A 107,253-nucleotide genomic window follows, 5' to 3' on the forward strand; every position below is an offset into this window, starting at 1 on the left:
TAAATAATACACGCAAAGAGTCAGTTATTTTTCCAACCCCCGTGGATTGAATCCATTTTTCATACAAAAGGGCAGATGTTTCAAGTTTTCAGTGTTTACACTCTCCTCCATGCAAACACCAGGGAAGAGCCGCGACAACGTAAACAACAATATTCTTTGCTGGAATTAATTGTTATTACTTTCTATTGATTTCTATATAAGTTACCTCATTTGTGGAATCCCTGAATCTCATATCCAAATTTCCGCATGGGCAAGTGGGGGTCATTCGCTCGGGACCCAATAATTTTTATGTCCCTAAAATCTAATCTAAACAACGTATATTCAATGATTAACCAAACATCATTGACCCTAGTCATAGGGGCTCCCCGTTTCTTGCTGATAGAACCTCAATATAAAGAGCTCTGATTCAACAACGATTTCTGCGATCGTACCTCGATATAATGAACTCTAATTTTTCACTGTTGTTATAATCGGTCAGTACTGGTCGTTATACTCACCGGTGAAAGCGATAATTTTTTTCAGCAATCATCAAATTTACCAACGACGCGTGGGTTTTGTCCGTAATCGTCGCGGTAAAAGTTATAAATTTATCAAACTTACCGAGACGATTGGCAATTATGCCTAATAACCGATTTATTACATTTAACGTATCATCCATGTTGGAGAAATATTCGTGTTTGTTTGGGTTCCGCGGAACAATTTCGTAACCTAGTTCCACGAACGTTTTGCTCTTTAAAAATTAGATCTTTTCTTTTCTTTCAGAATCAAATTCAGAATCTTTTCTTTTCTTTCAATCAAAAATTACACTAATACAGATCCAAGGCCCGCCAAACATTTTACATTCGTGGAACCTTTACACAATCTCAAGACTGACTCCTTGGTGGTTATGTTCGACCAAGGGGTCCTTGCTAAAAAAAACAACATTGTTCTAAGGCAGTTGTCCTCAGCCTGGGAGCCATACAGCCCTATTTTAGTTTGGGGTACTTTAAGGGCGCATGGGCGGAAATAAGGTGAAGATGAGCCATGACAGGTGATTAAAGGGGCCACAGAGAGCTGTGAGGAAATAAAATCGGATGCAAACAAATCGGGTCTTTGAGAGAAATATGGTGACTATACTTTCAGAATTTAGTGGAATTGCCCATAGAATCATCACCCCCCCCCGCCCCAATCCTCCTTAAAGCATAGGTCCATCCTGACGCGGCCCGAGAACTTTCATGCCGATAAAGGGCCTACATGATGAGATCTGAGGTTCTATGATTTTCTAGAGTAAGCATACAAATTTGTAAAATGTTACATCCTAGAACATCTCTTATCGTGGGGGCTCTAACAATGTTAAGATGGATTGCATAGAACCTGTACGAGCGGAAAACTCACTGATACGCAGGTGTTTGGATTTCAACACCAATCCAATAAGTAAGAAGAGTACGCTCTGGGCAAAGGCATATTTACAGGGAAATGGGAAGGGGGCTTTCAGCCCGGGGTTTCGACTTCAGGGGATTGGGTGGTCAAGAAAATTAGGAAAGAACAGTAGCAGCGCTGCAAAATCATGAATTCGTCTTAGCTTTTGGATAAGATGAAGGTATAAGCGGATACAAACGTCTCGAAACGGGAGGGTGGGGGGTTAACTTCCACTCCCTAGGTCAATAACATTAATTTTTCACTAAACGGCAGGGAAGTGTGTCTGCCCTCCCCCCTCAGTTCGCCTATGGGCTTGTTTTCCTACACTATACATTCACTAGACAGCGACTCGGGAAAAGTTCTTGGAGAAACGATCAAAGAGATTCTGGCCCAAGGGCTCAATGTCCAGGCCCTCCCGAAAGATCTAATTGACTCCACTATCAAAGTGTATTTTGAAATTAATCATTTTGAGCGCAGTACTAAGTGATCGGGGCAGCTGAGAGAGAGAGAGAGACGAGTTGTAATGTAATGATGATTGGTCCGGAGAACGGCAATTTACTAGGGCTTTTACCTCGGCCCGAATCCAAAGAAAAAAAATAAAATAAAGCTAAATAAAAGCAATGAAGAACAAAGTCAAGAAGAACCTCTAGTGGCGTGCAGTTAAGATGAGTTTCTGATCGCAGTGGTCTTTTCCCTTTTGCTCAATAACGGTCTTTTTCTGGCGCGGTAATTGATGGAAAGTAGAGTAGAGAGAGGATGTAGTTCACTCTACCCTACGCGTTGCGTCGTCCTCTACCTTGTATAAGATGGGCCGGACGGAGGAAGATGGACAACACAGACAGAGAGATCTACAGGGTGGACGACGTTAGAAGTTAGTGACCAAACTAGCTTTTTAGTGCTGTCAGCAGCCGCCTCTGCAATTTCCGCGTCCTCTCTTTTTTTTCTTGTGTGTGGATCTCCTCTCTTTCTTCATCCATTCTACCATCTTTCCTCCCCCTCATCCTGGATATCTTGTCGATCTTCGTGTTTTATTCATTTATTTCTTCTCTCTCCCACCCCCCCCCCCCGTCCGACTTTTATAGGTTCTTGACTTCTTGAAGTTCTGATGTTTTTTTTCTCCCCATGCTTAGTGAATTGAGCAATTAATCAATTCAAATGTTGTAGAACGGTATTTGAATTCTTCGCCCACAACTGATTAGAACAGTGTTTTTCATCCATGGGCCCCCATGGTTTTTTGTTTTTCGTTGCCTCCTGTCTCATCCAGGGTCCCTTCTCCTTATCCAGGAGCAAGACATTTTCTGACAATTTTTTTCAGTAAATTTATAGTTAAAAAAATTGTAGTTTTAAAAATGCGTTCCGTCTACCGACTCCTGAGCTCTAGAGCTCAGTGAGCTTCACTCTTGGGATAGTTCCATTATTCAGGTCCGTCTCGAATCATGAGCCCTCTAGCTCAGTGATGCTTTGGGGGGCTTCGCACTCGGCTGGAAAAGCAAGAGCTTGCATATTTACTTACTTACTCTAGAAAATCATATTTGTTGTCAATTAGTTGTGTAAATCGTGTGTTAAAACTTTTTTGAATGTTGCTTCATAATTCATATCTTACAGTGTTAAAAAAAACAAAAAAAAAAAAAAACCACATGCTTCACTCTCTTGTACCGTAGAAATGCCCACAATAAAAGGTTAGAAAGTCTGCGTAGAGTGTGTGTGTTCGAAAAGAAAGGTTCCCCTGACCACCCGTTACGAGCACACACAGTGATGAAAGTTCGCTGAAAATTTCAACCCTTACAGCGGCAATCCCGAGATATCTCGTACAACTTGATCTGCTTTATTTCGGCAACCCCGAGCCTAGACACGTTGCAAGTTTTCTTCTCCTGATAATACGTTTTCTCCCCCCTCCCGTCCTGTTAACCAACTGCCAGTGGGCGGAGTCGGCTTTTATTTAAAGTCTGATAACAGAAGCGGGGGAGAAAGTATGTTTTGTAAGGAAGTATTGCGTACAGCATAAATAACTGGAGAAACCACGACACATCCGGGTTCTGTCGCCAGAAGCAACGTAAGCACCCCGAGGGAAAAGGGGGACCCGGGCATCTCCGGTAAAATCAAAATTTACTGATGAGTCAAAGATTACATACGTGCATCGTAATTAAAATTATGTGAATCGAAGAATCAAATGAAAGTCAAAATGCCACGGCCATAAATAACAGAAAACAATCGTTTTCTTTTTCCTCTTCCTTGTTTATTATTATTATTATTTTGTGTTGAAGAGGGAAAGCATTTATTAGCTCGCGTAATCGAAAATATATATATATTATTCTTGAAAATAGGTGGCAATTTCTAGAAGGCTTAGCCATTTCCACTGTGGTAGTTATTATGTTGCTCAGGAAAATTTAAAATCCAGCTAAGGGAGATGAACGGTAAAATGTAGTCTTTCCAGACTTACAACTCATATAAAGACTACATAAAATTTTAGATGTTTATACCAGTGTTTCTCGATGTGTGTGCCGCGGCTCCTGGATGACGAGCTGGGAATGTTGACGTGCCTATTTATGCTTTGAAGTGGTTCTTTTATAAGCACGATATCTACTAAACTATTCTGGGGAGTCGCAGATGAGTCCTGAATCGGCAAGGAAGCCGCAAGTGAAAAAAAATTTGAGAACACTGATTTATACGGTTTTTTTCCCTTCGAGGGATAGTATAGGAATATGCGAACAGAAAAAATAATAGAAAAGAGACCAGACTATATTTCTCTTTCTCGGTTTATTTTTCTTTTGCAGTTATAAGATCAACTGCACAAGATCGGGGAGGAAATAATATTCTTAAATAAAAGGTGTTTCAATTTACAGAGGGTGTAGCGTCTGCGGCAATTATAATGCGGACGAGAGAAGTTTTCAAAACCGTTTGGAGGGTTAATTACGATCCAAGAAATGGAAACGTATTATAATATTGATAACATTGGCTTGGAAATTGGCAATCGGCCAGAAAAAATGGAGAAGAGGAGAAAGAAGGTAACACACAAAGCAATGGCTAATTCCAGTATCTCAAAACTACGAGGGTGAAAACCCGGTGACGTATACGCATATAAGAAATGGTGGAACGTGGCGATGCTCGGGAGCCGGAGAGAGAATCAATCGATAAAAGATTCATCCCCGGCATCCAAACTCATACACGTGCTATTTCTATTCACCCCCCCTCCCCCGCTACTACTTGATACACCCACCCACTCGGCTTATTTTCAGCGTTTTCATTGGTGGATATCCCCCCCCCCCACCACCTCCCACTCCCACCTCGTAATGATTAAAGCTCCGAGGCATTTTCAACAGTGGGAGGAATGTGAAGTGTAGGAGATGGGAGAGTGGGGGGGGGATGAAAATAAAAGGGGGGAAGGGAGATGCTCCTCCTCCTCTTCTTCCCCCGACCCTCCTCAGCTCTCACAGTAGAAACATATTCTTCTCCCCCCCCCCCCCCTCGTAGAGAAAATGCAGTGCCATATAAAAATTTTCTGTTTTGCTTCTTTTTTTTCCATCTCCCTTTATATCCCCTTCTATTCCTCCCTCGCATCACTATGGACGACATTCTAAACGTGGGTTACTAGATATGGCTGTTAATCGCCATTATAGTAGCTTAGGTTAAAAAGTGACCGTCGTGATCTCATCTAGGCCCGTGGTTCTCAACCTGGGCTATATGGCCCACTTGCGGTCCTCGGATATTATTCTAAGGTGGAAATCTGATGAAAGGAGGGGGGGGAGGGGAGTGACAGAGAGCTGGGAACAATTAGAGCAGCGGTTCTCAACCTTTTTTTGACTCGCGGAGCCCTTTTCAGTATATAATTTCTATGGCGGAGCCCTGTAAACCTCTTTTTTTTTATTTATCTATCAAATTTACTGATTTATTTTATTTCCCCCGAGAAACCGTGGAGCCCCTGGGAAGTGCACACAGAGCCTCAAGGGCTCCGCGGAGCACCGGTTGAGAACCGTTGAATTAGAGCAGCGGTTCTCATCCTTTTTAGACTCGCGGAGGACTTTTCAGTATATAATTTCTATGGCGGAACCTTGTAGGCCTCTCTTATTTAATTTACTGATTCATTTTATTTTCCTCATGTCGACGCGGAGCCCCTGGAAGGTGCACACGGAGCCCTCCGCGGAGCACCGGTTGAGAACCGCTGAATTAGAGAATCGGGACTTTCAAGTGGAATGTGGTGGAAGGAAATGTTACTTCCTTCAGAATAAAGCAGATGTCCATCGAGAGCCAGGATCATCTTAACCCACGGGCCAGGGGCTCCCAGAATCACTGCTCTACAATATCTGTGTGCAAGGAACCATAGTGCAAGGAGGGTCGGAGCTAGAGAACCGGTTATCTACCCTGGGCAGCAGCATCTAGATCATCTTTTCGCCTGAGAAAACACGCATTTTGTTTTTTCCGTATAATTTTGAATAATTGATTAAAGGTACTCGAAGTATGTGTCACGGGTCCAAGAGGAGTCACGACGAGCCTGTCGATATTAATATGTGCTGATTCGGTGCTTTGAACACTATTATTCCCTTTCTTTGTTAGACTATTGTGTGGAGCCACGCATGGGCGTTGACCAGACCAAGATGCCGCGATTAACTAAAGTTTAAGAACCATTGATTCAGAGGGAAAATTTAGCGTCCCGTTTGGTTCAGCACCCGGGACACCAGATCCACCGACCTCCCCCCATCCTCCATCCTTTGGCATAGGGAGGAGGGGGGTCTGTCATGATCCCTAGGCCTAAGGGTTAAATGTCTGAATATTAAGGCCTCACGCGATAGTGAGGATTCTCGACAACCCGCAGTGAAATAAGAAATAATAATACAAGCGGGCTGAAGGAGCTATATAGCTATGTAGCCCAGCGTAACAAATTTAGGGAATAACTATATAGTCAAGGAAACTAGACTAGAAAAGAAGGATAGCGGCAATCCTCCTCTCCTCCTGGACATGGGTGGATATTTGTTTTGGATGATACAGGTTACAGGGGCCACAAAATTAAAATATTGTCCAATAGGGGACATGGACGTAAAAAGGTTATGAAAATCGATTTAAATGGTTGGTTTTACACAGTTTCATTATTATTTTTTTGAGGTGTCTTAAATCAAAGGAAGAGATAATTTATTTTCGCAAATTCCCTTTTTCACTATCAGTGGCATTGACAAGATATCTCTTCTCCTTAAAACCCAATTTAAAATTTAGCCTAATTTAATAAAACCTATAAATTTAAAGTCTCTTAATCTAAAAAAAAAAACTCTTCAAATTTCGTTATTTAAAAAAAACATAATTTAATATAAATTCCCAAATTTTAGAGCACTGACAAGCCAAAATATTTTTAAAGCTGATTTCTCAATGAAATTTTTTGTGGAAGCCCTAATTCTTGTAATTCAAAAAAAGGCCTGGTTTTGTTTATATAGCGTTCAGAACGGAAGTTGCACCAACTTTAGTGTTGCATTTTTACATGCATTTTTAAGTGATTTGAGAATAAAAATTTGTACGCGTTTTACGAAGAATGCTATTTTTTTTGACATTTTACTTGAGTTTGAGACATGATTTTTAGAAGTCTATTCATTGTATTATTACGAAACTTTAATATGACAATCTGCTATATATTGTTAAGGTTATAAAGTGAAATCTAGGATTTCTTTTGTATATATATATATATATATATATATATATATATATATATATATGTCTAAATACAGTTTTTTATAGACGATATGAAGAAAGAAATTTCCAAAAATTCACACGTACATTAACAAATTTGAATGTAACTTATGAGCATTTAACACACAGTCTTTCAAATTTGGTAGATAACCTACACCAGTACTGTAAAAATAACAAAAGATTCTATTCATGGCATTTTTCGCAATCGTGTTTCGAATATTACATTAATTTCGCTTAAAATTTTACATGTGAAAAGAACTTTTTCATAGAAAATGATACAAGTAGTTCAAAATTTATTTTGAACAAAACACACACACATTTTTTTGAGACTTTCTGTCAAAAAATGTTATTAAAGTTCACTCCCGTTCCATTTTATAGAGAAGTTGGATACCTTACGCATGCTCTTTCCTTTTTCTCGAGCTAATAATTTTTTCCATAGTTACTGACAAGTAGAAAAAGCCTCAATTACCATTAAAAAAACATTTTGAACTTATACAGGGCCTTATTAAAGATGTGCAAAAACCTCAAAACTCGCATATAAAAATAACTGTATTAAAGTATTATTACTTTTCAAATATATATAACTACCTTTTCTTTTTGGCTCAACTTATAGTGAGAGGGAAAAAAATCGGGTTGCGAACTTCAAGATGAAAAAAAGGAAGAAATGCAAAGAAGGAAAAAAAATTATTTTAACAAATTAGAGAGTGAACCACACATGCTCTGCAACAAACAAAGACTGCAACAAAAAAACAACAACTTTGGGCATCTTAACCAGCAAATTTAAAATATAAAATGAAAAGAATATGACCTCATCTTATGAGTAAAAGGAGAATCTGAATTTTAATCCTCAAACTGTCTGCAGTGATGAACTTTTAAAGGACCCTTTGCACATATGCAAAACTCTGCATTTAAGGGGTAAAACTCATTTTTTTTACAATTTTATAAGTTCATCTTTATAATAAAGTTTAATGTTATATCAATATTACAGGATTCCAATAAATAAATTTTGAGCATTTTATTAAGATAGCTTTTAATGATTGAAGACGTGGAATCTGGAACTTCACCTAGTGCATGTATGCAGAAATGATATTTGCCCGTGATTCTGAGAAGATGTGACTACGAAGATTGATGCATATATAATATTTCCAGATATAAAACTTTTCCATATTATAATAATTACTTTTATATATCATACACGATCATGGGCTCAAAATTATTGTAAATATTAAGAGGATTCGAAATGATAGTCGGGGGAGGGGAGGGAAGTTCTCAAACCAAATGTATTTGGGCCCGCTTTTAGTGAGAGTCTGGATGAATCGAGCAATCGAATGCGTTTTGTTTGGTACAATGGTAATTAAGAAGGTTTTAACAGCTGGCTGATGTGAAGATACATTTACGAAAGAGAGAAAATTCACCTCCTATGCGGAGAATCGAACGAACCCATGTCATTTCATCCGGAAAGTGAAAGGACGTGGGTTCGATTCCCCGCAAAGGCAGTTAAATTTTCTCTCTTTCCTAAACATATCTTCGCATCAGCCGGCTGTTGACAACGTTCGTATGGATAGCGGGGAGCGACATCATCCTCGGGCAATGGTAATCGCATAGAAATTCTGTCGCTTTTAGCGAGCAGATTTTTTCAAGGTATCTCGGATTTAACTAGCTGCAGCAGTGAACGTTCAAAGAACCCTTTGCATATATGCAAAGCTAAGCATTTAAAGGTTAAATTGGTGTATTTTGAACACCTCCGACTCGGAGAGTTATACCATGATAAATAGCTATAGAAGTCAACTCCTGCGTGTAAGATAAAGATGGATAGACGCAGAGAGAGAGAGAGAGAAAGATCCTTGCAACAGGGTATCAAGGAGGAGAAAGCCCGGAGAAAAGAGGAAATAAATGTATTGTTAGAACGGAAGAAAGGGGACAAGTAGGAGGGGAATCGGATCCAGGACTTCTTGGCCAAAGCACCTCATAAAAAGTATCCGCCTTGCACCCAGAGACGACGCCATGTTGGACAACGTCTCTGGGATCAATAAATTCGGGTACAGAAAGGAAGCATTCCCTCTTTTTTGTTCTTATTTTTCTATGTTGGTGCTTTTCATTCGGCGCTTCAGGCTGTCTCACTCTCCTTTCTCCAGATCCGTCACCAAGTCCCGATTTAACCCGGATCTCTTCTCCGTTGCCTTCACCAATTCTCTCTACTGTACTTCTCTCTTTCGAGGTGCTCCTTATCTGGAAACACTCACTGGATGCGGGAATTATTATCATTTTTTAGAGTGAACTATGGATGATTTGAATTCCACTCGATTCGTACATACGCACACAGTTATAATATTATGCAGTATAAGGTGTGCACATTAACCCTTTCAGACCCGAGCTTTCATTTTCTTAAATTTTCAAAACATTTTTGCATTTTTGATACTAAAAAAATTGCATTAAAAGCGTAAATGTTAGCCGATCTTTATTTTTCCCTTTTTTTTTGGAATTTTTAATTTTTAATTTTATTTTTTGTAAAGAAATAATTCACTTCGTTCAAATTTTCTTCAGCCACGATGATGCAGGGTATATTCATATTCGCATAAAATTTTTTCCAGAATTTTATTGCTAAATTTTACGTAATAAATCACACTTTTCCCTGAAAGCCATCTTTAAAAAACCCGTAAAAGTTCAACTTTGAGTGCTGCCTTCTGATAAAAGCCCCCCCCCCCCCCCAAAGCTCATATTCACCATATTTCTAACTCAAGACTTACAGATTTTTGAGTCAGGCTTAAAAACTAACTCTCTCAGGTCAAAAATATATGTATATTATATAGTAAGAATAAGCAACCCGCACATTTGAGGCACAAGAGTCTGAAAGGGTTATCCATAAATACAATATTCAAGTATTTTATTCCCTTTTGACATTCATCGGATTCATTCATTATTTGACATTCATCGGATTCATTCATTATTTGACATTCATCGGATTCATTCATTATTTGACATTCATCGGATTCATTCATTATTTGACATTCATCGGATTCATTCATTATTTGACATTCATTCATAGTGGTTCCCAAAATATGGGAGTTATTTATGGAGTTTATAAATTAATGTTTCTTGGACACGACTGAATTTTTTGACGTTTTCCTTGAGTCATGTTCACTAAAGTATCTAATCTAATAACAGAAGATACCAATGCAAACAAACCAGAAATAGAGTGAGATAGATGGCTTTTTTCTGAGCCCCAGATATCAAGGAAACAGTTATTTTCCGGATATGATACTGAGGTGAACTCGGAAAGAAAAGTCATCACGTCTCCACCGGGACTCGAACCCAGTCCCTCTTGCATACCGGGCAAGCATGCTACAATCTACACCACTGGAGACACATGACCCTGCCTTCCTTATTTCACGCACTGTGGTGTGAGGCGCTGAAGTAGAGGCATTAGTAGCCTCTCTTAACTTCAGAAAATGGCCCCCGGGTGGGACGGTTTAGAGTGAGATAGATGGCTTTTTTCTCAGCCCGAGATATCAAGGAAACAGTTATTTTCCGGATATGATACTGAGGTGAACTCGGAAAGAAAAGTCATCACGTCTCCGCCGGACTCTACTTCAGCGCCTCACACCACAGTGCGTGAAATAAGGAAGGCAGGGTCATGTGTCTCCAGTGGTGTAGATGGTAGCATGCTTGCCCGGTATGCAAGAGGGCCTGGGTTCGAGTCCCTTTCGGAGACGTGATGACTTTTCTTTCCGAGTTCACCTCAGTATCATATCCGGAAAATAACTGTTTCCTTGAAACCAGAAATAGTTTAGGTAAATAATGATATTTTTTTCTCAACCAAAATAAAACAACAAGTACGATCTCTCTAATCGAAAAAGAAACTTTTACGAAGCAAGTTTCACGTGACATATTTTATCAAGCGAAAGCCGATGGATGAGGTGTGAAAAAATATTGGTACAATTCATATTTTAATTTTTTTAGGAATTGAAAAATTCAATTTTTTATTAACATTTTAATTTTCTTGAATAATCAGTCAACATGTAATTTTTTTCCCATCTCGCTACCCCAAAACTGCTCTCTCACACCCCCGACTGGGAACCACTGCGTTAGAGGAAACAGGCCCAATATCACAACAATTTTAAATTTTCGTTCTCAAGTTTCTGGATTGCACTAAAATGGGGAAATGATTGATGGAATATGTTCATAGACAAAAATTATGATATGATAATATTAAATATACACTGATAATGGAATATTGAACTATAGAAACATATGATTTGGGGAAAAAATAAATCAAACTCGAAATTTCCATTTTTTTCTAATACTGTTTCTCTATATGGTTCATCCCCCATAAACATTTTTGTTACAAAAATGGATGTAAATTGATGCTGTTATCATATTTTAAATTGAAATAATGTCAACAAAGCAATTTGATTAATTAGTGTGGATTTTTTTAATTAGCAAGAATGGTTAATTAATGATAAAATATACAGTTTGCCTTGGTTTTAATGTTATTTATAAAAAGATAAAATCTTGCTTAGTACAATCCCCTCAATTTTGTGCGATTTTATAAATATCTGAACACGTAAAATTTCCGCAGCTCTCAAATAATGACCCAGACAAGGAATCTTTCCAGATAATAAACTATTGTACTTATACAGCTGTACTTTATACTGAAATGACAATAAATGATGTACTTTTTAAAATACCAAAAAAATTGAGAAAAGAAATAGGACATTGACGTGTAATAATTTTGAAGAGTGATTTCCCTCCCCTCCAAAATTTTAAGGGGTAGTTTAGAGAAGAAATGGTATTTTTTCAGGAAATAACTCTATTAAAAAAATTACCTATTAAATTTTAGGGAAAATTATCATTCCTCAACAAAATTTGGATGAGTGAAGTAGATGCGTAGATCACGCATAGAGATGCATTTTTGTGAACACTGCACGGGACCCATAGAGAATTAATGAAACATTTGGAAAACACTTACATCAAATTTTAAAGCTGGGTTCAAATTCACACAAACTGTACAATTGCGAACATGAACTGACACAGATTAGCACCTGCTTGATTTCTACTTCATCATAATTTATTGTCATCATATATTTCTATCATAAATCGGAAAAAAAGAAGAGTTGTTCATTAGTTTTTACTATTCTTTCCCATCTTTCCTCAGATATTCGCAGTCCATTATCTCTGCGAATATTGCACTTGGAAACATGGATTTGTTTTTTACAGGCTGGAAAAAAGTAAGATATTTAAAAAAAATTACTTTTTAAGATTAATAGATGGCGTATAAATGTGAGCGAGAAAATTGGCTTTTTAAAAACGTATTTTAAACTTAATTTTTCTACAAAGCCTAACAAACAGTCCCCTACAATCCATTTTATTATTGATGTGAGTGAAATTTTCAAATGCAGTTCAATGCAGCTGTGAAAATCACAATACTTTCTCAAAGTGTTCGAATTTTCATCTGCGGATTCTACACAGGAATATATGGTATTAGCTATAATACCCGGAACTGTCCTGGTCCCCCCCCCCCTATGTAGAGACCAGTGCCGTCTTAAGGCATGGGCCCATCCGGGCACGGCCCGGGGGCCTAAAGAGAAAAGGGGTCTCACAAAAATTAGATCTGGTTGAAATTTTGCCCGATAGGGAGTGAGAAAAATCACTTGGCCCAGGGGCCCCATGATGCTCCTAAGACGACCCTGGTACTGACAGCATTAAAGAAGTGACAAAATTCAAGAGTGTAAAGGCATATACATCTCTGAAACACATTGTTAAGGAACCAAAGTAACCAAAGTAAACATTCCAAATGTCATTGTTGAAACAATTATTACCTGGGAGTTTTTTGTACAATTCGAGCTTTTGCCCAGCTGTGGCGATTTTTTAAAGTAGCCTATCGTTCAAATAGGATCCTGCCTAATATATATATGCTAAATTTGATGAAGATCGGTCTGAAATTGAAAATTTGTATAGAGAAAATTCCAGAAACGCAAAGAGTCAATTTTATATATATATATATAGATTTTGCGTTGCAAATGTCATTATTACACCGACTAAGAAAAAGTAATTTACATATTTCAATTTCTAATGACATTGGTTTTGAAACATCAGGATTTCGGCTGTGAGGATTATGTCCAGGACCAAAATTTTATAATACCAAATGTATACCACGATGTATAAATTTTATGTACATCGAAACCAATTATTAAAAAACTTCTTACCTTCCGGTGAACTATTTTTACAGTGTACGATCGGAAAAAAATTCTATAATGGAATTCAGATGGTAAAAATTTGAATTATTTCCCGTAAAATCCTAATATTCACGCAAATTTTACGGTACTGTAGGGATAAGACATAAAAAAAAATATTCCACTCCGGAAAATATAGGAGCTCCTATATAATAGGTACAGTCTAGTTGATACTTCTGAGGAAAATACAGGAAGAGTGAAATACGGGATATATATACAGTACAACAGGAGAAGGAAAAAATATATATTCTGACGTGTGACTGAGAGAGAAGTGATATACAGTTATGTTCTGTATATACAGTATACAGTGCATACATAAAAAAAAACGTAAAGGAGGAGTGAGTAACGTTAGGAGATGGAGGAGAGAGGGAATAATAAAAAAACGTACACGTAACGTTGTTTACTAAACAGTGAACGTCGCGTGCAGGAGCCCGTGAAGTTGATTCCTTTCCTATCTTTTTTCTTTTTTTTTTTGCCGGGCCCTGTACTTATTTGCCCGAGATCCTTTCAATGGGGGGATACTTTTCAATAAGGTTCTCTCTCACTGAAACCACTATAGGCTCAGGTGTTTACACAGAAATCTTCGTGATCCTTATGCTGTAATACTACGGAAAAAATATGATATATTTTTCTGTAATTTTTAAAAAAATATGAAAATGAGTGGTGAATAGTGAAAATTTTTTGGCTGTGATGATAATTTTTCACAATCGTAAAATGAGAATTCATACATTTTCAATATCCTATTACTTTAAGGGGTGTCACGATCCCTGAAGTCGAATTTTCAAAAATTATTTCAAAAAATATTTCATTCCATTGCAAATAAAATGCAAAAAATTTCGTGTCAATCGGTTAATTTATTTTTTCATAATAAATTTCTCAAATTTCAATTTTTGAGCTCATCCGTAAGATTTAAAAACAAAATTAATGCGTCAAAAATTCTGAAATTTTACACAAGTGTTTATTCGATATGTGTTAGTATTGGACTTTGATATCTGACCATTCGTAAGAATTTTATGAATTTGTAAAGTTAAAAAATTTATAAATTTCAAAAATCTAAATTCAACATTTTTTTTAAAAATACATCCCATCAGTCGATTGCTAAATCCGAAGTTCATTTTACTAACACATGTCGAATAAACGTTTCTGCAAAATTTCAGAATTTTTGGGGCAGTAGCTTTCTTTTTTAATCTTACGGATGAAATCAAAAACTGCAATTTGAGAAAATCACGTTCAAAGTGTTTTTTCTTGTATACATTTAGGCTTGCATTACACTATAAAAGTTTGATAAAAGTTCATTTATAAAGCTTGAAAAATTCAACCAATTGGCGAATCAGTTAAGTTCGCTCGAATATAACGGATGTGCTTATAGGTTACATTTTTCAAGTTTTACAAAATAATTTTTATTAAACTTTTATAGTGTAATACCAGCCTAACACTATAATTCATTATTTCTTTTATTATGAAAAAAAAAACCAAATTAACTGATTGACACGAAATTTTTTGCATTTTATTTGCAATTGAATGAAATATTCTTTGAAGTCATTTTTGAAAATTCGTCTTCAGGGGTCGTTACACCCCTTAATAAAAATTGCCATCGTATAATCTGCAGCGGTGTGTGATCCATACGTGCAAGTTTTATTCAATAATGTCTTAATCTTAAGAAGTGAAAACGGTTGTTGGGGTCATGTTGAGAAGAATGTTGTGATTTTTCTACTCGCTTCTCCACATGGACTTCAGATATTTCCACAAATTAATTTTCGAAAATATTTATTTTCATTCCAATACGTCAGAAAGAAAAAGCAACAGATGATACGCAGTGATATACTCCACCGTCGCCACAGTGGTGGTCGGCTGAAGCTTGTTTTCTGTGGTTTCCACGTACGAAGCGCAAATGCGAGTCGATCTCCCCGTTAAAAAAAATCTCGCCACAGAGAGCAATAGGCCTACAACGGTGAAATTATTCAATCATTACACTCATAGTTAGAAAAATTGATGGCAGATGACCAGCACTACACGTAACAAGCATTAAACAGAAGAAAAAAACTGCACGTTATGTTCACAACACATTAACGCACGCACCAATTCGTTAGAAATTCCGTAGAGGAATGTGTACGAGGTGCATGTACGGTTAAGTAGTAGTAGTAGTAGATGATACGCAGATGTATGCGGTATAACTTGCGTAAAGAGCTTCAGGTATTGTTTAATGTAAAATTTAGGAATTATACGTTGATATAATACTTAGGAAAAAATATGTTATACCAAAAGGTATTTATCTCGTATCATTTTCAGAAAAATTGTGGAGAAGGGTATTTCAAGAAAATTTCCAAAAGAATTTAAAAGAATTTATTAAGAAGAGCATATCAAGAAGAATATATCAAGGAGAACATTTTCAGAAGAATATATGAAGAAGAATATTTCTAGAACATATCAAAAAGAACATTTCCAGAAGAATATTTCCAGAAGAATATTTCTAAGACATATCAAAAAGAACATTTCCAGAAGAATATTTCCAGAAGAATATTTCTAAGACATATCAAAAAGAACATTTCCAGAAGAATATTTCTAAGACATATCAAAAAGAACATTTCCAGAAGAATATTTCTAAGACATATCAAAAAGAACATTTCCAGAAGAATATTTCCAGAAGAATATTTCTAAGACATATCAAAAAGAACATTTCTAGAACATATCAAAAAGAACATTTCTAGAACATATCAAAAAGAACATTTCTAGAACATATCAAAAAGAACATTTCCAGAAGAATATTTCTAAAACATATCAAAAAGAACATTTCTAGAACATATCAAAAAGAACATTTCTAGAACATATCAAAAAGAACATTTCTAGAACATATCAAAAAGAACATATCAAAAAGAACATTTCTAGAACATATCAAAAAGAACATTTCTAGAACATATCAAAAAGAACATTTCTAGAACATATCAAAAAGAACATTTCCAGAAGAATATATGAAGGAGAACATTTCCAGAAGAATATATGAAGGAGAACATTTCCAGAAGAATATATGAAGGAGAACATTTCCAGAAGAATATATGAAGAACATTTCCAGAAGAATATATGAAGGAGAACATTTCCAGAAGAATATATGAAGGAGAACATTTCCAGAAGAATATATCAAGGAGAACATTTCCAGAAGAATATATCAAGGAGAACATTTCCAGAAGAATATATCAAGGAGAACATTTCCAGAAGAATATATCAGGAAGAATATTTCTAATAACATATCAAGAAGAGCATTTTTTTTTTTTTTATAACGTGATCCTCACGTATTCCCAAGGGATCAGCATGATCCATCCAGGGAATTTGTTAGCGTTAGTAAACATCCATGCCCGAACCGGGATGTCTAAACGGGAAATCTTAATGAGAGTTATATATAGTTAGTGGTGAGACCCACGTAATAAGCGGGGAAACGTTATATGTGGGAATGTTATGAGCGGAATCGACTTTTATTTCCCCTCAAACTTTGCTTTTGTGGTGAGGATATTGATATTTGTGAATCGGTCATTTACCATTGGCTTATTGGGTGGCTGGAATATTAAAAATGACAAAAAAAGAACTTTTTACAAAGATAATCATTTTAAAAACTGCGAATAACTTCCATAATATGTTGTCACATATCTAGACATTTCACAAAAAATAAAATTAGAGTTGAAATAATATTTTAAATTTAAAAAATGCTGGAATATTTTTCATCTTTATTCCCATGTTACCGGCAAAGTATGAAATCCCGGGATGGATTTCACACTTTGCCGGTTTTTGATGATCACGTTGTTAAAAACTTGCCTTCAATTATGCCACATACAAAAATTTCGTACTTCTATAATTCCCCTAGTTTTTTCGGGAAAAAAAAATCATCTCTGAGAAAACGGACGCCGGTTAACAGAGAATCGGACAATCGAGGTTTCACTGTATTCTTCGACGACAGGATAATAAGAATGGGGAAAAAAATCTGGTCGCTCGGCATGATGTCGCTCAAACTCTCAGACTCCAAATGTTCCATTGAGCCGATAGCAGTACGTGCGTATACTTTCTAACGACGACAGAGAGAGAAGGCGTGTAGAAAAACATTATTATACACATTTCAACAAAAGGTATCCTGTAGATGCAACACAGACTTCCCAACCATGTTTTTTTTTTTTGTTCTTCTTCACACCCGACCATCAATAAAAATAAAAAGATCCTAGGCGACCTACACAACACAACCTTAGCCCTAGTCTCACACCTACGCCTAATGGAAAGAAACTACAATAGAAAGCGGGGGCGTTAGGCCTTACACGGGGGGAATCTTAAAGGTGTTTAGACCCTGTAATCTCGTGGGAGGGGGGTTTTGAAACCCCCTATTGTGACACGTGGTGTTTACTTTAGACACTTTATTTTTTTTGTTGTTGCCGTGTATTTTATTTTTTTTTCTTAGGGGGTATAGATATATTTTTTTTACAGTGACCTATTTTATATAATATATACACGAATGACTGCTGATTGGCAGAGAATAGAGAAAAAAAAAATACATTGACAGAGAAGAGAGAACGTTACTATGTGTTCGATTGTGTGTGAGCCGTTTGTTATTATTCGGTACCGAACGTGATCTGTCTTGATAACTCGCGGCACATTGACGTGTAGGAAGCCCGAGGAAAATGTGCCTGTGACGACTATGATGACGAATTTCCAGTGTAACATTGTAGCGATTGATTGTCGAGCTGCATCGCAGTTCCAGATTGAGTTCTTCGTATGTTTGACAATGTGGAGAAGAAAAAAAAAGACACGTCAATAGAGCCGAACAGAGGATGCCAGCACGAGTCAAATACAATAAATGCAAAACGCATGCAGTCCGTCTCAGTGTCTCTCAATCTATGGTCCGCGGACCAGAGATGGACCGTAAGTATTGTCCACGTGGCCCGCAGGCAGACTCGATTTAATGCAAGTCTGTATTTCGATTCTAATTGAATGAAAAATTATTCAATTTTTTTATAAAACTGATATTAATATTATCCTCTTGGGTTCAAATAAAAAACTAGTCCCTCATACTTTGGGTGTCCATATTTCATCGAGAAAAATACGGGAACAATATACACTATAGCTAATTCTCGCCAAAATATGCAGTTCTGAATAAAATTGCCAATTATTGCAGAAATTACTGAAATTAAGGGATATTTCGAGAATCGCAGTAAAAATAATGAATATCACGAAAAAACGGTGCAACCTGTTGATCACATTTCATTCATAAAAAATGCAAAAAAATTTGGACCTCGAATACTGCAAAATATGACATCCTAAATTGTCGAAATAATCTTGCCATGAGACGGAGAAATCATAAACAATTGCTAAAATTGCTGAAAAAATTACCAGTGGGAGGTGGATGAGGTGCCATTAAAAAAATCGCAGTGATTTGTAGTTAAAATGCAGTTCCCGAAAAAAAAGGGAAAATATGGCAATAAAATGGAATAAAATTTGTTGTTTTTCAGGGAATTGTTAGCCAGTGTCTTTTAGAAATACTAATATTCTATGCAATTTCTCGAGAAATTAATTTGCACTTTTTTAAAAACGAGTATATCTCACCCTTTTCTATACGAGATAACCTTTTGCCTTGTCTCATTTTACTTCGTGAGAAAACGTTCACGTCGCATTATTCGAAAAAGCTCCTAGAAATGATATTTACCCAGATTTGCGAATAAGGAAAGGGACGTGAGAAGAGTAGGGTAGTTTTATAGATTATCTCCCAACTGTATTCATTACACTGTAATTCGGATTTTTTTTTTTTTTTCATAATGTGATCAGCACGTATTCCCAAGAGATCGTTACGATCTGTCCAGGGAATTTGTTAGTGTTAGTAGACATCCATGCCCGACCCGGGATTCAAACCCAGACCTGCACAGTCAGAATCTAGCTCCCTAACCACTGAACTGGCAGGCGGCTATTTACTGAAAAAGTATCGCGAATTTTTTAATGAATGTTCAAGATATTATATTTATATCATTCATCGTCGGTAAAAAAATTTCGAAAAATTTCGAATTGTACTTTTTTTTAAATTGCAATTTTTCATTTGGGCTTATAGTTTTTTCCGACCACTGTACTACCATAAGATTAGACTTACTTAAAAAATTTTAGTTAATTGTAAATTTATTTTTGACTAAATTCAATTCAATAGTAGAAAAAGCTTCGATCCCGAATGGGTAGGGGTCCGTATAAGACGGGAGACCACAAGCAGAAAATATGGTCCAAAGGGCCACGGGGTAAAAATATTGAGAAAGCAATGCCGTGCTGCATATACTATGTATTCCCCCTCACCCGTATAACGAACGGAACTAGAAACGAAGGCATTTTTGGTTTCCGCTATGATCAATTTTTTGATTCCAAATCCTTGTTTACAGGATGTTTTTGTGACGATGTTAACTGAACCAAACAAAAACTGACACTGATTATATCGGAATGAACAACGGGGGAAAGCTATTAGGTGCGGACTTTTTTTTCCCTGCTTGTTTCCGGAAAAGGGAAGGTAATTGATTATTTTCGCTGTTTTAGTCACAAAAAAAAAAAAAAAAAAAAACTACGAAATTTACTTCCTACTTGTGAACGCATCGAAGAGAATTCCTTTGCATATTAATCTCTTGGAAAATTTGCAAATTATTTTGCGAGTCAGAAAATCCCTCAATGTCAGTATTGAATGCCTCGATATCACAATTAAAAGCGCTGAAATGCTTCTACTAGTATAATTTAATAACACTACATTTTTTCATGAATACTGATAGATATAGGATGCCAATATCCGAATTTTAGCGAATCGACCGGATGAAGTCAACAATAGTCTTGTATAGCGGTGGTTCTCAACTGGGGGCCCATATGGTCCCCTAGGGGTACTGAGATACTCCAAGGGGGCCACGGAAGAAAATGGAGAAAGGAGCCATGACAGGTGGTTTGAAGGGCTGCAGAGAGCTGAGGAGAAAAATTAAGGTGTGAAGAAATAAAGCTTTTATATTAGTGACTATACACTTACAGAATCCAACAAAACCACCCATAAAACCAGGCCGTCTTAGGTCATGGACCCACCCGTGCCTCATCGCCTACATTTTACAGCAAGTTCCCGAAGATGGGGTTTTTCGCAGGTCCCCGACTAGATTTTTCACAGAACCCCTCCCTCCATATTAAATTTAAAGAGTGAAAAAAAAAAAATTATGAAAACCATATCAGGCCTCGGGCTGCAGCTCTGTCAGTCCCACTCTTGAGAGGGGTCATGCCCTGGAGTCTCTTGCCCATAAGTGACCCCACCCCTCATGATATTTTATATAGTATAATAAATTTTGAAAATAAGTAGGAAATATGTAGGCTGTTTATTTCCGGCTAAGTATGGGACTATCATAGCATCACTTTGCCTGGGGGGGAGGGGCATGATGTTGAGACTGTCCTGAATAGACCTCAGACTAGCGGGGAGCTCAATAAATTCTAGGCGAGTGGTCTGGAGGCCAATATTATTCGCAAAATTTCCGTTCTATATAAATTCACTGAAAAAAATCAATTCAATACGTATAAAGGACCTTGCTTCTAGATGAAGGTCGAACACTGGGTAAGACAGGGGATCCACGGGCAAATAAAGGTTAAGAAACGATGTTGTATAGCAGTGTTTCTTAACCTTTTTCCCCATGGATCAGATTTTTTTCTCATGACCCCCCTGTCCTATCCAGGGCCCCCTCTACCCTCATCCAAGAGTGAGATACTTTCTATTTTTTTTATTATGAATGCAATTTTAATAAATCAGGACAATCTTTAGAATCCTGGCTAGGCGCGGATTCAAATTATGGATTACCATCTTCCAGGAGTTTAATTATATGGTGAAAAAGGGTCTGTGTAAAATATGAGACGATCCAATGAGCATGCACGATAAGTCGACTCTCCCAACACATCAACCGTTGCTCTGGTGGCCCTCCATACTTAGCTGGAAGTAACAGCTTACATACGAAAATCATAGTACCAGATCCCATATAGTGCAGTCCCCCTCCCTCCATTATAGACATGAAGACCCGGGTCATGTCCACATAGACTCAAGGGTTAAGATACTCCTAGTTCTATGGACGGATCTGATGAATTCTGAAAGTAGTAATATTTTTCAACCATGTTTCACTTTTAAAGCTTTTCTCTTCACAGCTCTCTATGACTCCCTTCACCGCCTGTCGTAGATCACCTTTCTTCTGATTTTCTCCCGTGGCCCCCCTAGAATATCCCAGGACCGCAAGGGGGCCATATGGCCCCAGGTTGAGAAACACTGTTGTATAGTACCTTCGGTACCCAGCATTGTACCTTTGCATTTCCGCTACACGTGGAGTCTGGAGTAAAAGAAAATTTCGCGATTGGCATGGACTGCATTAGATCCATAGCACATAGCACGCACAGAAAAGATATGAAATTATAACCATATATTTAATATTGAGAAGAAAAACATATTTTTGAAAATTTTTAAATTCAATCGATAGAGATATTGCATGTGCTATAAATTTGAAAATGGTTCAAAATTCATAAAAATTGAAGGATTTGGAATGTTTGAATGTGGTTTTTGCAAAAAAGTTTTACTCGCGAGAAGGAATATTTTGGAACAGAAAAAAAAATTTAATTTATATTTTTGTTGATAGAGAGCAGCACTGCACGACAAAGCAAATCACTGGAAACATGCAAATCAGATTCTTATAAAATGGGTGTGCGATTAACAGCTCATTTCTGAATTTTCCTGTTACTTGGCGCTTCATGAGGTTTCACTGTGGTGTTAACATTGGTGGATAGATTGATAAGTACAGTCCGGAAGTTCATGCGAAATGCCATAAATGCCTTTTATCGCCTATTTTCAAACTTTTTTGGTAAAAAATGCCTTTTTAGAAGTTTCCGTGCCATAAATTCCTATTTTAACATATTTTTAAGTTTATTAGTGAATTTCCGCAAAAGAACTGGATAACGAAAAACCACAGGAAACGAAAACTTACTTTGTCACCTGGGAACAGTACTAATTTTTTTGCCCCTCCTCCTTCTTCCTCGCAATTTTGGTGGGAAAATGAGTAAACCCAGCGCCTTTCCTGGTTCAGCGATCAGGGCACCAGATGCCCCCCCCCCTCCCCACTGCCCTACCTTAGTTGCGGGCCTGTCTGAATCTTTTTCACGAAACTCAAACACATATCTCTAATATAGATATTTCTATTATAATACCAATGAAATATTTTACGGCTTCTGGTATCGCAAAAACCCTGAAAAGACCTCTCGATGAACTTTATGGCTCCTACGAATTTTGAATCTGCGATCCACGTTGTCTTTCAGTTAGAATTTGGAAGATGTTTGTAATTAATAGTTAAGTTAAATGAGTTACAGTTTAGTCTTTTTAGAGATCTTTCCACAGAGGACACCAAAAATACATTTTTTTTTCATCTAAACCGTCCTTAAATGCTAACAAAAATCAATTAGATATTATGTAGAAAGTCATACGTGGCCAAGTCCCTACAGAAATGAAATAACCCCACTGTACCTATAATTCAAAAATGAGCATGCTCCGCCGTAAGAGACAAGCAAGTCCTTCACTCACTGGGTAGGTACTCTTTTTCAATTGTATGCTACATATTCACTCACCCCCTTGGAACTCTGAATGTGAAGGGGGTTTTTCAGCTGCTAAATCTCCCTCTCACTCTACATATATATACCCCTTGCTCCCGTCCTTTGCTGACCTTTGGCCCGTTTCCGGCCGGGGGGGGGGGAATAACACTTCTACACCAACTACTACTACTAGGCCTACAACTACTCCTACTACCTCCACAGACCGGAGAAAAGCCCTCCACAACACACAGTTCCTACTATCTTTCAATGACATGGGAAGCACACTTCGTTCACCATCAGTCACTGGGAAGTGAGATTTGACTCAGGTCAGTTTCCTGCTGGACAAGTAATGCAAGAAGACCAAGAGAAAAGACAAAGATTCGTTCGTTTTATAGTACGTGGGTCTTCAACCTTTCAGACATTGCGGGCCAAAAAAAAAAGTTTCGAGGGCCCGCAAATCAGGTAGTATTTGCTGTAGTATCTAGATTCACACTATAGAGTCTCCACGGGTGGGACCAGGTTCCAAGTAAAATAGGAAAAGCCCTGTGTTATTTGGGAATTTTTCATATTCTGAGATTACGTGCATAGAAAGTGTTGAATAAAATATGAGTTTTCAATAACACCAAAATTATTATCTTTAAAAATATTAAATTTCATCAATTTTGAAAATAATTCTTTCAATAGCCTGATTCTGGATAAATTCTTTAAATTTTTTAGTCGACATCACGACACGGATAATGTTATCATTCGGGTATTGCTGTTACTTTTCCAAAGAACGGAACGTACCGATAGCGTACACATGGGAGAATGTTTTTTTTTTTTTGCTATCTGGGACTTCAGTTAATACTATATTACCTTTTTTTTTGGAGTTGAAATTTTTCTTCTTGCGCATTATGAAGCAAAGGTTTAACCAAACTTATGTTTGCCCGTTATCGTTATCAATGCTAAGTAGGAAGCTAGAAGGTGTTTTCTGCCCTTTTGACAAACTTTCGTAAACATGTCGTAATCAGTCCGTAGTATTCGCAATGATTCCATGCACGTGTGGATTTGCTTTTGAAATGGCCTTCCTATAGTGCATAGTTTCAAAACCTTTTTTGTCCCATCGCCCCCCCCCCCAACGCAATCTAACCCATAGGATCCTCTGTTATACCTGTAGCTTCTACCGTCCCCCTGGAACATTCCATTGCTCCCAAGGGGGCGCTAAGACCCACGTTGGGAATCACTGCTATAGTATATGAGAAAAAAAAAATCCCTTCCCTTCTCAGTTTTCTTTTCTTTCCAGTTTCTTTCAATTAACCAGATTTCTTTACCCGAGAAACTTTCTCAAGGAATCTATCTATGAAACATATTGCATATTAGAAAAAGCAATTCATGATATACATTAGACAGTTGCATTCTAAACTCCTCACAATAGTTGAATGAAAAACATGCAGCATTTTAGTTAAAGGAAAAAATAAATAAAAAGTCCCGTTTTTTTTAGAATAAAGAAAAACGGAACATTTGAATATTTTGTAAGCAACAATTTTTATGAAACAAAAACAGTTTTCACATGTTTTACCTGTTTACCATACGTCCTATTTGACCAAACGGGATGTATGGTCACCGAACCTGCAAACGAGATTTTTTTTTTTTTTTTCAGATTTAACTATCATTCAGTTATTGTTATCATAAATCCCCGAGTCCCGATGTGATCACATTAAGTGGCATGGACTGTAATCTATTTTTTTCAATCAAAATAAAATTTAAAAAATATTAGTTTCAATTTTTCAGTTATGAAATTAAATTTACATTAATTAGCGAAAAGCAACGAAGAAAAAGAGGGGAAAACGAACGTAAATGGCTAATTACCCGTCCCCTCCCTATTCCCAGTTAGTTTATTCGGTTAATTAAGGCGACATTTCCATTTGATTTGGCGAAAATGGTCTCAATCGGGGATCAGTGAAATGACGTAGCCATCTATCTCTTCTCTCTTCTCTTCCCCCCCCCCCCCACCCATCGAAGCCAATCACGCGCAGACTCTCCATACCGGCATCGTAACCAATCAAAAACCTAAGTTCCGGACTGGGACGACCAATCAAACCCAGGAGGGTGTCGGAAACCCAACCAATAAGGAGCCGAGTTTTATTTTATTTTATTTTCAATGGAATTCCTCTCTCTTCCTCCTCCTCCCATTTGTTAACCGTTTCACGTTTCTCTTGAAAGGAAGGAAAAGGAATAAAAATGAAGTAAAAGTAAAAAAAAATAGATTGACATTTTTTTGCAGGTGCTTCTAAAATTACGTCTTGGTTTGTAACAAGAAACAGACTTTCAAAGGAGAAGAGGTTCGATTCTCTCTTTTTGGAGGGAAAATACGGAAGGATTTTGATCGAATTTTTTTGGATGAAAAAGGGATAAATAAACATTTTTGTTTTTCCTCTTCCCCCCTGACAGAGGGAATTCGAAAAACAAAAAGATCGCCTTTGCCCCGCGGAGACCTGCGTGGTCTCGATTTTAGTGAGCGGCAAAAGGCGGGAAAAAATTTATTTTTTTAACATTTTTATCCGAGTGATTTTTCTCATGAAAATTTGAAATTTTCGAAGGAAAACAAAAAAGAAGAAACGTATTCAAACATATTTTTAATTGGATTACAATGACTCGTGGTGAAGATTCGGCTAGTCCTGCGGGTAATTCCAGCACGGATGGATTCAGCTTGTCTCCGGTCTCTAATGGTAAGTGAGAGATTTTATTGTTGTTATTATTATTGTTACAGTGAAACAACCCCTGTTTTTTACAGTAGAATAATGATAACGTTCTGTTTTTTTAAAAGAAATTCAACAAGAACCCCCCGTTTTTCTAGGACGAATTATTCTTGTTCCGCCGGTGTCTGTGAAAGAGGGTTTTTTTACTGTATTGATAGAATATACAATTTTTGGATCTTAATGAAATGCGTTACTAGTAATGTTTGAAATCAGCGTGATTTGAGACTATTTTTAACATGTGTCTTATACTTTGAGATGTTTATAAGCATGACCCGAAGTCGCTATTTCGGGTGTGCGGCAGGTGTTTCTGCAACGAGCCCGGTGCCCATGGGCGGAGATACGGGGGGGCCCCAGCGTCGAAGATAAAGTTGACTGATCTAATGTATATATGCATATATGAATTGACATCATCATCATTGTGCCCCCCCCCACAAATAATGACCGTGCCCCCCCCCCCAGACTTCCAGGTCTATCTCCGCCTATGCCGGTGCCTCGAAGACACCGTATTTATAGAAATTTTGAATTATTAACTTCTGTTTGTAGTAATAAAAGAGGGTGGACGAAAATTTTAGGCCCTTTCCCCCTATCTCCACTTATGTTTTTGTACAAGGTCCAGTGCCTAGTAGAAGTGATCCTGGCACGGCCGAATTCAGGCATATGCAATGTGAAAAGCTGCCTGAAAAATTTGATGGGCCACAAATCTTTTTTTGTACCGAGCCTAGTGTCAGGTAGGCGTGATATTGGTATGGCCGTATACATAGGCATATGCAACGTGAGAAGCTGTCAAGAAAATTTGGTGGGCGGAAAATTTTTTTTACCAGCCTCAATGTCTTGTAGGGGGGTGATTCTGGCATGACCGTATTTAAAGACATGCAATGTGAAAAGCTGCCAGCAAAACTCGGTAGGTGGCAGATTTTTTTTTTGTATCAAGCCCAGTGTGTCTGGTAGCGGTGATTCTGCGTGACCCGAATTCGGACAATTTTTTTTTATACATCAGGCCCTGTGTGTAGTAGGAGTGATTTTGGCATGACCGAATTCAGGCTGGTTTGAGGAGCTGCAAGAAAAATTTGATGGAGGGGAATGGCGATTTTTTTATACCAGGATGAAGTGTGTTAAGTGGAGAGGTGTTCCTTTTATCACTAGGCACATGCAACGTGAGAAGCTGCCGGCAAAATTGTATTTGCGGCAGTTTTTTTTTTTACCAGGCCTAGTAGTGTCTGGGGTGATCCCGGCATAACAGAATTCAGGCATATGTAATGTAAGACGCTGTCAATAAGATTTGTTGGGGGCAATTCTTAGTACCAACCTTCTCCGTTTGGTGAAGTGGCTGTATACATAGCCATATTTAGGCATGTGTGGAAAGTCACCGGAAAAAATTTTCATGCGCATCATATTTTAGTATCAAAGACATCGCTTTAATGCAGGTTGGTTACGAGCATAGATTGGTAGAAATTATATCAGCTACGGTATATGCAGTGAATTTTTTTAAAATTCTGTTTAATAATATTTCATACGCCGTAAGCACGTTGCGAATAACTGCCCTATAAAAACGTATTGTTGAAATGTACCAAAAATTCACGTTTTGTTGAATTTGGTTATAGCTATCAACAGCATTCCTTCAACGTTTTGCACCAGCGGAACCTAAGGAATAATTTCCATTTTCTAGGAAAGTTCTTGGAATATTGTCTATACATTCTGGTTTAGAGTCGGCAGCGTTGCTTAACCCTTTAATTGGCATTGACGAGACATCTCGCCCCATAAAAGCTTCTTATTTCAGCACTAACAAGCCCAGATATATTGTAGATCCGATTTTTTCTCAACAGAACACCTATAGGCTAACCTTTACTTTGCACTTGCTGATGATCGGAAGAAAGCTTACTTTTTTAAAAGAGATATAACATTCTGAATAAGGTTTAGTGATTTCCGTTGTTCGCCTACTGCTTAGAGGGTTTACCTTTCTCCCATTTGAACCATATTCTTTCCTAGGGCCCCCTGTTTTATCCAGGGCCCTTCTATCAAGGAGCGTGACCTTTCCTACTTATTGAATTGCTTTTTTGAGTAAATTTATATTGAACAAAAGTTTCATGAGAAAGTTCGGTTGCCAGCACTGAAAAATGCTTGTTGAGTGTGTAGTGCTTCAATCTGCCGTCAATTTTTCTAATTATGAGTGAAGTGTAATGATTGAATAGTTGTATTGTTGTAGGCCAGTTGCTCTCTATGGCGAGACTTTTTAACAGGGTGATCGGCTCGCATTCGCGCCTCGAAGTTGGGATGATTTGTAGCAATTGCAGGTATCAACGCAGAGAGCAACAGGCCTACAAAGATACAAGTATTCGATCATTACACTTCACTCATAGTTAGAAAAATTGATGGCAGATGGGAGCACACTATACATAGATTTGAACTTTAGCGCTCACGCGGAAAGTGTCTTGTCGAAATCCAACAAGTCACTTGGCTTTCTCGAAATCCAACAAGTCACTTGGCTTTCTCGTAAGGTCGTCTGGGCCATTCACCTCAGTTCCAGCGATGGTACGGCTGTATTTCGCGTATGTCTTGCCCTCACTTGAGTATGGCTCAGTGATATGGGGCCATATTCCTGCAGTGATGAACGTACGTATTGAACGTGTACAGAAAAAGTTTTTGAGGTCATTATTCCGAAAGACTTTTGGTGTGTACGTCCCAGATGCGCCTACTTCGGATCTTCTCTCTTTTTTCAAGATGACATCTCTCTATAGCAGACGTACTAAGCGAGATCCATCATTCCTTCATAAAGTTCTTCACGGCAGAATCGACGACTATTATTTGACGAGCCTAATTAATATCTCCGTGCCATCTCGCGAGCGACGGGTTCATAGTTCCCGAAATGTCTTTTATTTTCCTCGTGCACGCACGAACATTTTAAATGCTTCACCAATTTTGCGAGCATGCAAGCATTATAATACGGGTGAATTCCCTGATATATTTCACAGGAATTCCATGTTCTACTAGGTACTATATGAATTTGTATATATTTTATGTTTTCTCATCTATTTTGGTCGTTTTGTCTTCCTCATATTGAATTCACAATGTTTGCTTCCGTTGCGCATATATATTTTTGTATTATACAATTGTTGATGATTTTTTCTTTAACATGTAAATTATTATTATTATTTGCTTTTCTATTGATTTCCATTACTTTTCCCATCTCTGTAATTGGGCTCAGCCTGTTGAGGTGTGTAAATAAATAAATAAATAAATAAAATAAATAACAGGAATTACATAGAAACAAACTTCACGACAGGTGAAATATCTCGTCCCCCCTGACCATTGAGAGGGAATAAGTTCCCATAGTACAGCGTGTTATTTTTGTGGTTCCCAACTTCAAGGCACGAATGCGAGCCGATCTCCCCTTTAAAAAGTCTCGCCACAGAGAGCAACAGACCTACAAACAGTACAAATGTAATTCAATCATAACACATCACTCACTTCCCTTCTGAAATATAGATGGCAGCACTGAAAAATCAAACACAACACTACGTACGCACTCAGTCTGTTAGGTACACACACACAGTTACTACAACTCACGGTGTAGTAAATCGCCCATAGATGTGGTGATAGACCTGAGTTGTGCTCGGTTTGAAAGAAAGAAAGAAAAAGAAAGCGTGGTATTTTGTGGGGGGCAAAAGAAAGAAATGTTGCTGAGGGATAACAGGTTTTTTAACCAGTGAGTCAGCCATCTTTAACCTGTCGCTCGCGAGCACCATGGTGCTCCTGGAAGCATCAAAAGTGCTCAATGCTCGTGTTATATTTCGTGCTCGCGAGCACTTGATCAATTAAGCACTCCGAAAAATTCCTTCCCAAGGAATACAATAACACAGATTTCAAGCATACTCGTGCCGAAGTTTCCATAAAGGTGCTCTTCGTTTCATGACTGACACAGGTAGTTCTCGCGACCCGAGAAAGGTTGAAAAGCGCTGCATCGGGTGGATAGAGATTCCTCAGGACACCCCGCCCTATAAAGCTACCACCGTAACTAGGGCCCGGAACTTTAGGCACAAAAAGTGGTCGAAATAGGCAGGCAAAAAGGCACTAAAAATGCCTGAAATAGGCACTAAAAAGGCATTCATAGTTTTGTAAGGAAGAAAAAAATAACTAAAAACAAAGGTATTAAGGGTCTAAAACCTAGCTGAAAAATCGGTTGCAATTAATCCGTCTATTGTTTTAATTATAGTCTATAATAACTGCATTATATTATCCAAGTTAAGTTGATTTCAAGTCCAAAATAAAATTTACTAGACTCAGAATTAGGCCAATTCCAAGGCCACCATTACCAGATGCGGAGTCGGTAGAGAAGATGATCTGTGGGGCTCCCTCGAATTGCGAATAATTCGTGTTTATTTGTTATATTATTTGGAATAATCATTATTATTGAAACACGGCTATTTTGTTCTGTTTTTGTGAAAAGGTTTTGTCTTTTCATGTTACCACGTATCCGGGATTCCTTCGAGCGCGGGGCCTTGTGTGGTCGCATCTGTCACACACCACTGAGGGCGACTCTTGTCAACTTAATTGAATACTGAATATGTATGTTTGTGTGATAAATAGCCATAGTTGTTTGCAGTGCAATTATGGTACAAAAAAAAGAACATGTGCATCAGAGCCTTGTCTGCTTCTACCCCTGCCTTGTGTGAGCCATGACGTCAATTCAAGATCTCTTGGGACAGTCATCGGTCAGCTATACATATGCAACGCAGTACAACGCGTATACAACGCTTGAGCTAGACATGTAATGTAAAGCATGTGGAGAAACAAAAATTTCTAATTTTCCTCTGCTTTTCTGACACTGGGCTCCATTTATCTGAAATAAAATCATTCACGTCTAACTCCATCCGGCCAAAGCAAAGTTAATGCACGGATAGCAACACACCAATTTCTCAGATTACTTATTTGTGTCTAAATGGGGCTGGAAGAGGGGACGGGGACGGGATTTCTGATGGTAATTAATACTGAGAGTTGGAAATTTTTTTTAAAAAATAGCAATTCTTTTGAAGTTTTCAATGCCCAAAATATCCAAGTTTTACAGATTATGGCCTCTGAAATTCACTAATAAACTTAAAACTATGTTAAAATAGGCACATTTATGCCACGAAAATTTCAAAAAAGGCACTTTTGACAAAAAAAGTTTGAAAATAGGCAAAAAAAGGCATTTATGGCATTTTGCCTGAACTTCCTGGCCATAACCAAAAGAAAATGAGTCAACGTTGAAATTATCAGCACACAGTTTGAAAACAGTTCGTATTCAGGCATAAAAAAAAAACTAAAATAAAATTCCTCGGAATTTTTCTTTTTAAATTTCAAAAATTCGACATGTTTACCGCAATGCCATACATAAGAGAGAAAATTTGATGGAAGAACTGCACGTATTTCTCTTTTTCCTCAGCGCTTCTGCGACCTCAACTGGTCGAAGGTCACTTTCACAAAAAACCAGTCACAGATATCCTCAATCCCTGAACTGAATGTTAGCCGAAAGGGTCATACAGGAATAGTTTAGGCTCATACGTACAGTATTGAGGTTAGGATCCATGACGGCCTTATCTATCTTATATGTAAGTGGTTTCAAAACCTTTGAAACAATCTTTAAGTACCCTCTTGGAAATGTGTTGAATGCTTGCGTACCCCAACCCCTTAAAATTGATGAGACGTATGAGTACCATTGGAAATTCATAGGAAGTATGATAAACCAATACGAATGCCTAGTAGATGTGAATACTTCCTGGAAATGAGTAGGTGAATCACATCCTACTACGAAATGCATAAAAGTCCCGAGAAATGCGATACTTATACATAGGGGAGCTAGCTAATTCTAAAATTTCGTAGGAGCTTACGTAACCTTAGGAATGGGGGGGGGGGAAGGCTTGCTTGCTTACAAACAGTCATGCGTAAAATGTTTGGTAACCCTATAGACATGCGCTCCACTTTTGAAAAGTTTAGGAGGCGTAACAAAGAAATGCGTAAGAGGCTTGCCCATAATGAATACGCGGTAGGCTGTGCGTAGGCATACGTAGGTGGCTTATGTATTAGGGGCCTACCGATAAATTCATAAGAAACTCGCATATTTTCAGAAATATGTAGGAGGCTTGAATACATCCTCAAATGTATAGAGAAGTGAGAACACATATACACACTCTAGAAATGCATAGAAGTGAGAACACATATATACTCTAGAAATGCATAGTAGGCTTGCCCGTTAGAAATGCGCGGCGATAGGTGTGCGTAGAAGGCTTACGCACACTTATAAATTCACAAGAAGCTTGCATATTCTTAGAAATCTGTAGGAGGCTTGCATATTCTCAGATCTGTAGGAGGCTTGCGTATATCTTGAAATGTACTGAAGGGCAAAGAACGAGTGTACCTCTAGAGATGCCTAGAAGAAATGGGTGGCAGGTGTGATTGCATCTAGAGATGCGTTGGAAGCTTATGTACTTCCTAGTAATATTACACCATGTATAACATATGATTCACTTTTTCGGGGTTACTTTTTAAGGGAGACTATTTGTTGAAGAATTGAGTGTTGTTTGACTCATTTTGAATCATATTTCTGAATGGAACAAGTAACCTCAGATCTCCATCCAAACGCGGGGGGGGGGGGGAAGGTCCATAAGAGAGCTCCATGACGAGATCTAGTCTAGTGCTAATATTCTTAAGTTAACTAAAGCAGGAGTGGCCCTAGGGCTGTGTGCCGCGTGCGGCCACATGGCGATGAATCGTACTTAAATTGGGGGTACATGTGATTTACATGGCATCTCCGAAGGGTTGGGCTGACAGGCAGGACCTGTTTATTGTATGTGCAAACGGGGGCACGTTCCCAGGGCCCACTAATTTTTAGGGTGCCAAAAATTTCTGTCTTTTTTGTATTTAAATCATTTACCTCCCTTTGGTAGAATTACAGTCAGGGAAGTTTTATGGGTTTTTTTTGAGGAAGTAGCGAGGTACCTCAATCTGCTAATGTAATGTATGATACCACAAGTCAAAAGAAAAGCACCCAGAAGCAGGTTCCTTGATGATGGAGAGCTTTCTCGTGGGAACAATTTTAGAGTAGCATGCTATTTTGCATTGTGTGATGCGTTGATGTATTGCAACTGAAGATTGCAATAGAAAAGTTGCTTACGAAAGTGTTTTGGAAAATTTTTCTTTATTAAATCGCAAAACAGCATGAAGTCTTTCACAAAGCCTCAGCGTTCCAGCAACATAATAATAATGATTTGGATGATGATTTTGCTGAAGAAATTCAGCAATTTCCTTCAATTTAAAGAGGGAATCGAAAACCCTAGCGAAATTTTACAAAAGTTGCGTAACCTTAATATTAGAGCAATGCTCCCAAATGTTGAGACTGCTCTAAAAAAATTTTATGACTACCACGGAACCTCCCCTAACGGACAATCCCCGTTAACGGGCACTTTTCTGAGTGTGTGATCCCCGGTCCCGTAGAATAGGGCGTTAATGTAGTTCACTTCACGTTAGCGGACTCTCTCGATACTACAGGGGTCATTTAAGTATTACGTCAGCATCGGGGGGGGGGGGGTTTAGGATTTGCTGACTTTTGATGACAAGGGGGGGGGGTTTGAAGGTTGCTTACGTCATCAACCACCCCTTTTGAAGATATGAAATATTCTATGCTGCTGACGAAATTTTGCTGACAGGGGGTGGGGGGGGGGGGGGGGGTCAGTGTTTTGCTGACTTTTGATGACGGGGGAGGGGTCAAAAATGGTTGAAAATCTGCTTACGTAATACTTGAATGGCCCCACAGCGGTAAATGATTATATCATTACACTTCACTCATAGTTAGAAAAATTGACCGCAGATGGCAGCACTACACATAAGAAGCATTGCACAGGAACAGACTTCACGTTCGATTCCCAACACATACTACATGTACCGCTTCCAGCAAGTCCAGAAATCTCTGCATGTTTAGTTTCCTCATCTTGTTAAATTTTCAAATGCGAAATTGAATATCTTTATAAAAGTGTAAAGAAAAAGCAAATGCCATTAAGAATTTATTTGATTGTAGTTGTACCACGCAATAATTGTTGCACGATGTCATGTCGTTTTCAGTTCAAAATATGTAAGACAGATGGCAGCACCTGTAGAACACAAATATTCATAACTCTAACAACACAACCACGAAGAACGTTGGGGCTTCCCCCGGAATTTATGTTTATCCGGAAAGACATCAATGAACTCTAGAACCCCTTCCGCCATCTACCAAATAAAACTGTTACAATACTTCGAATGAAATTAACGACCAAATTTTGACTAATGTGCCGTATGGGAAAAAGCAATATGATACAATATTAGTTAATAATCTATAAACAACAGTATTTCAGTTAAATTATCAAGTTTGCTTCAAAATTTTAACAGTTGTTGTTCGCGTGTGGTCAGGGTCGTCTATAGACTATAATGGGCCCCCTGGCAAAGTGATTTTTGCGAGGCCCTATCTGGTAAATTCTCGAAAATTTCAACCAGATCTCATTTTGTGAAGCTCCTTCTGCGCTTGAGGCCCCCTGGCCGGCCCGTGCGTTAAGACGGCGTGTAGTACATTAACGTTAGTAAAACCCGCAAACTATAACCACAACCCAAATCGCAGCGTCTTTGATTTTAATCATAGAAAGTCCATGGCAATTATACTTTGCGAATTTTACTAAGATTCCTTTTGCCATACACAAATAACAACTACAGTTGAATCCCGTTATAACGAATTCCAAGAGACCAGAAAAATCACTTCGTTATAATGAAATTTCGATATGAAGGAATTCCAGGTTTTTTGCATTGTTCCTATATAAACTTATTTGGGGAATTAGAAAAGGGTTCGTGAAAACGAGATTTTCGCTATAACGGTATTTGTTAAAACGGGATTTGACTGTATTAAAATTGCATGGCAAACGTAATATTGTTGCTTATAATATATTAGCTAACTAATATTATACCATATTGGTTTTTTTCATGTGATACGTAAGTCAAAATCTGGGTACTGATTTTAATAAATTCTTCATTTTAATTTTTCTTCTTCCTCCTTTCAACCCCCGCATTGTAGATAGAGTGACCATACGCCCTGCATTGTCCTGCACTTTCCGGGACAGTCACGGTTTTGCCTCTGTCCCGACTTTTTTTTGAATTAGTTATTTTTCTGATTCAGTATTATAATATTCGCATTTCGACTGGGAGGGGGGAGGGGCTATCATGCCGATCATCCCCCCCTTCCCCCATAGATCCGCGCCTGGCAAGGACCGTCAAGGTTATGGTGCGCCAAACGATAATTCAGCGGTATAACTTGTGGTAGAATATGCTTTACCAGGTTGCACCATTGCACCATGTCAGAAGACCTATCACATTACAACACCCTGCACCCTGGTCACGAGCATTGGCGTACACGAGATCGACATTAGGGGGGGGGGGGGGGACACACATTAGTTTTGGGGGATAGGGTTACCAGATTCGAAAACTGAGAAAGGAGGACGTCTGTGCGCACCCTTAGTGACGTCACTAATTCTAATTTTCACAATAGATGGCGCCACTATCCCGACCGATAAAACCGGTCACAACAATAATTTTTTCCAACTCTAAAACCGAATTGCTAAAAAAAGCAGAAACAGAAAAAAATCGGGGGATTCAACGGCTATTGGTGCATGCGTGTGAAGAAAAAAAATACAACTAATATTAATGAAGTAATATATGTTTCAAAGTGTAAAAAAATTTCCCCCGGAAAAAAAGAAAAATAATTCCGGAAACCTGGGGGAAAAGGAGGACAAAAGGGCGAATTTCCCGAAACGTAGGACTTTTGACATGACACCCTAAGTACCCTTTGGTAACCCTAGTTTGGGGAAGCACGAGGAATTTCTCCCAGAGAAATTTTGAGTTACTAACTTTCAAAAAAACATTTTAAATTAACAGGAATTGATAAATATAATACAGTCGAATCCCGTTTTAACGAATACCATTATAGCGAAAATCTCGTTTAACGAACACTTTTCTTTTTCGTTTAACGAAAAACCTGGAATTACTTTATAACGAAATTTCGTTATAACGAAGTGATCTCTCCGGTCTGTTGGAGTTCGTTAAAACGGGATTCGACTGTTGCAGTCCCCTACAGTACAAAGGTATTTCTTTCGATATTGCAATTTTTTTACCGAAACGATTCAAAATATTTTTAATTTTTGATCGTCTTGGGGAGGGGAGGGGAGGGGAGGGCATGCCCTCCCCCCCCCCCAATATTCTCTCCTGCGTACTACGCCTCTGGTCACAAACGTATGAACTCCGGGATGTTATTTGGCAACAACGTATAAACAGGGTAGGAAAAACTTATATTTATGCTACGCAGCATAACAACATGTAAGCAACGCATAGCGCGGAGAGTCACGATTTTAAAGACTAGGAAAACGGAGAGAGAGCGATTTTTAAATAAATTTCGTCTCAGGATTCAGAATAAATATATTAATTCATTAACTTTCATGTTTTCTCATATAAAAGTGCGCAAAACCACATTTGTAATAATTGATTGAATGAGATTTTGCTTCAAATTACTTTTATGGAGACTTTTAATGCGTTATATGATATATATGTTATTGCCGAAGCTCGAAGTGCGGCCAATTCACGACGGGGCCGGTCACTTAGCGAATTGGCCAATTAGTTCGGACTTTGGGCGACCACTTCGAGAAGTGGACGAAGATTCCTGGCCAAAGCTCAATGTGCTCATTGGATTAGCTCCATGTGACGAGAGAAAAAGAAGTGAAATTCGATAGAAAAATTAATTATATAAGCCCATAATTTTTTTCTGCCAAATTTTAGGGTGAAAAATGATTACTGCATCGTGACTGCGGATTGATGGATTGTCATAACTAACGTGGACATAATTACCACGACAAAAAAAACACGAACTTGACGATGATCTGGAATATGTATTTCATTATCGGGCTTTGGCCAGGGATCACCGGTCACTTCACGAACTGGCGCCGCCCGGCCAATATTTTATGAAATTGGCTAAATCGAAAAGTGGCGGGTCCCGTCGCGAACTGGCCAATTTCGGGCTTTGGCAGTAACGTATACATGTATGTGATAAATAAGCTCAATTAATCATGGCCCCCCACAAGGGGGGGGGGGGACTGACAGGGCCCGGGACAATTCTCATAATTTTTTTGCTTTTCACGCTATAAATTAACTACAGAAGGGGCCCGTGAAAAGTCTGACCGGGACCCCGCAAAAGATCCCAGCCTAGGGGGCCATGAAATTAATCCTTCAATTCTTTGAAGGGCAGACATTTTTCCAAAACCCATAGGAAAAAATATAAACAGGTGCACTCGCTATGGGACCAACCCCTCCCCCGCTTCAAATAAGAGTAATTAAATTGATTTGATCTACTTACTCTCATCAGGACGTTTTTATTTAGCAAATTCTCTCGCGACATCTTTAATCATCAACGTTACCCCCTCACAATGGGGTCATGACCAACACTTTGGGAATCACTGTATCAAGGTAATAGAGGGGAAAAAAGAAGACGCTTTTTTTTCAGATGGTCATATCTTAAGGGCGGAAAAATATTATTCTCCCTCAGGTTGCAGAATTTCTAGAAAAATTTTTAATTTTCCTGAGAAAAATTATTTTGCCCGGTGGGGCTCAGGACGCTCCTGAGACGGCCCTACTGGTAAGGGGACGTTCAAGTATTACGTCAGCAAATTTTTAGCCATTTTTTACCCCCCTCCCCCTTGTCAACGAAATTTCGTCAGCACTGCCCTACCTTCTAACGAATATCGGTGAAATCAGAGATGTACGAGGGAGGGGGGGGGCATAAGGGGCTCGTGCGGCCCCCAGACGAAAATTTATTTTTTGAATGTAAAAAATATTTTCAAAGAAGGTTCAAATTTCGAAAGAAAATACCTTTATATGTTATTATAATCAATTTCGGCTAATTTTAATGCTATTTGAAGGCTAAGAACACAAAATCTCTCTTTAAGAAATTCTTTGCGACTTACCCTCTAAGCCATGTATGAGTAACTTATCCCGGCCCGGCGAATATGATTCGCCATACGCAGTGCCGTCTTAAGGCATGGGCCCACCCGGGCCTCGCAAAAATGGGATCTGGTTGAGATTTACGAAAATTTGCCTGGTAGCGCCTCAGAAAAATCATTTGGACAGGGGGGCCCACGATTCTCTTAAGACGGCCCTGGCCATACGGGCCGGAGGAAGCATTTCTTTTCTCAATGTAAAAAAAAACAACATACATATACATCCTACCCTAAGAGAGCATCATCAATATCTCGCGAGCAGCAACTTGGTACCCCGAGGTTTACAATAAGTATTTTGCATTAAGGGGCCATTCAAGTATCACGTCAGCAAATTTTTAGCTATTTTTAGCCCCCCCCCCCGTCAGCAAAACACTGACCCTCTCCCCTGTCAGCAAAATTTCGTCAGCAGCTTAGAATATTTCATATCTTCAAAAAAGGGTGGTTGATGACGTAGGCAACCTTCAAACTCCCCCTCGTCATCAAAAGTCAGCAAATCCGAACCCTCCCCTCGATGCTGACGTAATACTTGAATGACCCCTAAAGAAAAATTATAGCGTATTATCACACATTGACATATTGTCAGCGTAAAAATCATAAAATCAAAAAAGGTTGAGAACCGCTGGCCTAGAGTGTTTTGTGGGGATTCTAGTGTCATAACAGACAATTTCCCTAAGATGCGGATGTTCAGAAGATCGTAGCCTGTCAAAATTAGCATTTGCAATCACCTTGTTATAATACAAGATTAGTGGTACGTCAAGATCTTTTTGGATGTTTTTTCCTCTCACATACCAGGGGGCTCTGGTAAACTGACGAAGAATGATGTTCTGCTGTGTCTGTAAACGTTTCATATTTGTAAGACTGGCATGATCCCACACTGGGGCAGCATATGTCAGAATAGAACGAATAATAGTTTTTTAAAAAGAATTACTTTATTCCTCAACGTTAGCCGGGCCTGTGGGAATGTGATTCTGGATAACATCCCAATTGTTTGTGAGGCCTTATTTCTTACGTACGTTACCTGAGGAGGAAATGAGAATAGTTGTCTAGCACAGTGGTTCTCAACCTTTGGAAGCCCGCGGCCCGGTAAATCGCTTTTGCGTAAGTGAAAGGGCCCGTTCATACACACAACGAACGAGAAATGAATGGAAAAAATTAAACTGCGAATCACTCACGCCAAGGTGTGACTAGTGTTAGGGCCCGGCGGTTGAGAAACACTGGTCTAGTATACATCCTAGATATTTGACTTGGAGTTTTCTTGTCAACACCGTGCCGCGCGATGTATATGGGAGTTCTTGGAAACTTGTACCGTCTAGTGAAGAGAATATATTGACATTTTTGATGATTTAATTTTATATCGTTGTCTTGACACCAGTCTTCAACATCTTCAGCTGATTCTTGTAAAAGGATGCCATTAAGAACGTTTCACATTTTTATAAAGAGTGGTTGATGACGTAGAAATCATTCAACCCCCCCCCCCCGCTTGTCATCAAAAGCGAGCAAATCGGAACCCCCCCCCCCATCCATCGATGATGACGTAATACTTCAATGACCCCATCTCCCTTTTCTGATGTTTGGTTGAGGAGGGAGGTTGAGGGCCTTTCAGAATTTTTTTTCCTAAACGAATGCGAAAAATGCAACAATGATTCATCATCTTCTTGGTGCTGCCATCTATGAACTGTATTATTAGTTAACAAATGTGTCGTAAGTAATAATTATCTTATAATGCTATTTTTTGATGATTATTATAAAATGTAATAAACTACACTAAAATTTAAATGAATTCTGAAATATATTTATCTCTTGATATTTTTAATACTTTTATATATATATATATGTATATTAATTTATTATCATCCATGAATAATAGTCAGTCATGTAACTGTTACATTCTTATTCCGTTCGGGATAAAAGAAAATTGTGTAATTTTTAACAAATTATAATTTATGTTCGTAAACTACAATAAAATTTGTTTTAAAAGCGATAAGATTTTCCATCATAATATATGAAGTCAATTCATCACATTTTGTATATACGGTGATCAGCGAATAAGCCCTTATTTCAAAATTAAATATCTCTACAACACAGATCAATAGAATTATGCGGTAAACGGTACGTTTATTAGCAAAACTGTAAGAATGTTGTACAGAAATTTCGAAAATTTAGTTGTTTTTTTTAATTTTTTAAAATTTGAAAAAAAAAAAAAACCTGGAGATTTTGGGGTTCCGAAAATCCTCATTTGTGTGAAGAGAAACCACTGCATTCTCCTAAAGTTACTGCATGGGCTGCGGTATGCGCCAGAGGCATTATCGGCCCCTTCTTCGTGCGAGAAACGATTACTACTGAACGTTACGTTACAATTTTGGAACAATTTGTCAGCACACATGGCGCATGCAGTGGTTTCTCTTCACACAAATGAGGATTTTCGGAACTCCAAAATCTCCAGTTTTTTTTTTTTTTTTAATTTTAAAAAATAAAAAAAAAAAACTAAATTTTCGAAATTTCTGTGCAACATTCTTACAGTTTTGCTAATAAACGTACCGTTTACCGCATAATTATATTGATCTTTGTTGTAGAGATATTTAATTTTGAAATAAGGGCTTATTCGCTGATCACCCTGTATATATACAATGAAAATACAAGAAAAATGAAGATAAAAAATGGGGAGGTAGTGAAAAAATATATTTTGAATGACAAAAGCGCTAGTGCTGCTCACTTGTTCTTTCAAATATATATATACAAAAAAATAATTATTTTAAGAAAAAGGAAAAAAATTGAATTTTATGAGAGTGAAATAGAACCTATGCATTGGGTCTTCATCAGGGGGAACCCCCATGCATGGTTCGAAAAGTGTAGGCGTTTCTTAAGGGTGGCTATGCCTAAATGCATTAAATATGCCAACCCTTGTTCCCCGACGTCTGCCTTCTCAAAAACATGTTTATCCAAAAAAAAGACAATAAAAAAATTTTAAAGATACAATATTAGAAAAAAATATATATTCAGAGCTTCAGATCACACACACACATAAGCTCAAAGAAGCATGAGAAAAAAAATGTATACGAAGTTACAGGAATAAAAACAATTACAGTGAATATTTTACAAGGATTATGAAAAGTGTCAGAAATAAATTAAAAAGTCAAAAATAAAAGTACTTAATAAATCGCCGGACAACCAAAACCGCCATATTATATTACTATACTATTCCAACCGCCTTCTTCAACATTTCCAGAAAAATCAACAAACAACATTCTCTCCATTCTTGAGGTATGTCCGGTGATTTATTAACTACTTTGATTTTTGACTTTTTAATCTATTTTTGACATTTTTCATAATCCTTGTAAAATATTCCCTGCAATTGTTTTTATTCCTGTAACTTTGTATACATTTTTTTTCTCATGCTTCTTTGAGCTTATAATCTGAAGCTCTGTATATATTGTATAGCTCTGTATAGTTCTGTATATATTTTTTCTAATATTGTATATTTTTAACATTTTTTCTAATATTGTATATTTTATCATTTTTTCATTGCCTTTTTTTCGTCCAACATGTTTTTGAGAAGGCAGGCGTCGGGGAACAAGGGTTGGCATTTTTAATGCAATTAGGCATATAGCCACCCTTGAGAAACGCCTACACTTTCGAACCATGCATGGGGTTCCCCCTGATGAAGACCCACTGCATAGGTTCAATTTCACTCTCATAAAATTCAATTTTTTTCCTTTTTCTTAAAATAATTCTTTTTTGTATATATATATATATATATATATATACAGTTGAATCCCGTTTTAACGAATACTGTTATAGCGAAAATCTCGTTTTAACGAACACTTTTCTAATCCCTCAAATACGTTTACGTAGGAACAATGCTAGGTAACCTGGAATTCCTTTATAACGAAATTTCGTTTTAACGAAGTGATTTTCCGGTCTCTTGGCGTTCGTTATAACGGGATTCGACTGTACATACGATTTTCATGCAATATAAACAAAATTCATTAAGTTTGAGAAATATCTCTTGATATAAATGAGAAATGTAGATAATACACAAAAATTTACAGATTCGTGTTTTATTCTCGATTACATAATTTTTTATTATACAAATAAATACAAATACAAATACAACGCCACAACAGGCAAAATGCCCAACGAGGTGGCTGATAAAAAGATGCCCATAAAAATATGGTTGTCTATATATTGTATATATTGTTTCGCTATATATTGTTTCCTATACTAGTGTTCCCCAACGCCCATTTTCGATGTCGCGAAACGGATTTGTTCGACACATCTAGCAAGCCCTTGTGAATTAATTCTGAGTCACGACCCGTAGCTTCGAAAATTCTTAGCCGTAAGTGGATTGTTTAAACTTCCTCGTAAACCCCTGCGAATCAAGTTTGAGTCGAGATCCGTAGCTCAAGAGCCCGTGGTTTTTAGTGGATTAGAACTACCCATCTGCGAATCGAAGTTAAGCTGTGACCCATAGAACAATAATCTCTGACTGTAAGCGAATTTGTACGACCAATCGCGGAAGCCAATGTGAATCACGTTTGGCTCGACCATTTTGGCTCACGTTTGACCCGATCCATCTCGGAAGCCACTACGAATCAAGTTTTCTTCGTGACCCATAGCTCAAGAGTCTCTGACTGTTAGTGGATTTGAACGACCCATCTTGGAAGCTTCCCCGACTCAGGCTTTTGACGCCACCCGTAGGTTACGAGTCCCCGCCTTACAGAGTACTTACAGACCCTTGGGGCATGGGTCCTTACATTCTGGAGCAGGTCCACAAGGCTAGTCTTGGAAAAATCCCTAACCCATTACTATGTAATTTATAGTGTGAAAAACAAAAAAAAGATAAGGATTGTCCCGGGCCCCCATGGCTGGAGCCCTGTCAGCCACCCCCCCTCGGGGGGACATGACTGAGTGTCCACAGATCGCAGGGTGAAAAACACTATCCTAAATATCAGATCCCACAGGGTCCGAGAGATATCTGAGGGGCAATCCATATGGGGGGGGGGGGAGTGTAGCAATCGCATCGAGTCGTAAAATATTAAGGGCTGTAAAACAGGGGCCGCGGTAGCCCAGGTCGATAAGATACTCGCCTAAAGTACCCCAAAGTATCTTTAGAGATGCCGCGAGTTCGATATCCGGCTCGTCCTTGTCAGAAAACTTTCAGGGGTACGGTGACATGACCGCAGGAAAAATTGATACCGCAGGGAGTCCCCCCATCGAAGGGTTTACGCACCAACCTCTCGACGAGTATAAAAAACAAGCTTGCCGTTCGGAATCGGCAATAAATTTTAGGTCCCGGTCTAATTAGCCCTCGTGTGCGGCAAATGATCTGTAAAACGGGATTAAAATAAACGGAAGTATTTCGAACCTGTGGGTGCTTTACTTATCGATGTTAGGAATGTTTTTTTTGTAGGAAATTCCGATGTCTCAATCAATTCTGGGGGGGGGGGGAGTTCTGACCCATGCAACAAATTACGGAGCACTCATGCAGCGCATTACTTTGACTTGATGGGGCCCTGGGCAAAAAAGAGGTATCGGCGGCCCCCTCGACTGCGGTCGAAAAGGTTTGGTACGCCAGCAAATATAGTACATGTTGTTTGTAAATACATCAGAAAAGGCTGTGCACTATATTTTAAATGGGAAATTCTCTGTGAAATATCTTACAATAAATACTTTTTTTCGCACTTTCATATGAGTAAATTCATTGATACTGTCATCAAAATCTAATGTTCGAGTTTAATACACAATAAAGATGACAGTTTTTCCTGAAATATAATTGAGCGAACTGATGATTTTATCCTTTTTAATAAGAAGAATGATCTTTCTCTAGAACTCAGTTTGATAAGTATAAGTATTTGATAATGTTAAAAAATTCTTAACGCTCTCTCAACAATTTGAGAGAAACGTCTCTTCTAAACCTTTAGAGTCATTTAGCATTTGTAGCATTGTGTCACCAACCTGAACCAAGGGCGAAAATTGTTGCAGCTCGTCTGAAAACCAGATGCGTATAAAGTTTCGCATAGCAAATATACCGAATCTTCATGAAGATCTGAGGATTTCTTATGTTGATCAAACATGCAAACTTTCTTGTCATCATTTCATGAATAATTTTACGGTCAAACAGATTGTTGAGTTATGGGGATCGAGCAAAAGACTGCGACATATAGAAACATTTTCGTCGTGGTGTTAAAATTATGATAAGTGCATTATACATGCAGTGTAAAGTCTGTTATTGATTGGTATGGTATTAAAATTAGTATTTAATAGGGTTTGCTAATAATGGACACTTTAGAAATAGTACGATGTGATTTAGGGAAAATTCTTTCATTTTAAAAATTTTTACCAAATAAGATTTATAAAAATTCGTGTAAAATATAAACTATTATAAATTTAGGGCATTGGGGGAAATTACCCACGTTGCCCATGCAGAAATTGGGACCTGCTCTAATGGCACCCTCGGCTTGGACGCGATTTTAAAATTATAGATATATGGACAATGTAAAAAAATATTAGTCTTCTGGTGGTGAGGACAACAAAATCATGTTTGCCACCTTTTCCTATCACGAAAATCCCAGTTACGGCCCTGCCAATGAATAATTTTACAATAAATAAATAAATATTATACCGTGTATATTGGTATTTACTTCTATCTTAGCCGTCAGCTGGTTTGCGTATTGGTATTTCTCCTATTTGCGGTATTTTTTGCCGAACGAAAATTATTTTTCCTATTTACCAAATTTTTGCCGGTCCTCCAAATATGTCTCTCTCACTATTTATGGAGCAGGACCCCTAGCCTGGGGTCTTTAGTGGGCTCCCAGGCCAGAGTTTTCCCAGACCCTTCTGTAGTGAATTTACTGCATGAAAAAAAAGAAAATAATATCTATCCCCGGCCCCCAAGTCTAGAGCCTTGGCAGCATCACCCTTGTGGGTGTCAGGACTATGTTTAATACAATATAATTTTATAAAATGAATATCTCGTACCACTCTAGCGAGGACTGCACTTCAGCATTTTGCGGCTGTCAACATTGTCTGTATGCATAGCCAGTGCCGTCTTCAAGCATGGACCTACCCGGACAGGACCAGGGGGCCTAAAGTGCAGAGGTGCTCCGCGATGAGATCTCGTTGAGATTCTCGAGAATGAGCGTGAAAATCGGCAAGCAATAATTTCTATTCGGGTAGAGGCATCTCTGAAAAATGAATTTGTCCGAGGGCAGGCCCGTCATTTGAGGGCGTCAAGGGGCCATTGCCCCCTGGCTTTTGAAAATACACTAAAAATAGTATATATATATATATATATATATATATATATATACACATAACATTGAGTACATGTTCTTTGCCCCCACCCCGGAAAAAGTTTAAATGACGGCCCTGTCCGAGGGCTCATGATGCTCTTTAGACGGCCCGTGGTAAATTTTAGTGTGCTGAGAATTAAAGAAAAAATTTTTAAGGAATTAATTCATTCAACAACAGCAGTGTGCAATTTCGAGTGTAATTGTAAGGGGACTGTTCACTTGTTCACTCATTAAAATAAAATAAATAACTTTTTATACGGACACCCTGCCTTCAAAAACCCAATTATCAAATGGCTTGTCCGTCCTGAACCCAAAAACAGAAAAAAAACATAAGTTTCAAGTGCAACATTAGCTGAGATATATGAATTAAAAAATTGGAGGAAAGTTGAGAAAAACAGCCTGATTGTGATGTAAAGAAGCATTATCCGTTAGTTTATGTTGTTATATCCAAACTTTTCCCGATTTCTGACTTTAAAAGAGTCGAGCTGAAATTTTGAGTTCTAGGTTGAAACAATGGAACTTTCTGGCTGAAGGGACAAAGATTTCAAGCTTTTGCATTTTTGGTGCTCAAAAAATGCATTAAAAACATAAATGGCAGCAAATCGTTATTTTTCAGGGTTTTTTTTTTTTTTTTTTTTCCAAATTTTCATTTTTTTTAAGAAATAATTAATTTCATTGAAATTGTTTGAGCCATGAGGATGCAAGGTATATTCATCTTCACGTACAATTTTTTTTTTTTCAATCTTTTACTGCTAAATTTTACGTAATAAATCACACTTTTCCCGGAGACACTTTCTGCTGGAAAGCCAGCTTTGAAAAAAAAAAACAACCCCGAAAAGTTAAACTTTAAGTGCTGCCCTCTGATGAAAGCCCCCAAAGTTCATATTCATCATATTTCTAACTCAAAACTTACACAATCCTCTAAGTCACGGCTTAACTCCCTGAAGTCAAAAGAAAAAGTTCTACAGTGAGAAAAAGCAACCCCCCCCCCCATACACACACACGCGTATGAAAGGGTTAACAGAAAAACAGCTGCAAACACTGTTTTTTTTTTAAATTTATTCATTAAAACCAGTCAATATTAGCCAACCTTGTATTGTTATGATAGTTGTGTATCGCAGAATTGTGACGGGGGAGGGGCCCTGATTTTTGTACTGAATTCAAAATGCAGTAAAATTAGTTATAGCCACCCATTTGCCAAGATGATGCAGGATAAAAGTTTTAATTGGATATCTAGTCCCATTACTATGAACTTGAATTATGAAACTCAATGTATTTATAGAAATACGGGGAAATGGTTCTTGGTTGACAAGAATTTAATTTTAATTTAAAAAATCAAATTTAATTTTAATTTAAAAAAATCAAATTTAATTTTAATTTAAAAAAATCAAATTTAATTTTAATTTAAAAAAATCAAATTTAATTTTAATTTAAAAAAATCAAATTTAATTTTAATTTAAAAAAATCAAATTTAACTCGAATTTTGAAAAAAATAGTTTAATTTCAATTAAAAGAATCTAATTTTTTTTAATTTCAAAATATTTAGTTTAATTTTAATTTTAAAAATGTTTTTTCATCTGAAAGAATCTAATTTAATTTTAATTTAAAAAATCTAATTTGATTTTAATTTAAAAAATCTAATTTGATTTTAATTTAAAAAATCTAATTTGATTTTAATTAAAAATTAATTTAATAATGAAAAAAACTAATTTAATTTGAATAAAAAATCTAACTTAATTTGAATAAAAAATCTAACTTAATTTGAATAAAAAATCTAACTTAATTTGAATAAAAAATCTAACTTTATTTGAATTAAAAATCCAATTTTATTTTGAATTTTATTTGAATTTAGAAAATCTAATTTAATTTTAGTTAATCTAAGTTAATTTTAACAAGAAGAATGATTTAATTTGAATTTCAAGAATCCAACTTAATTTGATTTAAAAAATAACTTTAACTTATTTTTTGATTTTAAAAACTTAAAAACTAGTTTACTTAAAAAAATCTGGTTTTTTTTTTGTAATTTAAAAAAATTAAATTTCCTTTTGATTTTATACATTTCCCATGCACAAGGATGTCCCTCGATTTATCCGAATGCCCCCGAAAAAACCCGTATTCGAACAAGGATTACGTTAACTTTCCCAGTGCAGGCCCCCATTTTTTTTTAATACAGAAGTACTAAACTTTTCATCTTTGACGTGTGCCGGGCACGCACTCGGTACAGTACCGGGGAGGGGTGTTTCCAGTGACGTCATATTACCATTTATAGTACTATAAGGTCAACGAACGAACGTCCTACCCTATCTGGATGCGTCTCTTCTTCCATCCCGCCAAACCCTTGTACCCTGTACTTATTATACCCCCTTATCCCTTTCACTCTTTATTCCCGTCCATGGAAGTCTGTTCACTGGAAATGAAAAAGAATAGCAATGTTCGGTCGGTCACGGCTGCCTGTACGAGTTCTAAAGGGGGTTTTAACCCACTCCGAAACCACCCTAACCTGCTTCAATGTGTGTACTGCGCAGTGTGTGTGTGTGCTACATTTACCCCTTTTCGGTGGTAAAAAGTATATATGTACGATCGAGGTCTCAACCCGTACAGTAACCCCTTGACGAACCCGAATGTACAACCGTTAGGTTTTTTTCATGAATACTGTACATCTGCGTACGAACGAATGGGGGGCATAAAGGTTTTGGGAATTGTTAGTTTTATATTCAATTGTTTACGCACGTGGCTTACTTACAGCCGGGGCAAGGACCTCTCAAAGGACCTCCCGGCAGACAGCCCTGAACCCTTTTTTTTCCTTTCGTCAGGACGAAAACGGGCCATCGACTCAGGGGCCCTCAAAGTTTTAACTCCAATATATAGGGTAGAAATTTTTTAGATGAGTTTCTGTAGAACTAGTTTCTAATGTATTTCCTGGAAATTATGGATATCTTCCGAAATTTCTGTCTTGTATATTTTCAACCGCTGGTCCACGGACTGGTGCCGGTCCGCAAAAATATTCGCCCAACCCAATCTACTATTATATAGCCACAACAGGATTTTTAAATTCATAAAGTGAAATACTGTCTCTAAATTTGTTTCATTTTTGTTTCTTCCTTCAGTGGTATCAATTTTTTCATTATCATTTTTCATATTTGTTAATTTTTTAGCCGGTCTGCAAATCATTGTCCTAATTTATTTATTTTTAGCCGGTCTGCAAATCATTGTCCTAATTTATTTATTTTTAGCCGGTCCGCAAATTATTTCTTCTATTTATTTTTGCTTGTCTGTAAATTATTTCGCCCATTTATTCCTTTTTTGCCGGTACGTAAATCTTCGCCTTCTGTTGCCGGTCCGTGAATATTTCTCCGATTTATTTATCTTTTGCTCACACACATACATCCGCAAATTATTTTTTACATTTATTTTTTGCCTATCTGCAAATTATATCTTCTATTTATTTTTTACCGGTCCACAAAATATTTCTCTTATTTATCTATTTTTTCTGTCTGCAAATTAGCTCTCTTATTTAAGTATGTTTTGCCGATCGGCAATCATTGCCCCAATTTATTTATCTTTAGGTAGTCTGCAAATAACTTCTCCTATTAATTTTTTTCCGGTCTGCATATCATTTTGTGCTTAATTTATATATCTTTTGCTGGTCCGTGAATATTTCTCTGATTTATTTATCTTTTTACCGTCCGCAAATTATTTTCATACTTATTTTTTGCCTGTCTGCAAATTATTTCTCCAATTTATTTATATTTTCCTAGCGTGCAAATTGTTTCTCTTACTTATTAACTTTTTGCCGGTCCGCAAACTATTGCTACAATTTATTTTTTGCCTGTCCGCAAATTACATTCATTAATTTTTTGTCGGTTTGCAAATTATTTTTCCCAATTATTTATGTACTACTGTTTCGCAAATTATTGTTTCAATTAATTTATTTTTTCCGGTCTGCAAATTATTTCTCTGATTTTCACCGTTGAATTGCAAATCGCTATTTTCACCAGTCCGCGATTATATAGTCCAGGGTAGGAAAATGTGGCAAAACCAAAAATCCACCCTGACTTGGGTTCGAGGGACTAGGTCAGTGAGCTACCAAAAGAGTGGAATAGGGAGTGTTCAATAATATGAGCGATTAAAAGAGTAACATATAGAGTACGGGTCAATTTCGATGCTACCCTCCCATAAATCCGAAACATTGTTCTTTTAAAATACTTTTCATATCATAAAAAATTGAATAAATTACAATTCATATCACAAAATGTGTCATTCATGCTATGGTACTAAATGAAAATGATCCCACGGACTTCTTACAAAGTACACACGGACTCCCGGGGAGTGGGGGGGGGGGGTCCTTACTTTGTAAGGTTTTCACCAGGTTGAAAACCACTGACCGAGAGAACGTGAAAGCATATTGAACGATAATTATCATTTAAAAATCGAAAAATATTTAATTTTAACTAGGTATTTATGTAGTTTTTGCGTTGTTTGATCCTCTATGGCTCTGCATATATTTGAATGTACATGTGAAATATATTGCCCAAAAATTAAATTCTTTTTTTTAATTTTTTTGGTATTCCAGAGATTTTATGTTTTAGTATCATTTCAATAGTAAATCTAAATGTAATAATTTTTTTATCCTGAAAGCGTTTATTTCTAGTCGAGTCGGTGTCATTTTTCGAGAGTTGCTGATATTTTACTGTTTAGAGGTTTATAAAATCATACTAAATATTGAAAAAATTCAAAGTAAAAACTATTCAACCTTTTTAAGCAAGATTTTTTCTGCTTATGAATAACCTTAAAATAAAGTTAAACTGTATATTTTAGCCTAAATTTATTAAATTGATTAATTAATAAATTAAATTGATATTCTGATGAGTTGTTCCAATTAAAAATATGCCAAGAGCACCCCCCCCCCCCCATTTACATTCTTAATGTATATATGTATTTTTTAAACAATTTCCAATACGTTTTTCAGGAGGTGAATAGTAGAGGGCTAGCTTTCATGCGCAAAGCATCGACAAATGTTGTATAGGAACATTTTTGAAGGACTACGTTTCTAAAAACATACTTCATTGCAACCTGTATTTAATTATTAATTAAACCAGTATTTAAAAAACGTGAAAATTGAAAAACATTTTAAGGGAATTCAAAAAAGTTCGAAGAAAACAATAAAATACAAAAATATCATTGATAACTTGTGAAAAAATGTATAAAATATTGTTATATATGTTTAGGTGTAACATTCAGTTCATAATTATTATGTGGCTTAAATTTTACTTTTGATACACAGGAATTTTTGTAATTTTTTTCAAATGTGTGTTCCAAATTACTGCATGATAATAAGCATTGTCATATCCATACTGAATTTAAATTGTTCCCTGTATTCTTGTACTGGAAGTCGCAACATACAAAGTCATTGATAATGCATGCATTTCATGCAGTTAAAAACAACACAAGTCTAGTAATAAAATATTTAATTATAATAAATTAAATAAAAAAAGTTTCGAATTTCAAAAACAATTAAAATTTGAACTTGCAGTTAAAATGCGTCGTTTTGTGAAAGTTGTTTTCTTTGCAGTAAACTGTTATATGCTAAGAAGCCAAAATACAGGCACTGCGATTTTTGTGAGTAAAGAAACGGTTTTCACTCTTTTGAAAATTAAATCATTTTGATTTGAGAGATATTGTGTTTCTACTGTTTTTATGATAGTCTCTGATATAAATCTTTTCTTTAAATTTTCGAAAAGAAATAGAATTCAGAAAATAGGAGCTCATCGAATAACCCTGGTTGTAATGTCTAGTTTCAATGTTCTATATGTCTAGAACAGCGGTTTCCACCTTTTTTGACTCGCGGAGCCCTTTTTAATAAAAAAAAAATTATGGCGGAGCCCCGTAGGCACATTTTTTAATTATTGATTAAAGTTACTGATTTATTTTTACTATTTAAAAATATTTATAATTTTTATTTTTTTAATTTTACTGCATTTTTTATTTTCCTCGAGCGGCCGCGGAGCCCCTGCAGTGTGCACAAGGAGCCCCAAGGCCTCCGCTGATCTAGAAGATAGCCAGTTTCAATTTTAGTAACCAAGAAAGGGCTTACGAAAGAATTTCAGATCACTTAAGTGATCCGCACTCTCTAGAGGGTTGAGCATTTCTGGTATAATACTATATATAGAGGGATTGGAATGGGAAAAATTTCAAATTGATTTGCATATTTATATTGGGTTATTCAGGATGTCCTGTAAGTGCTAACGCAACCTTCATCTCATGAACTAGTCGTCGTAGAGGTATGGTTTCAGCTTAAAAAACGCTCAAAATTTGTTCGAAAATCACTCTGTACGTTTCGAGAGTGGAAATACGGTGTGTCATAAAATAAAATATATAAATTTTTATAAGGTCCTTCTATCCTCTAACTCCCAATTAGAAAAGTTGTTGCCCTGTCTCTTCTGAGCCCAACAACATTTTCTGTGCTTTCTCAGATTCTTTATCAAAAATATCTCAACGAATATTGCACTTAGAAACGTGGATTTTTTTTTTTGTTGGCATCAAGAGAGACAGGGCAACAACTTTCTAAGTGAAAGTTGGAAGACAGGGAAGAATATAAAATTTAGATTTTTTTTATTTGGTGACACACTGTATTTTCACTCCCAAAACTGATACAGGGTGATTTTTGAACAAATTTTGAGCGTTTTTAAAATTGCAACCTCTACGATGACTGGTTCATGAGATAAAAATCGCGTTAGCATTTACAAGACACCCTGTATATGAAAAAAAAAAAATTCACGAAAGAGCATAAAACATGGATACCCAAACCTTTTTCTAAGGCATGCCACGATCACGATTATTTTCGGTGCGCATGTTACTCCACAAATTTGAACGAACAGACCATACGTTCCTTTTTACGGGACACCAGCATTTTTATGCCGAGTATTGTTCATGTGGCCTCCTATTTTCGGGAAAATGTTTAGTTTGTTACTCTTTTGAGTGCTAAATTAATTTAATTTTTGAGTCATGAATACGATTATCGTAATGCAGATATTGTATGTACATACGTATATCAGTAGAAGTTGCTCTTACCTACACCATGTTGGTCACAGACACCGGAACCTGAGGACTCAGGACGCTTGGGAGCCCTCCCAATAAACTTTGTAAGAGGGCTTTTTGTCCCCTCAAGAGTTTATGGATATGCAATGATATTGTATTATGCATGTATTGTACGAAATTCATATCATCATGCGGATGATCCTGAATTTTGTACATATGAGATGTCCAGCAACTATGCCCGAAGATGTAAAACAGAACAGATGCGCATTGAATAAAGAAATCGTTTAATCATTATTTTAAGAGCACTTACCGTACTAAATATAGGTTTGGCTGCCTACAAGGAAGAAGGCATCCATACAAAATGATTGTTTAATTAAAAGTTGAAAAGTTCTTTGATTGAAAAATTGGATAAAATTTCTTTTATATTTGAAAAGCATTCGTGTGCCACTCATGATACCATGGCGTGCCAAAAGAGTGACACGCGTGCCGTGGGTTGGCTACCTTTGGCATAAAAAAACAAATTATTATCTCAGAATTTTTGTTCACAAACTACGCAATGGAAAGCTCAAGTCTTTATGCTATCGGTTGGAAAATTACTTAACAGTAGCCTACCTTCAAAACCACGTAAAAAATTTTATTCGAAGCCATGTTTCATTATTAATATGGATGAATTTTCATTAAAGGATGGTGATGACTCATTCATGTCTATTTTGTGATCATTTATGCCTTACATGCTCAATCTGTGGCCTTTGGTGCCAAATACAATGTAAAATCTACTGTCTACTGCAAACCAATGACGTTAATAAAAATATGAGTATTCAAACTGGGGATAGATCAAAATTCCGTGTTCTCTATGAGTCAAAAGCTAACGAGGTGAAGGGGTAATTTCAGTGGAAAATTCAGGTGTGATAAGGGCCATCTTGACAAGTTCGTGAGGATCGAGGCATGAATATTTTTAGGGCTCTTCATCACCATTTCTGTAAAAACCGCATTTTAGTAGTTTTCTAATTGCAAAATAAAATAAATGTCAAAGAAAGCAACAAAAACTTAATAGAAATTCAGAATCTAAAATCTGCCCATCACGAAGTCGCAGATATTTTTAACATCACTTTCTTTTATGTAACAAAGAAATTTTAAACTTTCAATATCCCCGAATTGTGGTCCACGAATGGTTAAAAATTGCTCAAGCATCCTGTGACACCAAAAGATTGGATGTTCTTGATTCAGGCTCCTATAAAAAGCGGAATTTTTAAATCAATTTTTATTTTAGTGTTTTGAATTCCGAAATAAGCACACAGCTTGAGTAAAATTTAATTTCTTTTGTTATCATCTCAATTTGAATTATTTTGCAATGACATGAAATTTTGAATTTTTTAATGACTTTTATCCCTGTTGTTGGAGGTTTTGCCGGCCATCTGTAACAATACGGCCTCGTTATCTGAAATGAAAATTAAGGTGGTAAATTTAAGGTGACTAATTGCCGAGTATTACAAATAATTAATTTACTCGTATGGATTTTTTTTTCCCAGTCAAGGTTACGAATCTTGTTGTGGTAAGTCAACGCCCTTAGGCAGCTATTGGTGGAAAAATAAGCACCGGTTTACACTTTGCCCCGAAAAGAGAGCTAAAGCTCTTTTAGGATGGCGATATCATTATCAGTGAGTTGAAAAACGGCTCCCTATCGCTTGTGACCTGGCGCTGTCGTTGGCTGGGTTTTTCTCCGCGATGTGGCTCCCTAACACCATCCCCGAATCAAAATATTAAGCATCTACGGTAGAACTTGGTTAATTCGAACTTTGTTGATTACAATTTTGAATAATTCGAACTTTTACGAACTCACCTTGAGTTCTCTATCTAATTTAATGTTTAAATTTCTTGTTTAATTCGAACTTTTCTTTTCGAATTTTCTGGATAATTCGAAAATGGAAGGAAAAAAAAAATCATGATTTTTGTATGAGCAAATTCAGTTTGAAAAAAGTCTACGAGAAGCCAGACTTTTCTCGATCAAGTTTATAAACAAAAAATTTGTAAAAACTAATAAAAGTTTAAAAATTCTGTTTTTCCTCTATTATTTTTTTTTTTGATAAGTATTTAATGCTCATTTGAACATTGTTCAGCTGGAGTGCATCGAGACTGTGTGCCACTTGATACCGATTATGTATTTCAACCTACAGATCAAGATGTAACGTTCAAAATCTGAATCTTTTTTTATCGTCATTAAGAGTATGGAAAATTTCGGAAAATTTATATCGTAATACGTAAATGAAAGTATATTTCCTTGATAGCATAAAAATGATAAACAAAATTTGAAAAACAGTTTCGTAAAAGATGATCCTGAACTGTCGTGGCCTTTGTATTTGGATGATCATAAACTGTTTTCGTAAATCAGGCTGTGACATACATGGTCAAGAAATTTTACGCTGTGGTACTGATTCCCAAACAGAGGAATAATGTATAGAAGCTAAGGTTAATTATTACAATCATAAGTTATTAAAATTTGAGAAACAGTTTCGTAACCGATGAAAAAATTTTAATAACTGAAAACGATTATCCTATGTGACTGTTGATAATTAAGTTGCAATTCGTAGTAATTTTACAGATCCAGGATGACTAATTGGTTAATTCGAAAAAATTTCGGATAATTCAAACTTTTTTTCCAGTGACTCTGGTATTCGAATTAACCAAATTCGACTGCACCTACTGTTATAATTGTAATATACTGTACTATAATGATTATTTGAAATTACAAACTTTGAATACTATATAGCTTTAATATTTTATATTAACTCTCTCAATTAAATTAATTAATTAATTCCTAAAAAAACATCGTAAACATGTTGTCCATTTTAATGATCATAATTCCCCCATCCGCCCCCGTAAAGTCTAGGACCCCTCAAAGATCGGTTCTCTGCCCGTTACTTTTCTTAATTTACATCAATGATATCTTCCAGAATCCATCAACTACACCACTAGATTATTTTCTGATGACTGTGTAATTTACCGTATCATATTCACCATGAATCTGATCAAGAACTTCTCCAACATAACCTGACTTCCATCGCGGACTGGTGTTCTTTATGGCAAATGCCAATCAATATCTCAAAAACGGTTCACACATGAAAGTTACCCGTAAATTACTTCTTGAATACTCGTACTCCATCAATAATTTAACGTTATCCGAAGTTTCTCAAATCAAATACCTCGGTATCATAATCTCAGCCGACCTACGTTGGAACAAACATGTTGGCTACGTTTACCAGAAGTGTCTAAATAAACTTTTCTTCCTTCGCCGTAACCTTAAACACTCCACTCGGGATATCAGACTACTCTGTTACCAAACTTATATCTCCCCCGTTTTTTCCTACGCCGCTGAAATCTGGGACCCCTACACCTCCAGTAATACAGGCAAACTCGAATCAATCCAAAATAAATCCACCCGATTTTCTCACGACTGCTGGTCATCTTTCATTTCCGTGTCCGAACTTAAAAACGAACTTCATCTCATTTCTCGATTAACATTGTTATACAAAATTTTCATGGTCAATTCAACATAGATACTTCTGGCGTCTTTGCCAAACATCCTACATCTCTAGAAGACTTGACCATTCCCTTAAAAAAAAACCTATTTTTGCTTCCACTCACTGCTTTAAATACCATTGGTGAATGGAACAAACTCCCAAGCTCTATTGTCGAATCCCCCACTCTATCACTAGTTTTTGTCCACTATCAAACAATATCTTTGTTATTTTCAATCGCACCTTCTTGTATAGGTCCCAGCAACATAGTATAAATAAATAAATAAATTAATTAAACAGTTTTTCATATTGATTAAATTTCTCTCAATCTTTAATTCAACTCTTTATGGACTGAATATACAGTACATGTGGTCACAAAAATATCCTTTATACCATTTTCTTTTCTCAGTGTGTTTGATATTTGAGAAGTTGCATCTTTTACTGTCATTTCAATACAAAATACAGCTACAGAAGTATAATACTATTTTTACTTTTAAAGATTTAATTCCTTTTTGGTGTCATTATTTGAGAGCTTCTGAAATTTTAGGTGTTCTGAGATTCGCACTAAATTGAGGGAATTGGGAATTCCCTACAATTATACAAAATAAGAATTGTTAAGATTTGTTAAGAATTGTTAAGATCAAAACTTCGCTAAGCAAGATTTTCTGTTCATAGATATCATTAAAATCAAGGCAAACTGTATATTTTACCCTTAAATTAACTAACTATTTTGACTAATTAAAAAATCCATTATAATTATAGTGAAACCTCGAGATAATGATACTCAGTGAACCAAGAAAAAATATCGTTGTAGAGGGATTTATCGTTATATCGAGTGTCGTTGTGGCGAGACTTCACTGTAATTAAATTGCTGTGTTAATGTATCGTTTCAGTTTCAATCACTAACAGCACCAATTTTCATCGATTTTGGTGAAAAAAAATTCAATACGTTTTAATTACGAGGGGAGTAAACATACAGGGTTAACTATAAGAAAATATTTTAACATTTTTTACAATATTCGTCATTTGCGCATTACTAGTCTTTATCTCGTCATTACATAATGTAATTTACAACTTTAATTCGACTATATTGTATCTTAATAATTCATGACAAAAAAGATAATCATAATCGTTAATATTACAGATAAGTGTTATTTTATTTTTTTCAGATTCTACGTAATTTTTGTTAACTAGAACTTGAATTAATCATAACTAAATTAATTATCTAAGATTATAGCAATAACTTTTTTGCCAAATATTTTCGGTAAATTATTTTGTATCTTATTTAAAGATAAATTACATAATTTTAAAATAAAATTTTATTTAATTATAATTAGTAATTTTTTTTCAAAAGAAAAAAAAATTATTTCATAGTTTATGAATGAAGTTCGATAATTTTATTTATACATATTTTATAATTATTTTCTAAAAATTTATTTTATTAATTATTAATTTAAAATACATTTATATGTTCCCTTAAAATTATTGTTTTGAGTTGCTGGATTAACTTCAATTACTATAATATAAGCAATTTACTTTCTGCAGAAATTGATAAATAGTAATCAAATATAAGAAAAACTGAGAAAAAATATTTTATCCTTCACTTTTTTCCCAAATACAAAGACCAGAACAGGCAAAATGCCAAATAAGGTGACTGAAAAAAAAAAATGCCCGTAAAAAAAAAATACGTACGTCAATTACAGTGATACCTCGATATAACAATACTATGGGCACCAAGCAAAAAATATCACCGTAGTGAGATTGACGTTATATGGAGAGGCGAGGGTTTAATATTATACTGTAATTTACAAACAAGTCTTGAAACAATATCGTTGTAGAGGGATTTATCGTTACATCCAGTATCGTTGCAGTGAGGTTTCACTGTATATCAAAATACAGCAACCCAAAAAACTAATATTAAATAATATTAAATCGAAAAAATATTCACAAAATTATTTTTTTTAATTTTTAAAATAGTAATTAAATTTCATTTGATATTCAAACTAAACATTACAGTAACCTCACTAATACAACACTGACCTCAAGGGACTTTAAAGTCCTTCTAGCAGTCCTAAAGTAATTAGTTATTGGATATAATTTAATTTTTTTTAACTTATAATTTAATTTGATTGAACATTATGCTATTTTTAATTCTGTTAAAATAAATAGCGCAATATTTTCCGAAATGTTGTGAAAATATATATCATAATTAAAATTGATATTAAAATTGATTATATGTGAATGTGCCTAAATAATTCAAAAATTTCATTCAGTGCGTTCCTAATAATAAATTCTTATATGGCCAATATCGCATTCATAATTGGGTTGTATTTTGTTTGTTTTTAATCTGACTGCACATTCAAATGCATTTGCATACTCGCAGTCTCCAAGGATCTTTCAACAGCACCTTTCCACGGATTTGGTGACGAGTTGGCGAGAAATCCGCACCAGAAACGCTCTCTCGTCGCGATCTCTTCTCCGTTTGGTATCGCCGGGCCTCAAAACAAAGGGGAGCACATGAAGTCCCGGCCGCTGATTCCAGTCATGACACAAGCGCCGTCCATGCTACTGCTGCTGCTGTTGCTAGTCCCCGACCTGGAAATGCCGTGGTGCTCATTGCGTTTGGTTTCGAAACGGTGATCCTTTTACATGTGAATAAGACATTTGTTAACCTGTACAACAACACTGGGTGAACACGATAAATCGACGAGAACAGTGTGGTCACTGTCAGTGGTGAAGGGTGGGGGTTCCATTCAAGCTTCCGGACACAACGCTGGATCTTGATCGGGTGTCATGTTTACGTGATGACCGACGTGACAACCCTTGCTCCTCATCAGGCTGCCCTGGTAACATCTTGATTAATGAACAAGGTAAGCCTAAGAAATTTTAAGCACCGCCCACAAATTTTGCCACACACTACAATTCGATTGTATTGGGTGAGTTGGCAAATTCATAATTTTAATAATTCTCATGACTTGTAAATATTCACATCGATAACTCGATCTCTGTATCAATAGATCTTAAATAACTTGAAGATAATTAAACTTCACCAACATTTGTGATTATGGAAAAAATATTAACGTATTATTATTGGTGATAATTCAAGAAATATTTGACTATTAAAAAATCGCATTACACTGATTAATAATTGCTTTCTTAACTAAATTGAAATAACAGTTATACCAATCGCTATCCACTGTTTTTATTATGTGCTACCAATGCAGTTTAAATTCAATAATTTTGTATATATATGTATAATTTTAAAGCAAATCTTATAGTAAAACTATGACGTTTCTTTGCAGTATTAATTATTAGTTTCATTTTTTGAAGAATTAAATTATTAAAGTGAAAGTGAATGAAGTAAGTTAGTAATTATGAAAAAAAAAACAAAGTATTGAAATTAAAATTTTCAAAATTTCTCCTAAATATTTAAAAAGTAATTTATTTTAATATGCTTTTTTATATAGTCCACTAATTCTTTTTTTTTCAATTAGGATAATTTACGATATTCACATTCATTTAATATAACATTTATAGTTATATGTGCTAAAAAATAGGAGGAATAGATTGACTCTTAAATGCTCAATTTTTTTCGAGCTGATAATTTTTTTTCATAGTTAATGAAACGCATTGAAAGCTAGAAAAATAATATAAAAAGATGTATTTCCAATTGTACTGCCTATGTAGGAAGCAAAAATCAACTATGCAAAAAAGCAAAATGTAAAACTGCACATAAAATGTAACTTTCCAAATATAACTTTAGTACTTAATAAAAACTTCCAAATATATAACTAAAATGTTTTTGTGATTTTAACTATATAGCAAGAAAAATTCTGGTTGCAAACTTCAAGCTAAAAAAAAATCAATTAAAACATTGCAAATCAGCAATCACAGCCACACAATAAACAGAGTTGTTGTTGAGGAAATTGTGTTACTTGTGACAACTACCAGCGTATTAAAAATATCAAATGAAAAGAATATGACCTTATCTTATGTGCAAAGGCAATTTTGAATCTTTATCTTCAAACTGGCTGAAGTAATGAACGTTTAATGGACCCTTTGTAAATATGCAAAGTTACGCATTTAAGAGTTATAGCTGGTATAATATTGAATGTGTGAAATAATGAATTAATTCAAAAGCAAATTTACTGGAACTGTCGAAGTTTTTTTTTATTAGTTATAAATAACTAACAATAACTTTCATAATATCTGCCACAAAGTTGGATTTTTTAACGATGAAATGTCTTTTTCGTTTTTCTTTTAGTTTTTTTTTCATTTAAAATTTCGGGCAGCTTTTGAAATATCACAACTCTTTTAAATTATACAGATCTTAAACTAACCAAAGCGGATCATAATGTATATATTTTCAAATAATACACGTGACCTCTGAGTGTATCAGAAATTTACAAAAAATATATAATATATAAGAATAATAAAATAAAAATGTAACTAAATTTTTCTCATTCAAAACTAGGCATCATGTGAGTTGACTCCACACTCTATTTTTTAACATTTTCTCCTTAGTTTTTATGGAGGAAATATTTTCATACAATCTAGACCAGTGTTTTTCAACTTTTTTTTAAAGACTTATTATACAAATTACTATACATATTAATTCTTAATATAACATATAGATTATTATACTTTTTGAGATTATATATTATGGATTATTGTTATTATATAGGTTATTATTATTTCATCCATATTTTTATGGGCATCTTTTTCTCAGCCACCTCGTTGGGCATTTTGTCTGTTGTGGCGTTGTATTTGTATTTATTATTAGATCAAAAGATTTTAAAAATTCTTTAACTTTTAAGAATAGAATCAAATGATAATTTGATTTGAATTGATATTATGTTATTTTCTATTTTCATAAAATTAAATAGAGGAAAATTTTCCGAAATGCAGCGAAAAAACCTATGACCTTTTTGGATAATATTTTCTTCTTGCGGACCCTGTCTTATCTAAAGCCCTCTACCCTCAGCCAAGAGCGAAACCCCTTCCACTTATTGAATAGAATCTAGTCCAAACCAAATTTTGAATGAACAAAAAAGTTTATAAATAACATCAATCTCTGCAGACCCTGAGCCATGCATGGATCCAGAAGGGAGGGAGGGGGGGGGGAGGATATTCCTTAAGAGAGGTAAATTATATGGGGAAAAATAGATCTGTGTAAAATACGGGATGTATAAACATTTACAAAAAAACATTAATTAAATAAAATTAGTGACGGAGCAATTAACATGTTAGAAACTAAAAGCACACACGCATATACATATATATAGAGAGAAAGCGACAAATAGTGGGTGTTCTCTCTACGCATGGCCATCTCAAGATCATGGGTATCGAGCAAAGTGATGAAAAGTAACAGCTTATATGTTTACGTATGCAATTACACTCAAAAATCATAGTACCAGATTTCATCATATAGCGCCTCGCATGAACATGAAATCCCCAAGGCCATCCCCACATGGGTCGAGATGGCCCTTGTTCTATGAACAGGTTGGTTGGATGTTAAAAATAGTCTAATTCTTTCCTACCATATTTCACTTGAAAGCTATATTTCTTCACAGCTGTCTATGGCCCTTTTCACTCGTTGTCGTGGCTCCCCTCTCTCATTTGATTTTTACATGTGGCCCTGTTAGAATATCCCAGGCCCACAAGGGGGCATATTGCTCCAGGTTTAAAATCGCTGTCCTAGACCATCATTCTAGAACAAGAGAATTTAACACATGGCCAGCAGGCCAAATGTGGCTCTCAGAGCATTTTGAAGTGTTTGTACGGCTGACCACGTCAAAAAAAAAAAAAAAAATTTAACAGCGTAAGACAATTCAATAAAAAAATTATTCTACGAAGTCCGTAGATCACTGAGAGTTTATATTGTATTTAGAATTATGTGAGATATATTTTTCTGATTCACCAGTAACGCTATGTGAACCTGGTGTCCACCAAACACTTTACAGACTCCTCTGATTTCATATATTTCAGGGAGGAAAAATGAGCATCCAACAGGTATATACCTTTTAGAGATTTTACAGAAATACAAAAAACCCCACTTTTTAATGAAAGAAATAATTTCAATTTATTATTAAAAAAAAAAAGAACTAATGAAAACAATAATTTCATATATATATAGTTACTTTTATCAATAATTTCGCAATTACTGAGAGAATTTCATAATAGAAAAAGTAATTTCAAAATTATCGGGGAGAAATAATTTCAGAAATAGTGAATTTATTAAGTATTTCATAATCGATGAATTTAAAAATAATTCTTGAATAAAAATTTTAATAAATGATTCTAGAGTAACAATGATTTCAGAATTAATGAGAGAAATAAATAATAATTTTTTTTCAGGATTGGGGAAAGAAATAATTTTTGCAGAATGAAAAACTCTTCAATAATTTAGGGTCCCTTGTTTAACTCTGGGCTCATTAATTTGCCCACCACTGTACTTGAAATCAAATCCTTATGAATCTTAAAGTTCTAAATACTGCTGTATAAGTTGGTGGCCTACGGGCTTCACTGAAAGTTATAATTTATTCCGCAGCGTCTGATAAAACGACCCCTGGTCTAGAATATACAGAATATACACGGAGAAGTTCAAGGCTATCTACCAAATATTAATACTTCATCAATTAATGAATAGAAATATAAACTAGGAACGCGACATTCATAAAAGTGGTGAGCATGATGCCCATGTAATTGCAGTCAGCAACCACGAAATTCGCATCAATTTTTCACGATCTTGACTGCGCATAGAGTATCTTTATTGGGACCTTCCATTATAGTTTTTACTGTAGATGCTAGTGAGACTCTGGTGAGAACAACCAAGGCCCTAACAAGGCTGACAGATGAGACATATTTCATTAAAAAGGCTTTTAACCTGCCCAAGTTTCAAAAAACATTGTTCAGAACGGTTGTCTGGAATAATTATCTGTTGATCCTCGTATTAAATATGTTTCAAAAGTTAGGAAAATTTGTACTTTAAAAATTTCATTTTATAACTAGCAGCTACCAGAAGAAAGACATAATTTATCATGAAACTATTATTTTAATTTTAATTTACATTTTTTCTGTACGGGTGGGCTGGGACAAGTTATAAAAATTAATCAATATATATTTTTGCTTTTCTAAAACAAACAAAACGTTATACAGTTATTAATAAGGAGATAACTACATGATACCACCCTTGGTGTGTGAGACAGGTGTGATAGAAATGAAAAAAAGCACTTAACTCAATTTTTTTTCTCATTTTTAATTCTGAATTTTTATCAGTTTCAGAATCATTTATTTCATTAATTGAAAATTCCCTTTTTTCTGAATTTTTGTGTTAATTTATATTAATTTGCATATTCTGATTTTTGAATAGATATTTTCAGCATTCCTGCATAGGCTGTAATATTTTATACCTTTTCTAGATACTGACCCCCCTTCCAAAAAAAAAATTAGGAGTCAGAGGGTCCCCCCTCAAAGCCATTAAGAAACTCTGGCCCAGCTATTATATTCGCTCCGGGTTCCGTGTTTGGTGAGAACGGCCCTGTATACAATAGTAATTACAGCACGAGGGATACAAAAAAAATCACTTTTATTATTTATGGCGATAATACAGTAATGTCGAAATCATTCAAACAAAAATGCCGTCAAAGAATAATAGAAAAATGATCGTAATTAAAAGAAATCAGTATCAACTACTCGTATTATTCAAATTCCCGATTGACAATGCATTTCATTATAATCATCCATTGCAATTTTAACACTCTATCAAAATATCAGACATCACACTTGTGTGCTTTTATATAATAATATACTATGTCTTAGGTCCTATCGTTATTATATAATTAATTAGTCCATAAATCCAAAAATTTATGCAAGCTCTCAGTCATTCTTTTTTGTGTATAACTTTTTTTCACTTTTTCGATCAATATTCATTCATTTTTAAATACTGTTTCAATAATCTTGGATAATTTAGTATGTATAATTACAAAATTATTCTAATTTTACTTTGATTTCTAGTAGAAATTATTAAAAACAAATGTTTCTCATCTCTACATTGAAATAAAAATATGATAGTCACACTGGGAATTGATAAAGGATATAGGGATCAATATCATAGGGGAAAAATATCAAGAAGACAAGTATTTTCAGGTCTTAACATTATTAATAAAATTCTATATATATTCAAAAATAATCTTATTAATCATAAATTTTTTTTCAATAATGTAAAAATATTTAAGCACTAAAAATAATATTCAATTAATTTCAAATAATGATATAAAGAAAGCGTATTAATATATTTTTTAAGCTTTCTTCCGATGGAAAATATTCAAATATTCCATGGATTTATTCAATCTATATTTATCGCGATACATGAAATTAGTGATATTTATTACGAAAACTGAATCGAAATTTCATTGATTGCTAAAGTATTTTCAAAAGATTCTTTCAGGTACTGTAAATAGCCAAATCAAGTACAACACTCTCGAATGAAGCAATCGGTTGGTAAATGATTGATAACGCATGGGCTTATATTGGGCAAAATTATCATGGGCAAAATTAATTTATTATTATTATTATTAAAATTCAGTAAGTAGTTTGAATACAGTTGAATTCTATTTCATGAATTAGATGGGGGAATCGATAGTTTTATTAATTAAATCAAGGCTGTTTTAAAATCAAAGTTCTATAGTGTTTACAATTTTTTAATGGAGTTATTAATTTACAATCAAAAATGTTTAAAAAATTTTAATTTATAGTTTTATAATTCAAACATGAAAAAAGATCATCATCCGGAAAAATCATCATACAGTATTTTTACTGGCTTAGAGGGAGGCACATTCGATATCAGCGATCGAAAAAATTGTGTAAAAAAATTTTATGACCAAATTTTATTTTTCAAATTGTAAAAATGAAACCAGAATTTTTTTCCCCTTAAGTTTTAAGCCTTTCGTTAGTATTAAAATCCCTTATTTTGATCCTTTTACAGCTCTATAGAGGAATTTACCCATATCCAAAATTGGTTGCACCCTTATTTTGGATACGAGAGGTTCTACTGTAAGGAGTAGATAGAAATCATTTCTAGTAAAAAAATTCTGCTTTTAAGAAAAATTCATCACAAATTTGTCTGTTTAGAGTAAGAGAGTCACCTGTAATTTATTTGGCATATATAGAAATAACATTCTAGAATATTTTCCCACTAGAATGAGGTATTTTAATATTTAATCTGGTAAAAACTGGAAAATCATACTGCACCATATATGTAAAATTGAAATACAAAAGGGGAAAAATCTGGAATTTACGAAACAAATTTAGCTTGGATACATGCGGAAATTAAAGTGGAAAATAAAAGAAAATAATGACAGTTTTGAAAAGAGAGATGAAAAGTATTGTGCATATTATAGATATCTCATAATGGCCATCAAAATTTCTCAGGGGTATGAGAAATGGAAAATATACTATTTAATGCATATGCTAAGTGCTATTTAAAAAGAAAAAAAAAATCGGTAATACTATCAATCGTACATTTTAATGCATCTGTAAAAACTGAAGTTTAATTTTTCGCTTAAAAAACTGCCTAATTTATTCCAGTGGAATGGAAGTAATTTAAGAACCACGTATCTAGTAATTATGCTTCTCTGTTGTCATTGAAAAATAACCTGATATTTAGTTTGTGATCAATTCCTACAGTTCTTGATTACCACTTATCACTCCCAAAGTTTTCTTCATGAATATGATCTATATCTTTAAGACACGAACTTCCATTTTTTTAGGGGAACTTTAACGATAATTGGCACTGGGAAAAGGAAAAAAAAAAACCTTTCAAAAATGGGGTGATTTGTTTTGAATTCCTCAGGAATCGAATGCAAAAAAAGTGTTAATAAATAGTTTCTCTTGAAAATGAGAAATAAAGCTCATCCGTAAGGTTTAAAAAAACAAACTTTTAGCAAAAAGTTTGTAGGAATTAATTTTTGTAGGAAAATGTATTTATGCGCAATGGAAACAAACTTTCATTTTATATCTTTCCGACTATTCGTTAAAATGTTTATTTACTTACAAAGCTGAAGAAGAATACTTGAATTTTAAGGAAAATTGAATCTGAAAACACATTCCTAATTATGTCATAAAATAAATTTTCATTGTTTTATTTCATGAGTAATCTTATGGATAATAAACAGTGTGAGCATAAAATTCCAGAAACATGTTTTTTTTTAATTTTTCAAATACAACCAGGCAACCTCAAAATAAATAAAATCACATACATTTAAAATTTTTAACATGCGTGTAAAATATTTTAAATAATTTCAGCCAGAATTACTCAATAGAATAAATATTCAAATATATGATAGATTTTAGTTAGAGTATCAAAAGTAAGACTCGCGAAACTCCTAAAAATTAATGCCGTAGTAGTCGAACATAATTATCAAAAGCTCAAGGGGACAGAAAAAAATTTATCCAAATTAATCTATGCTGAATCCGTGAAATAACTGCAAATCGCAACTCAATCGTCAGTACTGTATTCAAATAGAATCAATATAATTGATCTTAGTAGCTATACATTGTTCCCCCGTTCTGGAATCAGCATCACTGTAGAATTTCATGACTACGCTAAAAGCCTGAGTTACGGAAACAGTTACTGATATTGTCAGTTACGAAACTGTTTCCCGAATTTCGCTAATCATTTGTGTGGTAATGAAGAAATCTATATCCGCACAATTGAAATTTGTTAAAAGAAATCTGTTTTCAGTGGTTGAACAACTTAATTCAGATCAAGTGGTTCGCAGTTTCAATGCATTCTGGCTGAACAATGTTGCAATAGGCATTAAATTGTCTTTAGGACTAGATAACTGACTACATAATTGTCTTTAGGACTAGATCGACAATTCCTTGCACGTTGTTCATCGGACCGAATGTTAGCATGACTGTTCGAGCCAGAATCTATGGTCGAAAAAAAAGAACATCACCCATTGTTTGCCTAAATTCAGAGACGACAGACTTTTTTAACTTTTGTTTTCAAATATTTACTGTTTAAAAATTGTTCAGCAGTCAATAGACCAGGATAATGAAGATTGAACGAATTTGTCGAGAGAAGCATCATCTGATTGCGTGTAGATTTTCCTCAACTGTCTACATTTGCTCGTACTAAAGTCATTATTTTTTCCCTCCAACTTAGAATCATTCAAAAAATTCAAATTAAATAAGAAATTTTAACATTAAAATTAGATAGAAAACTCCAGGGAAGTTCGTAAAAGTTCAAATTATCCAAAATTCGAATTAATCAAGTTCTACTGTGTATATTTTCGAGATCAACTCCACACAATTTTCATTTTGAAGCACAGTTCTCATGGAAAAAATAATTTTCGGTGAACGACCGTAAAAGAGACCACTACCAAGTGGTATCAACAGAGAAACCAAGTACTTTTTCGTTATATATGTGTATGAGTTATAATCCAACAAGAGACACAATAAATCCACATATGGAGTTTATACTAATGGGAGCTAGGGATACAAACAGTTGTGCAAGTGTAGAAAAAAAACGGAAGAATAGGAAAAAAAATTGGGAGTTGGGGGGTCCACAGAGAACTTTTCCAGAATTTTTGTCCTATTTCTCATGAGTGAGGGTGGTTGATACTGGCTGGTGGATTGAAATCCGGTCGTTGAACCTCGGAACATGTGCAGCTCTCCTGGTATATATTCCGCCTCCTCCGCATAGATTGGGGGTGGAACAATGGGATCTATCCGGGGACCCCACTTATTCCATCTCCCCACTTTACATGGGGGAAAGGGGTCTGGTCTGCTTCATAATAGGGTCATTGGCCTGCTCACACACCCACACTATGATGTGCTGCTGGTGGACTTGACGCCCTACTCACCAGTACACATGCTGGGTTATACACATACAAAGTATTTCGGAAAAAATTTCTTCTAAAAATTAATAAAGAAATTGGTGCCTTAAAAATAGCTTTTGATATTAATGTAAAATATTTGAACTTTGTAATTTTTATCAAAATAATTCCAAAAAATAAGGATAGTGACTTTACATTTAAAAGTTCCCATAAGGCATGATAAATTAAATTTAGATACCGTTAAAAATGATAGATTACCGAACAATATATATAGTAGCACGTAATATTTTTAGATAAACTAGTTAATTACCATTTTTATGATTCGTCCATATATAATAGTTAGCTCTATGTTTTTTCAATTATTTTTAAAATACTAAAATAGTCTTAGAACATTTCTAGATCTCAATCACACTGGACTTACATAAAATTTATTCACACAAATGAATTTTTATAGAAATTTTTCAGATGCATGTACAACTGATTAATTGGCTACAGTTTATTATACGGTAAATTTTTCAGATATAACTGAATTTTCAAACGCATATGATTTAATAGAATTAATCTTTCAAGCATAGGTGATTGATGACTCTAATGGATATATATGATTTTTTTTTGAAAAATAACATTAATATAACTAACTGATTTTTTCAGGCATAAAATTCTTATATAAAGTTAAACTTTCACTTTTGAAACTTTTATTTTCCAAGACTCTAATGGATATTAAGAGCCATTCATATAAATATTATACATGTACCGCACTCTCCGGCATATATTGTAGTAATACGCAACGGCATATAAGGCGTAATTTTCCTTTTTTTTATACATATTCTTTATGGGAAATATTTTACTATTGAATAACGACTGTGTAAAAGGCAAACCTGTTTCCTAGGCCTGTTTCCAGCACGGAATTATTATATTAAAATATGTATTATATATATATATATATATATATATAATACGCTGACACACAAATACTAATTTCATCAAATTCATACTTATCCCAGATTAATGCTGAAGACGTAAACCAGCCGGTTTGGATCACAATCCCAGCAAGAAACCTGGAAGCCCTAAAATTGAAAAAAAAAACTCTCGCACGCATAAAATGACCGAATAATGAGTTTTGTATTTCAAGTGGTCTCACGGGTAATGAAACTGATTAAAATATACTTACACTTTAATTTCGATGTTTAAAATATTTTACTCATTATCTCTTGATAGTAATCCGTATATTCATGAACATTTTTAAGTTTTTTATGTATTATTCAAAAAAAAAAACGAGTTAAATGAAGCTAAATATTTGGGTGATGCTTTCCCAACCCATTCCTAAGATCGCTGGTGAAATGAATGTTTAGAGGATTAGTGCTTACCTAAGAATTAATCTTAAAGGTTACGAGGTTTTAAGGGACGTTCAAACTGAAAAATTATATTTCTTTAATGTTTTCAGCTAATGTCTCAAAATAGCCTAAACTCGTAAAATAAATGCATTTTTGTATATTTAATCAAATTATTTGGCAGAATTTTGCTCGATGAATAGAAAAACAACCGCAGAACTGAAATGAGAGACATTTGCCACTAAGGTTTCCTCTATATTTTGACCAAAGACATCAATATTTTTTGTTTTGCTTCCACAGATGCACAAAAACATTTATAAGCATACGTTTTAAGTTAAGTCCAATGCTGTGTCAGAAGAAATAAAATAAAGTTGCGCAAAACGACAATTTCTATGGGTTTTTTTTAAGAATTAAATCCCATTTTATGCAGTAAATATGTAAGGATTCATAAATGGATGCTTAAAACAGGGGTTTCCAAAGTGAAGCTTCTCGCGGAACCTTCGTTGATAATGAGTTCGGATAATGTTCTACGGAACTCGACCAAATTTTTGAATATTTATCGAAAAAGAATGTCCCTATACTTCTGTCAATTCAAACGAACTCTTCTAAGATATCCCCCCCCCCCTGTCTTTGAAAATTATAATTTTCAATATTTTGTAAACTGATAAGTGAGGACTCTCGGTACTTTATTCTTTAACGCATGGGCCTGACCCGGAGGCCTCGGATGCATAGGAGGGTCTCATGATTATTTGAGATCCGGCAGTATGGCTTTTAAGCGAAAATATGTAAACAGGTAGGCTGTGAATTTCAACCGGATAGAGGGCACCGGAAAAACACTTGCCCAGAATGCTCTTAAAATGGCCCTGAAGTCGATGCGTAGCCAACAGGTTAGAGCCTTGTCACTCAATCGGAAGGCATATTCACGAATCGAGAGCTACTCTCGGTTTCTCCTAACTAAAACTAACTAATTTCTACTCTAACTAAAACTGAAATAATCAGTTATCCTCAATGGAGCACCATGAACCCTCCCCACACACACACAAAAAGGGCTCTAGCACGGGACAGATCGTATTATATATATATATACAGTCGAATCCCGTTATAACGAACGCCAAGAGATCGGAGGAATCACTTCGTTAAAACGAAATTTCGTTATAAAGCAATTCCAGGTTACCTACATTGTTCCTATGTAAACTAATTTGAGGGATTAGAAAAGTGTTCGTTAAAACGAGATTTTCGCTATAACGGTATTCGTTAAAACGGGATATCTCGGTCTATGGAGCCTAAGTCCATACTGTGAGAACTATGGTCAGCCCCGAAATGCTTGTGGGAAAAGGAAAAATTTTATTCCTATATAATATACATAAAATATATACAAACTCCCCCCCCCCCCCCCAGATAGTGGGCACTATTTTTATTTCGTCTGCACAGACCTGTTCTTTCTTTGCGCACAAAGTTTTGATATCTCGATATCTTGTGCTTTATGACAAAAAAAATTGCTACTTTATGAAATATAGGGACTTTCTTTTTCTGTGCATATATACAGGGTGTCCTGTAAGTGCTAGCACGGCTTTTATTTCATCAACCGTCCGTTGTAGAGGTATGATTCCCGTTTTAGAAATGCTCCACAGGTGGCCAAAATTACCCTGTACCAGTTTTGAGAGTGAAGATACATTATGCAACAAAATAAAAAAAATCTAAATTTTCAGACGGTCCCCCTGTGCTCCAACTTCCAATTAAAAAGTTGTTGTCCTGTCTGTCCTGATGTCAACAAAAACAATTCCATGTTTCAAAGTGCAATATTCACAGAGATATTCGTAAAGTCGGAAACGGAGGAAATTTGGGAAAGGACAGTTCTGGATGCGGAAAATCTATTTTACCCAAATATCTCCTCTCTTTCCTTTTCGAATTCAAATATCTCTGTAAATATTGAATTTAGAAACGTGGAATTGTTTTTGTTGGCATCACAGGACAGACAGGGCAACAACTTTTTAATTGGAAGTTAGAGCACCGTATGAAAATTTAGATTCTTTTATTTTGTTGCACAATGTATTTTCACTCTCAAAACTGGCACGGGGTAATTTTTGACCGCCTGTTGAGCATTTCTGAAACGGGAATCATAACTCTATAACGGACGGTTGATGAGATAAAAGCCGTGCTAGCGCTTACAGGACAATACCCTGGATATTTATATACACACGGAAGCATTCTCAATGTGACGTCAAACGTCCATACTTTGTTTAGTTACAACTTATTCACCATCAAAAAATGGTGCCGTTCTTTGTTATTTTTGTCCATAACCAATAAACGGGTAAAATTAATATTTTATCAGTAAAAATTACCCTCTAGAAAATATTGGAAATAAGTATACAGTACAGTATTATACTACATGTGAGAAACAAATGAATTGGGACTCCTTCTACCACCTATCAAACAAAACTGCTATTATTTTGCGATTGAAGTTGATGACCGGTTTCTGAGCGATGTGTCGCATAGAAAACGTTAATGTTTTTATAGTAAAGCAAACGTGGCAACTTAATGTATTTTTGTTTATAAAATGTTCACTTATATCATATTGTATTGATTTTTTTTACATAGCATATCAATTAATAAATGATTATTAACTTCAATCGAACAATTATATCAGCTTTATTTGATAGATGACAGTAAAAGATTCAGCTCATTGATGTTTCTCACATATGTAATATACAGAGTGCATTGGTAAGGGGCCGTTCAAGTATAACGTAAGAAAATTTTTAGCCATTTTTGACCCCCTTCCCCCCTTCCTGGAAAAGTCAGCAAAACTCTGCCCCCCTTCCCCCCCCCTTGGCAGCAAAATTTCGTCATCAGCTCTGCCCCTCTGAATCCTAACGCATATTGGTGGGATCAGAGAAGTACACGGGAGGGATGGACATAGGGGGCCTCGTGCCCCACTCCAAAGATCAAACATGTATTTTTTTAATGCAAAAACAAAATATTTTCAAATTGAAATTTCAGAAGAAAATTCCTTCGTGTTATTATAATCAATTTCTGTTAATTTCAATGTTATTTGAAGGCTGTGAAAGCAAAATTTATCAATAAATTCATTGCGACCCACCCTCTAAGCCATACAATAATAAATCGCATAAAGGCCCTTGGCCCACGGACGAAATATTGCCCCGGGGGGGGGGGGTTTATCTGATGCGGCCTGCCCTCCTCAAACCTAATTTTGTAAAAAAATGATCTAATCGGCACATTTACAGATCGCTTAAGTGTCCCGTGGTACAATTCCAGAACATTTAAGCGGCCCGTGGCGCATTTTCAGATCACTTAAATGACCCCCGGTCACAGTTCCAGAACACTTAAGCTATCCGTGACACATTTAGAGATCCCACGAGTGACATGTGACGTAGTTTTAGAACACCTAAGTGGTCCCCAGTGCGGTTCTACATCACTCGTGTTACCCGCGGCACATTCTCATATTATTTAAGTGATCCGCGACGTATAATTACGGATCACTTGAGTGATGCGTGGCACAGTTCCAGAGCACTTAGCGGCCCGGACACATTTCCACATCACTTGGATCCGCGAAAAATTTAGAGGTAATTAAAGTGGCTCTGTAGGGCACTTATCAATAGGGGGGGGGAAATGTCACTTCAAATGCCCACAATCTATGGAAAGGTTTTTCTCGTTTTTGGCGCACCGAGTAAGATGATAGTAAAAAAATTTCATATTTTCATAAAGAGTGGTTGATGACGTAAGCATTATCCAAACCCACCCCTCCCCCTTGTCAACAAATCGGAAACCCTCCCCCCATCGATGATGACGTAATACTAGAGAGGCTCCTAACAGGGCGTATGACATTTAACTGACGAACCGCTGATCCTAGAGCCATACTTCCAATTAGAAAAAGTATCCAAATAACGTGTAGTACTCAGACATGTAATTCTTGCTGCAAAGGGTTGTATAGTTATTAAAATAAAAATGTTAACTTTTTTTAGGGACACCCTGTGCTCAATGAGGGAGTTGTTGCACTGTTTCTCCTGATGTTAACAAAAAAAAAAATTCAACGTTTCTAAGTCCAATATTCGTTGAGAAATTCAAATTATAAAAACGGAGGAAAATTTAAAAAAAAAATAGCGTTAAATACGGATGTACCGTTTCAAAGCGAATAAACTTGAAACAATGTTAAAATAGGCATATATGGCAGGAAAAATTCCGAAAAGGTGTTTTTACAAAAACAAAAAGTTCAAAATAAGCATTTATGGCATTTTGCCTGAAACTTCCGGGCTCTATTCATAATAAACAAAGTATGTCAAACTTGGAGTAAATTTAATCAAATTTTGGTGCTCGTGGGACATTTTGAACATCAGTTTTGTGACGAAAAAAAAACACGGAGGAAACTCAGATCTGAAGATATTATTTCACCTAGAAAACCATAAAAATCAAAATAGGAAATAACTAACGAACGTATTTTAATGCAGTTTTGTTTTAAAATAATTAATGCAATATTTTACTATTTTTTTTATACAAAGAACAGCAATAATCGTTATTTTCATGATTTGAACGTACCGTATCTTCATAATTGTTGTATATTTCTTTGGGGTTTTTTTTTCAACTTTTGCTTATGAATCGTCAAGTAAGGAGTATAAATTATTTTTAAATTTTAAATTAAAATTTTTAAATTAAAGCACTTTTTTTCCAGCTTTTTTGGAATTCATGAGTTGGATATATTCACAATCGAAATTTATTTTTCGCAACAGAAATTCCCACAGTTTCATACAGTAAGCCTTTTTTTTTAATCTGAAACTGCAGCAAATCGTAGAAAATAACTTTAGCAGTTTTTTCATTTTTTTACACTTTAACTGTAACTTATTTTGATTTAACGAGAAATAATTGACAGACTGACATGAATTTTTTCACACTTGATTTAAATGGAGTGTTTTTTTACCGATATTCTTAGAAAATAAATTTTTTCAATTCCAAATGGTCCCGATAAATGCAAAAAATTGTACATTATTACAGATTTTAAATAACTGTAAAAATAACTTGTTTTCCAATATATATATATATAAGATAGATATGTATGTTACGGTAAATGTGATAAATCGGTTATTACGCATAATCGCCAATCGTCTCGTTAAGTTTGATAAATTTATCACTTTTACCGGTGATTACAAACAATACAAAAGCGTCGTTGGCGAATTTGATAAATACAAAAAAAATTATTACTTTTACCGGTGATTATACATAATACCCAAAAGAGCCTACCACAGCTTGATGTCATAAATACTTGAAATTAATTGCTTTTACCAGTGATTATGAATAATACCCTGGAGAGAGAGTGTAATTGATGATTGCGATGAATATGAAAAAAAAGCCCCCCAAAATCTAGTATTTTTGATAAATATAGTCTGACCCCGATATAACAAGCTCCCATTCGATGAATTTCATATAAAATTCATTTATTTAATCCTGTCCTTGCCCGAATGTTTGTGTCCATCACACTCCCGATATGAAGATTTTTATGGATTTCACGAAAGATCATTATATCGTGATTTATGATTTTACGATGGTATCCCGATAACGATCGTGAATTTGTTAAGTGAGAGACTATTATATCGTGGTACGTAATAAAATTTATTAAATAGGATTTCGTTGTATCAAGTCCAATTTCAAAATTCTTCAAATAGGAGTTATTTGGGGGATGTTCGGAAAAATTCGTTGAATCAGAGTTAAAAATTCACTATATCTGGTTCAATTTCTCGCTTACAAGTACGGTCATCTAATAACGAATCTTGTCACGGCAATAGGACCGATTTATCAATATTTACCAATACGAAAATGGCGATTATGCATAACAACCGGCAAACGTGATGAATTTAGCACGATTTACCATGTTTACCAAACGACACTTGAGTATTATGTATAATCACCGGAGAACTGGAGAAACCGCGAGACACCCAGGCTCTGTCGCAAGAAGCAACGTAAGCACTTCGGGGAACCACGGCATCTCCGTTAAAACCAAAATTTATTGATACGTCAAAGATTACATATAATGCAAGGAAATCAAAAATTGTGTAAATCGAAGAATCAAATTAATCAAGTTAAAATCAAAGTGCAACGGCCACGGATAATAAATAATCATAGAAAGTTGTATAAAATCTTATCGCAAAAGGCACAATCAGGAATTTGATTGATCAAGGATTGTATGACAGAATCACTGGTAAAAGAGAAAAATTTATGGAAATTACCAGAATGGTTGGCAATTATGCATATAATAACCGGATTTGTCACATTCACCGCAACAACATATGTATCACTCGACATAAATCATAATGATAAAAAAAATTGTCTCACCGTCATGATAGATGTGCGCGCATTTTATATCATTCTAATTTTAAAATCTTAATGACAGCAAGACAAACATTTCTCTACCATGTCGTTCTCTTTTACTCTCTCAGGAGAAATGTCTTTATTGTTCTTGTGAGATAAGGCCATTTTTTTTTTTTCCTTCATCTCAAAGAGACGGATCTATTTTTAAGACTTTAACGTATATGAGATCGTTAGTCCCGATATTTTTTCGTCTTTTCCCGTCTTAGTAAAACAAAAAATATTCCGAGAAATTATTAGCTTAACAATAGACTAAGGAAGGGGGGGGGGGTTTATTAGCCGATTCCAGATATGTCTATGGAAGCAGTAGCTGAAGCACATCTCTAGATAAACAAAACTCTTCCGTCTGATATTTTCTAGTAAATTATTTATATTTCGGATATATATATTTCTTTAAATTCTCTGCCATCGCACACGTCTAGAAGATTTATGTTCGTTGGTTTTAGGTTCAAGCCGGTGCCAGGATTAATGAGATTTAAGAAAAGAGAAGAATGATCAAGGTTCCAGACAGGAAATTTCACTATTCTTGTTGTTTCCCCTGTGTTTGTGGGCGTAGACCACCCATGATGTCTGTATATTATACTTGAATGTCTGCATAGAACATTACCTTTTCTACTTTACTTTAGTGTTAATTTGGTTATTTTTGACAGAGGCTCCTGATTTTTCTAACACAATAAAACTGGTTTAAAGAAGACCAAATATGTTTTTAAAATTACAAAATTTTCCAATCTTTAAAATCATTCTATTTTTAACATCATACGCAAATTTGTATTTTACCATTGTCTTTGATTAATGCGACAGACGTATAAAAATCCAAGCTCCTTATATAAGATCCGCTATTTTCCGTAATAAATCCGCGGCTTGTTTACGCTGTGAGCGTCACAGCAGAAATCACCAAATTCCCTTCAAAATGCTATATATTTTTTAATGAAGAATTAAATTTTTTTTTTTCCCCGGTTTTCCAGCAGGTGCAAACAAAAGTTTATAAGGAGAAGTGCTCCATTGAGAAAACGAATTTAGGAAATACTATCTTGGCTTGTCAATGCTAAAAATAAGACTTTTAAGAACATGAGATATCTTGTCAGTGGCGCTTAAAGAGTAAAGAAATATCTTACCTTTTAACATGGCAAAAAATTCTCAAAAAAATGTGCTCTGCTAGAAATTTCCATGAAAAATAATATTTGACCATTGACTAGACCCAAACTTAGCACCGCATATGCAATTGGAAATACGTGTACTATGCCATCATAATGTTTTACATATCTTCAATGTTTACTTTTTTTGAAAATTTGCAAACATATGTGAAAAAAAATATGCTTAACACCTTGGAAACACACATAATACAATAGCATGACATCAATGCAATGGAATAAAAACTGATTCAAAATAAAGAAAACTGTTCAGTTCATAGAATGAGGCAGAACATTTGAGACTTGAGATCTATTTATAAACACTCGATTTATAAAATAATATATTCAATTTTTTTTATTTCTGATAATTTGAATTTTAAATTGAATATTAAATGAAATTGAACCAATAAAATCTCGATATTTGCCTCATTTCACAAACTTAACAGTTTTCTTTATTTTGAATCAATTTTTATCAGGGCCATAACTAGACTTTGGCAAGCGGGGCACTGCCCCAATCCTCACAAATAACGTACATTTATTCATTTGGGGCCTCACAAATAATGTACATTTATTTTGCATAATTTTTTCTCTTTTAAGGGAGCCTCCATGATAATGTTTGTACCGGGGCCCCGAGAAGGCACGCTACCTACGACCCTAATTTTTATTCAATTACTGCAAAGTTCAGTTTTGCAAAGTTTTCTTTTTCCCTTCCTCAGGTGTGGAAGTTCTCGTATGCTTTTTTGACATTCTTCCCCCTCTTTTTTGTATTATATTTATTTGTGGAACTTTGTTATTACTATTATTTGTATCATTCTTTGCCTATCTGTATTTGCAACGTGCTGTTTATGTTCTTTTTTTCACTCCACTGTAATTGAACATATGCCTGTGTTGTGTGAGTTTATCAATAAATAAATAAAATAAATATTGATATCATGTCATTTTACCACGTGCTAGGTGTTAATATAACATATTTTTTTCCTTAACGTTTGATAATTCGCCAGAAAATAAATATTTGGAGTTATGCAAAATATCGTATTAGCATAGCATAGTACATACTATAAATTATATGTGTATCAAATTTCAAATAAGCCAATTGTTAATTAACATATTTGATGACATTTCTACTAGAGCATGGTTTTTGAGGTTTTTTTTGACTATGACCCTTGAAGTAAGTTTCTTGCTCTTGCGGTTAATTCGAATTCGTGGTCAAAAAAAAAAAAAATTGCCCCCTATCGTTCAGCATTTGCGGGGGGAGGGGGGGGGGGTTCTAATTTCTACACTAATTTTTTCATGCATTTCTTTTAAATAAACAATTAATTTTTTATTCCAGAATAATGTTTAATGTCACGTTTATATTGTAAAATTTTCAAAGAAAAATTGAACAATAACTTGAACGCACAACATTCAATTTTGTTTAGATGTTAGCGTTATTTTTTAGTTCTTGAGTGAAAATTTCGTGACTCTTTTATGAAGCTACGGAGTTTAAAAAAAAACGGCCGTGGTGATTTAGGGGTTATTCAAGTATTACGTTAGCATCGGGAGGGGGAAGGGGGTTTCGGATTTTCCGACTTTTGATGACAAGGGGGGAGTTTGAAGTTTGCTTACGTCATCAACCACCCTTTTTGAACATATGAAATATTCTAAGCTGCTGACGAAATTTTGCTGACAAGGGGGAGGGGGGGGGGGAACGGGGTCAACAATGGCTAAAAATCTGCTTACGTAATACTTGAATGGCCCCTTAGCAAAAACTCTTTTTCTCTTTCGGTTTTCACTTACAAGGAAAAAAAATCTAGTGGAATTATTATAGGTCACATAAAAAGAAAAATTGATATCAATATTTTGAACGCCAATAGAGGCCAAGAATGAATTTAAAAATCCCGCAACGTTAGAGTGACGTCATTCGAAGAACACATGATCAAGTACAGCATGCATAGACAAAGAAAGAGGAGGGGGAAGAGAAATAACTAGTTTATATATAGAACAGAGAATCTGGAGGAAAGAAAAGAGTCAAAAGCAGTTTTCTATAGATAACACCAAAGAAGCGCAAAAGGTGATAAGTAGCCAACTGTTGTAACTATTAAAGCCGCAAAAAAATTATATTCCACTTCTAATTTTTTTTTTTTTTCCTTCTGGGTGAGATGAATTCAAACATGTATCCCCAATTGACACGTTTAAAAAAAATACGATAAATTAGATTTTATAATTGCATTTTTAATAACGCGTTACTGTATTTTAGAAATATGACATCCATATTTGTTATGGGCATCTTTTTCTCAGCCACCTCGATGGGCAGTTTGCCTGTTGTGGCCTTGTATTTGTATTAAATATTTTTCATAATTTTTTGAGGACGACACCTTGGTACCCTTTCCTTGTTAGCGCCATTACCATATCCCAGCTTAATATCGTCTTTGCTCTAAGATATTATAATGCTGGATATTTTTTTTAACTCGAGTTTTCTAACGATTTCGCCCACATAGAACCCTTGATGGTTGCTAGATGGTTATAAACTGTTCCACTGAACCCAAAACGATATGAATATTTCCCCAATAGATATATATATCTTTGTTACTACACTAATGAAACGTATTTTAAAGAACACCAGAAAACATTTTGCATAATCCGGGATTCCGTGGAGTACCAGCTCAAAACGGCGATCTTGGAGCAATCTTAGATCTCCATCTTAGAGCAACGTAGGGTTGATTGTTTCTTTTCCGATTGACTCCCAATCCGGCTGGAAATACCTGCTTAACAGTTTACATACTTAACCTAGAAAATTGTAACCAGATCTCATTAACACGAGGCCCTTGTGCATTGTCCGCGTGGCCCCACGCACTGGCTGGAAGCCCACACTTTCACTGATGATGATGAAAACGAATATGTTAAGTTCGTGAAATAAGAGCATCAAGAAAAAAGTCGAGAACAGATTGAATAGAATATGTAAAATATAAAGAAAGCTTGAAGAAATCAGGATCGCCCATTCAAATAAAAAAGAGTATTTTGAATGAATTAGGTACATTTTTTTCTAAATAAAAATAGTAATATCTAATTCTATAAAATTATTAATAAAAAAAATCTAAATTTTACAAATTTGCAAGGAAAAAAAATTGTTTTATTATTTTTTGACATTATTCTATATCTTTATTGTGTGCATATTTGTGTGTGTATGTATGTACAATTTTATATATATAATGTCTTATAACAGGGCGTGCTGCTGCTGCTGTTGTAGAAGGTACGGAGGAATACGAAGTGCATCGTAGACGGGGCAAGTGCAAATGGTTCAATGTCGCCAAAGGATGGGGTTTTATAACGCCTGTTGATGGAGGACCCGATGTATTCGTTCATCAGGTTATCTCATCTTCTAAATTATTACATTACTTATGGCATTTTTTTTAGCATTGATATAACTCCAACCATTAATCATTTATGGTTCACCCCATAAAAAACATATGAGTTTTTTTTCTTTAAAAAATATGGATGAAAATGGGGGTGCTGTTAGCATGCTTTCAATTGAAGCAATACATCAACACTCTAGTTCGATTGATTGGAGTGAATTTTTCAATTAGTTATAATTTCCAATTAACGATAAAGTATATAGAATTTGCCTTTATTTTACTCATATCGATAAACTCACAAGATCCTTCTTAGCAAATTTGAAGTTTTTTAGTTCGCAATTCCCTGAATTTGGTGTGATTTCATAAATCTCTGGATAAGTAAAATTTCAGCAGCTCTCAAAAAAATGACACCAACAAGGAATTAACTCTTTCTATATAAAAAAAATTATTCTACTCATATACCCGTAAAAAATGACTGAAAGCAATACTTTCTAAAATACCAAAACAATTGAGAAAAGAAATTGATTAGTGGGTTTTTGTTTTACCGTGTATTTGCCATATGCAATGGAACTTGGTTGATTCGAATTTTGGGTAATTCGAACTGTTACGAGTTCCCCCTTGAGTTTTCTATCTAATCTAATATTAAAATTTCATGTTTAATTCAAATTTTTTTCTCGAATTTCTCGAGAATTCGAGGTAAAAAATTGCAGTTTTTGTATGAGCAAATTTAGTTTGGAAAAATTCTATAAGCAGTCAGACTTCACTTCTTTTGACCAAGTTGTTACACAAAAAATCTTTGAAGACCAAAAATTTATAATTTGAAAAATTCTTACGTATTTTCAGTACACTATATGGATGCCGTTTTCTGGATCTTGACTTCTGGTTCGAACTGCCACGCTAATATTCTGTCTTCTGAGCAACGTGAAAAGAAATGTGGAGTCAGTCCTGAGTATACAGGGTGTCCTGTATGTGCTAATGCTGCCGCCTTTATCTCATCAATCGTAGAGGTATAGTTTAAATTTAAAAAAATGCTCAAAAGTCGTTCAAAAATTACCCTGTACCAGTTTTGAGAGTGGAAATACTGTGTATCACAAAATAAAAAAAAGTCTAAATTTTTATACGGTCCCCTTGTCCTCTAACTTCCAGTTAGGAAGTTGTTGACCTGCTTTTTCTGAGTAAAAAAAAAAACCACTGTTTTTAACTACAATATTCACTGAGTTATTAGAATTCAAAAATCAGAGAAAAGGTCGGAAGAACAGCATAAATGAGGGAAAGGATCTCATTTATGCAACGGTATTTTGTCCGTTAGTTTTTACTATTTCCCAACCATTCTCCGATTTTTGAATTAAAATAATGCAGTTAAAAACAGGGCAACGACTTTCTAATTGGGAGATAGAGAAAGGGGGGCCGTTTAAAAATTTAGATTTTTATTTTTATTTTGTGACACTATTTTCATTCCCAAAACTGGTACATTGTGATTTTTGAACGCCTTTTGAGCATTTTTTAAATTTGAATCATAACTCCATGACGGACAGAGATAAAGACCGCATTAACACTTACACGACACCCTGTATACCCAGGTTTTATGATAGACGTTCAATTGAAAAAATGAGTACTTCTTCCTTTGAAAATGGCACCCTTTTTATGCTAAACCGTACGTCAGAATTTAATTTTCTTTTCACGTTAGATTTGTTATTTTAAGCAACTCAAGTTCGACAAAAAAAAAATTGTCATTGATGATCGAAAACAGGAAAAACTCCATGATCTAATTTCATAAAAAGACTATCCTTGCTGAATGAATCCAGCAAAAGTGTTTGAATGACGAGTGAGCTATTTCGAATAATGAATTGCCACAACAGCAAAATATAAAAATGATAATTAGAAAATTATAAGTGTTTTTCATTTGATAATTTAATGTCCATTCATTGTCCAGCTGGGATTCATCGAGAATGTTTATCACTTGAGAATACGAATTACGTTACTCAACCTATGGATCAAGGTGTACCATAAAAAAAAATCGGAAACTTTTTATCGTCATTTTAACAGTATGGAAAGTTTATTGGAAAGTACAAAAAAACACACTAGACTTATCCATTATTAAAATCTAGGAAACAGTTTAGTTACTGATGATCAAATTTTAATAATTGGTAATTATTATCCTATGTCAATATTGATGCTTTAGTAGTAATTTGTAGCCATTTTACGGATCCAGGATATAATAACACGATAATTCAAATTTTGGATAATTCTAACTTTCTTCCAATGACTTTTGGAGTTTGAATTAATCAAGATCGACTGTATATTCAAAACACACAGAGGGTCAAAATATATCGTTCACTTCTTCAAAATTAAAATAAAAGTAGAACTTGGTTAATGTAAAGCCAAGCCATCCAGAAAATAGCTTGGCTATATAGCTAATTTTTAAATCGTCGATTAGCTTAAATCCGATCTATCTCTACCTATGCTATTGATTTTTCATTTTTTATTTAGACAGACAAGACAAAAATGTCTAAACAAAGCAAGAAGACAATTAAGATATATAGATATATATATATTTGGCCCAAAGGGATGATCCTTCCATGGGTCATAAAGATTAAATTGTGACAAGATTTATTAAATTTTTATTTATTATTGGAAAATCAGTGATGTCGTGGTGGGTTGGTAAGTCGTGAGATCAGAGATAGAAAGTATTCGAGGGCCTGGGCTAAAACCTACCTATAGCGAAACTAAAACTTTTTTTATGAGCATTTTGCCTGTTGTGGTATTGTATTTGTATAAATTTGAAATTACTTCTTTCACAATTCTGTAAGTATTTTCAGTATTTCAGTATTTTCACAATTCAGTAAGTACATGTAAGTATTTTCGTCGGCGGGTAACTGCAAAAAACTACTAGGACCACACGCGGCCCTCAGGTAATGCATTGAAGACCCTGTCATAAGCATTTCAATGGATGGTTTAATACTTTTTCATTGACCATCTCTCTTCGTATTGAGTATCACACCCACACACACACACACACATCTACAATAACTTCCAACTTGGCAAATTATCACTACGATGAATGGGAGATATCCATCCAATTATCATCGGTCATCCAATAGAAACGATGCCCCATTCAATTCCATGTTGCGATTGGCTGAGTACAGCGAAGCATGCAATTTTAGCATCGTTTATTTCAGTGATAATAAGCTGACAGAAATACGTTGGGATTGGTATAATTGTACTGAGAATAGATGGGAAATAATATTGGCAGAAGGATGGAAACACAGTGGTTAATATTTGTATGTGGCGAACGTCTATTCTTTTCTCTCATTCTGTGTATAGACCAAATGACACACAGGTTGGGAATATTTTATTTCCTATGGGCTGTCGTTAGCTAATGGCAAAAAAATATATCGCAAATAATACATTTAGGTAGGCGAGTGGAATGAAAGAAAATTGCTACCGTTTTTTGTCCAGCAGTGCTAATGGTAGAAAGTCATTAATTTTCAACAGGTTATGACCGGGAAATTATGAGGATGGGCCTGGACTGTCTTGAAATTGCCAGTGTCCACAGCTGTGGACTCTCTCTTTATATCCAGGGAATCATTATTTTCGGGAAATCAAACATTAATCTTTATGGGAAATTATACAACAATCACTTTTACTGTTGTTTAATACCTTCTGAATATATACTGATAGAATACAGTTAAACCTTTTCTTTCACTTCCAAAAAATAATTTCCTCTGTATAATAAAAGTATGCATTTCTTACTCCTGATTAACGATCACATATCATAAATGGACGAATTTTTTCTGTCCCACCGGTGTCCGCAAAAAGGGGGGTTTTATTGTACCAACTTTTGAGTATTAGTTTTGGTACAACTTTGAGGCGTTAAGAACTTGTGCAAGTATCCCTTTGATATGTTTTTTTTTGGGTTATTTTCTTTTAAACCCCTTCCCCCTTTTTTTTAAATTACCAAGAATTATATTCTTCAACACACGTTATATATTATTTTCTTCATTTAATACAGGTTGCTCGTCATTAAAATGTTTTGTGTGTTTGCAATTCTTTTTTACCTTGAAGTTTGCACAATCAAAATTTTTTTGTTACTAAAGTTCGAATCACAAAGAAGGTAGTTGTATACTTTTAAAGCAGTACCAGGTCCGTAACTATTATTTTTGCCACCTCCACACCTTTAAAACTATATAACTTTGTAACGGTGTTCTTTGTTCCCACCTAAAACTGCCACCCCCTGAATTTAGCCTCCAGGGGCACTTGCCCTCCTGGCTCCCTCTAGTTACGGCCCTGAGTAGTACTATTACTTCAATACATTTATTTTATGTACGATTTTTGATGCTTTGCACGTCTTCAATAATTTAATAAAGGGCTCTGTATAAGCAGTACAATTCGAAATAGATTTTTTTAAATAATTTTTTGAGCTTTATATCATCTTTGTCGAGCTTATATCGACTTTTCTTAACCATGAAAAAAAATTATTAGGCCTAAAAAGAGAGAGAGAGAGCTTTTAATGGTTAAGTCCCTCTGTGTTTCCTAATGTTTTTAAAGTTGATGTTCTTAAAAATTAAGTTAAAATTACAATATTTTAATCTCTTTAAAGAGAAACGCTGGCGTATTCAGGTCATGATTTCAGAGTTTTTTAAGTAAAAAATAATCCCCTACGCTCTGAAAAGAAACCCTGCGTATGCCGATACTGGGTATCCTGTAAGTGCTAAGGCCGGCTTTATCTCATCAATCTCCCATCATAGAGGTATGATTTCAATTTTAAAAAAATGCTCAAAAGGCGTTAAAAAATTATCCTGCACCAGTTTTGAGTGTGAAAATACAGTGTGTAACAATAAGAAATCTAAATTTTTATACCGTTTCTTCCGTCTTCTAACTTCCGGTTATAAAGTTGTTGCCCTGTATCTCTTGAGACCAACAAAAAAATTCCATGTTTTCAACAAGTGCAGTATTCGCTGAGATATTTGAATTTAAAATATCTGAGAAGAGTTACGAAATGAACAGCAAAAACTAACGGACGCAACGCTCCTTTCCCTCATTTATGCTGTCCTTTCGCAACTTTTTTGAGAGTTTTGAACTCGAATATCGCACTTAAAAACCTGGAATTTGTTTTGTTGGCCTCAGGAGAGACGGGGCAACAATTTTTCGATTGGAAGTTATTGGACGGGGAGGGAGGACCGCATAAAAATTTAAATTTTTTTATTTTGTTACACACAGTACTTTCACTCTCAAAACTGGTACAGGGTAATTTTTGGATGCATTTTTGAGCTTTTTTTAAAATTGGAATCATACATCTACGACAGACGGTTGATGAGATAAAGGCCGCATTAGCACTTACAGGACATCCTGTAGGAAGACATTAATTTTTGCGGAAAAATTTATAAAAACAATTATGAGGGGACTCTATGGCTATAAATAAAGATTATAGTTCTTCAGATACTCTTAAACTGCTATAAATTGAAATACATTGATACTGTGTAAAAATCAAGCTTGATCAGAAATTCAGAATAAGAAATGTTCACTCTATGACAATAACATGATATTCATGTATGTAATAAAGGAGGGGAAATGATGAGGCAGCTGATATTCAATAATAATTAGCAAGAAGACAAGTTAATGGGATATACATGCATTCATTTGTCACTTTCATAACACAGAGGGGACCACCCGTGAACAACTGTTAGGGGGTACCTAAAGGGAACTTTTTCCTGTTTAAGAAGGAAGCGTGCCCCCGCCCCCCCCCCCAAAAAAAAAACTAAAAAAAAACCTAACAGATATAATAAGCTTGTAATACATAAACTTCCAAGAGGGAAAATGCTGACAATGCACCTTTTCAAGCCCCCTTTATGATGTATATGCCCCTTATTTTTCTTAAGAGACATGGGGGGCTCCCCTTCTGCCACGTGGCTCACCTGCCGCAGAGCATCACACACGCGAAGAGACTGGGGTAAAAAAAAACGTATTTTTTACATTCGTAGAGGGAGAATCTTGAAGAGGAGGAGAGTCTTGGGAGAATCTTAAGGGAGTAAAAAGTGAAAAAATAAGTCTTTATAGAATATAATATTTGGTACTTGAGAAAGCTGACTGTTAGAAATACTAGTAGAACTTCTTGCAGCTAGTTTTCTTCTGTATTTGTTCTATAACAGTGTCTCTCAACGTATGGTCCGCGAACCATCGCGACGATTGTGTAGGTGTTCCGCAAACAGACTTGGTAAAATTAATTCTAATAAAACTTAATTCTAATTGAATGAAAAATCATTCAACCTTCTTAGTTGATGCTAATTTTTTTTCCATATGGGTTCACATAAAAACTATAACTTCACACTCGGGTTCAACATACATCATCGTTGAAAATGGTGGAAATTTTGAGATCCTACGGGATGCGATAAATACGGGATATCAATAAATTTAGTCCAAAATGCAATTTATTGCCTCAAATGTAGCAATTTGCTAATTGCTGCAGGATATGGAAATGAATTACTGCTACAAATAGCAGTGAATAAAAATGTATTTCACGGGAAAAAAAATATTCAAATGATCACATTTATTTATTTATTCACGTCTCAACAGGCAAGTATTGCCCAATTACAGAGATGGACAAAAGAAGAAAAACACACTTACAACAAACTACAAAAAAACAATAAAGGAGTGGAACAATAGAAATACATACGGAAAAGCATAACATAAATATTCAATACTCACACATAACTTTTAAGAAATTCTCTTATAGTTGAATTGAACATATCGGGTTTCACATCGCACTGATTATATATATTGCACATCTCAAAAATAGGGGACCGTCGTAAAATATTTGTTTGGGGTTTAGGGAGGAGAAAAGTTCGCCGAACAGGCCTATTTCCAATTGGCACGCGACTATATTTCATTTACCCTTTAAGCGGCAATTATAAATCACTAAACTCTTTTTTCAAAATGTCATATCTTTTTTAATCAAGTAGGCTTTCTTTCGATTTTTAGCAGGTGCAAACTAAGGGAGCAGAGGAAAAAGTTCCCCATTGAGAAATTAACTTTACAAAATATCTGGCCTTGTCAGTGTTAAAATAAGAGAACTCTCATGGAGGCGAAATATCTCGTCATTGCTGCTTAAAGGGTTAAGAAAAATACGTTAAACTGGTATCTTAAATAGGGTTGAATACGAGGCATCGTCAATTGTCACGAAAAACGTTGCCGGAACTAGGTACAATCACTCATTGTTATTAAAATTTCTGAAAAATTGCGAAAAGAACGTTGAACCTGAAAAATATGTGAGATGAATATTTATTGTCGTAATTACACTATAATGTATATATTATCAAAACACTGCATTCATGACCTTAGTAAATATTACAAATTCAATATGTATTGTATAAAAAATCGGAACACCCCAAAATTAAAGGAATGCCCTCGTAATACGGGACACAAGTGGTGCATAAAATTGTTTCAGACATTCACCGAACTTGGTCTCACGCGAAAGGTTCAGTAACAAAAAGGCCATAGAAACGGCTAAAATTTAAAATACGCTGATTATTTTATTTACCTTATGATTCCAAAGAACAGCCTTTGACTGGAAAAAAAATTAAATTATCTTAAATAATTATATATAATATTTTACTTTTATACAGACATTATATATATTACGGCTAATGGGATGAATCGGTCATGATTAACGATTGATACCGATGATCAAGGTATAGATTAAGAAACGGATGATATAAAACTGCAGAAAATGTCTGTTTTAAATATGTGCAAGCATTTTATGATATTTTTATATCCAAATGCATGATTTCACCGGCTATTATGCATAATAACAATCGCGTCGGTAAGTTCCATAAATTTCCCTACAATTTATCACTTTTACCGGTGATTTTGCATAATTCCCGATTGAAGTTGGTATGTATGATAACTATGGAATAAATAGTACGGAAATGTCATTCAAATTCAATCACAGCAGTTTCTTCCGTACTTGACGGTGACATTGTACATATTTTGCCACAAAAGTTGAATCAAAACAAATGTTATAAAGGCAAAAACGCATAACTATTATCAGCTATGTAATGTTTTTGCTTTCTTCATATTTATCAACATTTTTAAACATAATCAGCAAAACCGACGAATCCATCACCCTAGACCAGTGTTTCTCAACCGCCGGGCTCTAACATTAGTCAAACCAGGCCATGAGGGGATTCGCTGTTTAATTTTTTCTCTATTTGTTGGTCATTAGTCGTGTGGGCCGTGTCTTCAACTCACAAAAAAAAAATCAGCCGGGTCGCGCGGGATTCTAAAGGTTGAAAACATCTGTCCTAGACTAGTGGTTCCCAAACTGGGTCGCGACACCCTGGGGGAGGGCGCGAAAGATTTTCCAAAATTTAAAAGTCGAAATATATTTTTTCGGGGAAAGGAACCCCCATCCCATTAAAATTAAAATTATTAAAAACGGTAGATGAAAAACAAAAACATTCTTTTTTCATGCTTGTAGACAGTCCTGTATAATTTTAATTACCAGGTTTGACGCAATCATGTATAGTTGCAAATGTCGATGATAAGATGCCTTACTACAGGGGCATGGCGGCTCGCGACGTCCCAACAAGATTCAAATAAATATTGTTTTTTTTTTCTTCAAATTATAATATTTAAAAAGAAAACCTTCACACTTTTTAATAACAAGATAATTATCTAAAAAAAGAGGGCAGTTTATGGCAGATACATATAATCAGCTATAAATTGACAGCTGATAAAAGAAACATCCCAAGACTTATAGAGACGGTTCCTTGGTTAACCCTCTGACTGCTCAATTTTTTGAAATCTAAATGGCTTAAAAAATTACATATTTTTTTTCAATTACACATTTCAAATCTACATGTATTTGAGAGTTAAAATATGTAGCACATTTTGGCAACCAAGAATGTACTAATATAGATTTCGTGCATAAGAACAGTCTTTCATGAAAATCAGTTTTATGAGTAATCATATAAGTAATATCGAAAACTCTGAAAATATATCTTGATTAAATTACGATTTACTTTATAGAATACAAATATAAAGTATGTATACTAATGAAAGTATTCAATATTTACACAAATTACACTGGAAATTGGGTTTAGTGTGGTAAATTTCAAAACAAGGTTCCAAAAAAAGTCCTACTTCACATTACTATTTCTTCGCACCAAATTAGTGGGGTTTTTTTTTTGTGAATTTTTTTGCTAGTTGCAGTTTTTTTAGAGCAAAAAAAAACACACTGTCTGCGAGGTCCTTTTTTATGGGATTAGGAGGTATGTGGTTTGCAAAATGATGAGCTGTCAATCTCAAAGGGTTGAGAATAAAACTAGGTCTTCCAGGTGTATCACAATCAGTTAGTGAACTCCATGCAAATACAAAAATTTAGGTGACAATAACGTCATCTGTTGACTAAAACACGACTCGAAGGCGGTGATAATGCGTTATCTACGGTTAAACGCGGAAAAAGCGAGATGCGCTTTTAAATAGAGAGAAAAAAATCGTACATGCGCGATTTTCGCGGGTGGAGCAAACTTCTTTACTTTCATGTTGAACGCGGAAATCGCCGGATAAACAGTCAGAGAACGGATGATATAAATGCTGCAGAAATTGTGTGTTTTAAATATGTGCAAGCACACATTTGATGATAATTTTACATTATGGTTCAAATGAATCTGTTTCTTCGGGCTCGCAATATGAACATGACTGGTAAAAATATAAATTTTGCTTCAAGACTTACAGAAAAATTTGAGGAAATGTATTCAGACATTCGTAAACTGCAATCTTTCCATGCATCATTATCAGCAGCTCCTTCGCTACAAACAGTTGGAAATAAGCTGCAGCGTGTTCTTCAGCCCGTGACAAACACTTTCAAAATTCGGCGAAATATATTGGTGTCCTCATCACGAAGTTCTAAAAAAACACTTTTGTTTTTACTTTTAAACGAGGCAAAACAGCTCCTAAAAATGAAATATCAAGAGATTTCATTTCTAAATGATAAGACATGGGTGCGCGACTTTCCTACTTGATATTACGGGACATTTGAGTGACTTAAACACCAAACTTCAAGAGAAAGATCAGCTAACAACAAACATTTTTCATGCACGGGCAAGTTTTAGGTGTGTAAATTAGATTTGCTTGATATCCATTTAGAAGAGAATATTCTCAATTATTTTTCTGTGTCAACAGTTGATCAATAAAAATCTTGATACGTAGGTGAGTAGAATTAATTTTACTCACAAATTTTTAACTGAACAAATTTTTAAATGCTTATAATTAATTTTCAATTACTAATTAAGAAATTGTAATTATTTAATAACTTTTGTAATTATTTAAAAATTATATAATATCTTTATTAGTTAACAGCTCACTTGAAATCTAATTTTGAAGCAAATGGCCTAGGAAGAAATTGAGTTTGACACCCCTGGCCTTCAGTCATTTAACTCTTATTGGTTGTCGAACAGAGGGTGGTGTGTATCGCGCTGCATATACACCTACAAGCTGGAGCACTGACGTATATATCTCGATCTATCTCGCTCACTCAGAATGTCGGTTTTTCAAAAAAATTCGAAAAATTTAGAATTGATTATGCACAAATGAATAGAATCTATTGATTAAATTTTACCTAAAGTTAAAAAGGGTTTGTCACCAATAAAATTCTTGTCAAAAGGGGGCCATGCTTCAGAAAGTATAGAAATCACTGTCTTAGATTGAACTTTAAGCAAAGTTTTCAGCCAAAAAATTTAAGTAATTAATTTATGATATAGGCCTATATACTAATATAAATTAAATTTTTATGTGTAACTATCCGTGAATTTGAGAAACTCCCAAACGTGTGAAGCTTACAACAATGGTAAGTAATTATGCATAACAACCGGATTTAACGCATTTGTGTGCGTTAGACAATGGAAATACTCGAAAAGCATGTTTTCCTTTTTTTCCCCCTTTAAGAATTATACATAACATGGACTGGAAAAGAGTGTCATTTTTTTAAATCTCTTCATTCTGTTCATACGTGTTTATAAACCGACATGTCAGCACCTCCCCGTAGATGAAAAGACCACGTGCTGTATCTTTTCTTGTTTCCCATATAGGAGGTGCAAAAACACATACCGTAATTCTATCTTTAGGTGTGTTATTTGGGATGGTGAAGTATGACCTCTGGTTTTGACATCTTGTTATTTCCCTTTTGAAGAATCTTTTATCCCCACCTATCTCTCCTATTCAACATTGTGTATGCATAAGCAGCTAACTCTAGATGCATATTTCAGCAAAAGTAGTTCAAAATAAAAGGGAAAAAAGAAAGGTAAATTGATCTAATATTTGTTTTTCCCCCATTTATGTGTTTCTACAGTGCAAAAAAAAAACTATAAAATTCGTTTATAACGAGTTTTTACTTCCGATGTCCGTCATAAAGACAATTTTCCCCTTTGATTTTGAACTGTCGTTATAACGGACTTTTACTGTAACTCGCTATAAGCGAATATTTTTTGTGCCTTTAACATTAGCTTCTTGCACATTACTCGTAATAGCCAGATTCTAAGTATAAACCGTACTCGTTATAATGGACTTTTACTGTATATTTTAAAATCGCTATATTTTAACATAAAATTTATAAATCTCGCGAATCCGGTGACGGCTTGAAGCGATGTTAATTATCTATGACGGGAGAGAGCATCATCTTCTTCAAATGGTTGCTATGACGACGGCGACCGCGTGGGTGGTGCTGAATTTCGCGCCACCCTTTCATAGTTATGCGTCATAGTTGGCGGTATTTGACTCCGCCCACTTTTATTTTACTCCTCATTTATCTCCTCTCTCTCTCTCTTAAGATATTCTCTTTCACTCATTTATCCTCATTATGAAACTCCGGTGATTATTGACTGCGAAACTGATTTATTTCTATCCCTTTTATTTAAAATTGCTAAATTTGGCGGAATTTTTGTATGATCGTGATTCCAATAACTCAATAATTATTTCCATTTTTTAGCAGTCATTGTATTTTTACCTTTCTTCTTGGATTAGGAGTTGCTATTTCTATGTTTGCCTAGCCCAGGGGAGGTTCTCAAACTTTTTTCACCCGTGGTTCCTTTTCCCTAATCAACGCTTATCCGCGCTTCCCGGATCAGTTCAACAAAGGATTTCTTCGAAAAACCTTTGTCAGGGCCACTATTCCACGGTGCCTTCGACAAAGGATGGCGGCGTACAATTTGAGAACCCCTGGCTTAGCCCATACATGCTCAAACATGGTCCGCGGGCCAAATGTAGTCGTCTGAGTCGTCTGATGTGGCCTGCAAGAAATAACCAAACTATACACAAGTGACTCAAGAAAGATTATGAAATCAATTGAGTGACCCGTGGTACATTTTCAAATCATTTAAACGACCCTATACACATTTACAAATCACTTGAGCGAAATGCGGCACATTTTCAGTTCACTCAAGTAACCAAGTGTCACATTTTCAGTTCACTCAAGTAACCAAGTGTCACATTTGCAGTTCACTTTAAGTGGAATTTTTATATGTAGTTTTAGTGGTTCTTGGCACATTTCCCGATCATTTACGCGACTCGAAGCGAGATTCCAAACCATCTAAGATTTCCAGATCACTTATATTACTTGCAATGAATTTCCAGATCACTTATATTACTTGCAATGAATTTCCAGATCACTTATATTACTTGCAATGAATTTCCAGATCACTTATATTACTTGCAATGAATTTCCAGATCACTCAAGCGGACCCCGCCGCACATTTTCAGATCACGTGAGTAACCGCGGCATACTTCCAGATAACTCAAGCGGCTCGCGGCACATTTCCGAAAAATTCAAGCGGCTCGTGGCATATTTTAAGATCAACTGAGTGAATCACGCATTTCCAGAACATCTGAGTGACTCGCAGCACACTTCCAGATAACTGAAGTGTCCCGAACTCTTCAAATCTTTTCTAATTGGTTAGCGTGAATAATTATGAAAATAATGATTATTCCCTTCAAACTTTTTGCTTTTGCGATAAGGGGAATCGATATTTATGAATTGGCCATTTACCATGGAGTGATCGGGTGCATGAATAAAAGACCTTTTCGCACATTTTAAAAACTGCAAAAATAATTTTCAGAATATAAGTCACGTGTCTGGACGTTTCACAGAGAAATAAAATTAGAGTTTTAACAGAATTTTGAAATGAAAAAATATATAATGGGACTTTTTCCATCTTTACATTCTGGGCATACCAAGTACACTTCATTTCTCCGTTTTAGCGCCCCAAAAGTAATCTCCGAGTTATTTTGATTTGTTCTCCCTGATAATAGCCATTTCAGACCCTGGTGCCACAAATGTGTGGGTGTTGGTTTATATCTCGTTGTAAAATTTTTTCTCTTGACCTCAGGGAGTTAAGCTGACTTATAGTATCGTATAAGTTTTGAGTTAAAACTATTTTTAATAAGAATTTTGGGGAATGAATTACTATCATATTCGATAGTAAATTGCCCATGGCGATAGACCAGTTGTGCTCAGTTCGAAAGAAATTGGATCAAGATGAGCTTGGATGATAATTAAATTATTATCTTTGTCTTATTATTTGCCGAATATTAGAATATTACTCTCTAAAAGAGTCCGTGGCCTTTATTTATTAACCAACCCCACCCTTGCCATGCCTGGGCTTTCACCAGAGGGCAGCACATAAAGTTTAACTTTCAGGGGATTTTTGCTTCCAGGAGAAAATGTCACCGGGAAAAGAGTATAAACACTAAATTTATTACATACAATTTAGTGATAGAATTCTGGAAAAAATTGTATGTGAAGATGAATATATCCTGCATCATCTTGGCTAAAAAAACTTGAATGAAGTGAACTAGTTCTCCACAAGAAAATAAAATTGAAAATTTAAAAATTAATAAAATTAATTTTTGAGCCACTGACTGTATAATCTGCAAAAAAACAAAAATAAGACAATCTAATGCGTTTTAGGTTAATGCCATAAATACAGTATATCCCTATCAGTTTGGACACCTCGGTATCCTGAATATCACCTTACACACACATTGGACGGTTCTAAATTGAACCGAAAATAATCGGTTTTTTTTATACCGAATGTCCAAACACTACTGTACCTCATATCTTGAAACCTCTCTAACTTACAGATTTTAATGGAACAGTAGGTGTCTAACTTAGACACGTTTTGCTGTATAATACTAAAGTCGATCTCAAAATTCCTGAAATTATTTCAGATTGAATTTGCTAACGTAAAAAAAAAGCCTCTCGAAGTATGTTTTACGCATGTCATTGCAATCTTCCGCAGGTGTGCAACGTTACCATCATGACTGCTGAAGTAATTGGGGTGCCCCAATCGTGACCCCGGAAACACAATACAATAGCCATTAGGGGGCAAACTCACGTAGCATTGATGCTATAGTTTCACACACATTGGCCCCCCCCCCCCTCTTTTAAATTACTGAAGGGAAAACATTTTATTATTTTCCGATACTTTAATTGGAATGTGAAGAGATCCTTACAATAATAAGTACAAAATTCGGATGCATTTTTATTCATCTAGCGATGTTAATTTACTCGGGAACGTCCAGCTGAATTATTAACCTGTATCTTTCTTCCATTTGATTCATAGTCTGTCATCCAAATGCCAGGCTTCCGAAGCCTCGGCGACGAAGAAGAGGTGGAATTCGAGTGCAAAGTGTCAGACAAAGGCCTCGAAGCCACTCTGGTCACGGGGCCTCAAAGTCAGGACTGCAAGGGCTCGCACCGAAGACCCATGTCCAAGAAACGCTTCAGGAAAATCAGGTACTTATTTAAATACCCATTTCAACCTAATTTGCATGCAATCATGGTAGAGAATGCTACAGACTATATTTTTTTGGGATGTTTTTGATGTACCATGCGTTTAACAACAGATAAAACTATGTACAGGGTGTCCCATAAATTCGTAAATAGTTTTAAAATCTATAGAAATGGAAGATATTGATATAATTGAATGCGGTTTAAAAAAAAAATTATTCTCGAGACTTGAATTTCTTCTGTGTCCGAAACGTTCGTGAAGCTTCAGCCGGTGATTCGTGGCTGCGGTAAAACTTTATAAATAGTGCTTTATCCACCAATGTCAACATCATTATGAAAACCTTATGTAAGTGATAATAACAGAAAAATTTAGAATTAGGCTGTTAATAGTGTATCCTGCATTTTATGTGACTCTGATATTTCCTTTCGTGCAACGCCCTCTATCGACAAAACTTTGAGCTTTTACCCCGATCCCAAAAATTACCCTTGGAGAGAATAACTTTCCCGCATTCAAGCATACCAATTCTTTCAATTTTTATGAATTTTTAAACTACTAACGAATTTATGGGATACTTTGTATATCTTTGAGACAACCGTTTCGAGTGTTATCAATACTTCCAAGCAGGGCCGTCTTAAGAGTATCATGGTCCCCCGGGCCAATTGATTTTTCTGAGGCCCTACCAAACAAATTATCGGAAATTTCAACCCGATATCATTTTTGTGAGGCCCCCTCCGGGTGGGCCCCATGCCTTAAGACGGTACTGCTTCCAAGTCACTAGAAAAAAAGGGAGACACGTCCTTAGCATGTCCAAAAACGTCGCAGAGAAAACATGATACAAGTGCTCAGTAATTCCTATGAAGATCGCAATTCGACCTTCGATAGTATGAGAACCAGCTGGACATCAGTAATGGCTCGGTGCATATAATTACTGATATTTTTGGCAGAAGATAAAGCCAGTGCCGCAGTTTTAGTCCAGATTGGAGCGATACTTCGATTTCATCGATACTTTGTGGGTGCAGTTTCTCATCTAATATGGTGACAGTGATACTCCATGCACCCTAATCATCATATTTGTCAAATGCAGACTATTTGTGACTGCCTGCCTTCGGTGTATGTTTTTTTTTTTTGTTTTTTTTAAAGTAATTTTAGATAAAACGAATGTGGGTTGGATATGGTATGAAATTAAGAAAAATATTTTTCCATAAATATTTTGGCAAAAAAAATTATGTTGCCAATTTTATATGTAAAATTGGCATTTTTTCCAATACTTCTGCAGACATTGTACACTAAAAATTACTGCCTGCATCGTAATGATCCTCACATAGATTATTTCTATTACATTGTTCTGTGCAATGAACTAAAAATTTTGGAAACCTTTCTCAACTGTGATTGTATACGTGAAAAAATACATATTTTTCTTAAAAATACTTGATATTCTTAATTCAAAATCGATGTAAATCAAGAAGTTTCAAACAAGTCGCTTAGTTTTTAGTTTATTGCACAGCCAGAGTTGTTTATAATACGGGGGAAAGTTTCAAATCGAAAAATTTCCTTGAAAAGTCGTTTTTCGTGAAGTGAAAAAGCAAAAACACACAACTTCAGAAAATTCATTCAGATTTCATTTTCAGACTTGGAGCATTAAATTAATTTCACTTAATTGCTTCTAGAAATTGTTGAGATAAAAATGAAAGTTTCGGATTCTAGAATAACTAAACTTACAAACGAACGCATAAAAAACAATTCAAAAAAATTTTGTGAAATTTTGCGCAAAAGGCAGGCAGTCACTTTAATTTTATTACAAAAATAAAACTAGACATGAACGAGCAGAGATTTGGTTTTTTTAGGACGTACAGAAAAGGATGACTGTACAGCGATGCCCTTGCGAATTTTTTGGCTAACGAAGATTTTCTTCGTGATTTTTCAGTCTCGGATAACATTCGGATTTATCTAACGAACATTTCCACCTCGGAATCTTTTTCCAGATGTACCTACACTTTTCTTTCTGAAATTCTTTGAGGCATTTCATGTTAAATGAAGATTCAGCGAATAGAAAATGCTTGAAAAAAAGAAGAGGAAGCTTATGTTTTCAGAGCACGCGTTGCTTCAGTGCAGGACTCTTAGTCATCAAGTTGAACAGTCTGGATATTCTAGGAGATTATCTTTTCCCATCTGCGTGTCTAAGACACAGAAATGAGCTGACCAAATCACAAATGGATGAGAACACTTATGAACTCGATTGGGTTGTGTCAACACGAGCTTTAGTAGACTAAAGCTGGTGTTGGTTGTAAACCTAATGTGGAATAAAAACGATCTTCGGCATATTTCATCTTCCTAAAGATTCTCATTTATCCAATTTTGAAGCTGTTCATTTCAGACTTCATTCAGTTTTTTGCCTTTCTTATATCATTCCTTGGTGTTTTCAAAATTTATCTTCAAATTTTGGGTAAGAAGCTTTAATGAATCAAACGATTTTCCATAGGAAAACTATGGGAGATCACTTTTCGACTAACGAAGATGATTCGTTTCGGAATCACTTCCGTTAGCCGAGGTATCACACTTGCATGCTGTTTTCCAGAAAACGAGCATCAGACAAAGTTCATGAATTCTTTGAAACGTGTATGGGCCAGAAGATCATCTTCAATTTTGAAAACTGACAATACGCCGTAAATTTATCTTTTTACATCTCTAGTCCGGGAACTTTCAATACAGATGGCGTATTTCTAAAAAAAAAAATATATACATATATTTTGAAGAATTTCTAAATGAAACGAGTTTTCTGTACATCTGTCTCAATTAGGTGCTACAACTGCGGGGAATTCGCCAATCACATCGCAGCCAAATGCAACATGGGACCTCAACCAAAGAGATGCCACCACTGCAAAAGTGCTGACCACCTCATAGCCGACTGCCCGCTCCGAGAAGAGAAGAAATCTATCAAGAATGGCAGTGGTGATGGCAGCGGCGGCGGGGGTGACGGATCGTCGGCCAATGGGAACGACGATCCGGATAATTTGATCCGGGTCATCACGTCATCCGTAACCGGTGACGACAACAACAGCAACACAACCTCCAACAAGGATGATAACTCGTCGTCCTCCAACGAGGAAGAATTCGAGGAAGACTGCGGCCAGGGAATCACCACCATTAGAGACCATCAGAACGGCCAGAACTAGTCATCGCGTACCACCAGAACGGTACCACCACAAACTCTTTTAACGGCTTCATCTCTTTTCACGGTTATGATGGGGGTTTTCATTCAAATACCTCACGAACACAACTACAGACTTTCCTTTTTTTATACAAGGGACAAACTCTACGTATATATATAATAGTATAATTAATGATGGGTGTGCATTTTTTTTTCAGTCTGTTCCTTAGGCTTGTAAAGATTCTGGTGAACGAAGCCCAAGTCCATCAAAGGAGACAGCAATACCAATCCTAGTCATCTCCACTTCTACGCTATAAATAACACCAAATACTATCATTTACACAGAAATATATTTGTGCCCGGTTACTCACAATCTAGTCGGAAAATCTAGTCTAATTAGGCATGTGTAATGATAAATTAAAGAAATTCGGTCATTTATGTCAAACCACGGTTGTTTCGAGCTCCCGAAGCTGAATGGAAAGTTCATTCCTGATCAGAGCCGCAACTGGGGGAGGGAGCAGGCGGATCTGCTGCACCGGGTGCCGGACCAGAGAAGGAGCAAATTTAACCCTTTAACTTTTCATTGAACATTAGAAGGGGGTGGGGGGCCAAAATCAATGCTTGCCCGGCTGACCAAGCATCTAGTTGCGGCCCTGTTAATCTGGTGGCCTTACAACCTTTTCCAAATTTTCTCATGTCTCCTACCGAAAGGTTAGTGTTCTCACCCAGTATTTCTTAACCTTTTTTCGCCAATGGGGCCCCCTTGGAACCATATTTTTCACTCGTAACCCAGAGCGGGGACCTTTCCTACTTATTGAGAGTTGATTATTTGAACAAATTGATAGTGGGGGGGGGGGGGGAAATAGTAATATGGATGAGGTGCATGTATGGTTTAGTAGTATTAGTAGTGGGACAAACATCATGACTGAAGGCCTATTTAGTAGTTCAGTCATAAAATAGGCTACTTTCAACTTTTTAAGCGGTTTTTAAAATTTTCCTGATCCACATTATAACTGGCATATCAGAAATCACAAAACCTTCTTAAAATGGCCACTATTTTCAAAAGAAGAATATTTTTCCCCGATCAGTGATTTTTTTTTAGTTATTTCCAGTGCAGGTTTGTTTTCGTGCAGCGCTCTCCGTCGATAGAAAAATGAACTAGTAGTTTTTTTTTCCTGTACCAAAAAAAATTCTCCTTCGTGAGAATAACTTTTTTCGTCAAACTGCCTTGAAATATATCAATTCTTTAAATTTTTATGAATTTTAAAACTGTTAATGAATTTACGGGGCACGCTTTATACAGAAAATAAAAATTAATAGAAATTTAAAAAAATTTGAATCCATAAAATTAATAAAAGGGGTAATTGACAGCTGATGAGAGAAATAACTCAGAATTAAAGAAAGAAATCATATCAGAATAAGTGAAAGCCTTCGAGTAACGTTGAGGCCCCCGTTTGATTCGAGGACTCTGTCTCATGCCCCATAGGCCTACCCCCTCCCCCATTAATGTGCCGCCCCCTCACTTAAAACGGATGTGCCGCTGACTACTTGCAAATATTTCGAAAAGCTATAAGAATACTTGACCATTTTTAAATCCGAAATAGGCCCATAGATCGCGTATTTCATCGTTAGTTGATTTTTGGATCGCGCTGAAAAAAAAACAACAAAGATTGAAAGGCTTAACTCGAAGACCACAAAATCAGGCACAAGCACCGGACACTCTTGGGAAGGTAGTGAGCACCACGGTGCTCGCCAAGATACCAGAACATACTGCAGTTAAACTATACTTTCTCTTGGCCAATAGTAATTTTACTCGATGTAACCAAAATAAATCCTTTTCATACACAGTACCTCTTAAATACCGGTGTTATTTTATTTGAACAGTTTGTATCGAACCAGATTTTTGTATATTAATTAATTCTTTATGACTTCTCTCACCAGAGTCTTGCTGTAAAGCCATCGAAGGCTATAGGGTGGAAGAAAAAAAGACACTTTTACAGTAAAAAATCACGAATGTGCATATATTATATATATATATACAAATAAATATACATATTATATATAATATATATATATATACAAGATGAACAGGCAAATCCTAAACTGTGCAACATAATTTATTGCAATGTGTACTTAATAAAAAAAAAAGTATTATGAAATTATGAGAAATTTGGTGTGAAATTTTTTTTTTCATGCATATTGTATTTCGATTTTCTTGAACATTTTCATGATTCAAGAGTATGAAATTTGTTTTATCATCACTAGGGCTCGGATTTTTATGACCTAAAAATCATAGTAGTTTCATATTTTAAGGTCATATTTCTAACTGTTACCAGCGGCTTCACTCACATGGTTTTGGTAATCTGAAAATTGCTCGGCCTCATGACACCCTTGAAGGTTGTGCTTCCAGAAATCCCGCCTCGGCGAGTCAATATTATAAAATATAATACTGACAAAATTTCATATTTATAGCTTCAGCGGTTCGGGCTCAGCGATGATTGCCCATATAACTTTTGAGTCTCTCCACCCTTCCTTTGTGATCCCCTTAAAGAATGAATTTTAAAAAATCCATCGTTAGTAAATCTTTACATTACAAAATGAAACTACTGACTGAATTAATATTTATAGCTTCAGCGATTTTGGCTAAGTGATAATTGCGGTGGGAATGTTTGTCATGAAATCGTGAAATGAAATTACTAACCAAATTTCATATTTATAGCTTCAGCCTTGTTCACATCATCATCGTCATTTTACGACCGCTTTTGGTCATAGTCATCTTTCACTTCGCGACATTTTAAATGACCATTGCGATGCATCTCGTATTTTTAAATTCATTAACGCTATTGATTTTTATAACGAAATATAGTTATACAATCTACGCCACTGTTTTACATTAAAGTTTAGTTTTGTCATGCGTGGTTTACTTTCTTGACGCGACAAGAATACATTTTAATTGGTCAATTGTTTTGGCGCAGTTTGACCTTATTGGTCCTTGCGCCAATAAATCGAAAATCCAATTCAATAGCTTCAGTGGTTTCGGCTCGGCATAATTTCATTATATAACCTTTGAACTCCCCTTAGAGGCCGAATTTTGAAAAGCCCCTTCTTTTGGCGAGTCTTGCATCATGAAATGAAACTGCTAAAATTTCACGCGGTTTCTGCTGGGCGATGATGAATCAGTCAGTCAATGAATTAGTCAGCACAAGTTATTTTATATGTGATCTTTTAAATTTATTCATTATTTCACCTTCTTTTTTGGTTATTGATTCTTATCTTATTAAATAGAAAAAGTGTACGCATCCATTTAAATGATATTTAAATGATCTTCTAATTCAAGCAATTTCACCAAATTCAACTGAAAGCCACGCCTACCGTGTGTGTCCTTCCAGAATTTTCTAGAATTGCATTCGGTGAATTACGAGATGCATTGTCAAATGCTCAAATTTCGGAAAAAAAACAGTGTTGTATATATACCAATATTTGAAGGAGCCTTATCATAAAGCAGACACTTGTTGACTTTTGCAGTCTCGTTTGATTTCTCCTTCAGCTGAATAGCAATGTTGCTACACACCAAGTCGCCCTCGTGCGTTACTTTAACATATTTTACAAAATAAAATAGTACCATCGGTGCCGAAAATATTCTCACCGAACTCTTGTAAGAAATTCCTTGACTTTTTCTCTGTGAACACACAAATTTAGGCTGGGCCAGAACTGGTGGCAGGGAGAAATATATCCCGAGGGGCAACTCTCTTGAGAGGGTGGCATATATTAAGACTAAAAAAATTATTTTACTTTGAAATACTCAGTTGGTGCTTGTTACAATGACCGGTAGGATAAATTCCAAATGTTTATATAAACACTATTCTATGTGTTTTCCTTTCGAGAGATAACGATCATCCGATACAACGTCCGTTTTCGATGGCACGATGAGGGTCGTTATAACGAGCGTCGACTGTATAATGCAAAAGCACTGTTATGGAGCTGTGGAGACGGGGGCAGACGAAAATCCATGTTATGGCTCTGACTTTAAGCATGAGAAAAACGTGTTCAACTGAAAGATTTCGTGTGTCCAAATGAATGAGATCTTTCGCGAGTACTTAGTGTGCCACTCAGTTTTCCTCTAGAAACAATCGGGGGGGGGGGATGTAGTCCGGGGGGATGTAGTAGTCACCCGAAAAACAAAAGTTTTGTTTTTTTTGGGAAAAAATGATAAGAATATAGCCTAAGAGCGTACTGTAACTCGGAAAAAAATGCCTACAGATAAAAATTAACGATATTACTCAGAAAAGCTTAAAATGACCAATAGCTGGAAAATGAATAAAATATGCGGTCGTGCCATAAAAATGCGACCCCTAATGAAATTAGTTTTCATTTTTTTTTCATTCCTATTTCCGCAATTGCGGGGACCCTGTGGGACTGCACCTGTCGCACCCACCTCCCAAAAGCGGCTCTGCTCGGATCTGGTTGTACAGGATGTCCTGTTAGTGCTTATCGTCTTTATCTCATCAACCGTTCGTCATATAAGAGCCCTATTTAAAAAATGCTCAACAATCGTTAAAAAATTACCCTGTACAAGTTTTGAGAGCGAAAATATAGTGTGTAACAAAATAAAAAATATAAATTTGTATACGGCCCCTCTGTGCTCTGGCTTCCAATTAGAAAGTTGTCTTGTCTCTCCTCAAGGGCGTAGCGAAGGGGGGGGGGGACTTGAGGGTCTGGTCCCCTCCCGAAACGTGAGAAAATGACCAAAAAAAGGGAAAAAGATGGCCAAATCTATTGTTCTATCACTTTGGGCCTCCCCCCCCCCCCCGAACGAAATTTCTGGCTACGACCCTGTCTCTCCTGATGCCGAGAAAAATTGTTTCTAAGTTTCTATTCACGGAGATATCTTATTCGAAAAACGGAGAAAATTTTGGAAAGAACATCGTTAAATGCGAGTAAAACGGTTTTTCTGCATTTAACGCTGTTCTTTCCAAAATTTCCTCCGTTTTTCGAATTCGAATATTTCTGCACGGCATCTGTAGCCGACGAAAAAGCAATCACTTCTGGCCGTTGGTGTTCTTATTTGGAAGTGATGCTTACGTAGGTTGTCTCGTCTGTCCATGATCTCGAAGATAGTTTCTCCCGATGGCAGATGAACCATTTAGTGGACTAGTTTGAAGTAGATCTGCAGCGATTCTACGCCATTCCAGAGAGTAAAAACCCAGAAATTCAAGCCTCTCACAATAAGGCCAAACACCCATGCCGGCTGGACCCGGGTTCGAACCCCGCCGTCACCACAGTGTTTGTCGGTTGAAATTGGCTTGCTGTGGTTCCCAATTTCGAAGCACAAATATGATCCGATCTCCACGTTAAAAAGTTTCTCCACTCACTGAGGCCTACAATGATACAATCATTCAATCATTACATTTCACTCATAGTTATAAAAACTGACGGCGGATGACGTCACCACACATAACAAGCATTATACAGAAATGAACTTCACGCCAGGTTCACTACACGTATTCACACATTCTAACATGTACCAATTCGTTTGAAATTCCGCAGAGAAATGTGGACGTCGTGAATGTGTGGTTTAATAATGGAGTACCTGAATTATCTTTACAATTTCATCAGAAGCACCGATGCGCCAACTAGCTTCCTTAGTAGTAACAATCATATGACGTAAATTTCACTCGTTATTCGAAATGAATACCACAGAAACGCTCTGTGGTATTAAAACACCTTAAAAGTTTTTATTACGTATTTAAACGAAAACTGACAGCCGTTGAAAAGTGTGTAATTCAATTCCTCTTGTGTGTTTGTATACGCTGCAAAGCAATGTCGTGAACTTGTATTTTATGTTAGGATTCAGACTGTCTAAATTACGCTTGAACTTGCCTCACAATTCGATTTCTTAAAGAGCGCTATCCTAAGCTGAATGGAAGCAAAACTTAGAGAATTCAGCATAATCCCAGATGTTTTTAGTGCCGTGCCAGAGCATGTATTACGTGTGAAATACGGGTACGACGCTAAATCCGAAGTCTTTTTCGGCAACAATCTCACACCCACGGTTACTCAATGGCCACCGGCTAAAATCTCTTACACTGTCAGCGATCCGGAACGTCTGTACACGCTGATGCTTTTGGACTTGGACATGCCGAGCCGAGAAGTGGCGCACAGGAAGCTGTCGTGGCACCAGTGGCTGGTCGTCAACATCGAAGGGTCGGAAGTTTCGAAAGGGCACGTGCTGTCCGAGTACGTTGGCCCGTGTCCACCGGAAGGAACTGGCATCCACCGTCTCGTTTACGTGCTATTCGAGCAGGAGCCCCAGTACGGTCCGAAAAACCGACAGAAATTTACGGAATGCCACTTGAACAACACTTCGGCCGATTTCCGAGGTGATTTCAACTTGGGGCATTTCGTGAGGGTCTACGGATTGGGCAACCCTTACGCTTCGAATTTCTTCTGCTCGGAATACGACGAAACTGTGAGCAGGATATACAAGAAACTAACGAGCGTCTCTGACATTTCCATGCTGGCAGGGAATTATTATTCTGGACGTGTTCAATCCAAGACAATGACTCCCTCCTCTTCAGTCTGATATGTCATATTCCTAGAAATGCAATCAGACACAGCCGTTTATATCAGAGAAATGATGTCATTCACTGTGTATATAATTACGCTGAAAATATTGATTTCACACCAAATATCTGGACGTAAATCTGATTCATAAATTCATTGTAAATTATCAGTGTTTTTGAATCCTACCCAGAGGTGCCATGAGAATCATAAAACAATCCACACATACATCAGGGGTGCAGAACCTCCGCCACGTGGACCAAATGCGATCCAACAAGGGGTTCCATCCCGCCCGCGATGGATTTCGAGAAGAAAGTTATCAGTAAGAATCGCAACTAGGAGGGATTTGGTGACAGATAGGCACAACGTCTTTTCTGCACAAGTGCAATTTGGATACGTTTATGCACACACACAACCAAATCCCTTATTAAACTTCTTGTTTTTCTCTCTACCCCTAATTTCTTTTATTACCTTCCTTACGTGGATAGGAGTTGTACACAGGGGCTGTATCCACATCACATTGTTTATTATTCAACTATTTTTTTAGGGATGGAATTAACCGCACTTTAGTTGGGATCATATCCACTACTCTACTAAACCTCAAATACACCTCGTCCATATTCCTGTGGAACTTCTAACGAATTGGTACCTATTGGAATATGCGTGTTCGAGTTGTGAAGCTTCCATGGAGTTTGTTTCTGTATAGTGCTGCCACCAATTTATACCACCACAGTGACTGGATCATATCCACTATAAAACGGATACTTCCCACTTAGAGAATACTAAATCCAACGAAGCTCTTGCAACGACTATAATTATCATTCATTAATAATTAATTAATTCATATAAAAATACGGACATATAGTTTTTTTATATCAACGACCCCCCCCCCCCCAAACCATAGTTTTCCAACCTTTTTTGTCCCATCGCAATCTAACCCATAGGATCCTATGTTATACCCGTAGCTTCTACCGCCCCCCTGGAATATTCCATCTCTTCCCAGGAAGCGTTCCCACGTTGGGAATCACTGCCCTAAACCCTTCCGATTAGTAGTCCGGATAGTACACGTCTTAAAGAACAACACAAAAGAATTAGCACAATTTCATTTGGAAAATTAAAGCTCCTTATAACTACAGGCTATTGTTGTGAACCTAACATGAAATTTGTTACTGAGTAAAAAAAATAATGCGTGTCATAGTGCTTTCTTTTTATTTTTCAAACCGAGCACAATTCCGGTCTATCGCATGGGCAATTTACTACCAATCGAGTTATGCCGAAATTGTGAGTTTGTGCACCTACAAAATGTTGCATTACAAATTCTGAATTAAGTATGATGCCCGAATATTTGTACCGCGAGACTTTCTAACGGGGAGATCGGCTCGCATTCGCGCCTCGAAGTTGCGAACCACAGAAACCAACTTCAGCCGACCACTACTGTGGCGTCGGTAAGATTCGAACCGCTGAATGCATACTGTGATACTCATTGAACCTCGCTTTTCCCGGCATGCCTGGAACGGACCAGAACCCGGAACATCTTTATCTGCCGAGCCTGGGGTAACTGCCGATAGATGGCGCCTTTATTTCCCACCCAATTTCACACGTTGGAAATTGCTGTTTGGCGATGTGAACGGAATTGCTATATAAACTGAAGAGCCAAAAAAACTGGTACAGGCATGCGTATGCAAATAAAGAGATATGGAACCAATCAGAGTACGGCGGTGTGGTCGGCAACGCCCACATAACACAACAAGTGTGTGGCATAGTTGTTAGATCGGTTACTGATGCTACAATGGCAGGTTATCGAGATTTAAGTGAGTTTGAACGTGGTGTTATAGTCGGCGCACGAGAGATGGGACATAGCATCTCCGAGGTAGCGATGAAATTTGGATTTTCACGTACGACCATTTCACGAGTGTACCGTGAATATCGGGAATCCGGTAAAAAATTAAATCTACGACATCGCTGCGGCCGGAAAAAGATCATGCAAGAACGGGACCAACGACGACTGACGAGAATCATTAAACGTGACAGACTTGCAACCCTTCCGCAAATTGTTGCAGATTTCAATGCTGGGCCATCAACAAGTGTCAGCGTGCGAACCATTCAACGAAACATCGATATGGGCTTTCGAAGGCCCACTCGTGTACCCTTGATGACTGCACGACACAAAGCTTTACGCCTCGCCTGGGCCCGACAACACCGACATTGGACTGTTGAGGACTGGAAACACGTTGCCTGGTCTGACGAGTCTCGGTTCCAATTGCTTCGAGCTGATGGACGTGTACGGGTATGGAGACAACCTCATGAATCCATGGACCCTACATGTTAACAGGGGACTGTGATGGTATGGGGAGTGTGCAGTTGGCGTGATATGGGACCCCTGATACATCTAGATACGACTCTGACAGGTACGTAAGCATCCTGTCTGATCACCTGCACCCATTCGTGTCCATTGTGCATTCCGACGGACTTAGACAATTTCAGCAGGACAATGCGACACCCCACACGTCCAGAATTGCTACAGAGTGGCTCCAGGAACACTCCTCTGACTTTAGACACGTCCGCTGGCCACCTAAATCCCCAGACATGAACATTATTGAACATGTATGGGATGCCTTGCAACGTGCTGTTCAGAAGAGATCTCCACCCCCTCTTACTCCTACGGATTTATGGACAGCCCTGCAGGATTCATGGTGTCAATTACCTCCAGCACTACTTCAGACATTAGTCGAGCCCATGCCACGTCGTGTTGCGGCACTTCTGCGGGCTCGCGGGGGCCGTACACGATATTAGGCAGATGAACCAGTTTTTTTGGCTCTTCAGTGTATATAAATGTGATCAGCCCTATGGGCTAAAGTAGACCCCAACATTTAAAAATTTGGTTCCCTCGAGTTTGGTGGCATACCAGCTAATATGGGACAACCGAAATTACTGTTATGGCCCGTGAACGACAGAAATACCGCATATGTAGCCTGCGGCCTGAAAGGTTGTGCAGTTGAAGGCCGAGTAATTTGAGATGAAGTCAGAAAATACTCATGCTGTGAAGAAAAGATCCGCGAAATGAGCGGCGCACAATGCATTCGACTTCTCCAGAAGCAGTCGGCCTAAAGCGCTGGCGCGAAGCACGTTGCGCTCTGTAGGAAAACGGTTTTACCGCTTTCTTATCGGTGATCCACGTTGCACGCAAAAAACCTGCTCCTAGCAAAACCCGGCTTTAACCCTTGGCGTACAAGCTTTCAGCAACAAATTTTG

At 35.9% G+C, this 107,253-nt stretch overlaps 2 protein-coding genes across 2 annotated transcripts; both read left to right on the forward strand.

The window, feature by feature from the left end:
- Nucleotides 1-25,084: 25,084 nt before the first annotated feature.
- On the forward strand, nucleotides 25,085-99,558 carry LOC149064702 (protein lin-28 homolog). The gene is made up of 4 exons (XM_089255178.1): nucleotides 25,085-25,591; nucleotides 79,380-79,522; nucleotides 94,125-94,297; nucleotides 97,090-99,558. The coding sequence occupies exons 1-4, from the start codon at nucleotides 25,513-25,515 to the stop codon at nucleotides 97,463-97,465; spliced, it is 771 nt and encodes a 256-aa protein (XP_089111304.1). The 5' UTR covers nucleotides 25,085-25,512; the 3' UTR covers nucleotides 97,466-99,558.
- Nucleotides 99,559-103,360: 3,802 nt separating this feature from the next.
- LOC149064703 (protein D3-like) lies at nucleotides 103,361-104,023 on the forward strand. Its single transcript, XM_089254621.1, has one exon. It carries the CDS (start codon nucleotides 103,361-103,363, stop codon nucleotides 104,021-104,023), a length of 663 nt encoding a protein of 220 aa, XP_089110747.1.
- Nucleotides 104,024-107,253: the final 3,230 nt, after the last annotated feature.

This window comes from Pholcus phalangioides, unplaced genomic scaffold, assembly GCF_987345545.1.
Source record: "Pholcus phalangioides strain wild (caught in Gottingen) unplaced genomic scaffold, Ppha-v1.0 ptg000042l_1, whole genome shotgun sequence".
NCBI classification, from domain to species: Eukaryota; Metazoa; Arthropoda; class Arachnida; order Araneae; family Pholcidae; genus Pholcus; species Pholcus phalangioides.

Excerpts from the sequence above, each read along its gene's own strand:
- LOC149064702 (XM_089255178.1), top strand. The coding sequence starts at position 25,513 with ATGACTCGTGGTGAAGATTCGGCTAGTCCTGCGGGTAATTCCAGCACG. Across the intron at positions 25,592-79,379 it reads CTTGTCTCCGGTCTCTAATG|GGCGTGCTGCTGCTGCTGTT; the intron begins GTAAGTGAGAGA and ends GTCTTATAACAG. Across the intron at positions 94,298-97,089 it reads AAACGCTTCAGGAAAATCAG|GTGCTACAACTGCGGGGAAT; the intron begins GTACTTATTTAA and ends TGTCTCAATTAG.
- LOC149064703 (XM_089254621.1), top strand. The coding sequence starts at position 103,361 with ATGGAAGCAAAACTTAGAGAATTCAGCATAATCCCAGATGTTTTTAGT.